Here is a 121896-nt window from a genome sequence, read left to right as displayed (position 1 = left end):
AAGCATTTCAGTTTTTTGACACATATGATAAGAACTAAGTATTGCATTATCGATTCACATAAATGTATTGCTATTTACTTTCCTATTGATTTATTGAATAGGAATGGAAAATGCACCTATTGCGTATAAAAATGTGACAGTCGTTTTTTAGGTGTGTGCTTTTTAACTATCGTAGATATTTGGCATTTATTACTACGATAAAAAATTTAAAAAATCAAAAGTACTCACAAGACAAGCTGTGATCAAGTGCCGCTCTAATTCGCAATCGGCGGCTCCAAAGATAGTACTAAAAGCCTATAACAGAGAGCGCCCCGTCCCCAGCTATTATCCACAAGGTCTTCAAATCGCCAGCCGATTTAGCCAACATCCCCACCAATCGCCGTGACACTTCTTAAACGATGGTAATTTGCTATTATTTGTAAATTGGCCCGTCGCGTCCGCCAAGAGCTGGTCGAGCGCAGTCGGTCGGGAGCTCGGAGCTCGGGACCCTCCTCGGCTCTCCCGATGCCGCCGCTCCTAATCCCCGTGTAAATAATCGTCACACCTCCAGCGCTGCGTTGACGATCCGTGCGCCAGCGCCAGTCGATTAGATAAGCTCCGCGGACCAACTCGTCGCCAATTAACATGTGAGTCTCGCGGACATGGCGAAATCCGACGACGATTCCAAAAAATACAGCGAGGACGATCAAAACATGGACGACGAGAGCGACGATTCGATAGGATGCATCCGACGGTTCATTCTGGGGTTGCGGATCAATCCCAACTTAATAATGTTAAAAGTGACTTTATTTGTGATGTACGGAGCGACCGCATCGCTCCTACCCTATTTGACTATACACATGCAAAGCATAGGACTAACTGTTCCAGAAATATCATTTGTGTATTTAGCGTTGCCATTTACAACGTTTCTTAGTCCACCCATTACAGGTAAGATATCTGACATAGAAGAGTACGCTATCTGAGTGTTTATCTACTAATCTAATTGTTTTTAGGATTCCTAGTGGATCGTTTCGGGGAATACAAACCGGTGGTGATCACAGCGTTGATACTGAACGCGGCTTTCCATCATTCATTATTGTTGATACCGCACCAGGAGACGCCGGGGATCATGCCGTCGGCGTACGTCATGCGACATCCCATCAAACGGAGCGTTGAGGTACATAAATTATAGGTACAGTTGTTTCAAAATCTCGATTAAAGAATTGGCCCTCGCAACGTAGTTCTGAATTAAGTCGTCCTCTAAGAATTTGAGCAAATTGTTTTCATCCGGCGTCAGGGCAGATTAACTAGTGTCATAACTCTACTCTCTGACTTACTTAAGAGAATCAAGAAATTTATGCAGATTAAATGAGGCGACGGCGTACCGCAATCCTAGGTGCATAAATATCGTTGATAATTTGCATCCTTATTTGTAAACTACAACAAGATTGTTTCAACACTGACTATAAGAGTAAGCTTTTTCAAACTTTTCTGAAGATTTGGTGGAGTCCGTGCCCAAGCAGGGAATGTCCGGATGAAGACGAACAGGTGGATTTCGTGCTGGACAGATGTGTGGACCACTGCATGCTGTCGAGACCCACTGAAAGCCCCACTATCGATCCCTCAGATGATGAAGATGATTTGGATTTCCATATAAGTCACAAAATCAAACCACCGAATTTGTCTAACACTAGGTGAATGTTAAAATCCGTCCGTCATACATTTTTAAACTTTTTTGACGTAGTTCTCACGTTTTAACGATAAAAATTTGCTTTTAGTTTTTTGAATATAACAGGCGACGACGAAGATTACAATGACGCTGCTTTCTTTTTGATTGAAGTTCACGATGACTTGGGGGAACCTAAAGAGCAACTCGGAATTGAAATGGAGCGGGTTCGTATTCGAACATATCGTTAAAGAAGATGATGTAAGATTATAATTCTGTACTGCGTTGCATTCGTTTTAGGATGATAATGACACAGTAACGGATTTCCGATCTAGATTCGGCGAGAAGCTATTAATAGCGCAAGGGGTAAATATAACTGCGCTGGATAAAGAGGATCTTAGATGCGGGGGTCTTGTCATGCTGCACAATATGACCAAACTATCGCAACAACGACTTGAAACACTTTCAGCTGATTGCATGGTGCAAAAATGCAATTTTAGGTATTTAAACTGGATATCATAATATTGTGTTTATTAAATTATCAATCATGCCTAAAAATATGTTGATTTCGGTTACAGGAAAGGTGGTCCAGAAATTTGTCCACCAGATTATAAAGAGAGCGACGACAAAACGTTTTATATTTATTTTCTCCTGAGGTTCATGGGTACAATCATGCTATCTGCCGGCGTCACAATAATGGATCCGATCGCTTTGACGATGATTCAAAAATACGGTGGCGACTTTGGCAGAGAACGTTTATTTTCTAGCATCGGAATGGCAATATTTTCTCCTATCACGGGCATGCTTATAGATATGAGGAGCAAACAAGTCGGTGTGTAGTCGAATCTTATAATCGTTATCTTTAATGTCAATACAACACACTGAATGTTTACATCGGTCTGTTGCAGGTTACACAGACTACTCAGCTGCTTTTTACACTTACGACGTTCTGCTTCTGATATCAGCAGGAACCGTCGCTGTTATGCCTCTCGGTGCAAAGCTACCTGCTGATAATTTATTACACGATTTAGTTAACATTATCAAAATGCCTCATATTATTTTGTTCATATTTTTCCTGTTCGCGTTAGGAAACTTTTGGGGGTTCATTGAATCTTACTTATTTTTATATCTGAAAGAATTGGGCGCACCGAATTTCTTACTTGGTAAGTATTTAAAAACAAACATTCTAGGCTCACTTACATACTCACAGTCGTTACGTAGCCTCTCTTAATATAGATTTAGTATGTGAAATATACACTAAGGGTCTTCCATCAGTGGCCTGAGGATGGCAGTTCGAAATAATATTTAATAGTTGGAACTCATACATGTAATAGATCAGACATTAAGAAGTAAAATGAGACGTTTATTACTTTGTCTGTGACTTATTTGATGAGCGTCTAATGTCCAGGAATAACCGTGACCGTGGGCACTCTGAGCAGCATCCCGTTCCTGTACGGCGCGGACGCCATCACCGCCCGCATTGGACACGTCAACGTTATCATCGTTGCGTTCTTTTCCCACGCCGCCAGGCTCGTTGGCTATTCATTTATCGAGTAAGTTTTTAACTACACTTTGTAAGTTCTACATCTTGCATTTATTTTGCATACCTTGTATATATTGTATAGGTATGCGTACTAATTTTGATTGTATAAGAGGAAGGTAATGTTGTATGTAAATATTTTTATAACCGTCTTTATTCTCTACGGCTTGTCCTATTTTGAATTTTAAGGTATAACTCGATTTGTGTTGTACATTCGATTTGTATTTTATACAGTTTTATGGCTTCTTGGGTTTGAAAATTTATCAAGTACTAGCGAGTGTCTCTCTTAAAGAGAAGTATGTAATCGGCTTTTTTTTGACTGGTAATAGGGAAATTTACATTATAAAGTTATAAATAAGCATGTGTTGTAATACTGCTGCCTACAAGATCGTATAACATTTAATGACATAACAATCTCCCTCTTATCAGATATGAAACACAATGTTCTTTGCAGTTACTGCGATTGGAACATGATCTTGTTCTGTTTATGTTTATTGTTCGTGTTCTTGTTATTCAACGAATGCATCTAATTATGCAGTTGATATTTAAATATTTTATAATCTATTTTGCCAGTCATATTTGTCAAATTTGAGTTCGTCACAAGCAAGTAAAAGTATTTCTTAAATAGTACAGAAAATTACTTCATATAAAACTATTGTTAATTTCACATGCACTTTTTAATTAACTGCATTCTTTCTTGTATTCTTCTTTTAGTAAGTGGAAAGCATCACTTAAATGATGCTCCGTGTAATAAATCTAGAGAGGTTACGTACATTAAATGATTTTGTCCTTTACCGTGTGATTTGTATTGGCGAGGTAATGTCTCGTGGCGATAAGGCATTGTCAAGTTTATGAGCATAATGATACGCAGTGGGCGGACATCACATTTAAACATGAGCGACAGGTTACATTAAGATTGGTTCATACGAAGTATTTATGATGAAGTTGTTGCAAAGGATAGTAATAAAACATTACGTGAGACGCGATCGAACTTTTCTGAGTAAAGGCTAAAAATGTTATTTATTGAGGTTAACTTCTTTTTACATTCTCAATATAAAATGAGAGGAGAATATTTTTATTTACATTTGATGTTTTTCATTTTGATTAGCAGTGCTTGGTCACTTAATAAAAAGAAAATTATTGATGGATATTGAATATTAAAAGTACTAATTTTTAACAGGAATTCCTGGTGGTGTTTCCCGTTCGAGGCAATGGAGTCCTTGTCAGTGCATTTGATGTGGGTTGCGGCTGCGACGTACTGCGCTATGCTGGCACCTAAAAATCTGTTAGCTACGCTCATTGGCGTGTTGGGAATGGCACATTTCAGTTTAGGTAAGACGCAAAAGAATGTAATAATATAATTTAAAACCCAATTTTTTTTTTTAACATATTACATTATCATAAAAACTGCACATTTGTAACTGACTATAAAGAATGTGTACTTTCAGTGTTCAGAATGCACACTTTTTTATCGAGTATTTTTCACTTTATTTTGAACTAGCTGTCGCTCGCGACTCCGTCCTCGCGGAATTAAAAAAAAAACTAATAAGTAGCATATGTGTTCGTTTAGACTATACTCTACATCTGTGTCAAATTTCATTAAGATCCGTGGAGCCATTACGTAGATACCTTCTAACAAACATCCATCCATCTAAACTTCTGCATTTAGAATATTAGTAAGATTAAAAAATATTCTTTATCTGTTTACTTAAAACATGTAGCATGTACTTATGTTTCGAAATAATTCGAATTATGACTTCTTACCCAATACTTTATTATTATTTTGTTGATAGGCAGAGGCAGTGGAAGTTTCGGTGGTGGTCTCCTAATAGCGTCGCTTGGGACAAGGGAAGCGTTCCGTTACATGGGCTTGATAGCGTTCTTAGGTGGCGTCTTGTATGGCGCTCTGCATTATTTCTGGCTGAGAAAAATCACTATGACTGGTATGAGAGAAGTTTGTGAGCAAGATACGGGTAAGTTTTTTTTAATATCCTCAGTTCTATAATATTTTAGACTCCATTATTCAGGTCTCCAGTTAAATGTTGCAGATCATCAGTTTGACTGTTTCTTGTCTAGTTACTTTATTTCCTAAAATAAATGTGATGTAATAATAGCATTTTTATTAAATTGTAATGTAGATAGCGGTGAAGGAGATAAACTGAACGGTGAACCATTGAGGAAAGATGCCGAAACGATGGTGTCCCTTGAGAGGTTGCACATGATCACTCGCTTCAATCCCTTGGGATCTCTACGCTCATTGCCGAGAAGTTCGCGCGCTAGAGTAAGTTATTTATGTATATTTTGTATGAAGCTTTACACTGACTAGTTTTTTTCTATCGTAAATTCAACTTAGATATGATCACACTACTTCATTCCTTGTATACAATGAATTTGACTTTATGGTTATTTCTCCAGCTGTCTCAAGGTGATATCAACGATCTTTACCGAAGCCGCAGTGGCAGCAGCAGTCAGCGTCGTTGCAGCAACATCGAGATCTTGCCAAAAACTCCGCAGGGCTCCGCTTCGAAAGTCGACCTGCTGCGCTCGGCGCTCGAGATTACGCACCAACACGGAAAGAGCCATATTTCCAATCCGGTGTTATCGAATCAGATCAGAGTTACCCATAATCCATATAAGGTTAGTTGAAAATAGAGAAAATTATTTACATTGACATCTTAGGCTTCATTTCCATTAACAGCGACAAAACCTCGCTTTTATTATTAACAATGAATTCAAATATATTGCTGCGGTTTTCTTACTTGTTTAGTTTAAATTTAGATTGTTTTTAAAGCTCGCTATACACCTCCAGTTTAAACTCCATAGTTATAGTCAAACTATTATTCAGTTAAATCGTACTTTTGCGGGCAAAATTTTAACTGTCACTTAAACCGTACATATAGGATAGGGGGCTCTTGACTCAGCTTATAATCCTTAGGTCAGCCTATACCTCATAGCCTCAGAACTAAACACAGCCAGTTAGAGAAAATAATTACCAATATTATAAATGCGTAAGCTTAGATGGATGGATGTTTGTTAGAAGGTATCTGCACAACGGATTTCGATGAAATTTGTCATATAAGATTTTTCAATTTGGAAGCAGAAGTTTTAACATTTGGCGTCATATCATATAATCTACAGTAACGCCTGATTGATAAGATTGTTAAAAAATTTAATGAAAACTAACAAGAGTTTGAAAATATATTACGTTCATAAATTCAGTTCGATCAAAATTTAAGAAACAGGTCATTTATGTCCGTAATATACACGGTCGCAAAACTACAGTATTTTAACGTAGTAAGTCATTATTGTCATGTCAAAATAACGTGGCATATGATACTTAATTACACTGTAAAAAATACCACTTCAAACAGATGTATCTGGCAAATGTAAGGAAACAAATGTCGTATTTGCCGAACAAAAGCCATGGCAAATACGACGGAACCTTGCTTATGGCTCTAGTCTTAATTTCTATTTGCCGACTCTATCAGCGACGTATTAATTGAAATTTATTACGTTTATTAAAAATTGGTTCTTATCTAAATGTGTATATCAATAATTGTAGATACTATAATGACGTCACAGGCTTTATAGTATAAGAAGTCATATCCTTAACGTTTACAATCTGTAGGTTAATTGTGTAAGATTTCAATAAATCTCTTGTTACGTTTACGCACACAGTTGTATAGTTTTATGTACTTGTCTATGTACTTAAATATGTTTATTATAACACCGAGTATACATTTTTACTCTCCTCTAATTCTAATTTGTAAACTGACTAGTCAGTTCTTATTTCCATTATTATCCACAAGATTTTTTTACTTTTGCTTTTAGTACTAAATTCCTTTTCGACACCTTATAAACTTTTCCGTTTCATTTGACTAAAGAAAAAATTCAGTAATGACTAACATTTCAGTTGGCCAACAGTGCTCCGAAGCTCACACAACGCAATGACATATCACAGCCGATGCTCGCCGAATACGACCCACGACGTCGAGACTCCATACCCGAGGAAGCAGAAGAGGAGCATGCAGCAAAGCCCCCGGCGAAAACCAAAGGCCACCCCCCGCCGCCGCCAACGTACGACGAGGCGACCAAAGAACACAGAAAGAGTTGGCATTCCGACGACAGTAGCCCCGCTTAGATGTATAAATTTTTGTTACATGAGCTAAAAGTAATGAAATTTCTCATATTAAAATTTCTTTTGCCAAGAAATGAATGTTATATCAATAAATTGTTGTAAGAAAGAAATGATATGTAAAAATATCGGTCAAAATACAGTATGTTCAAAAAATATAAATTATTTAGATAACCTTGTGAATGGCCTGAATAATGAGCGATAAATTAAAATATATGTCGTAGAAATTAATAATAAAATGAATTTGTGGCTTATTTTGTATTATTTATTTAAAGTGGGAGATTTATATAATGTGTTACTTATTTCGTTAATGACGAAATGTATTGGTAAAAACTACTTTCTACTGGTTAATAAATAAATAGATATAAAAGATAGTTTATGTGTTCTTCCAGACTGTGTTCTAAATCTATACCAAATTTCATCGAGATCCATGCATCTGTTTAAGAGATACCTTGTAACAAACATACATCCATTCATAAATTCGCATACTCCTAAACATTCACATTTATAAATTTAGTAAGATTTGAAAAGCCGATATATGTACATAATTTTAGTTTAATCCCACAATGATAAATAATGCTTTTAAAATAATCTATATTTTTGTTTAAAACAAGATAAAGCAACAACCATGAACTTAAGTGCATTTCGATGGTTTTTTTTTAGCGTGAAATTCCATTTTATTAAAATATATTGTTCCCTCTGTTCTTTTAACAAAAATGAAAGCGATGACGCCATGGTTTTATGAGAGACCATTTTTTTTATAAAAGTTGAAATCAACGGAAACATTCGTTGAAGCCAAAATAAATGCTAGTACCTTTTGAAGCCAAGAAACTTCGGTCAGGTACTAATGCCATAGAAATGGAAATATAGATAATTTACTTGCTAAAGTTCAATCTTCCTCTTCAATAACCGTACAGTTTGTCTGATCGGTTTTCGTGAAATAAGACTGATCGATGTTGTTGTCTTTAGTAACTTTATACGCCGCCTTTAGTACTGATTTTGGCGGATTTCGTTGCCTCGTTAATATCCAGGCATTTCCTGAAATGTAAATATTAACAATATTAGATGTGCATACGAAGAAAGTCGCTACTAAAATTGGCGTAGTAGTTGTTCTTAAAAGCAATAAATAGGTTAGGTTGGTAGTATTTTTGTGTCATATCGATACCTCTTAATATTTTTCCATCTCTTGATAACGGCGCATAGAGTGACTTCTCCCTATTTGAATGTTAAGGTGTGTGACGCAATTCTGTGGTATTTTAACACGGAATTGCGTCACACACCTTAACATTATAACTCATTGTTCCTCATAATTTATTAATACAAAGACGGGCTGAATATAGAAACTATTAAAAAACGGCAGGCGCTATTTGAGAAATTCACGGTTATAATTACTAACGTGTGTTAAATAGTGTTCCGAATTCGAAGCAGCTCCACACGACGGAATAGCTATCGTAGTCGGTGTCCACAACCCAGTAGGGCGCCGCGATGTTGATCGGCAGCTTTGGGAAGTACACAGAGAGCTTCGCTTCCTCTGCTTCCCCGCTTTCTATAGTCGCGTATCCATTTATTTCATTGACAGATCCAGTTCTGTAAGGATATGATGTATTTTTTTATAATTATGAATAAATAACAGGCTGTTATTGTATCAATTTTTATATTATTAGTGTGCAAGTTCTCATTTCTTGTTCTTAATTGATTCTAAATTAACTTTATCTTAATAGATCAGATTGGTAAATATAGGTATGTCTTAACAAACTGATTAGCTTAGCAACGGTGGGATATCTTCTATAGAATTAGTAGCCGAGAATGATTTATCACAAGTACCTTATATTTTTCTTTGAATAAGAAATTTCCATAAGTGAATTAAATTAAAAAAAATGTTACATAGATGTGAAATGCTTACATGTTATTGATTTGTTTATTCGTGACAGTAATCAAATCATCTTTCTGTCCGTAGTCAGCTGTGATGCATCGTCCACCGAGCTCGAAGAACGCAAAATATTTTTCTGCCTCGTACCACCTACCCAAATACTGAAATAAAAAAAAATATTGTGGTCATTAGCCACTATTTTTTTTATATAACAAGCTGGCCAACGAGCAAGCGGCCACATGAATTCGCCGAAATGTCGAAGTGACCGCTGCCCATAGACATTCGCAATTGCAGATGCGTTGCCTACCCTCAATCGACGAAGGAGGAGACGCATAAAAAGAGAATATTTAACCTTCCTATGCATCTCCTCCTCCATGAAATTCACCTCTCCTTCCCATCCTTTCCTTATAAGAAAATGGGTGGGAAGGGAAAGAGGACTAAAATTAGGCCCTCATTACATAGACTAAATTAAAAAGTAAGCATAGTCAAAAACTGGTGTTTTTTTGCTTGAGCTTGTATTATAAAAATATAATAAAAGTAAACTAATGTATTTTAAGCTGTAGAACTAAAACGTCACAAAGTTGTTCAGAGCACAACCAAAATAAAAAAATACTCACTCGCGCAGGGTCAAAGTTTTTCATCGCTTCAACATCAGGACATGTACCAGGGAAGACAATCTGCGCCCTGCATATCCTGAGAGACAGGAACCCGCATAGGAACACGGCGATTGCCCTCAGTACAGACATCTGAAAAGGTAAAGTTATCTAACTTCAACAACTTCTATGAATTCTATGGAACTGAAATGCTATCAAATATGTACATATATGCAAACTATCTCATATAGTCTGATAGGTCAAAAATTAGTGCTACCTTATCTTGTGTCGTTCATAAATATGAAAAAAATCTACTTAGTCTTTCAGTATGGACAATTATCTGGTCCTAAGAAATCTTACAGTTGGTTTCAGAAACCAGATATTACAATATTTTTTAAACGGGGATATTGGTCTCAGAAACCCACAGTAAGATTGTTATGGATTTTATGTTTTTTCCAAATATCTCTTTGTCCATTCTCAGAGTATTAATACATTTTATTTTAATGCCATATTGCCAAAAGGATCAATATTATTATGAGTGATATTGATGCTTATCAATTTCTACTCCACCGCTTTCAAGTGCTTATTTCGTTAGATAGCGCAGTTGATGGGCGGTGTGAATATACACAAATACATAGTACCAGCAATAAATGTTATCAACTTTCGTTTACCATACTCTTAATAAAACCGGTTATATTGCATCTCTAACATACATCTGTTTTTAAAAGGGAAACTATGTACATATTATAGAGTATAATAGACCAACAAGACAAAAAAATAATAATACTTACATTATAATTCCTAAAGTTAGGATACATGAGTCTACATTTTTTAAATTATTTAACATGATTAATAAATTGTAAGATAAAAGTTGTATGTGAAATCTGGCTACGTTATTGAAAAGAAGCCCGATAGTGGTATGTATAATACAGAATTTGATTGAGGTACATGCAAGATACTCGTGCCAAGGGTTATAAAATTAAGCCTAGCAAGATTCTAGATATTTTTGTAATTTATCGGTAATTAACGGTTGCCCGCGACTTCGTCCGCACACATAAGGTACGTTCCAGTAAAAGTGAAGTTAAAATCAATTTAACCGTTTCGGATAAGGAACAAACGTTGACTTGTAGACAGATAGACAGGATGGCAGACCGGCAGGCCAACAGACAGTTAGGCCGTCAGAAAGAAAGACAAAATTAAAAAAAATGGTTTTTCGTTACAAGCATTTTCATATCATAACAATTTTATTAATTGTTTAGATAGATTCAGTTTTTGTGGTTATATTCATACTGATATATGTAAGAACTAACCCACCCAAATAAAGTTTTGGCTGTATTTGTTAAATTAATTGTAAATCTTTGAAATTAAAAAAAAAACTTATGTGGCCTCAATTTCAGAGGTAATCGAAACATTTTAATTAAAGAAACCTTCAAATTTTTTGGCCTTTAATTTATTCAAATGTTAAGATTTTATCACTACATCAAAAGATTTAAGAGAACATAGATATGTATATATATCACATCTTTATATCGTAATAAATCTTAATATTATATATTTATAATGTAAATATTATAAATGCCAATGTTTAGACGGATGGATGTTTGTCTGAAGGTATCTAAAGAACGGCTCATCGGATCTTGCTGAAATTTGGCATATGTGTAGAACATAGTTTCGTAGAACACATAGGCTACTAATTAAGTTTTTTACTCCGCGTAGACGGAGTCGCGGGAAAAGAAAAAGCTAGAAATTTTATAAATTTTAGTTGAGGTAAATATTATGGATTACTTAGTAGTGCATGACAGAGTAGAGATGACAGACTAAAAAGTAATTTAACTGTTTAACTACTGACTTATTAGAAAAATAGAGAAAAAGTAAACTTGAAAATTTTAATCCTATAAGATTGCAAAATAAGAATGTTACAGGTCTATTTCTATAACACATATCTTACGCAATAACATTGATGTAAAAAATTTACTGTAGGTATGATTATTTGATATACACATTTATTTCACGAGTAGTTTTTGCTGTGCATTATCTGTGCTATGTATTTTATTATGTAATCATAGTAACATACACTTATAACTTAAAAACATATGTTGACCTTGCAATTATACAATCTATTTAATTGTAGCTTAAATTATATATTTGAGAATTAACATTATTTAATCTACGAGTTCCCAGACAATGGAAAGTGTTTGATTCGTCACTGGAAATTATCACTCATCACTTAAGTATATTAAAATAAAAAACGAAGACAATACAATAAAATATTCTAAGAAAATTAGCTTTTATTTATTCTGCTATTAACATAACTATGTCAATAACTTCAATACTGCGATAATTTTGAATGGATTAGTGTAAATAGATTTTTAGGAGTTCCGCAAAATTTATTTGCTTTGATAAGTAATATTTATCTTACTGTTAAAGTACACGACAAATAGACAAAATTAAAATGAATTGTTGATATCTAAAAAGCTTTAATATCAGACTTAAAATAACCAAAATGATTCAATGAATATCATCCTTTTATTCAAGTCCACTTGTTGTCTAAACTAAATAAAATAACTAGAGTTCCTCTATCAAATTCCATAGTAGGTACTAATTTGGTTTTGATTTGATCTCCTTCGCTCATAGAATATTATTAAAATCTTAAGGTAGGTATAGACTAGAGCATTTACTTGTAACAAAACAACGAGCCGCTCTATGATATGTTGTTGTGTATCACCCTATCACGAATCAGACATGCTTTGGAAACTATGCTTTTACCTGTATCATATCATTCGTTAAAACGTTACATTACATAGAAATGCTTGAGAAAATGCTGTAGTGTATATTCACCTTAAAATAACTGGTAACTTAAATAATTAAACACAAGTTATTAGCCGTTGAAAGTACATAACCGTATGTAGTTATTTGCATCCAAATAAAAAAAAATAATGAAAGGTTTTACTACGTGTCAAGGGCAGAGGAGGCGATTAAATTTTTAAAACGCGTTTAACTGGTTTGTGTGTTAATTTAGGACAAAATTATAGTATACTAGCTATCGACCGCGAGTCCGTCCGCGAGGAATTAAAAAACATAATAAGTGTGTGTGTTCTTCCAGACTATGTTCTACATCTGTGCCAAATTTGAGCAAGATCCGTTCAGCCGTTTCGGAGATACCTTCAAACAAACAGCCATCCATACAAATAATCGCATTTATAATATTAGTAAGATAATTTTCTATTTAACTAGTGTTATAACTACGTGGGATTTTTTTTGAAGAAAAACTGACAGCTCAATTTGATTCAACAAAAAGTTTTCCTGAAATTACGTCATAATGTATTTTGCAAGAGTAAATTGAAATAACTGTGCAAATTCAATTAACGCGTTCTTATAATGTAATTATCATGTTCTTATGTACGTAAGTTTGATTCTCTACAAACAGATTTAAAGTTATCTGTACTACACTTATTTAAAAGTTGTGAGTTTTTTCACCTCAAGGGACTAAGCTATAACTTATGTATGAAGTAAGGAAGAGACGCGTAAAATAATTATGGAATATTTTTGTACGTTCATTTGTGTCATATTGTCTTTTTTAACTAAATATAAAAAAGTTGTAAAAAAATTATATTGGTTTTCTATTGTACAAATAATTTTATTAATTGTAGCATCAATATACTATTTTAATTTTTTTATAATTTTTATAGGTGTTGTATGGCCGCGGTTGTGTTCCTATTGGAGATTCCGTGACCTCTCGTTAGCGATGTGGGCGACCACCATGGGGTTTTAATCGGTGCAAGCCCGACATACCTTATCTTTACCCCTATAAAGATAAGTATGCGTACGGCATTTCCCCACGTTAAAAGGTGTTGTTTAATTTTTTTATTTATTTATAGTAAATATAATAGTAAAGAAATCACGGAGCTAAAAAGGGAACAATGAATAAAAAAAAACTTGAGAGGTGTCAAGGGACACCCGGATGGAACGAAGTTCCTTTCGATTAATTAGTGAAGGAACCAATGTTTATTCTATGAATAAAAAACTTAAGTCTTCACAAGAAGTACATTTTATTTCTATGAATTTTCGTTATATATTGTCACGTCGTTGCCATGGTGAAGTAGCGCTCATTCGTCGTTAACATACTTACTATAGCAAAAAGTGTCGTGACAACTTTTCGTAAGAATTTTTTCCGTCTAGCCCCCTTTCACAACGCGCGATAAGGAACTTCGTTCCAATCGTTCCAAAATATATAAAAATAAAATAAAAGTAAAAATAGTAAAATGTAATAAAATAAGTTATTTTGAGGTTAGGATCCATGGTAACATTCCTTATTAGGTTTTGTTGTCAACAATTGAGTAAACATTTAAAATCAATTTGTTAAATGTATGTCAAGCATCTGTTTATTTCTATTAAACAATACAAACCGTTGAATAAAATTAGAGTATCAATTGGTGAAAGCGATTGAAAAAAAGGAATCCCATTGTTTTCAAACAAAAAGGTATCAACGACCTGCCAAACTTGAATTACCACTTGACCTGAACAAAGTTAAATAAATCACTCGGCGAGGTATAAGTTAATTTTGGATAATTAGTTTTGTGTGCCAATAATACAACTAATTTTGTAATGAAACTAATAATGTTAATGAAATTTTACGAAAAAAGAACTCAATTTATATTTCATGCCGGCAGTCTCAGACAATAGCTAGCAATTATTGAAAAAAAAAATACCCATATAAGTTGAAGTCAGTCAGATGATTCATTCCATAATTACTTCTTTGACAAACGTTAGATAAATTTTAATACCAGAGGTTGCCCGCGACTTCGTTAATTGTCATAAGTTATCTTTCAGGAAATATGCTATCAAAATTGCTCCAGTCGTTTCGGAGATTATTCTGGAGCAACCGCTCGGGGACTGACTGACAGACAAAAGTTTTAAATATTTTATTTTTGTTATAAGCTATAAACACGAGTACATCATGTTCACGAATCATTTTTATATAACGTACAGACACTCCAATTTAATAATTGTATATATAATTGCATGAGCGGCTATATCATATATCTTGTGGCAAATGTACATATGTAAAATTACTATGAATGGAGTATAATAGTCCGAGCAAAGCGACCTTGTTCTTAGAAATCAGCTAACAGTATTCTTTTGAAAACAATCAAGCGAACGATGTGAATGTTTTAGCGATGCATTTGACCTAAATTTTCTTACAATATATTTTTTTTTGTTGAGGAAATTCGCTACAAAACACTTCCAAATTGATTACCGGATAAAATGTTATTGTGAATTATATCCTGTGAGATATTGTCAGTTCAATTAATGATCTTGTGTTATCATGGTGTATAGTACGCCTTTTATACTGAAGGCTCATCTACCTATATTTAAAGTTAGTATATCACTTTAATAATGAAGTAAATTTTGTGTACACTTTATTCGTTTGTTCTAAGGTTTTGGTGTTATTTTTTTTGTATAATGTGGCAACGGAGCAAGAGCTGATTTCGCTAAAAATAGCAAAGCTATCCCTGTCTATAGACTTCTCCAATAAACTATCGATGATTAAATTGATAAATGAGAGGACGTACAAAAAGGGGGTATCTCTCCTTAACCGGCGAGTAGTAAGTAGAGGGGAAATGAGAAGAGGGAATCTTAATAAGTAGAGTTCACCGACGCCCATGGACATCCACATCACCAGAAGAACCGCAGATACGTTATCGTCTTTTACCAGTTTCTTGCAAAAAGGACCATATTATGATAAAATGATGCATTAATTCGAGATATAACATAAAATACACATATAGTCCGACAAGGACATGTGACCCGGTGGGCAAAGGTTAAACTAAATTGTGACAGATCACTAACGCTATTGTGAACATCAAAAAAGTGTCACAAAATCCTTTTTGGTAATATAGCAATAATATTTTTTTTATATTATGCCATTTTCTATGCCTATTTAGGTTATTTACTTTCAAGCAGAACTAACAGCGACAGCAGCGCCTCTCTCACCAGCTTATTATTCCTGTTGGACTATACATAGAATCAAACAATAGAGAATGAGGCAATTAAACAAAAGAGTTGATGGATAGTGGAAGAAAGACGAAGAAGCGGTAATGACATAACGTATCAATAACCAATTTATAACTTCATCGCTCCGTCGGTGACGTAGAGGCGGCGACGAGTCGATAACACGGCGATCCCAAGACGAGGAGGTGCCGGTCGACGAGTAAACCTATACGCGCTATTACTAAATATTTAAGTCTCTTACTCTATGTGTCGCACGTCATGAGTTTATTGCATGATATAGGACAGGATAAAACTCTATGCTTCTAACTTGTATGCCTCTCGATGGTATGTACTTTTACGGCCTCCACGTGATTTGGATCACGTGATCTGAATTTAACCCATTAACAAAAGAATAAAATACATCATTTAAAACACATTAACTAGCAATTTGTCAGGCACTAGAGCTGTAAATTCTTGTTAATTTGGAGCAAAGTTTTTAACCTTTTTTTTTGTTATCGTAACTCTGTTAGGAAGGAAAACATTAAGATTATTTCAAGCAATACCAAATACATTACGTTAGTAATGATTATAAGGATTATTATTTTTATTCTCTTATATATCGCACATATATATATATATAAATTAGATAATTTTTTTCTTCAATATATTGTGGATGAAATCTACGATGTCAACTCCACTGTGTCGCACTAAACTGGTAATAAAGTATCAACTATCAAGGTCTTGGCATTGGTTGTGGACATTGAACGTCAGATTTTGATTGTAAATATTTACATTATATTTTCATCCTACAATGTTGTAATATGTGCATATTTAAAAAAAAAAAATTTAAATAACTTTAAATTCCCAGCAATATTTGGATTAAAAAATGTAAAAGCTAAATTATGTTTTAAAACTGAACTTAACTTAAAATTCACCACCAATTTTATAGTTGCCTTTAAATTGTTTATTTTTTAATTAACTAATTAATTATTTATAGTTGCCTGTTGATATTTGTTAATTAATTTTTCTAAATAAACATAAAACGTGTTTTTATCTAACTTACCAGATATTAATTAAATCAATTAAAAAAATTAAAAAACTTACCTTTATTTGAACTTACAGGCTACAAACTTAGCACCGTTATCAACAAAAAAAAAAAAAACACTAAAGCGGACTATATTAATTCAATAGATGCGTCTGCGAGACTTTGCAGTTGGTACTCGACTGGGCGGCCATGCATGAGACGCACGGAAGCATTCCATCGCTCGTTTTTTTTATAAGTAAACCTCGATATGATTACATATAATATGGCGGTTTACATTTGATGAACATATTTTTTAACGTATTCTTTGTTTTATTTACGGTATTAAACCTAATTATGTAGATTAAAAAATCAATCCGATAGAATCCAAATAGAATGAAATCTGACTCGTCAAAATCGATTCAGCGGGTTAAGTTACAAGAGGTCACAATTAAATGGACAATTGTATTTAGAGATATACATACACACTTACATACCTGCGAAGAACATTATCCTTCTGCCAATTTGGCATTAAAAAGACTCGCTTCTCGATTGCCTATATAAAGTTTTTTTTTTATTTAAGTAACACATTTTATGTCGTTGATGTCTTTTCGGGAAGAATTTAACGTAACTTAACAAAAGCAATGTCATCTTATGATATACGATGAATCTGCTTTTAAATATTATAACTAACTTTTTTATTGTAAATAATCTTTAATTTCTTTTTGTCTTTCCAAAATAGTACTATTTTCATATAAAAATGTTTGCATAGATTAGATACGTTAGACATAATTTGGGCAATAATTGAAAGGCAAGTATTTTCAGATCTATGCCAGAATCACAAACCGGTAGCTGTCCGTAACTTAATAAATCAGTTCAGAGGGAAATGTAAATACAGCGATCATTTAATTTTAAACATCGATCGTTATATTACTTACCAAAGTAACTTAAATTTTATTTTTCATTTTCACTCCAAAACGCCATCTTTAGGACGTACAACGTCAACGTCAACGTTACATATTAAGTTTCTGCAATAATATTACTACAGTTTTCTAGAGGGCGCCACTTCCTAAGCTTAAGTTATTTGAAATTTATTAGGTTCCAAATTTAAAAAATACGATGTACATATTTGTAAATTTTTCCTTAAAATGTCTCTCACTTTTAGGAATGAACAGACTTTCTTTTTTTTATGAAAAAAAAAATTAATGTGTTTTGTCAGTTTTGAATGCACAACTTTAAGTACTACTTATTCTGATAATTCGATATGATTGTCGACTGGGAGCGTGGCGTCTCCTGTAATCCGGCTACTCGGAGGTCGGGTTGGGAGGATGGTTTGAGGTCGGGAGTCCTGGTGCTGTGTGGCCCATGTTGACTGGACGTCCACACTAAGCCTGGTATTGATATGGAACCCCCGGAGGAGTCTGGGGGTTGCAGGTCGACTAAGGAGGGGCGAACCGGGCCAGGGGGGAAACCCAGCAGCCAAAAGTCCCCGTATCGGGCAGTAGTGGGATAGCGGCCGGGAGTGGGTGCACAGTAACAGCCTGACCAATACAACCAGACCCTTTCCTTTTTGCTGCTTTTTGCACACTATTTAATAGTGTTATAACAGTATTATTTATTGTATTAGTTATTAATTACAACAGAAATGAAATTTATGTCAATTACTTGCTGTCCTACTCAGAGTCGTGAAGCCTTAGTGCAAGTTTCTTCTACTCAAATTACACTTAACAACTGAGTGCGGCAGTTGAGCTCTTTATACAATTATAAGAATTAAACAGAAACATTTATTGAAATCAAGTTAATAATATGTATCCCGACTATCGGGTACATTACCCTCGCCGTAGTCTAAGTCTGGGAGAAAATAGAAACATATATTCAATAAATTCGTTTATTTCAGTTGAACTGACAAGAAAAAGTTATAGTGGTTTATTATAACTATTGAACATCTAACCCGCGGCAAGGTTTATTTGGTACAAGCCTTTTTGGAAAGCTTCGAACTATTTGAGCTAAGTACAAACATCTTGCGGACTAATTATTGTAGGACAAGAGTTACTGTATCGGTTTAACTGGAAGATCTTTTTCCTTCGGTGCTTCTTCCTTTATTTCAGGCATCTCTTTCTTGACTTCAGTAGTTTGTTCTGGCATTTCTGTCTTCTCTTCCATAGCCATAGATTCGGCTGCTTTTAATTCAGGTACAAGTTGGGGTTCCTTGATAGCTTCCGGAACAGCAGATTTAACCTCTGGGACTTCAGACTTAACTTCCGCTTCCACTTTTTTCTGTTAAAGAAAAGAATAAGTTGCAAAATAAAGTAATGGCTGATTTTTTAAATTGGGTCACGTCAGTTTTACGTAAAAAAAATTACATATATTATGTAGTTCAATTATTTTACATTCTATTGTCATTTTAGCGTTTACGTATAGTTATTTAAATTATTTACTTTAAATCTATTTCTTGCAGTTTTTGCATTAACCTACTTTAGCAATTAAATAAAAGACTATCTTTAACTGATATCTTTAAAACAATACTGAATACCTCGACAACAGGTTCAGCCTCAGTAGCAGCAGATACGGGAACCAAGCTTGCGTGCTTCCCAGATACTTCGATCCCTGCCTCCTTGTACTCAGAATAAGCAGCCGGGTCGGGCAGGATGTAGCAGTCCTCTTGGTTCGTCTTCACGAAGAATGTTCTCGATACTTTGCATTGTTCCAATGCAGTATATGCTTTTTGCATGACCATCTGAGGCGCGAGTCTTTCACGGGTTAGTACCCATGCGTTTTCTGTAAGAAATTAATGTAGGTAAACGTTCTTTGCATATGTGTACAAGAAAACTAGTTAATGTACATTTTTTTTATCTTACATCAATTTAACTTTACGTTCTACACATTTACATATGTATGTACACAGTATGTGCAGTACTGAGATTTCTAAGGCGGCCACTTTTTTACCATGCCTTTAGGAAATTAACAAAGTTATTTGAGACTGTGTAATTCCCAGAATTATGGTACCCTTTATGCTCACGGCTGTGGGTGGTCGCCGAAACGCGCTCTACCTTAACGCCGCTACAATGTATGTGAGCATAATTTGCGTCATTACTTACGGATGTGAACCGGGCCGATGCCGCTGCACGACCACATAACAGCGTAGGTGTCGTAGTCAGTGTCAAGCACGCTGAACTCGGTGTCGTAGGGCACGGGCAGCGTGGCGTATTTTACAATCATGCGGCCCTCGCCTTCGCGACCTATCATCTGCAGGTGACCGTCTAGCACTCGCTTCATTCCCGTCCTGTGTATAGAGTAATAAAGAGTCTTAACTTACTCCGATAGAGTCATCTTGCTTAATAATTGTGTAGAACAGATATTTCCACAGTTATTTTCACGTAGACTCCTTTGAATATTTTACTAATTCGGTGAACTAGCTGCTAGTTATATATCAAATCAAGGAACAGATTAGATCTAATGATTGTATAATAGAAAGAAGGTGTATGGCTGTTGGTGTACTCACATGGCGTTGGTAATCTCGTTGGAAACGAGTATGCGGCCCTCTGGTGTGCTCTCGTACTTGGTGGTGACGCAGCGGCTGCCCAGCTCGCTCACCGTGAAGTAGCGCTCCGCCTCGTACCACGTTCCCAGGAAACGGTTCATGTTGAAGTTTGCCATCGGCTGTCGAACATATTAATATCGAGATTGCTTAAGTCGTCTAGAATAATCTTTCAGCTACAATGAGCTAGATACGTTTATTAAGCCATTTAAACTTTATCAATTAAAATCGTCATCAAAAAAAAATCGCGTATAAAATTCGCTAGATCCACTAAAGACTATGTGACAGTTATTGTGTCTGTCGTCGAAATCAAAAGTGGCCGGTAACAGTCAATGACCGTGCGGACCGGTTTCCGTCTGCGTTGCCTACTAATTACTATAGCACACCTGATGCGACCCAAATCCATAGGTCAAGGTCATATAGAATTGTTACGCTTATAAATTATAATAATAGAATAATAAACTACGTGTTACTAAATATATAAACAACTAACTTTCACCCGCGACTCCGTCCGCGCGGAATAAAAAAATAGAAAACGGGGTAAAAATTATCCTATGTCCGTTTCCTAGTTCTAAGCTACGTGCCCACCAATTTTCAGTCAAATCGATTCAGCCGTTCTTGAGTTATAAATAGTGTAACTAACACGACTTTCTTTTATATATATAGATAGATGTGCACGTTTAGGTGTAGTCAAAATTATTGTTATCTAGCTGATTTGACATTTAAAATACGATTGTGTTAGATTTTTTTAATTATATTTAAAAGTTACCATATATCTACGAATATCGATATATAGATATACGATCTACACCATATACGTTATGAAATAAACACGGAGAAATACATTGTAAAATGAGTGTTGTGAAATGAAGAGAGAAAAAAAGAAAACTAAATCAGGGAAAAATCATTATTTGCTCAAACAAGGAATAAGGAATGTAGAGTAAGAAGAATCTCTTTTCTAAAAAAAAAAATATTTGTTACTTAATTTAAATGAATTATAAATAAACTAGCTCACCTGATAATCAGGACAGAATCCCAGGGAGGGGATCTGCGCCGTGACGGCAGCAATTAGGAAGAATAAACGCCACATGACTAGTTGCAGGATACCTGGGGAACTGACGACAGGGGAATGCCTTGCTAACTCCCGAGTCCCGCTTTTAAACCCTCACAACTCCGGGAACCGGTCCTGAAAGAAAAACCATCTAATGGACCAACTTATCTAGTAATACCAACGATTTATTTTAGTTGACAATGAATTTTGCAAAGCTCCTTGTTAGGAACTGGGCTTAGGACGTGTTCCTTAATGGAACGAATTTATTTTATGTTTTTATGGAACGTGTTTCATGGATCCATTCTCGTAAGAGGAGAGCGACCAGTTTTTGTTATACCAAGTAATACGCTTGTTTATACGCTCCTTATATTTTTCATTTCAACTGTACGAATAAAATGTAATTAAAGATGCTTAAAATGTAACCTAAACTATTTTATTTATTTGTTGGTCAACCAACGTTGGTACGTACAACACCAACATTGAAGTGTCCTTGAGACTTTAGGACTAAAAATGGCAAAATATAAGTTACGTGGATATCGACTACAGCTAATCGGATTTGCATACTTTATCAATTAAGGATGTTGTGTAATGTTAATAGATATGATCCTATTTAATTTGGCTATGAGTATAAAGTTTTTTCCACACATCTCGATCGGTACTAGATTAGTCTATAGTACTTATATTATGAGATTTGCACGTTTATTAGAAAGAAAAAAAAACTATATAATGATGGTTCCATTGTGGTAGAGTATCATTGTACGTATGCAATTTTAATTACATAAATATAAATAAACCGTTATCATGTTTTTAATACGATCATAATTAACAACATCCAGTACGCCAATGGCACCGCAAACTCAAAAGATGTACTGAGGAATGTTCCCAGAGTAGTACAAGACGAGTAGCAAAAAGACACGACTGCCATCTGCCGGCACCGGTTACTTAGCTTTGTTTTTCATTTTCTATCTTTCCTATCTATTTTTAAATAGTGTATAAGTATACAGAATGGGTTTTGTATTATTTTTATTTTGTATGTTCGCTGTACACAAGATGATTGTGTTTATTTGTGATATACTAAGTACGCGAAGTAAATGTTTTTAATTGATCAAAGTAACTTACCGTGAGTTTCTGAGACCAAACTCGCCAAAATATTGTTATCTCTGTTTTGTCAAATACAGGGGTGAAGATTTGTTTTATACAGAGATTTTTTTTTCTCAGAAACAAAAGGTTAGTTACAATACATCTTGCACGGAATCATTAATGTATGTATTTATGTTTGTAAAAGAACTTGTATAATTTTCTTTTTTCGTCACAAGAAGATCAGCACGGATATACTTAGTGTTTTTTTTTATAATTCATGGTGACATCTTCATAAGTATCCAGGAGTCGGCACAGTATCTACCACTCTTTCATGCATCTCTATCAGCCCTCATATCTGAATTCATTCCCTTCTTTCGCATATTCCCTTTCACACAAGCATATCTCCTTCTAATAAAAGTAATCCTTACAATAATATAATAACGATTTAACGGAAAGTGAAATATAAGTGCGTTTAATACTCACCTGGTAACGTCTAAAGAGGAACTGATCATGTATCGTTAATTCTTAAAGAAATTTTGTAAATTGATCATGTTGGATTGTTCGACGACTCGTCGTTGATTTTGTTATGAAATACTGCACCGATTCTATATACGGTTCCCACACCTCGGATCATGTTTGTCATAACATTCTCAACACACTTGTACGTATACGATTGAATTTTAATCAATCATTTTGTTGCTTGCATTATTAAATTTTTTAACAAAATTGGACTGAATCTGTCAACATTTTATAATCTATATATATAAAAGAAAGTCGTGTTAGTTACACTATTTATAACTCAAGAACGGCTGAATCGATTTGACTGAAAATTGGTGGGCAGGTACCTTAGAACCAGGAAATTCCGCGCACACGGAATCGCGGGTAAAAGCTAGTATTAAAATAATTTAAACTTTAGTGAGATGTTTTAATAAAGTCATTAGACGTTTAAACTAGTCAGTATCGACAATAAATTACAGAAAGTAAGTTTACTCGTTATTTAATATGTTGCAAATAATTAAAAATAATTACTTTATGATTTTGTGCCTCTGTTTTATTTCGATACATATATTTCTACCGCATTTCTTAAATCCAAAAATACTTATTAAAACTTACCAAGTTGTTAATTAGTATTATACGTATTAATTAACGATTACCTAAGGTAAGTTATGGCGTAGCAGCATTTTATGCAGTACCATATGAAATGTTAGTATAGTTGGAAATTTTTCTTTATTAGGATACATTAAAATACTGACGACTAATGGTGAAGTAAATATAGCTCGCATAAAACATGAGGTTTTTGTCTTTATTTTTTTTATTTGTGTTATCTTTATTTTATTTGTTTTGGGGGATGGTGTTGCTCGCGTCCGTAGGAATTACTTGAAAGATACCCTACACGTGTCCCCTGGGTTGTGCTAAACGAGCAACAAATCTCGGTGGTAGGTTCGCCGCAGGCTTCAAGGTTACCACCCATCAAGCAAAGCCTCGCCGCCAAGCGACTTCTGTCGCGTTCCGGTGTGATGTTTGGTGAAGCCTTATGGGGGTTGGGTCTGGGCAGTTGCAATGCGAATGATGACCGGGTATGATACGCTATATATTGATGGGTCGGGTGCTTGAGCTCGGAGGGTAGCGGGATCCGAAGCACGGTTCTCCGCTGGCCGACCGCAGGTAGTTGGGGGCCCAAGTAGTGGGTTAGCCACTCACGAAAGGCTGCCCCGCCAACTGTGAAAAATCCCAGAGTGGCTTCATCGTGCCGATTGGCGACCGGGTGAGAGGACCCGATGGCGATCTCTGGGGGGGTTCGGGCGTCCCCGCAGTCTCCGTGTCAAGCCCCCATCGGCACATCATATCTGGCTGTGTTATGGGGTTATTGTAGCATTGCCTCGCTCAACTTCCTTCCTCCATCCATTCACTCCCTCCTCATGGCCAAGCAAAAAAGAAAGAGTAAGAAATTACAGCGGATGCACTTCCTCTCACTTAAAGTGCACTTCACTAACATCAGAGGAGTGCACTCTAATATCAATGCGGTCCACCACCACCTCGAGACCAGTAAGCCGCACCTACTCTTTCTTACGGAAACGCAGATTCGATGTCCCACAGACGCGGCGTATCTTGACTACCCAGGTTATACTATGGAGCATAATTTTCATCCACGCGCCGGAGTTTGTGTATACGTCCGCAGTGACATCTGCCTCCAGCGTCTGCGTCATTTGGAGGACCCCACATTTTCCACAATCTGGGTTATGGTGGACACAGGCATCGAAAAGATCGTTTATGCCTGCGTCTATCGCGCACACAGTGGTGACCAGGAGACGAATCGGCTATTTCAACAACTCAGTGAGGCCGCTGATAAAGTCCAACACCGGTATCCTACAGCGCAACTTGTCTTTTTGGGGGACTTCAACGCTTGTCACCAAGACTGGCTGTTCCCATACCAGAAAACCGACCACGCTGGGAAAGAAGCGCGAAATTTTGCGTCGTCGTTCAACCTGACCCAGCTCGTAAAAGAAGCGACTAGGGTACCTGACGTAGTTGGTCACACAGCTAATTGCCTTGACCTTCTGCTGACTACCGATCCAGACAGATACGTTGTAGCGGTAACTTCACCCTTAGGAACCTCTGACCACTGTCTGGTGAAATCTGTGTCGTCTTATTCTCCCCCAGACCGTGATATACGCGGAGTTCGGCGAATATGGCAATACAAGGCAGCAGATTGGGACGAGATGCGTCATTTCTTTGCATCTTATCCTTGGCGGCAGGTTTGCTTCTCTTCTGAAGATCCGTCGGAATGCGCAGATGTCATAACCGATGTGGTGCGTCAAGCTATGGAATATTTCATACCCTATAAAGACGTCCCCATTGGTGGCAAAGCTCGGCCATGGTTCAACGCCGAATGCGCGGCAGCTGAAAAGCGCAAACATTCGGCGTATCTTGCATGGTCTGAGGCTCGACAGCGTAAATTACCGGATTTAGCTGATAGGAAGAGAGCCTTTAACCAAGCCGCCAAGTCTTACAAAAGGATTTTGCAGAAGGCTCGCCTGAGTCACATCAATCGCATTGGCGCAAAGCTCTCCAGGCAACCCTGCGGTAGTAGAGCTTTTTGGTCCCTAGCTAAAGCGGTAGAGGCGAACTTCTGTAGGCCCTCACTACCACCGCTGGTAAAACCCGATGGTACACTAGCTCACACGGCAAAAGAGAAAGCGGACCTATTTGCAACCCTCTTTGCCAATAATTCGCGGCTTGACATCGGCAATGCTCAAACACCCTCAATCCCCTGCTGCGAGACGATTATGTCGGAAATCCGCATTAGGCAGAAAGAGGTCTTAAAAGTATTGCGTAGTCTAGACGTGAACAAAGCCAGTGGACCGGATGGAATACCAGCTATTGTTCTTAAGACGTGCGCGGCCGAGTTGTCTCCAATTCTGACACGTTTGTATCGCCTCTCGTTCAAAGCTGGAAAAGTGCCTAAATCCTGGAAGCTGGCTAATGTGCAGCCCGTGCCTAAAAAAGGCAGTCGTGCCGACCCTGCAAATTATCGACCCATCTCAATCACTTCTATACTCTGTAAGATTATAGAACGTGTATTGAACTCCCGCCTCATCGCGTACCTAGAACAGAATGATCTCCTCAGCGACCGACAATACGGATTTCGCCGAAATCGGTCGACAGGAGACCTTCTAGTGTATGCCACTCACCTAATTGGCGAGGCCCTAGAAAAGAACGGGGAGGCCATTGCTGTCTCTCTCGACATCTCAAAGGCTTTTGACAGGGTTTGGCATGCCAGCCTTATAAGCAAGCTTCCAGCCTACGGTATATCCCCTGGTCTGATAGAGTGGATCAAGGACTTCCTGAGTGAGCGATCGCTCCGCGTCGTTGTCGACGGTTCTTCGTCTGACACTATGGCGACTAATGCTGGTGTTCCTCAGGGTTCCGTTCTCTCTGCAACTCTTTTTCTGCTGCATATTAACGACCTGCTCATTCCCGGTATCTTTGGGTATGCAGATGACAGCACAGTTATAGAGAGATATCTACCGGTAGGTCGGACCAGTCGAGATCAAGTACAGTCTGAACGTGAGGCCATGGTAGAGCGTACTAATCGCACACTCGAGGCAGTCTCATCTTGGGGACAGGCCAATCTTGTGCGATTCAACGCCGCCAAAACACAAGCGTGTGTATTCACCACCAAAAAGAGCGAGTTCACCCTAGCTCCCACTTTCCAGAATGTGTCCCTCGAATTCACCAACTGTCTGCAGTTACTGGGCGTCGAAATTTCGTCGAATCTTAACTTCGGACAGTTCATAGAGTCTAAGGCGAAGGTAGCTGCAAGGAAACTTGGAGTCCTTTCAAAGGTACGGCGGTACTTTACACCGGGACAGCTTTTGACCCTGTACAAAGCACAGATCCGGCCATGTGTGGAGTACTGCTGTCATATCTGGGCAGGCGCAGCAAAGTACCAACTCGCGGCACTAGATTCGGTGGAGAGGCGCGCCAAAAAGTTGTTCGGTGACCAAGACCTAAATTTAATCAGTCTTGAACACAGGCGTAGAGTGGCTAGTCTCTCGGTATTTTACAGGCTGCATTTTGGGGAGTGTGCGCAGGAATTACACGACATAATTCCACCAGCACCTTTCTACCATCGGACGTTCAGACATACGGCTGGAATCCATCCTTATGCAGTAGACGTGCCGCGCGTTCGAACGAAAAAGTTTGAATCATCGTTCCTTGTGCGTACTGCTAAGGATTGGAATAAGTTGCCGGCGTCAGTTTTTCCGTCCAAGTACGATGTGGGGGCCTTCAAGAGTAGAGTGAATAGGCATCTACAAAGCTAGCGCGTACCATCTTTAGACCACATCTTCACCTCATCGGGTGAGATCGTGGTCAAGCGCTAACTTTTTAAATATAAAAAAAAAAAAAAAAAAAAAAAAATCTTTGGTATTTAGAAAGTGCTCTTGCAAAGTAAAGTTACAGAATTTATTTATGCTGAATTAAAAATGCCATTTACATTAAACATATGTTTTTTTTATTATTACTTAAAAAAAGGATTTTTACTGAATGGCTATGAAATCTCTGCATATTTTTAAAAACTCTTTACCTTTTAGTTTTGAAACGTATCCTCTCCCAAGGCTGAAGGAAATTGAGGTCAAATTCCTTGGAATTTTTAAAGTAAATGTTTTCATCTGGTTAAATCATTAAAAGGAAAACATATAGTTTTCTCTCTCATTCTCTTTGGAAAAATATAGATAGTAATATGTTTTTCAATGACGTTTCGGCAGTGATAGATCCCCGTTTAAGTTGTAAATATGGATAGGTTGAAGTCGTAATATAATATCAGGTTATACTTTACGATAATAGAAGAAGAAGGGTTGGCGACAGACAGGCGGACGACCGTAAAAACTTTGAACGTAACGTTTTGGCTTAAACTTTAAGGTTCATAAAACCTTGTGTGCCGACCCAGCGTGAGTGGGAAAAGGCCAGGGCGATGATGATGACTTTACGATAGTAGAAACAGGAGATAATGCAGGAAATAAACAACATCCCAATTATGTAACTAAAATATTCTCATTATTTTTAATTTACTAAAGTAAGAACACATTTTTTTACAGAATGTTAATGATCTAAACAATATCTACAAAAAATTGTACACTATGTGAAAACTTACAAAATACATTTTTTTTTAATTTACATTCAACAGAAAAATCTATATTCAAGGTCAACAAGATTAAGTTAAGCTTTTTTTTTCCACCATTCGCTTACAAACTAAATTATTTACAATTAACCTTAATTAACAACGTCATGTATTGGACAGAAATGTTTGGATTTATTGTGCATTTTGAATTTCTTTTTGTTCATTACTAAATTGAGAATTTGTAAAATACAAGATAAGGGATGTATTTTTTTCGATGTGTAGTTTTTCAGACAAAATATGTTCTTCCAGATAACACAATTGTACTTAACTTAAAGAAAAAGAAAAAATGATGGTTGATTTCTACATATCGCTTTGAAGCAGTCAATTTTAATGGTTTAATACAAAAAGAAAAATACAATTAGATTAATATAGGAAACTATCAGTGTTGCATTGTTTTTATAAACAGCTTACGCAGGGTTATCACAACAATCTTAAACACTATAAGTTATTCATAGCGATTAAGTATATTAATTTTGTTCGTATTACGTATAAAATCGGCAGGGATTTTGTATCAGGACGACTTTATTGTCATGCATTCCACTTAACCTAACACGTATATGTACAAGATTTAAAAAAAAAAGTCGAAAATATGGAAAACGCAATGGAAGACAGCGTTCTCTTTGCGCTTACAATAAAACAAGTTTATATCACATCTAATGATACCTTGACATCACAATACTTAATATTAAATTGTTCCCCAATTACAAAGACCGCGTCAATAAACGACGCTAAACAAAATACAAAAAAAAAAAACACAAAAATCAGGTAAATAGGTAACGATCGAATGATTAATTAAGACGTACCGACAATATTTGCCGTTAACAATGTTTGAACAACTCGTTGGTAACTAAAGTTTTCTTGGAGTAAACAATTACGATAAACGTTTGCACGTCTCATTATTGCCACATCAAGGAATTTTACAGTGCTCAAAAGCGATACGCATTGTGCAAAATGAGTATTAAAAAAAGGTAGAGTTGACTGACACATTTTTTTTGTAATATTTGGCCTCATGCGTCAACTTTCTATTTCTTACGTAGAATTTTAGTATACAGCTAAAATAGTATTTATAACTGGCCATGATACAAATATGTTCGAGAGAAGGTTTTCAAGGTCTTAAAATACTAAACAACGTTATATCTGTAGACGTTTACTCGAAAATAGCTTTTGGTAAGCTCATTATTAATACTAAAATAGTAAATTAATATAAAAATAGAAAGGTATTTAAGATTATTACGACGGCTCGCAGTGGAATTACGAAGTAGTTAGAGATAAGAGGAAAGTTATTATTTACAGTCGAGAGATTATTTAATTGGTACCTACTTTACATTTAACAAATCAAAATCATTTCAGGTCCCTAAAATTTCTCTTAATCGTAAACACCAAAACATGCTTCACTTTCAATGCTTTACAAATCTTTGGTGCTCATCCACATTGCATTTATATCGGCACAAACAAACGAAAGTATAAGGCGTAGTTAACAAATTTAATATTACGAACACATTTTTTTCTTTATTTTAGAAGTTACGTACATAAATGATAAAACCTAATGTTGAGATTTATTTGTCGGTGAAAAGCTGCGAAACATCGAGTCAGATATGTCTTGGAACAGAGTTAAATTAACTTTTAATTTTACAATATCCTTGCTTTACATTACCAGTTTCATTTTGTATATCAGTATGATACTTATATATTATGTTAAACCGAAACATAAAAGTTGTGTCGATGTGTGAATGAACTCAGTGATTCATCAAAAGTTCCAATTCTGACTAGAAACATTGACACATTGAACACTTGGCCGTAGGTGTAAAGTCAATGCTAATAAAACCACCAAGATGTGGACAATTTTTTGATCGCTGATTTAAATTAGGAGGTAGTTCACGTAACATTCACTGTTGTACAATTTTCGCAACTTTTCTTTGACGTTCACATCTATTTTCTATCCTTAAGGAATTATTGTGTCGGTGGCTTTTATGTTAATGTATTAAGCTAATGAAATACATCTTTCAAATAAATACTATCTCGGAAGTTATTGGTCCCGGTTTATAATTTTTAAACAAATTATAACAATTTGGACCCATGCGGCAAACATGATCGATTTAAATTATTTAAAAACGTAACGACATCCGCAGTCACCTTCTTCTGCGAATGCCCCGGTATGAGTATCGCTCTGCGATTTCAGTAATCTTAAAACTAAACACTTAAAGTAATATCCTTTTAAACACATATCACAATTGAGCTCTCGCAGCGAGAGAAATATCATTGTCCGATTGCGCGCGCGTCGCCGCGTCACGAGGGCGCGCGTCATTCGTGCAAGTTCTTGCTGAGCAGCAAACTATTGTGAGGACCCGAGAGGTGTCTGATGAGCTCCGGCAGCGCTTCGAACGTCAGTTGGCAGAAACAGCAATTGAAGCGGCCCGGCGTGTTAGTTCGTCCGTCGTTCTCGCTCGAAGATATTACGTTACGGTGCACTGAGCACAAATGTTTCAACAAATGAGCCTTCTGTTTGAACATAGCGACGCAAAGCCGACAAGCGAATGGCTTCTCTCCCGTGTGAACTCGCAGGTGCGTTTTGAGATTCCAAGACATTCCGAATTGTTTACCGCAGTACTCACAACGATATTCCCGAACCGGTGCCTGTTTACTTGATCCTTGTTCATGTTCAGTTGATATGTTGTCTTCTCCGCCCATCTGTGGTTGACAGAGCCAGGGGCCCCACGAGCCAGCGCTGGGAGGGCGGTACTTCAGGGCGTCTTCATGTGCCGCGACCGGCGGAGTCGCGCTCCTCTCTGGTAAATACGGCGGAGCCGATGCACTTAGCGGGTGGAAAGTGCCCAGCCGTGCGCCGGCTACTCCGGCTGCCACACCTGGCCCTTGTGCGTATCTCAAATGTGCCATTTCTTCTAAATAGCTCGGTGGAAACGAAACGAATGGTGGATTCTGTGATGGTGAATTATGAAAACCGGGCCTTCTTTTTCGATGTGGGGTAACAACATAATTTTCAGGCGACGTTTGTACGAATGTCATAAGGTCTTGATCAGGTGGCTTAAGTTGGTCTTCTAGTTTTACCGTTCGCAAATCCAATTCGGGAGGTTCAAGATAGTGAGATTTTCTTTTTGTTCTTTCGATGCCTTTTCCTAATCGATCATTTAACAGTTGTCTTCTGTATACTGTTTCCTGTGGTGGATCCTCTTGACTGGATGATGTCGACCTTCTTCTATTGATGTTCTGAAAATTAAAGATAACTTGTTAGCTAAGCCCGGCTAAAAATTGTGTATCTGTAATGATTGTTCCATAATAAGGCTTTACTCATAAGTGAATTCATATTTACCTTTGCCGCGACCGTTTCAACATCTAAGTCCTGGGAGTCGTCGTGTTCGCTACCGGTATTCTCAGAATTTCTTGCCAATGATAGATTTACAGGATTTGAAGAACTTCTCCGCCGGCTAGACAACCGGCTACAATCCTTCCCTCTGTTCTCTCCGTCTGGATCATCTTCTTCTCTTTCATCGTTACTGCTCGTGGACATCGTCTCTTTCTTTATACTCATTGATTCTGAATCGCCTCTTTCTCTTTCTTTCTCTTTACTGTATCCCGCGCTTGGAGTCACTCTGTCGCTTTCTGAATGTGAAGATCCTGAAGGTGCATCATGTTTACTGCTTTCGTTACTGTTTATATCTGTTTTAAGACTTTTGGCCTTTAACCTTTCGCATGATCTGTTCCTTTCTTCCTGTTGTTGCCGTTCCTTAGTTGATTTCCAAACGTCTGATTTTATTTCTAGTAATTCAAACAACTCTTGCATATCATCGATTTCTCCAGACTGAAAAATGAAGACAGACGAAATTAGTTTATAAACCAATTAAAATTAAAAAAAGAAAGAAGTGTGATTAATTTTTATTTCATGTAAAATAATTTTACGCACATTTTGTTTCTACCTTGTAATACTTAATTCAAATAATGAACATAGCAATGGAGCTAACCTCAATGTACGCCTGTCCGCTGTAAAGGAACATGAGGAGGTGCCTCATGAGCGTGCTGTTGATGCCAGACATGTGAATCGTGACCGGGTTGTCGACTGATGGCGTGTCGTCAAGTATTTTTCTGTAAAATCAAAACTTGTTGATTTAGAAGCTTAATAAAATACTAAGCTCTTCAATTTTTCACATAATTATTAATGAAAGAAAAATGGAATTATAGACAAAGCAAAAAATGTGTAATTTCTGTTTGCGCTGGCCTGTCTAAGGGTTGCAGGCGTAAGTGTTTAGTGATATTACCTTATCAAAGGGCTGGCGGCAGCCATGACGATGCGGTGCGCGGCGAGGGGCACAGCGTCGTCGCACACCAGCACGAGGTCGGAGTAGCGCGCGCCGCGCCACGCCGCGCCCACCTCGTTCAGGATGCAGGCGTGGTGCTTGCCGTACGTCAGCGTAAGCAGGCCCTCGCCCATCATTCCAGCACTGAACAACAAATTGGAAACGTTAGCTATACGAAAAATTTTATGACATTTTTGTTTGTTTATGAAATTGATTCTATAAATTTTATATTTTAATTAATTTCGGCAATTTACATACATTCTTACCAATGAACCGGGTATACCTAAACCCGTAAACAGCAAACGTTGGAAGAAAATTGTCTAATTAAATTTTGTATTATTTGATTTCCATTTTAAGATGTTTGAAATTTGGCTTATTACGATCAATTTTTACATCAACACGCTACCGTTGCAGCTCTTATTAAATCGGTAATTTGTTTGTGAAAACAATAAACAAGGGCAAGTTTCTGTTTTTCGTGATCGTAACATCCAACTGTGATGAGCTCTGCGTTACGTTCGTGAGCTAACGCATTGTCTGAGGCACGATACAACCGCTAATAAACTAGTGAAATCACTTGGTATTGAGGTCCATCATAATGTTTTGCGGTTCATTAGTCTCTCATTCGATATCAGACTGAAATTCATCGATACAAAGGCAAGGTTACAGTCAGCGAACTGTTTAGTTAATTTCAATTTCATCTGACAGCTTTATTTAAATAAATTCAATCGAAGTCAATTGTAAGTTCTTAAAACAATGACTAATAAGAATCTATTTTATTAGGTTATTTCTTAATCAAATTAAAAAGGTCAAAAGGTGAGAAGAATTTAAATCGCTACGCTGTTGGAATACTAAGCGGGGACAGTAGTCCAGGTGTTGGATGTTAGAAAGCATGATGCAAGGCGACCTTGGGAACACGGCTTAACGCAACGCTAATAACGCGTTGCGCAGAGTCAAGAGATCGTTTAAATGACGATTAGCGGCTTCTCGTGTCGTGCCAGTGTTTAGTAACTCTGAGGTCGGCTGCGGCGGAATAACGCTCATTGTTGTCGGCAAACGACGCTATTGTTGCACTATTTTACTCAAAAGTCATATTTAATTGCGAAGGTTAGCTGCCGATGAATGCATAGATAAAGTGTATTCGGCGCAGAAAAGAGCTATGATCTCAATCGCGACCTCTGTCGGCATTTCGCAACGCTCTTCGGTTCTCAATGATTTTTGAATTTTAAAAGGATTCATCTGCAATACATATTGATGTGGTAAAGTTTGAATGTAAATAGTGACTTTTTGTAATTGTTATTCTAATATTAAAATTATAATTAATTAACAGATAAAATTAATACAACATTTGGTTTGGTAGAATTATTAAAAAGCGTGTGACAACTTTTGAAACTTTACCGATTTTAGGTGATCATTATCCAGTTTTACCTAAATTCTTTTATAAGAAAGCCAATAACCTTAAACTCAAAGAACAACAACAAGATTACAAATAATAATTTATGAATTTAAATACAAAAAATGGTATAATGGCGGGTAACCTTACTATTGCTGCTACTGCGCATAAAAAATAGTGGTAAATACCGCATTACAAAGATTACAAAAAGCAAACTTAAAATAAATTCTTCTGCATACGCAAGTCGAGTAAAACAAGATATGCGTGTATTCAATTTGCGTTTCATTAAGGCTCTACCGATGCCGGATCGATTAAGTTGTAATAAACTCTAATTGAAGGCCAAGTTTCACTTGTTTTCGATATTAGTAGACATTACATGTACGTATTTATCTTATCTTGTATTCAATGAGCATATGTTTAAAATAAAATTCACATGTTTATAAATTTTAATCTTATTTGGTCCACCAAAATTTATTCATTCAAAATAACCTAAAGTGTATTCTGCCTGTACTATATTTTATCGACTGACTTAATTCAAAACCGAATAAATATAATATCCAAATACTGATATTCAGTTGTACAATTTTTAATTCCAGAAATTCCATCGACAAATTTTAAGCATTTTAGCTTCGAGTAGGTACACTCGAGGTAAATAGCAATAGCATAATGGCATATATTGTGCGGGAGGCGCAGGCGGCGCGGGCGCAGATTGCGTGACGGTCTCTCCCGCCATTGTTCATGTGAATCCACATGTGACTGCAACTCACTTTTATAACATGTTGCTATGCTCCGGGGTTGCTCTTAGCAGCGGTTCGCAATTTCTCAACCTTTGCTTGGCTTCAAAACCCTTTTTTTCGACTCTAATTTATAATTATACTAATTGCCCGCGACTCCGTCCACAGGGAATTGAAAATACATTTAACTAGTATCCTAAATGTTCTTCCAGACTATATTCTACATCTATGCCTAATTTTATTGAGATTCATTGAGCCGTTCTGCAGTGACCTTCTAACAAACATCCATCTATCCATCCATACATCCAAACATTCGCATTTATTATATTGGTAAGAAAATAATTTCTACATTACAGATAGCGCCATCTATCTGAATTTTATGTCATGTGTTTGAAAATGTTTTAAAAAGTACGAATGTCCAGTATCTGTTTAGAAAACAATAAACTAGAAAAAATAACAATTAAGTCGAATTAATTTACTACTCAAAAAACAACTTTACAATGCGTTAAAAACATTGCATAGTGGAACATTGTTTAAATATTGGGCCATCTGTTGGATATATAAAATTTCTTGTCCACCTACTATAGTTAATCAATAATTCTACTAGATGGCGCTATTATGTTATACTTATCATCACAGATGGCGCACAATGTAATTACACAGAAATTATTTAAATTAGATACGATCCAATCTTCAAAATACTTTTTCAATACTGTTCGTTAACTCTTTGTAACAATTTTCATTGTAAAAAACAGCCTTCGCGCAAGTAACATGTAATGTAGTGACTTTCACTGAAACTTTTCAGTAAACATGATTCCGGAAACATTTATTAAAAACACAATCTCTTACATCGCCTTTTACTCATTTGGTTACGAAGGTTGCACAATTGATATTAAATGATATTTATAAATTATAATACGAGTAAAACTAAACGATAGTTAACTAAATAGTTAGCACAATGAATTGATTAATATTGTCAAAATCTATATATATAAAAGATAGTCGTGTTAGTTACACTATTTATAACTCAAGAACGGCTGAATCGATTTGACTGAAAATTGGTGGGCAGGTAGCTTAGAACCAGGAAACGGACATAGGATATTTTTTACCCCGTTTTCTATTTTTTTATTCCGCGCGGACGGAGTCGCGGGTAAAAGCTAGTAACTTATAATTTAATTTGTATTTTATAAAGTTATTTTTAGGTATGTAATAAAAAAAAACCTAGCGCAAAGCGTGTTTGTAATAAAAATTGTTACAGAATATATTCTTACTTAATGTAATAAAAAAAACTTTGATTCTTTATAAACCTTGGATACAAATAATTAAACATAGAAAGTACTTTCAATGAACATTACCACAGCTCGTTAAAGCTAAGCAAATAATATTCAAAACGATCAGGAAGTGTTCCAGCTAGATGTTAATGTAAACAAGAAGCAATAAAAATATCTCAATTACTGATCAAGAATCAAGTGTACACTCAAGGTTATATCATAAAAGAAATACGCCCGCCGCGTTACATAATTCAACCCACACTAATTAACCGCGTACCGCGTACCGACCTAGAATGGTCATGTTGAGTTATGGGCCGTATACTAGAACCATAAGGGAGTCTAGATTGTTACCATTAATGGGTTTTATGACAGCGTGTCATTGTAAATGGAGGAATAGAGAGGACAGCGGCGCCGTCGATGGCCCACGGTAATTATTGCAAACAGTATCACGATAGCTCTGTAGGTAAATAATCTTTATTCTTTAAACAAAAGATGAAAAGCAAATAATTCTTGTAAAAGTTGCCACGCCATATTGGTTCCATAAGAAAACAATTAATCCCGATTTTTGACTTAATTTATTACTAAAATCTTACTAATCTTACTAATATTTTAATGCGAAAGTTTCGATGGATGGATGAATGGATAAATGGATGGATGGATGAATGTTTGTTTGAATGTATCTCTTGAACGGCTCAACAGATCTCGCTGAAATTTGGCACAGATGTAAAACATAGTCTGGAAAAACACATAGGCTATTTTATTAGGCATTTTTTTTATTCCGCGCGGACGGAATCGCAGGCGATTGCTAGTAGTTTATAATTACGTAGTTACTCATCATTATCTCCATGACATAATCCCACTCATGTGTTTTGGTTTATACATTTCGTTAATAATGTTACAAAGATTACAATAAAATGCGAAATTAAACACATTAGCTCAACACGCCAGATTAATGATATGAACAGTACCGGAAACTAAGTCTAATGGCGGACTGTTTGACGCCAATTTAAACCGAGTTTGCGAAACGTTTCACGATACCTAGTGATGTTGCAAGCTATGAAGTTGTAAGACACCGCCACCGTTGGACTACTGGAGCGTAGGATTGGGAAAAAAGTTTCAACTTTCCCCGTCTCTTGCTAAATAATTGAAAGTTACGAAAATTTGAAATATAAGTCGACAATTCATATTTACAGCAGATAGATTTATTTTATTATAATTTATTAGCGAACATAGTTTAGATATGTTATATAGTTTCACGGCGTTTATTCAAATAAAAGTTATGTTTGTATGTGTGTATGACGTATGTTGTATGTACTACTGCTCAATAAATGCTGAAGATCGAAAGCCGAGAAACAAAGTGTTAATTGTTTTAAGTTTTATATTTAATATTATCGAATGTATTATATAGTCCGCTTCTTGCTAGTCACAAAAAATGAGGGTTTTTCTGGACTACGAAACGGGTTTTTTATTTATAAAAATGAAAAAAGAGTTTAAGCATGCGGATATACTTTAAATTGTGCTCTGTACATAAGAAAATTTTATATTTTATTGTTATAAAACTTGCTTGTATGATCAGGTAAGTTTTTTACAATTGGATAAAGTTATCAAGACATTAATTTCATAGATTTGATGTACAGTCTTTAACTATGTATAAATTATAATCGTTATGTAAATTTCTGAAGATAATATGTTAGGTGTATATAAGAAGCTTTTTAATTTGTTAAATTGGCATTTTCAAATTCATTACCATCTATACAATTAATAAAATTGATCTGTGTTTACGATGTATCTCACTTACTCCTTAAGTAAAACTACTTTTTAACTGTCTATCCGCAAAAACATAAATTTACTAAAATGAAACATTATAAAAACCTCAAAATATTAGTAAATCAGTATCATAATACAGTTAAATACTATTAAATAGGCAATAGTTTATTTAAGTTTCCTATTAAAAATGAATCGTAATTAAATTGCATGTGACCTAAATTATGAAGTCATAATAGTTCGTAAACACGTGTCGTTACATGAGAGGCCGCCCGTGATGTGGAATGCATATTTCACAGATGACAAAATCGAATTAAGTCAAAGTGACGTGAACATTTAGTCAAGTATTCGCCTCGGCCTGGCCGTGGTAGTAATAAATCACAGAGCTAAGAATGCATAAAACAATTAGCCGAGTAGAACTGCAGCATGCTTCGATGCGTACAATGGCGTACGATCCCACAGCCCTGTAGGACGCGTCAACAGACACACCGACAGTTTCACGCTCTACTTATAGTACATAACTGATCGATTCTATTAAAATGTCCAATATCATTCCGCCGCTCATTACACGCTCGTCGAAATTCGCGACAGTCTCGATAGCATATTTCATGCATGTCATAACAGCGTAATATCAACTGAACTAACCAGACTAGCGAGCGAATCTCAGATGTTGATTTTTAACAATAAGGAAGAGTTTCGAGATATGAAAACGAAATAACAATTCCGGTATGTACACGGCCTCAATGACGTTTGAAGAAAAGGTACTTAGCAACGGGCCAGACCCCTTTACGAGCTTCTAACAGGCGGGCTTGACAGAAAACGATAGTGATGTAAGTCGATAGTCGTCAAACAGGAAATCGCGGGGCGCGCGTGGCGAGCGATATGCGGCGCGCTTTGTACCGCGGCCTTCGGACGAAATGTTTGCGGCGGTGGCGGCGCTCGCGTTGCGTATCGCACTCGCGCACTCGCGGCATCGGCATCACACACAAGCGTTATGTAAGCCAGCTCCACAACAAACGCCAGCTCATTCATAAGCCCATTCTGGCGCGATGCATCACCAGTGGGCAGCGAGCTATAGCATTCTGTTTTTACACCTCGCCACGATTTGCCAGCTATCTTGTTTACTACACGCGTGTGTGGGAAACGATAAACGACCGATAATTTCTTTACGTAGTAAAACAAGGAACTGTCTAAAATTTGTTATGTTAATCAATGTCGACTGAGATCATTGTCATTATGATAATTTTGTTTTTACGCGTCGTCGTTGAGTTTTCTCGCTTTACGGTATTATTACATTCATTCGTATCTATTGCTCAATTACCATATTTAAAACAAATTCGATGACTAATCGTGGATTTCTGAGACCAAAATCCCCGTTTAAAATATAATATTACCATCTCTGTTTTTTACAAAGATAAGGACAGGGATGACGATATGTTTTATACAGAGATTTTGTACTCAGAAACCAACTGTTACTCAGTTCGCTCTCGTATATCAATACTTATTATGTAAATCACACCATTAACAATTTATTAACATAATGTATTTGTATGTATTAAATGCGACAAATTGTAAAATGGAACTTTTCAATTTTTGATTATGTTCGTAAGAGACTTAAAAAATATTCGAATTTTAATGTACGTAAATGGTATTGTTTTTGCAAGTTGTGCCACATGAAGGGCAAACTCGACAATTCAAAATACCTACTTTTACCCGAATCGGTGTCAATTTGTCTTATTGAATTCATGTTTGTGAACATGAAACTGTAAGATTGGTGATTGAAAACTAATTGCTTTCTATGTGCATACGTTCAAGTGGACACCTCTTGTACTCTAAAGCAAATAAACCAATGTTCCACCTATCATGAGTAATAATTGAAAAATGTACCTTCGCGAGGCGTAGCTACAATTTGTTGATACTTTCCTAGACGTGGGAATCTTCTGACGATGAGCGTATATCTTTGGCGACTGACAAATGTATTTATTTATACATATAACCATTGCGTGAGAGAGTTGGGCCGAAAGCGCGAATGAATTTTACCTTCGATGATGCTAAAATAGTTACTCTCGCCTTGCGTTTGATTGACTATTGATCCCTTGTGCCAGATACTTGCTAATGGACGTAGTAAACAAATTTACGAGGAGTTTTTGAGTGGTAAATATAAAAGAGTTTTTAGGTATTTGTATACTAAGTACAGTTAGGTTCATTGTCTCTATATTATTTCACCGTCGCTAACTAATTCGAACCTGGATAAACGAGAAACCTATTTAAGTTAAAGACATCGCGATCCCTTGGACTTAAATATTTTAAAGTCTAAGATCTTTTGATTTCAATATAAATAGATATTTTCCGTAAAGTCAATAGATAAAAACTTTGTAAACTGTTATTATTTAAAATAAAGTCATTGAAGATATCATGGGAACCAATATGTATCAGATAAAAACTTTAGATTTTTCATTTTAATTGGTTGGGGAACAAGGAACGTGTAATGTTTTAAGTCGTTCACATACTTAAACTTTCCGAAATTAATGCGCGGGTTACATATATGATACTTGAAAAATAAACAAAATTATTGTATTGTAAGATATTTGATGCAAAAGTATTTTAAAAGAATTAAACTAACAGCCAAATAATGAATTTAACTCTACTTCATAATAATCCTCGCTGTAGTATAAACTCAAACCGAACGTAAGTACACAAAAATGTCAGACGTTCCGCAATGACGAATGGAAAGAGACTGCCTCGAGCAGCAGCGCACGCTTCCTTATAAAACCTTTTTTTTGTGTGGCTACCCTCAACAGTCCTAACACGGCTTCTCCTGACATGAGACCGTCCTCGGGCTCGTTCTTCCAGCATCTTCAACACTGCAATTCGTCTGTAACAATGGCATAGAGTCTTTCGATACCAGCTCGTTGGCAGGCGCGATGCGGGCGCGTTGCTCGTCGTCAGGCGCTGCACTGGCGCGCTGCTCGGAAACAGGTGCTGCATTGGCGCGCTGCTCGCGACAGGTGCTGCACTCGCGCTGCTTGGCGACAGGTGCTGCACTGGCGCGCTGCTCGCGACAGGTGCTGCACGCGACAGGTGCTGCACTGGCGCGCTGTTCGTCGACAGGCGCTGCACTGGCGCGCTGCTCGCGACAGTCGCTGCACTGGCGCGCTGCTCGCGACAGGCGCTGCACTGGCGCGCTGCTCGCGACAGGTGTTGCACTGGCGCGCTGCTCGCGACAGGTGCTGCACTGGCGCGCTACTCGTCGCCAGGCGCGGCTGTGGCGCGCTGATCGTAGACAGGCACCGCTCAGGCGCGCTGATTGTAGACAGGCACCGCTCAGGCGCGCTGATTGCAGGAAAGCGCGGCTGTGGCGCGCTGATTGCAGGAAAGCGCGGCTGTGGCGCGCTGCTTGTAGGCAGGCGCGGCTGTGGCGCGCTGCTTGTAGACAGGCGCTCTGCATGTAGACACGCGCAGCTGCGGCGTGGTGCACAACACAGCTACATAGTAGGACACAAGACCCGACCAAATCTGCATCTATATCAATAATGGTGTCCTCGGTTATTTGATCATAACTCTTTATGGTTTCAAAACATTCGTCACATGACCACGCGAGCCATGACATCAGTGGCAGCCCGCAGTATGCCAGATACTGAACGTCCCGCAGTCCGTTCAATGCCTTAATTCACAAGATCATGTAGGGCAAGCGTCCCGCAGTCCGTTGCCGATAGGAGCGTCCCGCAGTCCGTCCTCTACATGATATTAATGGCAGCCCGCAGTATGTCAGATGCTGAACGTCCCGCAGTCCGTTCAATACTTTACTTCATAAGACCATGTAGGGCAAGCGTCCCGCAGTCCGTTGCCGATAGGAGCGTCCCGCAGTCCGTCCTCTACATGATATTAATGGCAACCCGCAGTTTGTCAGCCCAGAAGATACCCTAGAGGCATCTCCTGATACAGAGCGTCTCACATTATCCCGCAGTCTACGCAACGCAGAGCATCTCGACAATACATGGACATAGCAAACTGAACTAATAAAGGGCATCAATGACTATTACGACATAATGACATACGTCTGACTCAGGTAATGGCTTAACATGCTCAGCGCAACCGACTAGCCTTACAAGTTCACTTAAAAATGAAAAAATCATGTTGGCATGTAACGTGTTAAATCTTGCCACGACTCGGCTTTACCTGACCCTCACTAATAAACTGATCGAGGTATTCAATTTCAGTCTTTAGTTAAGAACACATCTTTAAATTAATTGAAAAGTCTATTGTTGATTTATTTGGCATCAAAACTTGAAATATAAAAACATTGGTTCGATCTTACCGCAGTACAAATTGAATAGATCGCGTCCACAATCCTGTCTGCTGTGAAATACACAGACAGCGCGTGAGCCTCACTGCCCACATATTCCCATGCAGAATAAACGGCTTGGTTCACGCTACCCATGTTTCGCGAACACTGGTACGATTCTGATTTCGACTCAACTTACTGCGACTACAACGATTATCACGGTAACGATCTGACATTTTTTTCTTTGCATTTATTTTCACGAAAATGCAAACACAAACACAGAGTGAGCAAAGTGGATAGAATCACGTGGATCCTATCCCACTTCTGATGTAAGATATTTGATGCAAAAGTATTTTAAAAGAATTAAACTAACAGCCAAATAATGAATTTAACTCTACTTCATAATAATCCTCGCTGTAGTATAAACTCAAACCGAACGTAAGTACACAAAAATGTCAGACGTTCCGCAATGACGAATGGAAAGAGACTGCCTCGAGCAGCAGCGCACGCTTCCTTATAAAACCTTTTTTTTGTGTGGCTACCCTCAACAGTCCTAACAGTATACTAATGTGTTTACAACCTAAGACTATAACTTGGATATCCAAGGTGATAACAATGGATGTACGTCCTAATGAAATACCTTCACACATTTGCCTGTTACTGGTGTTAAATCTAAATACAATGTAAATATGTGATCAATTATTGAATTCCATTTGTGTCGCGTCCAGCCAGCCGGCCGTGACGTCGGCGTATGTAGACGTATTGCTTTACTAAAGTGGATTATTATTAACTTTTATATGGTGAGATGGATTAACATAAACTTATGATTTATACAAATAGGTATCCTTTTTTTTAATTACTTTTACTTAATTTACTTATTTTTAATTAAATTGTTGACTTGTTATTGTAATTGTTCTTTTGTTTTTGGACTTCTCAGCCGTGATTCTATTGAGATTACATTGTTTTTGTAAAAAGCAGAGACAGCAGTATGAGTAGGTACTCTTTGTAGTTTTAAATACGGACACATAACTATGAAATATATAAATATTAATCTTAAGAGCCAAAACAGAACATATGCGTAAAATAATAGTACACAGTCAATTTTTTTTAAACAAACCATATTTTATTTATTGTTATTACAATGATATTTAAAAGCACTTCTACACTATTCCATAGTTCTACAAATTATACTTGTTATTTTTTTAATAGGTTTAAACTTTACCTGGACTATCATATAACTAAAAAGAATATTTTACACGTGTTCGTCTCAGAGATCATTTGTCGTCAAACTTATAGTGTATTTTTTTCCTTCCCTCATTTGTTTTCTGTTCAAGCAACAAAATGTACTTCTCCGGTTTACGTCATGTCGTCTTTTATATTTATGACGCGTGTTTTCACTATGAACATGACAATGTAGAGTAAGTTAAATATCAAAGATAGACATGCCTTTATGCGATTGTTATGGGAATTTAATTGTAACATAGGAACGACAACTTCATTTTTTTCCATAAACTTGTATAAATTTATTACGCACTTCAATAATAGTCTTGGTAGTACTGAGAGGTATTACCAGTTTTCTTGTTAGGTACAAAGTACGTCTCTGCGAAAACCAATTTTACTTTAGACTTAGGTTTTGTATGACGTAGTGTTAGTAAGATATTCACTATATTTATTTGGATTTAGTTTAATTTATTCGTAATTGAGGTAATTAACTCACCAAGTCTATTGTGAGTGACCACTATTATTATTTTTTTTAGTCGATATTAATCTTTTTCTAATACCTACAAAATTTTATGTACCTAAGATTTTTCGGTTAGTATATTTAAATACTTTGTAGCCGACATTTCGCGAGAAATGTGTCTGTAAAAGATTATTTATAAATAACGTGTCTAAGAAAATGTCGAATTTGATTGTCTGTTGCCAGTGATTTGAATATTTGTTGTATAATTACGTCAAATTATGATGAATTAAATCATCTACATACGGCCGGTTCCCACGGCGCGAAATCGGTTGACCTTGATGCTACGCTGCATGAACGACCACTGTTAATTTTGCGAGACACTCGAAGTATAAAACGGCAATAGAACGCTGATGATAGAAAAATATGAATATAATAATAACAGTCGATCGGATCGACTCTTCCGTTTATTTAATGGTTGTCTACGAATGGTCCGAGGTGAACCAGACTCGAGGCGAGGTCTGTTTTGAAATAGGATGGCTCTTGACCTTCGGGATGAAAGTCAACAGAGTTGCGCAACGCACCGGTGTGATCGGCGTTCCACTCTATGCTAATAGCCGCTGCGAGACACATATCGCTACCTGATCATGACCCACATTACACGTTCAAGGATTTCACATATTTGGAAGGCAGTGATTTCAAAACTGCTAGAATTTTTGGGTGTGTGTTTGTTAGCGAGGCTACGTCAAGGCAATGCGCAGTAGAATTGTTACATTCCTAAAAATAATATCAGAAAAACACCATAATCGCGGTATTTATTATTTTTCCCTCAATTCCTTGACGTAGAAAATTCTCGACAGCATATCTAGTGAAAACGTCAATTATGACTCAGTTATTTGTCTGATTTATCCGCATTCCGTTCCGCGAACTCTTTCTCCATAGAAGTATCATGTAGATTACTACAACGGTATTAAATAGAATGGAGCGTTATGAACATACGCAGGCAACTGTGCGCGTCAAATTTATTAGATTAGATTTTTCACCACTCCTTTCTACTGTCTTGTGCGCACACACACACACACAAACGAGCTCAACGCACGTGCGGCAACGTGGTGTGCGTGCGCTGCATGTGTGTGCTGCACACAGGCTCACGTGCGCGTGCTCGTCGCTGTGGGCGTGCGGCGTGCGGCGTGCGGCGTGCGTAGATCCGCGGTGCTGCAGTGGTGGGGGCTAGGGCCGGCGAGCGGCCGCAGTTTTGTAAGAGCGTTTTATTTCAAGGTCACTCGAGCAGTTTTTAGAAAGTTACCTCATACATGAACAAGTTTTAGGTAAAAATTAATAAGATTTTAATATTTTTAGATAACTCTTATGTCGATTGTGTGATTTCACCTCACTTCATAATTGCTGGGAACCATAATTTCAACTAGTCCTAAAAAGTCGCCGAGATTTATTGGTTATTAAATTAATATGAACCAATTTAAATTGATATCAAAATTATTTCTCACATATTAATTGGATTACTGTCCACAGATAACGAATATAGCTCTATGTATTAATTTAATATATTTATGTCAAGCTGATAAAAGTTTTTGTGTTGCGTTTTATCTACACTTTGCGACAAAACTGAAGCGTCAATACTTAACCGACCGGTGGCAATTGGAGAAAATAACAATTAATTATACATTAAATAACAATCGACAATTCATTAAACATCAATATAGATACGCAAATAGTGCCGCTGGCCTCAGTTTGTCATAAAAAGTAATGGAAAATAATTTATGTTGCCAGTAATAAAAATGATTCATTGCACATTTGTCACGAAGCCCATCGCAGGCCGCATTACATCGCCTTACGAACCAATAAAAGGAGTCTCAAGAATCATCTTCGCATTTCACATTTCATCAGCGCTCGTTTCCATATACGTCGCGGTGATCTTCTCTCCGGCGGCGTCGGAACTCCGAATGATGAAATGTACTCAGTTGCCATTTCGTCGGTTGCACAACGTTCACGCTAAATTTTGTTGACAGAGAAAGTATACGAAAGGCTTTACGTAACAAAACCACGTAACTGTTGTAGCGACTCGGTTTTGATTTCCTTGCTTTTACGTCCATCGTTGTTACGTGATATTTTTTCGGGCTAATTTTAGCTCGTTAAGACATCTCACGCTGGTGTTCGCTGTTTTGCAATTTCTTCAATTAGAGATTTTTTTTACTTATTTCCTACTTACTTCTTTCTACGTTTGTAGTTAGTTTAAAAGAACATTATGTTTTCAACTTGTATTACTTGGCCAATATAAACACACTATGTTTGTGATATTTATTCCAAAGAAAATACGAGTAATGTAATGGAAAACTTTATGATAAATAACAACGTAACGTATAACGACAACATGTAAATCAATAAACATACGAAGGATAAAACATTTTTACGCCACTACGTGACTTCTGAGAAATATTTTATTTGAATCGCAATTTTCAGTTGATATTTTCTCTAGAGCAGTGGTATTTATCATTGAGGTGGACCATATGGAGGATAAATAGTTGAAAATCGTGACCGTCATATATAATGTCGGTGGCTTAACTCGGACTGGTTGTGAGAAACCATGTTCAAAAGAAGTACGTTAGTGAAACGAGTTCTTATGACGCAAAAATCGCTATCTAAGTAAAGATTAAGCAAAGCGAGATTCCTCCAGCGGGTTGCAACCGGTCACAATACAATCTCTGTCCCAATTTCCGAGTTATCAGCCAAGTCAAATATTCAAATAAAACTTGTGAACGGGTGCGGGAGATAAGTGAGCCTGATTTACTCCTTCGTTGACTGATGGCTTCTTTTAAAATTTCGAGCTCAAGCTGCATTTGTTTTACGTACACTTTCATTGATCTTGTTGTAAGTTTTTGTCATTCATTAAGATGTGAAACAGTGTTCGTGATAAAGTGATTATATGCTTTGTTTTCTTGTGAATATTTATCCGGTTTAGTATAAGGTTTCTCGTAATATTTGTGATAGCAGTTTTTTTTTATTTAAGTGATAATTTGGTGGGTCAAAATTTGAGAGGTTTATCACAATAATGAAGCAAAGTTAATCTTTTTAAAACTGTAAGAACAAAATTTATCAAGTAAAAGCACGAACAGCGATTGTTCTTATTTCCCTTAATGAAATGTTTGTGTAAATATTGCTCAAGTGAGAGAGATGTGCTGTAATTGCACGATGGTTATCTTCTTTCACAACGGTAGCGGCAAACAAGCGCCAACCGCCAAGGCTACTCGCGACGGCGCTTTCCACTATTTTACGCTTTTTAACAAACCAATATTCAAAAAAGTTTTTGGAAAGTCTTTAAGTAAAACTGTGGCAACACTACAAATTGTTTACAACGTATGGTAAAAAATACTCGTTTGATCTTGTGCAATTTATCATTTATTAAAGTTGTAAGAGAAAAAAAATATTTTTTCAATTTTTTTTTGCGTTGAAACGCGATGAAAGTCTACTACTTCGATTGTTCTTTTTGAAATTAAATGCGCAACAACTTATGTTTTAAAATATATATATATATATATATATATATATATATATATATAGACCTGTTAAAAGTTAGACCACGCTTACTACATTTTCGCTTTTTATTTATTTGTATCAATCGCACTTGGTATTTAACACTAAGGTTGAAAAATGGCGAAACGACTTGATTTTAAATATATTTATGCAAGTTTGACATACCGTCAGCAAATTACGAAAACAGCCGTGTAGTAAACTCGAATTATATTTGATTTGGATAAAAAATTAACTTAATTTTCGTTTTGTTTTTTGTTGTAGAATAAGTGAAAATATTGAAAACGTTTTTTTAGTATTCCATAAAACCGATTCATTTTTAGAGAACTCGAAAGTAAATAGTGTCAATTAAAATTTTGCCAGACTAATTACTGAATATTAAGATCTTAAAAAAACTTGATTGTAAATGATTTTATTGAAAAAGTACAAAATTGCATTCAAACATAAATAACAAATAAACATAATATCAAATCATAATAACAAATCATGGTCTATATTCGAGAATGATCCAATGTTGTTCTTTCTTTCAATGACTCTAAATATTCCTATATTTGTGCTAAACCGCACTGACTCATCCGTGATAAAAAATATTATTCTACAACAACTCATTGTACGGAAATTAGAATTATTATATAAATAAATATAATATAAATATTTTTTTTTACCTTATAATTGTTAGGAAATCACTTCTAATTAAAAGAATAAAGACAAAAACTTTAACAATCATTTGGCAAGCCCAAAATATGTAATCATTTTTTAAATATATAAGAAAAAAAAACTTAAACAGGCTAGTAATTTTGGTATGTATTATGAGGCTTATTTCGCACAATATTCTTTACGATATTTCAGTATTGGTGTTATCAATTTTTTTCAGTCATAATAGTAACTGACCTATCCGTACACAGACATTTCGCTAAAAATACATACACGACTAACGAAACGTGAGTTTTCGTTCACGAGCGTTCAGTTTTAGTACTAGATGCACTTCAATGTGTGCGTGAATATATATTTATATACGCGCGCGCCGAATGCGAACGCCGAAGCGACTCACGACAAAAGTGCGAATGTGTAAGTGTCACACACACGCACTGTCGCCCTACTCCGGATGTCAGCGCAGATTTGTAAGCCTGTGAATGTGCTAGACCAAATCGATAGGTCTGTGCGTTATCTATACGCCACACAAGCGCTCCTATATCGTGCCGTATGTGTTCGTTATTGTTTGGAAGCCTTGAGGCATTTGAGTTATTTTACAAGTACTTGCCGCCGATCGAATTGACTATAAAACTTTGAACAATCAGGATTTATGCGTAGATGGGCTATTTTATTGCCGACAACTGTTGGCAATTAATTTATGGACTTAGTCAAGGCTTCAAAGGTTGACATGAAAATAGCAAATTAATGAGTAAATGTAATGTGTTACTCTGAGGTAAAATATGCGCAATAGTACTAGATATGTACTTTGTTTATGAAGTACTAGCTGTCACCCGCGATTCCGTCTGCGCAGAGTTTAAATTAAAACAAAATTAGTAGCCTATGTATTCTTATAGACTGAGTTCTTCATCTGTGCTAATTTTCAGCAAGACCGGTTTAGCAGTTATAGATATAACATCCATCCATCCATGCATCCATTCATCTAAACATTCGTATTTATTCTTCGCATATATATTTATTCGCATGATAGAACGTGGAATATCGCAAACTCGATATATATTGGAGCTTTAATTAAAATTGTTTTTCCACAAAATAGTACGAAGTCAATCCTAACAGGAATTAAGATAATTAAATGGCGTAAATAAGATTAAAATTGAAAAGGTGAAATGAAAGCATTAGATCGTTACTAAGAAAAAATATTAAACACAAGGGTAACACCGTAATAAAAATACCAAATCAAAACATGGCCTTTGCCCGGTAAGAACATTCAAATGGTATTATGAAAATATAAATCCGACGCCTTTTCAATTTTATTGACTAGGTGACCTTAAGAAAGTGAGTTTATCAAATTGAACACGAAAGCGGAAGCTAGGCGCGGACAGCCTCGCCACTCGGCAGGTATCGAAGATGCTATTGAAAAGCGAAGGTTAACTGGTATAGAGGATTTAAAATCTGTAAGAGGATGTGCGAACCCTAATTGAAACGGATGTGCAAGTGTGTGCGTAAACGTTTGGAACACGTAGACGTGTGCGTGTGAGCATTGCGTGCGCGCAGACTAGCCGATAACAATAAACTATTTCCGAAGTGACCCAGTTTCAACGTCCTTCGGTAATTTGTGCCGCCAGGAACGAGAAAGGGCTGGGAGTTAATTTGCCGATGGGCGCACTAAACTTTTATGATCAGATCACAATATATCTTTTTGTATTCGTGAGCTAGTTTGTTCCCCGCACTGTCGGTACTCGAGTGGCAAAGGAACACTTTATGACCTTCGCTTCGGCTTGTAATAAAGTAACAATTACTACTATTGAACTTTACGTTTATTGAGGATTAACAGAAATAAAATATTACAAGTTATAAAAAGTGAAAGTATACTTTACAAGTAAATGGTAAACTTGGAATATTGAAGGTATAAAACATAATCGGTGATAACACAAGTATCAAGATCATTAAAATGTGTTCGGAGTAACCACAAACCTACCTCTCTGTGCCGATAGACTGTCTAATTGAATTGGAACTTGTCAAGTGTGTTAATAGACGGTGACCGTCACAATCAGTCAGTAGCTACTTCTGTACATTAAAATGCGATTTACTAATATCAGAAACTATATATGGTGATAGTATCATTTCTCATACGAATTAATATTTAACAAAATTGTTTTTTAATTTATTACACTAAAGGAATTTATAAAAAAAAGTTATTGGATTATTGGTTAGTTAACTACAGTCAAAATCTGTTATAACGACATCGAAGGGACTACTCATATTGAGTCGTAAAAACCGATAGTTCTAACAACCGGTGACAGGTATTAATAGGAAAGATATGTATATAACATTCAGCCAGGACCTTTGATTTTGGTCAATTTAACCGGTATGTTGTTCTAAACGATGTCGCCATAAACGGTTTTGACTGTATATGCATTTTTTCTTTAAAAAAATTGAGCTAAAATAATCTAGTTAAATATTATTCGGTTAACAAAATGTTGATGCAGACGTAGTGTAATTGTCACAGAAACACATTTCACAATATTGGCCATTGACGACCGCGCTCGCTGATAACATTTTTTTTAATTCAGTCCAATGTCAAACATAAATATGAAGAAATTTGTTGAGAACAAATCGTTTGCCGGATGGTCAACTAGCGCCGACTAATTTTACAGTTCCAAGAAAATGTTTATGCCGACTTTGCAAGGAGCAAATGCCGATTGCGACATAACATTGAGCACTCGGCTTTTGCATTTAGAATTTTAGAAATGTTTGTGTTCCGAAGCTGTAAACCTAGTTTCTTTGAGCGTTCAATTCGTATTCTGAGGTTTATTTATATTGCCTTTGAATATTTCCTTTAATGTTTCATGACCTTCCTTGTTGTTACTGCGGCGTTATTTTGTGGAAAATACAGCATTCTTATAATTTCATTAATTGATTTACCACTAGCCGGCTAGTGTCAAATATCGAAATAAAAAACAGATAATGTAAAAAAAAAATCTTTCAAATATAAACAATACGTGAATATACGATCTAATTTTACTCGAACTTTTAGAGTCGAGGTCAAATATTAAATAACGTAGTCGTATTGAGAAATTGCCAACGGCACGTGGCATTGTTGGCCGGGAATACACGGTAAAGGGTCACAGCGCAGCGGGGAAATGCCATTGATTTGAAAGAACTCTGACCATTTTTTTATTCAAAATATTCTATTCTTTGTACAATTAAGTGCAACGAATACATTTTACAAATAGAAGTACCGACAATGAACACAGAAAACAACCTACAATGATACGAATTGAAGCGGAAGTATACTACTGAAATCAACAATTTTCCTTATATATTTTATGTTATTTTGTATAAACGTTTTGTTTCTAGGAAGGTACTCTTACAGGAAAGTAATGAAATAATTGTGCCATAGACTGTACTAATTGGTAATTTATAACAATTTGCGGTTAATAGTGTACGTATTTGTCACGGATAGATTAGCTTGTTGAACACGAACCCTTTGTAATTAGTTTAAACAAACAGCGAAAAATAGATCCATAGCACGTGTAGATAATAAATATTGTGATGGTTGCTTGAATAGTGTAACAAAAGGGTTATTGAATAGTCATATTAGATATTTAATTAGAATTGTATTTTACAAATTTTGATTCTTAATGTTGTATATAAAATTCCGTCACAATGTTAGTTACAATACTCATCCGAAACGGCTTGACCGATTTTTATGAAATTTTACTTGAATGTTCAGTCGGAAAAGAATAGGCAGCTATCTTTTTAACGTTTTTATCTTAAAACTGTCACACTCACAAACGTTTAATTCAATACTTTAGCATATGTAGATTTTTCTTATTACATTAACTACCTCATTTAAATTCATTACGTCTTTCCCTCCTTCCCTTAGTGAGATTTTAGTATAAGAAATCATGTTAAATGTTCCTTAATGAACAATTAAACTTTAAAGGTAACTTAAGATATTCTAAGCTAAAAGTCATAATGTATGGCAGGGTATGTGTGACAGATCGCAGATGCGCTAACAATTTAGGTCTGGTCAAATCCAAATTAGGAATACAGGCGGCGTCAGTTGCAGCTCAGTCTATTATTAGCGCCTTGATAGTAGACAGGTGAGGCCTAATGTCTTTGCACATCATATGCATCTTTATATTTCAGACAAATAGACTAAAGACTTGTTGCGCATTTGCTCTTTATAATTTGACTACTGCGACGGAATAATTTGCCGTTGAACTAAACTTGTTTTATATTTATTTACTACCTTTATATTAATAGTTTATGACTTCTAGTAAACATTCGCTGTAAGTTAGACTTATGATTGTTAATAGCTTCTTAGAACTGTAAAGTTTATAAGTTTACTTTTTTTTCTATCAATAAGGTCTCTTCGCAGTTCAGACGCAAGTTTCTGTATTATATGGGGTTATTTAGTTTTACTGAATTTGTTTTTTTTTTAAGAAATAAACTATGTTGAAAGTATTTAAATATTAAATATATACTTATAGGAGCCTAGGATACGAAATTTTCAAGGAAATAAAAAAAAACTAACAGGACCACCTATCTGTATTACTAAACGAATAATTTTGTTTGTAAGCGACGTTTAGTTAAAAATAATTAATTAATAAATACAATTTCAATAATATCATCATCTCCTTGGCATTATCCAACTCACGTAGGGTCGGCACACAAGGTTTTATAAACCTTAAAGTTTTTGGTTTAATTTTTTACGGCCGGCCGCGTACCTATTTCCAACCCTACTTGGGAGGAATATTTTAAAATTAAATATAATATAAACTAAATAATTATAGCTAAATATTTCAAAAATTACTTCTAAAAATACACCAACAATAAAACATAGAAATATTGCACGTAATAAATATTAAAAAATACGAATACCTAAACTGCTTTCGGGATTTCCAACTAATTTTCTGTCAGATAACTCATTTACAATACCATTTTTACCGTCTAATTATAACAAAATATGTCTCTTTGCGGTCGTTTATTAAATTTATTTAAGGACTGCCAAATTTAAAACAATATCATAATATTGAAACGAAATAGTAGAGTTTTTTCCTTACCCATAAATACCATACATAAAAGTAGTACAAAGGTAAAGTGTTGAATTAAATTTCATGTTTTTCATCACGAAATGAAATAAAATATCATTAGCTGTACAAATACAGCCTGTTCAAAAAAGCAGCTGTTCAAAAATAATACGGATCAATTGAAACATTTTGAATTTAAAATCAGTACATATTACTTTTTTTTTCGGTAGTTTTTTTTCTGAATTGATGGTATAAGTAAATAAAGCAGTTTATAAGACTACATTTGAATAAATTAATGAACAAACAAAATTTAAGGTTTGTTTTAAACAAGGTTTAAGTAAAAGAGATATTTTGTAAGTGTGTTAAAGGCTTATAATATCTTGATACTTTAACATATAAGTTATGTATTAAGTATTGGAATTTTTAAGGTTTGAACTGTAACAAAAATTCTTATCGATATAGTAACAAAGTTGCTTATCAATGTGTTTACAATCGGACGATATTGAAGATTGTTAGGTAGGTTAGTGAGTAAAAGGTAATTTAAACCATCATTCCAGGATTTTTAATACAAAGGTATAGGTGTTTCTCTTTGGGTCGAACGGCCTTCCGAACTATTGGTGAATTTACACAACCGAAACAATCAGGATTACTTAATATTATAAATGCGAATGTTTAGATGGATGGTGGTTTGTTTGAAGGTATCACCGGAACGGCTAAACGGATCTTGATTCACTTGATTCAGCGCGGACGGAGTCCCACGCGACAGTTAGTACACTATAAAAATATACTGTCATACCTTATATTCAAGTGTAAAGGTAAAACAAATTTTATCCGAGTATTTGAACGATAAAAACCTAAGTTTGTACGCACCAAGTACTAAATCATTTCCATGTACTAAATTATATCTTACTAATATTATAAATGCGAATGGTTGGAAGGATGTAGAACATAGTCTGGAAGAACAAATAGGCAACTACATAATTTGCTTTTGATACCACGCGGACGGAGTCGCGGGCTATAGCTAGTATTTAATAATTAGATCAGTCACATCGCAATAATCAACGGAACGGAATATTTAATTATTTTCTAAAATAAATAAAACTAGATAAGAGTTTAAATTAAACAGAGTTTTATTGATGAATATAATGCAATAGATTTAAAAGGTCAAGAATAAAATTAACATATTTATAAAGATTGTAAAATATACTAAAATGGAAGGAGGAAAGTTCAAATTGTTTTTTTTTGCTCTAAGTAGCATTTTAAGCAGATTTTCGAGTAGATTCTACGATTAACTAATACGAAAAGATGTTATATTCGGGTTAAAATAAAATATGTTTCTTTAACCGTATAACCCAATTGTATAGATGATTATTAAATGAGAAACAACTAATTGTCGGAGCCATTTTTTTATCACATTCGATATGTCTACATCTAGCAATTAGTGAAGTCGCTAGTGAAATAATTTCTTCACCGATGTAACATTTATTAAACATCATCAAAACACATTGAAATATTTCAATTAATATATATTAAACTAGCTTTTACCCGCGACTCCGTCCGCGCGGAATAAAAAAATAGAAAACGGGGTAAAAATTATCCTATGTCCGTTTCCTGGTTCTAAGCTACCTGCCCACCAATTTTCAGTCAAATCGATTCAGCCGTTCTTGAGTTATAAATGGTGTAACTAACACGACTTTCTTTTATATATATACAGTCAAAACCGTTTATGGCGACATCGTTTAGAACATAGTTAACAACACATACCGGTTAAATTGACCAAAATCAAAGGTCCTGGCTGAATGTTATATACATATCTATCCTATTAATACCTGTCACCGGTTGTTACAACTATCGGTTTTTACGACTCAATATGAGTAGTCCCTTCGATGTCGTTATAACAGATTTTGACTGTAGATATAGATTTGAATTTGGAACGTTTTATGGTAAATATTACGTTTACATTCTATTCTGGCGGGAAAACAGAACTTTGTGAGACTTGATTCACTAAAACTTACTTGGTGGCTATCAACAAAAGCGAAAGGAGAGAGTCCCGGGATTGACAAAGAGATAAAAAGATTAAAATAATAATAATTACAATGTTATGATTTAATACCTTTTTGGAAAGTGTATTAATAAAAGTACATACTATACTTTAGTATAGTATACATCCAGTAGCAAAAATGTTGAATATTATTTTGTGTAACTGACGGACAACGTGAATATCCATCAACGTCCCATGTTTTTTTTATAAGAATTGAACAATTCCTTGACATGTGCAATGTGATATTTTTAAAACGATAAAATCAAATATTTTGTTTTAATGTTTTGTTCAATACTTATTAGTAAAAATATTAATATTGAGATTGCAATGTATTAAGTAAATTAAACATAGTTGTAAATAAAAACGCATTTATAAATAATATTAAGTTTTAAAAATAAACATGATACTTAATATAATAAATAGTGTCAAGCAATACATCCTGTATGTAAATTAAATAAAGCCGGTACAATCTTCATTCTTAGATACTTTATTGTAATCAAATAGTTTACGATAATTAATCTTTCGATGAAATCCGTACGAACGTAAATCCGTTACTATGATTATTTGTTATTGTGAAATGAAAACAAATATTTATCGAAGAGATTAGAATGAAATCTTCAAGGTGGCGGAACGGTAGCGACGGCAGACAACACGATAATATAATGCCTGATAGTAAATATATATGTATGATCTTTTTAAAAAGCTCCTGATCTTTTATGCTTCCCTGGTACCTGCCAATAGTATGTATAGAAACGGATAAGAGTAGCTTTTGAGATTCTAATCCGATCAAAGCTTTCAGTTTTAACTGTTTAGTTAAATCATACGTGTGTAGGCAATTTTGAACTGTCAGTTAAACTGTACAGGTTACAGTTTTACCTACACTCAACTGTGTACAGTTAAAACTGAAGGGTGTAAGTATATGATCATGTTTTCAGTATCAGGATTACAGGGACACTAAGAGTTAACGATATCGCAAAATGATACCACGGATAACTAGAAAGAAATACATCAAAGATAATGTGAATTCTCGATAATTTAGAAACTAAAAATAAGATATAAAAGTGATTGACAAACTTGTTATGTGATTTATTAAGACGTAGATTTTTATCAATGTTTACATTCGCGAAGTGAAACGACTTGAAAAACATTTTCCTGTTTTTGGATAATTGTTTTTTTTAAATTAATAACTTGTTAATTTTGAATTAAATACGTTGAGATAAATTAGATCGTTAATTTACATTCACCTAATATCATCTTAAATTTAAGCTAAAGTATTTCATGTATCACTATGAAAAAAACTTGTATTTAAAAATGGTTTCAAAACTAAAAATATTACTTATTTACAACAAGAATTGTCAAAGCAGCTCAGTCTTTGTAAACTGTTATACAGAATAACATTACACTGAAGGCATGTACTACTGAAACGAGCATATTTTGCATGTCGAATGCGCGCGAAACTAAGCGTGGAAAAGCGGCGCGCGCTCAGCTCTGAGCGCAGGCGATTTCGCAAACCACCATCTAATGTGAACCTATTAACCTCTCCGGCGAGCGAGGCTCAGGCGAAGTCGAGAGGCGGATGAGGCGTCGAATAGTGCGTTCATTAAACACAAGGTTGTGCCCGCCGTCCCCGGGCCCCGGCCCCTATCGCCCTATGCCCGTTTCCACGACGCGTCCGCAGAAAAAAATCAAAATAAAAGTAAATAAACAAATCCTCACCTTGCAAACTGTAATGCACTTCTATTTGCAATCTCATTGTATAGACTCAAAAGGACGTTGCTGTCGAACATATTATTAACACATCACAGCCATTTCTTTCACAAATAAAAACATATAAAAAACAATAACAATCCGAATACGAAGCACCAGCGATCACAGGATTATCACACCGGCCGATCCTAGGCACGTCCGTGCGCGAGCGACGTCAAATCAAACTGGCCCGGTCAAAATGACGAAAGTGAAAACATCGCACGCACAGAAAAAAAGGTTGGCGGCGCGGCACAGTCCTTGCAGGCCACCTCTCGCGCGGGCTCCAGTGACACAGTAACTGCGCGCTCGCGCATCGCCCTCGCCTATATAACGAAACGCTTTGCGGCCCCGGCTTCAAACGCCGGCGGACGGCACAAAAAGAAGATGCCTCGCAACGGTAGCTAGGAAAGAATGAACACAAAGAATGGCGACACGTGCGCGCGTGTGTGTGCACGTGCGCGTCTGTGTGCGCAGAGATAGGCGGCCGCAGGAAACTCCGTTCTCTTCCACTAGGAAAGACCTTGGAGTTGAATCGGCACGTTGCAATGTGTACCGCCATCGCCTACGCCGTGCCCGGTACCTACTCGGGGCCTTACCGACTTACTGATTCTCCGCCATACTACGCCACAGCCGATCATTTCATATTACACTTTTATTTTGTGTGCCACGTACGATCAATAAGATTTCCTAGACCGTAAATAACAAGTGAACATTTTGCGCATCACACAACCAATAAAAAAACTTATGTGGTCAGTAAAACTCGTCATTTACTACGTCGGAGTTCGAGGACAAAACAAAATGTAAATCTAGTCAAAGTTAATTAGTATAACAGCGATTAAATTGTTTTACCAAACGATGACAGCTGCGCAAACGGTACAAATGTTGTCGAAGACAATGGTGATGCAACAAAAGTTGATAATGTTTTTAACAGTTTGACACGTTCCGGGCGTGGGCAGTCGGTCAAATTAACGCGCGAGGAAGTGTTTTGCGCAAGCTCGTGTGAAGAAATGTAAGGAAAGATGGGTTAAGTGAATAAGTAGGTAAATTATACCTTTATACATTGTACTGCAATTCGGAAATCAGGATATTACTTGAAATGTCCGGTTTCACTTTTTTTTTCTACAATTACTTTAAAAATAATTTTTATTTGGAGTCATGAACAGCATTTAATTTAAATACCTATCATTACTAAGGTTATGTACTCTGAAATGGATTTTTAAGTTTAATAAAAAATAAATTACCACAAATAATAAGCATGTAGATTTATAACTTTCACATTTTATGTAACAATAATAACAGTTTATAACAATTATCAGTTTAATACTTACTTAAGCAAACTAAAAAATAACTATAATGCGATATACTGAGTATTTGAATTCATTACTTGACATTAAAATGTTCAAATGAAACTCGCGAACGCCACAAAACATTATTTAAAATGTGGTAAAACGAGGCGAGCAGCGACTCGTTCCGTTTTGATAACGTAATAGCATTTCACTTTCGTTTCCACACTCTCATTGTCTAGTGAGCACGATTGGATAACTGCGCAAATATCTTCCGAAGCCGCGGCTTACATAAATGCCTCATGATCTGCTTCTGTGTGAATCGCATTAATTGCGTCTTATTTTTCAACTCTTTTATTTTATATTAAAATTGTTATTGATACCTCAATCTGTAACAAAGTGAGAGGCTCCCACATTGATGTCTCGTCTCTTGTGTATGACTATTGTTTATGTATTCAATATTGTTTTTATTCACAGAAAAACATCGTATCGATGTAGATATGGTTTGGTATTTCTCAAATAACGCCGACTCGATGCAACAGATAGAGCTGTCTATTAATTATTAATAGTTAACTGTCATAAAATGAATTGTCTATTCGTCAGTGAGCCGTCGGCCATTTCATTCTCATTTGTAATACGGAACAATAGTCTATTTAGTGTTTTGCAAATTGTAATGCACAATGAAATATGAATAGCACAAATTGTGGTCTAATTTTAGCGCGTTTTCTCGATTTAATTACCAAGAAAATTGTCGTGTTTACTCTAATGACCATATTTGCGCAATGCTGCCGAAATGTGAATCATGCGATTTCAACGAAATGAAAGAAGCGTTGGAGATGACGAAACAATACTACTACCTACTGTAAAATAAAAGAAAAACAAAAAGTATTCAAACTAAGATGTCATTACTTCAAATCATTACTATAGAAATGTGTGTGATGATATATTAAAAGTTTATAATTTACTATTATTACAAAATTTTAGGTTTTAAGAGACTATTTTTTATGTTCGACTTAACTTGACATTTGCAATATGCTTTATTTTCTTTTATTGATTCATATTCACACGTAAAATAAAACTGGGCATACAAATTTAAATATCAAAATATTCCTCACTATGCGATGAGCTGAACTTTGTAGCGTCTATGAAGGAAACATTTCCTCAGAGTAAATTCGAAAAGACAAGCCAATAGAATGGCGTGATTTCGAAACGCATTACTGGTTTGTTGGCTCCACCTAGATCGCTCGCCACGTGCATTATACATGTATTTATTTTGGCTTTAAATATATACCTTTACAGCTTATTTCACTTAGAGAGATGATATATGTATTTCAAAATATTTTGAACTAAGAACATAAGACGGACCAATAGTTTCAACATCTTTTGGATCAGGATTTCGTCTTCAAAATCAATCCATCATTCGTCATTTTAATGGTTACTACTTTGTTAATAATCTTGAGTGTTTATGATCGTTCGATTAAATGTGTTATTATTTTAAAAAGTTACAAATGTTTCATTGCAGATCAAGTTAGTTGGATATAGACATATTTGCTAAGGTTAATATTATTGGACGTATAGAATGCAAATATTTGTGATGTTCGACAAAGAAAAAGAATTGTTGTGAGTATGAAGTCATCCGTGAGATTCGGCCGCGCCACTCCGGAGCCCGCACCGACACTTTCCCGTCACAATTTCTCTGAGTGAAAGTGAAGCATATGCAGAGCTGGGCATTAACTCGTTAATCCGTTAATCGTTAATTAACGAAGTTAACATTTTCCTTAACGGATTAACTTTTAAGTTAAATTCAAAAAGTGTTAACGCTCTTGTTAACTTCCGTTAAATTTCACTTCCGTTAATTTAGTCCGTTAATTGTAACAATAGACACTTATTGACGTGTTGTCATTTTATTTAAATTATGCATCAAGCTACATTCGTAAGTTCGGCTATGTTCGGGGACCGTCGGCGAGTCGAATGGTGACCGAGAACGAGAGTGAACGAGAACGAGCGAGTGTGATGCATGTTATACAATACACCAAGCGGCCGGGAAAGACGTGATCAAAAGAGTACCGCAGAATCCTTGTTAGAAAATAGTGACGACTTAACCAAACTTACCTCTATCAAATATTGCGAAGTTTAGGCGCTAGACACCTTCAAAGTTTTTTAATTATTTCACATTTACACAAATATCTCGAAAAGTCTATATTACATTTTATTCACATTAAAACTGGTTTTCATTTATTTAACATCACTTTTTTTTAGAACATGATTTTGTTATAAAACCAACATAAGGTACGAAAGTACTTTATTCTAAATACAATAATTGTACACTTATATATATAGATAAACACTGCGTTGAATTGCAATCAAAATAATCAAGTGTGCATAACTCTTCAACGTCGTAACTAAATTACAACTAAACTTTGTTGGCGACGAATATGTTTATTTTAATATTGAAGTTTAAAGACAGCAAAAAATATAAAAAAAAATCGTTTATGGTTCATTTGAAAAAGCGTACAAATAGGATTTTTTTGTCATTGCGTAGATAAGAAACAAACAATGAAAAATAAATTTAAAAACACGAAAGACGAAATGTGCACGCAATAAACATTCCTCAAAAACAAAAGGGATTAAGGTGTTTATTACCGTCGTTTGTTTTTTTTGGGGCTTCTTCATAGTCAACGAAAAATAATTTTGCATTTTAAAAATATGAACAAAGGATTAAGTGGACAGCCCGCACACAGAATGCGATAACGAACTCGATGGATTTATGGCCCCAACCCTTCTAATGGTCGGGGATGCACGTGCGCTGCACAAAGACAATAGCGAAGATAATTTGTTTGTTTACAAAAAAAAAGTATACGATAAAACGAGAAAGAATGAGGAAAAAGATAAAATAATTATGTTAGTGAAATAATGTTAAATTGTGTTATACTAAAATTAATATATGAAATGTCGTCGGCACAAGTGACCTTTACAATAACATAAAAAACAATCTCAAACAAAAAGCACTGAAAAGTAACAAAATAATGTCATGAAAACCCTCTAAACTCTAAAGAAAGTTCTCTTCTTTCTTGTAACATTTATTGTATAATTATTGTTATTTCGCAGTCGGTGTCGGCCGAAGTAAATAGGTGACATTTTATATTTGAGATGTATTAAACATACTTACGTTTATGTCCCTACTTACTGCATTTTGTTTGAGATTTGAGATTGATATTCTTTTGAATATTACCATAATACGAGTATGTCTCACTGTTTAATAGAAAACTTGTGTTGTCTAAATTTAGTTAGTTCTCTAATTCCGTGAAGTTGGATGGTCGATAAAAAAATGACTGAAAAGGTCAATTGTCCATCATTGTCAGTGAAGTATATAAGTGTGTGTAACTAGTGCATGCTATGTCATTAATATCGTACAGGCAGTAGTACATCACCCCAATCGTCAAAATTTTATTTGAGTATATTATATAACTAAACTATAGATAGGATTAGCGCTCGCCCGAGATTTCGTAAGCGCAGTAAAAAAATAGCCTAAGTTCTATAGAAAGTCTTGACAAAATCAGTCCATATGATTCGGAGATTATTCGTATGGCCATTTCCCGCTTGCGCCCTATATTCGTAATATAAACCAAAATTAACTTTAACTGTTAACTTTAACTTGCGTTAAATTTTCTTAAATTAAACGCTTTAACGATTAACGAAGTTAAATTTTTATTTAACGAATTAACGATTAACGAAGTTAACTTTTTGATTAACTGTGCCCACCTATGAGCATATGTATTGTACTTTTGTCAATGGTAAATCGCTACACTAATCTTAAATCGGAATCTTGCTTGATATTTACCGGCGCACCCGTTATAATACTAGTTTGACAAAATGAAAGTTCGCTATTAAAGTTGCGTAATTGAAATTTTACCCGATTATTAGTCGGTCGATTTAAAACGAGACATTTCGTAAGAAACATTGTTATTTTTATAATTATAAATTGCTTATAATGTAAATATTTATCGAACTAGCTGATTTGAATTTTGTAATCGTTTATAAGTAGTTCTATTTCATTCATAACTACGTCCTAAATGTGTTCTTACATGTCTTTTAAAGGTATTTGATTTAAACGATTAAATCATGTGCAAAGAGCAAATTCATTAATGTTTATTTACGATATATATCTTATACACCGTGACTGTCATTTGTTACTACTAAACGAAAATTCGTTATCTGATTGGCCTTGGACCGCGTCCCTTTCAGTTCCACTAAATGATGACAATTGGTCGTTACGTGCTCGTCATAGCGAGAGAGCAATTGTCACGGCAACACTGCAAGGTTTCCTAGATTTGCTGCCAACGACTGGCGCGGGCGTGACACAAGATGAATAAGATATCGCAATACGATAACTAATCGATTTCTTTTCACCTTTCGTCTAATGGACGACTAATGAGAAATTGTAAAGAAAAATCGAGGTGCCGGAGGTTTTGTAACGGTTATCGAAAGCGCGGGCCGCGGAGCTCGGGCGTTCAGCGTAGACGTCGAAAGTGAGACCGTGAGGTTGCGCAGGCGCGTTACGAAGTTTTTATTGTCGGCCGCGCGCGAAATCACTCGAAAGTTGTATTGTCCTTGGATATTTCACTTCTTTATTTGTTGCGTTTCCGACACCCGAGCCGAAGTTCAGTCGGCGGTGACGTTAATTGTGCGCTTTGCGTGCGTCTCGCCGCTCTCCAGCTTTCGACCCCCCTTTCACTGCAATCTCCTCGGATTAGGTTATCGTAGGATGCAGTCGTTCCCGTTTCCATGGTGGTTGCGAAGTTTACCATAGCTGTGACTGGAGATTTTACACCTGTACACTGAAATTAGAAACACTGCGCGCAGCTCTTACCGAGGAACGATGTTAGGCGAAAATACGTTTGTGTCGCAGCAGTCCAGGGTGCGTGTGAGCGCGGGAGTGCGGCTGCGTTCCCCGGGCTTGCGCCACTTCCCCGCTTGCGACACGCTTCCTCCGGGAGAGTGCGAGGCCGCGCGGGTTCGCGCCGCGCTTGCACAATACGGTTATCGGCGACCCGGTTTCGGCTTTGGCGTCCACTCGAACTGAATCCAGAGCTGGTGAGCACTAGGTAGCACTGTAATCCGGGCACAGTCACAGTCACGTTCGCGAGAGCGCGGGGGCAGTCGGCGCGACGGCGCTGCGGGCCGCGGGCGCCGGGCGAGTGGCGCGGCGCCGCTGTCGGTTGCGCCACGCTGGAAAGTAAAAGTGAGCGGCGAGCGCGGGGCGCGGTGGCACATTTCTCCCACTTTCGCCACAGTGATTCACTCGCACATGCCAAGGTCGCCTCCAGACACTCCTGCGCAATGTTCTCAGCCTCCTTATGTTCTTAAGGATAAGAAACTAGTTCATAGGTTAAAGGACCATAATGGTCCCCAAACCTGCAGTGAAAGTAAAGAATGTCTTCGGCTCTAGGTTTTTGCTTTTTCATATATACTACAAGTCACTTGCTATGTCGTTTTCCGCACATTAACATAAAAAGACGGTCGAAGAAAGATAAAGAAGACATCCGTTTTTGGGTTTCATTGTATTGTGCATGGATTTTCTTTATACCTGTATATGTCATGTCTTTAATCCCCAACGTTGTTTGTTAGCAGAAATAGTCATAAGTTTTCTCTGCGATTTGCAAACATTTTACTCCGTGAATTGTATTGCATCAGCAACCAAGCGGAAAATGAGATATTCTGAACTTCCGTCAATAGTTTATAGAAAGTCAAAATACGATTTTCAAAATTAGTCGATTAAAATACTATTCGGTATTCTTAAACAACGATAAATATAAATTTTCTTCATACGGCATATTTTGTTGCCGAGTTCAATGTGAAGTTAAAAAGTGATTTTTATATGTTAAGTCACAATTTTTAAACAACTTTCAACAGCTGAAATACTTATTGCATAATAACGCATTAAGATTTCTTTCACTTATTTATAAAAGAAATAATTTAATTCATTTTCTGGGCCGTACAACTAAAAAAAGAACAAGGTAATGATTTTTGAAGACAGCCGAAAGACACGTACTCATAATTAATAATAATAAATCATGTTAACTATGTCCGAGAAGAATAAGAGAGACGATTATTTGCTTATGTACAATTATATTAGCTGAGGAAACCCGTGTAAGTGACTTGTAACCAAGGTACCTTTCTTTTGTTCTTAGGATAGTTAAACTACGTGGACTTAATATCTAGTCGTACATACTAGCTATTCATAATTCCGGCATGTTAATATTACTTAATCTCGTTTATTACAAGACTTTATCATTCGTACAATTTGCTCGTTGCAAGATCTACTTTCTATAGATAATAACGAAGGCGCCCCACTATTTATCACTTTCTATTTACTTTACTTCGAAGACTTGAATCACTCGCAATGAATGGAAATAAACAATGTGTTTTGCTTTTTTGTAACATAACTTAAGATACTCCTTCATATTTGGCAGAGGAATTCAGCGTTTAAACCCAATTTAGACAATTTTATGATTAACCTTCCTTAATAAACAAAACAACGAATTTTATACCAGGATTTGCTCTGATATAAATTTTCTTATCAACGACTAAATTAATGGTCAAAGTTAGGACCAATTTTTAACGTTGTTTTCCACTGCACAAAGTAATAAAACAAAAACATATTTTCATTGATCTAATTCCGTTTAAAAACTGATAAAACAATACGTTTTCTGATTTTCCGGCAGTGGAAATACACGGTTATTTGTAACGAGAAAAAAGAAAAATAAATATGCTTAAGCTGGTAATTAATTAAATGTTATTATGTAACATACAAAAGTACCTTGTGTATGTTCTTGGCATTTCGTTTAAAGGGTTATTGAAAGCAATCAGTGAAAGGATTTATAAGTGCTTTCTAACCTTTTAAAGCTCTTAACTCATATAGAAATATTTTGAAATATAACGCATGCTATTTAGTCTATTGACCTCATAAATACATAATGGCAAATGTTTGTTTTTCTAAAGATAACAAAGTACTGAAACGCAGACATGTGTTTCGTCTATCTTTATACATTACCTATATACAATGGATATTATGTAGGTATGTATCGTTGAAATCAAATTTCTATATATATTTATGTCGCCTAGTAATTAAATAAACAAGGTGCTCATGTCTTCTTATTGGGAAGTATAATTTTGTGTAATCCATGACGTACTTGAGATTACAATTTATACACGCGAGAGTTATTGTTATTGTACTTAATAAGTAGTAACTTACATTTTAAGTTCTGTATGCTTTGCTTTACTTTCTATAATGATAATTTTATTAAGGCCAATTCTTTTTTTTAATATATTTTGTTTGTATTTTTTTACCTTATCATAATTTAAAAAAAGATATTCTATCTCTACAAAATTCTTACTATTAACATGATTACTTGTAGCAAAATTAATTTTTTTTAATACGTTTATTTATTTTATTATTATTTTTATTTCCTGACTCCTTCATGATAAACGACATGAGTGTTTGAAGTACGTAACTTAATGCTATTGTCAGATTCCATTGAAATAAGATCACATCACTGATTTCGGATGGTTGTTTCAGCAGTGAAAAAACCTTACAACAATAAAGAGAAAACAAGGTCAATTTAAAAACTAATAGTAGACGACTAATTTAAGAATTTAAAACTTACAAAAACTCTATTATCGTTGACATTAATATAAAAACGAACTTTCAATTGCGTAACCCTGATCGAATCGTGCGAAACTGAGTCACTATGACAGTTACAATAGTAAATAGGACGTTTGAGATATATTTTTGTTACACTATCAGACTATTCAATGGGAACGGATGAGAGTGCATTGCGATACGAGACAAATACAGGAACAGAAACAGTACATGATATCATCACAATTTAATTTGTAGTTGAATGTTCATGCTTTGAATCCAATCGTTAAATTATACCAATAGTTGAATAGTAATCTTCCTACTGATTGCTTACACGTGCTAAGTATCTTCAATAGAAGTCGTATTGCACGGAGAGGAATTATAAAATCATTTGAAGGAGCCTCCATCAGGAAAGACTCCATCAAAAAAAGAAATACTGCCAACAAAAATGAACCTTTATATTGTGACTCAATTACAAAAAAATAAAGTCATAGTTAAACAAGATTAAATAAATATGAATCATACATCTGATCTTAATATAAACATCATTAGATATACAACAATAAAGTAGATTTTGTAGTAAGAACATATAATTTTTTTTTTTTTTTTTTTTTTTTTTTTTTTTTTTTTTTTGTGACTGAGTAGTCACTGTTTGCCTTGAGAGGCATTTACAGTTTCACCGGGCTTGAGGTGGCCGGGCGCAGATGGCGCTTAGCCTAAACCTCGTTTATGAGTAACTGGGCTCGAGGGCTCCCTCAGGAGCCTCGGCTCGGGCTGTTACTTCGTTATTATTACCGGATTGGGAGGTCACCGAGCTCTTAGGTCGCTTCGGTGGACGCTCCATGGAGTGACTGGGCGCAAGGGCCCCCGAGAGGGGACCTCGGCTTGGGCTGTCACTCATTACGCGTTTAGCATTCCGATTCAAGGGTGCCCGAGAGGGCCGAACCTCGGCTTGATCGGTTGCTATTATCTGATTGCTATTATTAATACAGCTAACATTACTACCACTTCGGAAAGCGTTAGCGCTGGGAGAAGAAGTGGCGGAAGAAACTCCAGCAACGCTTCTACTATTAATAGGAGAAAACCTGCCTGCTATGAGGCCGTATCGCGAGAATGATTGTCGCAGCCGACATCGACTGCGGCGTGTGATCTGTTTGTGATGTTTGAGCTTAGCCTGGGCGATAGTAATTGCATCGTCTTGAAAGTCAAGAACGTGCCTAGGTCTACGATAATCCCGACGAAACTTACCGAGCGCGATTGGATTGTAGGTGGCGGCACCTACAACTAGCGGATTAGGATGACCGACGGCAGAGTCAAAATAACGACGCGACGCCAGCTTCAGGTGTTGGGCAATGGTGGGCAAGTCCAAGTCTATATGGAGATCGCTGTTGCGCATGTACCACGGGGCTCCCGTGGCTCTACGCATGAATCTATTCTGAATCACCTGAAGTCGATGTATTTGTTTCGGGGCGATGTGCGCGAATACCGGACTAGGAGAAAATATAAATAACGATGAGAACATATCAATTTAACTGCAATAGTTACAACTCAAAAACAAGTTAATCCAAAAATTACATAACCGAATTCAATCTTATTATGTTACTAATATTATAAATGCGAATCTATGCATGCCTAGATGGATTAATGGATGGATGGATGGATGTTTGTTTGAAGGTATCTCCAGAACGGCTTAATGGATCTCGATGAAATTTGGCATAGATGTAGATCATAGTCTGGAAGAACACATAGGTTTTTATGTGTATTAATTATGTTTTGTTTCATTCCGCGCGGACGAAGTTGCGGGTGATAGCTAGTTTGTAATAAATAGTACCAGTTTTCTACCGTACAATTATATGTAATACAAGGGATAATCGTCTTGCAATAAAATATTAATCGACGAGACGTTCATTGAAGGTCAGGCAACATACTCATAGTAGATATTAGCGTAGGAGAGGATAGGTAGTGTATAGGTAGTACGTACGTGGTCGTATAGGTAGGGACTAACGCCGCACTGGCGACATTGAAAGTTGGCATTACATTACGTAACCCTAGAAACATCGGGCGTGCGGATTGAATATCACACCGGGTCGCAGTCGCACGTGGCGGACACTGCAACCGTCGCGACACACCACTACACTGTCTATTTTATTATTATGTGTTCCGTTCGATGTCCGAAGTCCTTTATGAGAGAGTACATCGCTTCATTCCTTCCGGTGCGCCCCAACTCACGTCACGTGACAGCTCCGCCAGCGCCACTGCCGACACCAGCGCCTCTAGCGGACCTAACCTGCAACTCCAAAACCCGGGAGCACGCCACCAAGCCACCACCTTGTCATTGTTGCGTCGTTTTTCAAACCGAACGGTCGTCCCTAGGTTTTCAAACAAATAGTTCTTTAAAAAAGTTCTTTATTACAAAGTAATAAGTTAAAAAAAAAAAAAAAAAAAAAATTGAAGAAGTGCGTCACGTGATATTAGAAGAGTCTACAAGAAAACTTCGACGGTCGTGAGTATAACAGCGTTAACAGCCGGCTGTTGAACCCTCTAGCTGGCCCAGCCACTTAGGGTATTCAACTTGGCGACTTTCATCACCCTACGGGGAAAGTCGTCGTTGCCGAATGCTGCAGAACAAATGGACGAAACGAGTAAGTTCTGATGGAGCCTCGAGACGTTTGTGCGGTTCGAAGACCCAAATGCAGCTCGAGCATTAACGATAGCAATGCACGACCCTTGCGTGAGCTGCGGCTTCAGCTTCACTATCTCCATACTAAAGATCATGGAGGAAATGGAAATTTTATATCGTTATCGATGTCGTTTTACATACTTCACACATTTTTACATTTTTACCTTACACATTACGGAACGCTAGTTCATTGACCTATTTGAAATACTTCGATAATACTTCCATTATTTTTATGTTGCGTACGTGTCAATTTGTACATTATGAGATTACTGAAGCGTATTGTAACAATCAGGAAATCGTTGGGATGTGACAAACTCCGTACGAATTGCCGAATTCGAAGCCAACTACCTCGCAAATAGTTCGATATTATAGAATAGTTAGTTAAATAAATGTCATTACAAGTAAAAAAGTTCACTGTTCTCTTGGTTTTTACAGTATAATCTTAATCGGAAAGGCTATTTCATAGTGTTTCTTTTGTTCAAACCGAAAAAGTATACACCGTCTTAGCAAAAAATAAAAATAAAATTACAAGGTACATGTGTAATAATCGTCTATAACGAAATTTGCAATGAACTAAGATCGTTAACATGTCATTTGTTTTTAAATATATTCTACGTGCCATATGTTTCCAAGATGTTAATTTATTGAAATACATTTATTTCAAATGGATAATCCTTACCGTACTGGACGAATTTTAGTACGTCGATTACACTCAACCTTAAGTGCTACGATATACGAAGCTATAGAATAGTGTATCAAGATACCTTTTTGGCAGTGCTCACCACGACACGCCCTCTTAGGTTCGCTACACATTCTTGTCTTGTAGCTGTTTAAACTCGTTCCGCGTACGTGCTGTTCGTATTGTTAAATAGATTTCTGTCTAATGATTCATACGCCTGATACAGAGGCATAGTAATAACTTTAGCAAAGTGCGGTCAAATTATTAACCTTCGTAAATAAGTTATTTGTACGTCTATGCCATGCAATGAGTCGCCACCCGGTTTAGTGTTGCTAAGAATAGCTGCATGAAAATTCCTTTAATGGCTGTCATTGGACCCCCCTTTTAGAAGTTATTGTTCTAAATCGTACCAAGTGTGAAACTCAAAACAGTCGCGAATATTGACATTATCGAAAAAGAAAGAGGGGGGGGGGCAATAAATAGGATTAGGATAAAACAAGGTGACTATAGGTTATTTGTGGTGGCTGTCTGGCGCAATCTCACCATGTAGAATCCAGAGTTTTAATAACAACCATAGTTAATTACCTTTTATTTATTAATCACCTTTAATACATTTTTTACAAGCATTTACCCGCGACTCCGTCCGCGCGGAATAAAAAATAGAAAACTGGGTAAAAGTTATCCTATGTCCGTTTCCTGGTTCTAAGCCCACCAATTTTCAGTCAAATCGATTCAGCCTTTCTTGAGTTATAAATAGTGTAACTAACACGACTTTCTTTTATATATATATATTTTTCTTTGTACTAGAAGTGATACAATCATATCAACTAGTTTTAGAACACATTTGTGTAAGAATTTAATATAAAAAAAAAAAAAAAAAAAAAAATGGAACGATAGTCATGCCATTGTAGCTCCAATTTTATAAGTACCCGCTATTACCAGACAAAGCGAACATTATCTTAATACTATGTTGTCAATTAATCGAGTTGCAACCTTTAGTTTTATTTTGATACGAAATAGTTTGTGGTACTAAGTATTCGGGTTCCTTACAGATATGCTCGATATCTACAAATTTATTGTCGCCTATCGATGGCTCAATATTTTCATGGCGCTAAGGTCGCGCAGACTGCACACTTCGGCTTTTAAGGTGAATATTTTAAGATCACGTTGTAATGAACTTGTACTGTGCATTGCGGTTGTATATGGGTGACATACGTTTGTCATTGAAGCTTGACCTTCGTTTCTGCTAATCCATTACGTCACATATGTTAGCGGATGACGTGTCTGCAGTTGCACCGATGCTGTGTACATCTGTCAATTTTGCCGGTCGTCCGTTTTCGCAACCACGGTTTACGTCAACTAAAATACCTGAACGACTTCTTGATTGTGAATAAACGCAGAGTTTTACGTAACGTACGCGTATCGCTGCTTAAGCGCAAGCTCAAGCGCTTTTATACGATAGTAGCTTTAATATCTCTGTAGCCTAAACTCGTCGCCTTTGACAGTTATAGAAGAACATTAGCCAATCTCATTTAAAACGATTACGGTGTTCCGGTAGACACGTAAAACAAGTCAAGACTTCCAAAATGTTTGCCCGGGACAAGATGAGATGGGATCGCTTAGCATTTGGCAATTGACTTCTTGAGCTGGCCCTGCCTCTTAGGATGTTCAATTCCGCGACTTTCATCACCCCACGGGGAAAGTTGCATTGCCAATAACTGTAGCGCGACAGACGCTTGTTTTTCCTTAAAGAAAGCATGGAAACTCATACTTCTTCCTCAAACTGGGACAGTACCCAATCCCAGACAGTAGTATTCGCGACGTTTCGGCGATTGAAAAGCTTATTTCAGGCACTAGTCAAGCACCTCGAAGCTCCTACTGCTCCCTTAAGCTAGGACAGTATGACTGTAAGGTGTCTTAGATTGACAAGCGTACTTCTGGCACGAGTGAACTGCTTTAGATATTGTTCTGCTCCCCCAAACTGGGACAGTATTACGTTATGTATACCTTCAGAGATTGACAAGTGTAATTGCACTGGTGAACGACCTGATAGCACGTATTGCTCCCTCAAACAGGACAGTACAATTGTAGAGCCTTCAGGATTGACAAAGTATTTTCCGGTTCTAGCAAAAAGTTTTAGACCGTACTTGTCCCTCAAAGTTGGACAGTACTTCACGGCTCCTCACCGCTCACCAGACCAATAAGGCTCCGCAGGGCATGTTAAGCTTAACAACAGCAAAGCTGATGCGGTGATAACGGTTCGCTACTTAACAAATTTTAATACAGCCGACTTATTACACTCGAATAGATGTTGTCGCGACTCTTTCAATAGATTTTGGAATACGACTTTGTCAGGAAAAATTTTGCTTTCCCTGCTGCCATTTATACCATACGTTAAAACACACTTGACAGTGACGGAAAAATTTATATGTTGTGGCACTCCTCTGGATGGAAACCTTTCAAGCATCCGAAGAAGAAAAGATTTTCGATGGTTTGCCCTCTGGGTCAGTTTCACCGACACACTGTCATGAGCCAACCTAGCCCCTAGAAGGGCTGTAACGCTTGATAGATTCATAGATTGAACGTCGCTTTATTTTGTGATATGATCTCAGTACATATAAGAAACATACATTTATAGGTGTTCTTATATTGATAAGATGTTTTCATTGCTTTTTAGCCGTTTCATTACCTAAAATAAGCTAACTGAAAGTGGAATGTCCTAAATCGCTTAACTTGAAATTATTTTTTTGTTCATAATACAAATTATGCTAAGTACCGACAATCTTGTAATTCCCCGTCTAACAGTTTGAATGTAGTTAGTTTATTCTACTCTTTGAACAGATAATCAAAACGGGGATATAAGTCAAATCAGTTGACTTTTAAACATTGCAAAATCTTATTTTGTTCTCTCTTTTCTTTTTGTCTTGTTAAGTCGTACGTAACTAAAATTTCACGAATTAGCTTTACGCATGGCTACGTGTTGCTTAGAAAATAACGATTTTACTTCTATCACTGTTTGAGTAAGTTATTGTTTTCTCAGATAATATATTATTATAAAGACTGATTCAGGACCACTTATCTTGCTAAATATGTCGAAAGAGTGTAAGTTAAATTGCATCTAATAGTACTTTGACGTTTTCTGTTTATTTATGTAATGAAAATAGTGCTGGCAACTGCATAACGGAAATTCGATGCCACGAAAATCTGCATAGAATTTCAAAGATAGCGTGAAGTCAACCAAGCCGAACTGGGCCGGGCGGTTGACTGTGGCCTAGTCGTCCCTAGTTTACGGTGGGCTCCGAGCCCGAGAATGACGATACTACATAGCCGAGCAAAACTGGAGCAATCGCTTTTTTTTTTTAATTACTTCTATCAAGATATTCTTTTTTCCGGGTTAGTAATACAAATCATCCGAATCGATTAAATTGCGATTAGTGATCAAAATACCTCTAACGATCTTTTTAACGAAAAATTAAGTGTTTTTATCACATTGTTGCGTTCTTATTTCACAAGCCACCAGAAGATAACAAACAGATCTCTCATAAAGGACTTCGGACATCGAACGGAACACATAATAATGAAATTTTACCTGTTAATAAAATTTGTATTATGTTTCCTGAGATGTCCGAAGTCCAGACAAGGGCTTTCTGGTGGTTATTCCACCAAAATAATTCGGTTATGAGTCGAACAATGACAAGGTGGTGGCTTGGTGGCGTGCTCCCGGGTTTTGGAGTTGCAGGTTAGGTCCGCTAGAGGCGCTGGTGTCGGCAGTGGCGCTGGCGGAGCTGTCACGTGACGTGAGTTGGGGCGCACCGGAAGGAATGAAGCGATGTACTCTCTCATAAAGGACTTCGGACATCTCAGGAAACATAATACAAATTTTATTAACAGGTAAAATTTCATTATTATTAATATCGACTAAATGTAATCACTGTCACTTGGCTGTATGTGGTAGCATTCGAGCCTGTCGTGATTTGGTCAAATTTAATCACGCATTCACCGAAAGTAAAGACCAATCGAAAGCCTAATTTCTTTTCGAGTTGCGTTTATTATCAAATCGGCTCTCAGCATAAAGGCTGTCATTGTATAATTTTTTTTTTTTGGAGTTCGGATGTCCGTTGGAAGTTGTCATTGCTTTAGCACATGTATCAATATTTGTTTAACAGTCGTTGCCCGATCTCAGTTATAAATAGCCGATTTTAGGCCCATTGCGATAATTGAAGCTCAGTGGAACATTTTGATAACCTCAAATATAAACTATATGCTTATCGCGGGACTTTAATACTCTCTTTCTAATGTAGGTAACCTGAATACTTATACACGACAACTTATTGGATTCCTCGAAATATAATAAAGTTAACTTTTTAATTCTGAAGATCTTAATCTCTCTATGGGAATCTCTTAATTCAAAGAATAAGGCATTGCTGTTATTCTATTTTTACGCTTGATTTGAGGCCAGACAAAGTTAATTGGATGTAATCAAAAGACGTTACGCAGTAGTTTGAAGTTGAAAGAACGAAGGAAGAAGAAAAGTAAGAAACCCATTTTTATTATAAACTAGCTTTTACCCGCGACTCCGTCCGCGCGGAATAAAAAATAGAAAACGGGGTAAAAATTATCCTATGTCCTATTCCTGGTTCTAAGCTACATGCCCACCAATTTTCAGTCAAATCGATTCAGCCGTTCTTGAGTTATAAATAGTGTAACTAACACGACTTTCTTTTATATATATAGATATATTTGACTGTATTTAAAAGTAAGTCAAAATGCCGCTATTAACAATGTTGTAAACAGCCGACTGGACTACTAATAACTTTGGTCTAAATTACGCATCGAATGAACACCTTTAAATTTTCCCACTTTCATACACCTACGCATAGATGCTCTGTATCACGTACTCTTTTCGCATACATTTAAGACTTATTCAAGGATCTATAGTTTATTTGGTACTTAACAACACAATGGCATACGTAATTCTCTTCTTTGCACTACGGTTGGCCTTGGCAACCAAAGTTTTTTAATTACTACAAAATTTGGTAAGTAATTATTGTTTGTAAATAAGATAAACATAGTATGATTCAAAAGTAAAGTCATTGTATTACGAATACAACAAAAATTGTCCAGATCGTAGGATGAAATTCATATTTTATAAACCTAGTTACAAACTTGTGTTATAATTTTGATTAATAAAGTTAAAATATAAAAATACAGAAGTAACATGGAAAATTGTTAATTTTATACATATTGTGATTTCGCAAGTCCATAGGAGTAAAAAAATAATGTTATATATAGGTATAGATAAAGCGAACAATATTTCATCGCATTATCCTTTGGAAAAAAGATAAATAATTCATTATTTCAAACATTCTGTAGCGGCCTTGACGAATATTTCGGGAACAAACTATAGACTTAATATGGGTCACAGCTTTGACTTATTCTCGTGGAAAATTTTATGACCTGACACATTATAAGTATAAAATATATTTTTTTGACTTCAATGGTACATGGTGTTTGTGCATTATAGCCCTTATGGTGTGTTTTAGTTAAGTTTCATAGTATTCACGATAACTCAGTAACTACAAGATTTAACTTTCTAAAATCTTTTTTTTATATATGGAACAAGCCGTTGACCACAATCTCATCTGATGTTAAGTGATGATGTGGTCAAAATATGGTATGGTAGCTTAGTAAATGCCTGTTCAATGTACTCTTGAAGGCCCCCACTTCATACTTGTAAATTATATTGAGCTTTCAGTGCTTAGACTCATTTTAAACTAAGCAGTACAGCTACATTTTATTTTGTGTAAATATAATTGCTAATAAGGTATGTACACTTTAATATACATACAACTTTCATTGATTGCTGTTCACGATATTTTATCAAATCGAAGCGTACGTTCGCTTGTTGTAGATCAATAATATCTAAACAATTGAAATAACACTCTAAAGATAAAATATGAATCGAAGAAAACTGTGTCACAACCTTCGTCAGTGTATTATGTTACAAAATTATAGATAACCCCGCCAAGGAATCAAACCAGCTATCACTGGCCGCGAGATTGCTGAGTTACGCAATATAGAGCAAACGACGAATAATCGGTATGTTGTTAGACCAAATATGGTGATTGATTGTTATACATTAAATTTATAATTTGCAGGATTAGTCCAGAATAAAGAAAGAGAAGAGATAGGTGGAATGAGAGAAGAGACTAAAATTATTAGCAGTGTTATAATAGAGTGATAAAACATGTTAAAAAACAAAATATAGAAACGCCGTACAAGTAATTGGAATAACCCGCAATATGGAACAGTTCACTGCACTCACTTAACCCTGGCATTTTACGAAAGCGTAGTTCCTGGTTAGAATTTAAAAAGTATAATGGAACAGTTTATGTGGTTTTAATTTTCGTTACATTATTTTTGTTTATAATCTAATCTAAAAGTCAACGTTTGTCTTCTATACGTTTCTAAATTATTGCATACATTTTGATGGAATCTTGATAGGTTCTTCCGAGTCATCGTCGAAGCACAAAGTATGACAAAGTCAAATGACCTGCGTCTTTGATTTAAAACATGCCCAATATTGCTTCAAGGAAAATAAATTGTAGATGCGTAACCACAAAAATACACTCACCTTTCTCATTTAATTATTAATTGCCATCATTTTATTTTCCTTAACGCTTCCAAACGCTTCTCTACATGTCAGAGTTCACACAAACACACAAACTTCAGACCTAGGTCAGGTGTTTTGTGGGCTTTTATATCTTCAGTAAGGTTTGACTTGGCAACCAGTCCCATAATTTCCCACATTCATCCTCATTTTGTTCTGTCTGACGTTGCTCGTTCAATAGTATTGGATTCACTGTATACTAATGTGTGTAACTTCTTTCTTTTTCCTTTGGTGACAAAATTAAACTATGTCGATATGAAACGAAACGATTTTCTGGCAACAAATTTATAAAAGTTCTTGGATTAAAAATAATCACAAGTAATATAGAGAATTTTCTTTTAGGTATTTGTTGCTATTCTCAAGCACGTTGTTTATTGACTTCGTTGAAAACGATACAACTTCAGCCACGTGACCCAGCACCTCATAGCGCATAATTAGTATATAGCTTCTAACCAGGGTCGGACTTATATATGGATTTTATTTTTCTAGTCATGCACAATGTGTGAAGTTAGTGTTAATGCTAAGATGACAAATACTTTGACCAGACACGATCATCATGTAAAGTATTAATGGCAATAAAATACCATCTTATCTTACTTTCATTTTAAATTTAACATTTTGCAAATTAACAACCATATGTACTGTATAAAGTATATCATATAAAAATAATATAAAAAAATAAAAATATTATAACAATCAGTAGTTGAACTTTTACTATATGAATATTACGCGAGCATAGAGTCTGTCCCTGGCTGTTGTTCAATGTTTAAAACTTTATACTGTCACGTTTTCCTTTTTACTATTCATTACAGGATTACTATACAATAAAAGTTTACACACAGGAAATCATAATCTCTGAGCTTATACTCGGAAAATAATTATTTTCTGCTTAATCCATTTTATCTAATAATTGGACTGTTCAACTACCTATTTAAAATATTGTGCATATATACTCTCCTATAGAATACCTAGTTGATATAATATACATAAACAGCGAGTATATAACAATCCGAGTAGAAACGAGCGAGTAAATGCTTCGATAATTAAAAGTTTTTTTTGTGTATTTGCAGAGTTTTTATTATATACAACTAGCTTTTACCCGCGACTCCGTCCGCGCGGATTAAAAAATTCACACAAGATAAAAAAGTTCCTATGTCCGTCTCGTGTTCTAAGCTATCTCCCCATCAATTTTTAGCAAAATCAGTTCGACCGATCTTGAGTTATAAATAGTGTTACTAACACGACTTTCTTTCATATATATAAGATGCACATAAATGGTTTTTAAAGATATTAAGGGTTTTTTTTAAGATGTTGTTAGGTCTCTTAAGTAGGTATTAGGTCATTCCCAAGTAGTATTACGTCTTCAGTATAAAGGTCAACACAGGTGGCAGAAAAGCTCAAAACTTATAAGGTTTATCAGAAAATGGTTGATATCATATAAATTATTTATACCGCAGATATGAATACAAAAGTGTTGTTAGGAAGCTGTTCGTGCAATCAAGTATATGTACATAATCCTGATTCACGTTTATTAAAGTTTCCATGAACGTGACCGATGACGTCATTCTGAAATGACGTTATGTTATTTCTTGCATCATATTCAACCAAGTGCAGTAGCATTTCACTGAGATGATATGTAAATTGAAACAAACATGTTACAAATGTAGACGAAAAATTTGCATAAGTACACTAAAGCAAAAGGTAAATATAAATGTTTACACAATTTTTGATTGCTTTACTTATTTAAAATTTTAGATATATTATAAGAAAGTTAATCTTAAATGTATTTTGACAGTCAAACAAGGATATCGGAACCGGTGTGAGAGGCGCGTCAGAATATGTATAAAATCTACATAGACATAGAAAATTAATTAAAAGAAAAACATGACATGATAGCTAGTACAAAGGGGATCTTGTGATTTTTTACATTGACAAGGGGGCGCTAGTGAAATGTCTAATTTAGTTTGTTTTATGCCCACCGGTTCAGATAGCCTTGTCGGTCTATAGTGATAATTAGCTGTCACCCGCAATGCCGTCCAAGCGGAATTAGAAAAAAAACTTAAAGAGTAGCTTATGTATCCATCTATATTTAAAAAATCAACAAATCTTATTTACGACAGTACTTTTCTGCAATTTCTCAAGTTATACTTAAAAAAATAAAAAAGTATGTTTTCGTCACAAAATTTAGGTGACCAAAGTAATTTTTATGTTAGATTTAAGTTTAACGACTATATATTTTTTAAATTCATTCGAGTATTTAGTTGGTTATTAGTTGATATAGAGACACGTGTGTTTTCAATTTTAATGGCTCTACAAAGCGGCCGTTTGTTGCAACAGTTTGTTGAATACTTCCGCGTTACAATTTCTTGTAATAAAATTCTATTGATTAAAAGTGCAACATATTCAGAAATTCTTTTGTTTACACATGCCATTGTACATTATTGATAATGTTGATATGTTGTACTTAAATAGTTATATGAAATTAATATTTGTTTTTCATAGTGTTGCGAAACAAGGAACTATTTTCAATAAAAAAAAACGAGTTTAATTATATTAGAGGTTTTGTAAATTAATTAAGAACGGCTTGACTGACGTATGATTGTGCGGTGTCGGCACCGACTAGTTTCGAACCTGTGGGGGTCCATCTTCAGGGCGAGTGTTTATTTTTAGAAATTCGCGGTCGCGTCGCGTCTCGCCCTGACCCCCGACGCGACTGGTCCGAAACTAGTCGGTGCCGTCACCAGACAATGATACGTGAGTTAGTCGTTCTAAATGAATTTATTATTATGTGTTTGGAGATTTTGTATTATGGATATATTACGTATTACAGAAAAAGTTTTGTACTTATAACTCGAAAGCCAAATGCACAATTGCAAGAAGTGCAAAACATAATCTATTCTACACATTTATTATTTGGTTAATTGAATACTAATAAAATATGTATAGGAACCGTAATAGGTACGTTCGTGAGTTCAGTTTTTACTTTTTAAAAAATAATTATGTTTGATACCATGGAATTACCAAAATTATTTAATGGAGAGAAATTATATTCGTTAAAATGACGGATTAAAAAAGCTATTAAAATAATAAAACCTGTAATCATCGTCACTATTAATATTCATTAATTCAATTCAAAAGTTTTTTTTTCCGATCCCTTCTATTTCGGCGATTTGCATTGCATCCTGATTATCTTTTTGCCAATTTATGTTTTTACTCTGGGCCCTGATATTATGTACGATTAAAGATTAAAGGTTAACTTTTTTCACTTTTCGTATATTAAAATTATTTAGTGTTTTTTTTACTTGTTCATTCTCAAAGGATGTTAACTTATTTTATTTTCTTACATATTTAATTCTTACATGTTAATTACCAATTTCCTTTGAGCAAGTTATATTTTTAAAAGCGACGGATTTCCGTTTTTAATCAAGTTATCACATAAATACAATGTATGAACGTAGATTTTTTTTTTCGACGACGACGACGGCTTTAAATCAAAATAAAAATTATTATTTCCCGTTTTGTCCACTCTTTTAAATCACCTGTAATCTCACTAATATTATAAATGCGAAAATGTAGATGAATGGATGAATGGTATCTCCAAAATGGCTGCATGGATCTCGCTAAAATTTGGCATGGAAGTAGAACAGTCTGGAAGAACACATTGGTTACTAACGTACGGAGTCACGGGTGATAGCAAGTGTAAGTATAAAGCTGTGTTGGATCCTGTTGCTTTAATTAAGCTCCGAAAGATATGAAGTATTCACATTAAGCCAGATAGCATAGTTTAAACGTAAATAACCTATGCTATCATAACCTTAAGTAACAAGAGTAAAGCGCACGAGAGAGAAAAATACATGTTATATATTCACATATTTAAAAAAACCACTATAAGTGAATATTAAAATGTTTGTTTCGTTTAAAATGTAAATATTTTTGTAACAACGGTACGTAGTGGGGTCGCGGATCAGGAAGTGAAGCGCGGAACATCGAGAATTTCATTATATACGTCTACTGATACGATTGACGAATGTTAGCGTCCAAAAAATTCGTTGTAAATTTTAATTTGTATTGTATTAATAATTTAACTCGGTAAGACTAATGACAAGCTATTATGTCGTGATTGACTAGTTCAATTTTTATAATTAAAACTATGTAAATCGGGCAATGAACTTTAAATACAACTTTTTCAATAGCTGTCTTCATTATCATTAGCCAAATGCGACAAGGGACAACCAAATTTGGATAAACTGGGAAAAAGAAAATAAAATTAATTGACAGAGGCCAATCCAAGACGCACGTAGCGGGCGGCGCGAAACCAAGGTCGGTATGGTGATCTCACCGACCATTTTTTTAAAGAGAACTATTACATAGCTAGTTCTAGTTGTGCTTTAGCATAAAGAGTTCTAGAACAAACGCTGGAAAAGTTGTAAACACTCGAAAAGTAGTCGGGTTATATGCTTAAACGGTCGCACGGTACCCATTGTAACACAGCCATCTTTGAATATTTCATGCTGTCGAAATAGTTTCTTTTTTTTTGTTTGTGTTTTTTTTCTACTGTGCTGCCAGTTTTTGTGCGCGTCTCATTTTCGCGAGCGTTATTTTTCACAGAGGCCCCGTCTAAGGACGATGCTAGTACTATATAGCTTTGTTAATCTTACTTTATATTATAAATGCGAATTTTGGATGGATGGATGGCTGTTTGATAAAGGTATCGACAGAACAGCTGCATGGATCTCGATGAAATTTAGTATAAATGTAGAACATAGTCTAAAAGAACACATAGACTACCCATATTTCTAGAAATGTGTGCCGTGTTTAATTTACACATTAATTTGATAACTCCGCAACGGTTCAAACATCTTATCAGATATAGAACTTAGTCTCGAATATCACATTACTTTTTACCCTTTTCTTTTTAACTCTGCCCATACAAAGTCGCAGTCAAAGTCTATCTACTAAATAAATTGATTAGATCATTCGTCACATCATGAATAGAACTTGTATTCTAGTCTATTAATCACAAAGATAACTACAATTAATAAGTTAGAGCTAATCTTATATATAAAATTCTCGTGTCACAATGTTCGTTCCCGTACTCCTCCGAAACGGCTTGACCGATTCTCATGAAACTTTGTGAGTATATTGAGTAGGTCTGAGAATCGGCCAACATCTATTTTGGTGCGCGGACGGAGTCGCGGGCGACAGCTAGTATTAATGTTTTAAACAGTAAAATAGTTTATATCATCAGATACAATAAACATGTAGCACTGAAATATACTAGAAGAAGGCCTCCGCTTAACACGAAAATAATTTGGACCTTTATGATGGATAAAAAACCTATCATTTTTGTGATTTGTGATACGACATAATAATATACGTAGTTATCAAAAAAAATAATTAACTCCTTTAAATTGAACTTTAATAGAGATTCAATCGAAAATTGATAAATAAACGGTTATCGAATTATGATAGTAAAAATACAGATTGTAGTAAAAAATGATTATATCTATTTGACTTGTTTTATTATCTGATAAAGTAATCTATTATATTATCAACTGTAAGGTGAGACTTTATTTTTACTTTCACAATATTTGGTAACTTATTTATCTTATCATATGTATGAAAAGTTGTAAACATCGTAGTAAGATTCTAATAATAAACGTACGTAATAAAACATATAAATTTTATTAACTAAAATTGTACAATGACTTTAACTTATATAGAAACGACTAAAACACTCACGTATAATGTATATCCGGTGTCGTCACCGACTAGTTTCGAGCCCTTTGGGGGCCCTTCATCAGGGTGACTGGGACTGGTATTATTTCGCGGACGCGGCCCTTCGCTCACTCGCGTCGTCACTCACCCTGATGAAGAGCCCCCGAAGGGCTCGAAACTAGTCGGTGACGACACTGGATATATATACGTGAGGGTTTCAGCCGTTTCTATATAAGTTAATGATAATGTCTCACGAAAGTTTGAATAATTTAATTGTACAATGACATTTAAAATATGCATAGTTTTGTAGATATAAGTACATACATTGTATCTACTTTTGTTTTTTTTTTAAAAAAAGGAACTCTACTGTTGCTTTGAACTATAATACTGAAAATCGTATTTGTAATTTATTCTGTACAGGATAGCAGCTATGTATTCTAAGTGAATAATTTCTTACACAGTGTTGCGTTTGTTTCCGACAATAGATAATAGAATACAATAAAACTTTCTTGTTATAAAATGAGCCCATTGTGGTATGACCTGTTTGGCAGAGCTTATGAATCGAAAATGACTCGTTGACTCACATTTTACTACGTATCGGTTTGGCATTCTTTGTAAGGAATGAAAGATAGTTGCCAGTTTATGGTTTTACATGTGAGGATGTCTCCGTCTTACTTCATATAAGATAAACTGACTTCATATTCAGGACTTTCAAAAGTAATTAACTACATTAAATCCTTAATCCATTTGTGAGAAATCTAGGTTCAAAATAGCTTGCTTTTACACTAGTTGTCGCCCGCAGCTTCATCACCGAGGAATTAAAAAGTAGCCTCTAATATTGCCATATGCATTTGCTACCTTTCTTTCAAACTCCCGAGGTTACCTAGAACAAACGGACAGACAGAAAGAATGACTAAAATATTAAGAATTGTTTTATTAATTAATGAGAAAAAGCAACTGCATCGTTTTCATGATTTTTTTTCGATATTTAGTACATATAGACATTCCAATTTTATTAATTAATTATTAATAATAAATTACAGTTGCCACTAAATATTATTATCATACAAACGTGATCATCTGCGATTTAGTTTTATCGCAAATATTTTTAACAATAATATCCGAATAACATTTTATGTAATTATACCAAACAATTACAATATCTTCTAATTTTTATATATGACTTTTATGGTACTTAAAATAGAGATTATTATCCTTTGTACATTTAAGATAAAATAAGAGTTTATCATTTGAAATATCATTTTATTATCGTATTCATTTATTATCTTATTATTTATATAATACATTTTATAAAAAAACAATTAACAAAATATATTATATAAAAAATAGTATACCACCGGCTGCGGAATCCCATTACTCAAACAACCAGTGGTCAGGGCTACAGAGACAGGAACCTCCTAACTATGCGTGCGGTTTCTAAAATAACTGCCTTTTGTATCAGGCCCTTAATCCAACTGTTTAGCGAGAGCTTCTTAAGATGTTGGTCGAAGCTCTTCGCTATCAGTCCATTCACCGATACGACTATCGGAATAATGGTAGTCGATTTCATACGCCACATGGCGGTAATCTCGTGAGCCAAGTCTAAGTATTTTAGTAATTTTTCTTTTTCAGCTTTCACGAGATTCTCGTCATGTGGAATAGTGACATCGACTAACATTACACAACCCTCAGACCGGTCTATTATTACTATATCGGGTCTATTGGCAGTAATAGTCCTATCTGTAATAATAGATCGATCCCAGTAGAGCGTGATATAGCTATTTTCCAGAACAGGAGAAGGTTGGTATTGGTAATAAGGTACCTCAGTATCCACAAGAGCATATTTAAGGGCAAGTTGCTGATGGATAATCTTGGCCACTTGGTTGTGTCTATGCAAGTATGCACCGTCCGCAAGTCGAGAACAACCGGAAACGATATGTCTAATAGACTCACCGGGACGACGACATGCCCGACAAATGTCAATCGTACCATCCTTTAGAATATGTTTTCGGTAGTTGTTCGTTACGATGACTTCGTCCATGATTGCAAAGACAAAACCTTCAGTTTCCCCAAAGAGGTTGCTGAAGCGCAGCCAAGCCACGGAGGATAATTGGTCCACATCAGGCCCTGTTAAGGCGCGATGGAACCTACCGTGTAACTCCTTGCTCTTCCATACACTAATGCGGTCCGAGACACTTAGTACCGGTACCTTCGCCAATTCGTGGTAGCCAAGGAAAGCGGCGTGACTCCTTTGTCCATTGCTACAACATCTTGATACATTCCCACGTTCACCTTAAGGAAATATTCCCTAAGATTGTGCACCTCGCGGTTATGCAGGGTCTTGGCATTTAAATAGCCACGACCCCCATGTTTCCGCGGGATGTATAACCTCATTACAGACGAACGTGGATGATGCATCCGGTATGCTGTAAGCAATCGACGAACTTTTCTATCCAAGGCATCCAGTTCTGTCTGCGACCATCTCAGTATGCCAAAAGAGTAGGCTAAGACTGGCATGACCCAGCTGTTAAAAGCACGGCACTTGTTCCCACCCGATAAAAGACTTTTTAGAACTTTTTTCAGGCGGCAAAAGAACCGTTCTTTCACCAGTTGTTTCATACCTTTGTCATTAATACCTAATGCTTCCGACATACCGAGATATTTGTAGCTTTCATTCTCCGAGAGGGAAACGAGAGCCACATCCTGAGTAAGCTGTAGATTCTCAGAAGCTACAACCTTCCCCTTTTGTACATTTATGACCGCACATTTGTCCACACCAAACGTCATACCAATGGCTCTGCTAAAATCGTCGGTAATTTTAAGCAAAGTCATTAAGTCAGACTTCTTCGATGCGTACAACTTGAGGTCATCCATGTACAAAAGGTGTGATATGATCTCGCCCCCTCTACGTAGACGGTAACCTAGCTCTGAACTCTTTAGCAGTGTGCTTAAAGGGTTCAGAGCCAAGCAAAACCACAATGGACTCAGACTATCACCTTGAAAGATGCCACGCCGGATTCCAATCCGGCTAGAGGAAGTAGAAAGGTTTCCCTGCCCTGGATTGGAAAAGCTTGTGGTCCACTGTCCCATGCATGAGTTAAGGAAAGTGCGAAGTGTAGGATGTATTTTATATACTTCCAGCACTTTACTTAACCATCCATGGGGCACCGAATCATAAGCCTTCTTGTAGTCAATCCAAGCCATAGAAATGTTCTTTTTACTTCGTCTAACCTGTTGGCAAATAGCCATATCAATGAGGAGGCAATCTTTGGTACCACGGGACCCAACCTTACATCATATCATAATTATATTATTATCATTATTATTAGTATTATTTATGAGATATTGTCGTGACCATAATTAAACGGCCGCTTCGTGCTTATATGATAACATAAAACATTACAATATAATTAGCAATTAATTCTAGCATAGAACATGTGCATATACTTGATTAAAAGGTAATGTTTATCTATAAATTTATGTCTTCTGTGTTCGTTCTTTTCAAACATCTTGGCTGCCTAAGGTCATCGGCGTGCTGCGTAATGCACTCCCTCCGCATCCTGTTACACCCCGCTACACCTTAACTTGGACAAAGTTAACAGGCGCCAAGTTATCTGAAAACAATAACACCCGAGTTTTTTTTTTAGTCGCTAACTTCAGATATGTTATATTTAGCTTTTTAATGGGAAAGAAAAAACTGTACTACGAGTAACAAATATATAGGCTGATACATTGTTTGTCATGTAAAGCTGGGGCGGTTTGCTAGCTATGTCTAAACCAACCACCTTTCATCATACGATTTTTACTATCAACAGTGTTTAATATGTTGTAAAAAATAAATGTTAAAATTGATCACAGCCGAGTACTTTTTTTAATAACCTTAGGCCACAGCGCGTGACTCCATCAAATTCAAGAAAGGTTTTACTGACAGTTCCCACATTATCGTCGGCAAGGTCAGGCCGCTAGGCTATTTTGGCGACATGTGGCCACCACACCGCAAGGTTACGTATTCCTATGTTTTATGACTAACTACACATTTTTTTGTTACAAATTTGTTATTTTCGTCAATTATACAGACTGTTTCAATGATAGATATGACTTTAGTGTTTGTTTAATTCGTTAATCATTAGTAAACTCCAAATGAAGTGTCGCTTTTGACAAAGAGTACGACCATGACAAATTGGACATTTTAACATAGCCAATGATTTGTGTTTAATAATGATAAAGTTATGTGGAATTATTTTAAATTAAAATATATATATAATGATAATAAATCTTGAGATTTTTTGTACGTGAAAAGTAAGTTAAAATTATCCGTTTCATTGTTTTCGTTACCATTTCATATAAAGTTTACATTTATACAATTTTCTTTAGTTAATAAACATTAAAGGTTTTTATCTTTGTAAGAATACATATTGCTATATCACTAGTTTTACCAATGACTCTGAGTATTGGACTATCAGCATTAACACCGACATTATTAATAGCATCAGACGGAAACTCATTGCAGTTTCTATTCTGCTTTGTAATTTAAAGATTGTTATCAGAGGCCGCATTATCAATTACAGATCTTAGTCTCGCTCAATGGAAGCTGTAATTGTTTGCATTTATTACATATATATTATTGTTATGTTAGCGGGCGTCATTGTTTACAACGGCGTTTACATCCGACTTCTACGCTTTACCACGGCACCGAACGTCTCAGTTCCCACAGAGAGCGTGCGATAAAACTCGACTTAACAAAATAAATATTCAACAGTTTGTAGCTATAAACAATCTGCGCTCACTTGTACTTATCTTGTACAGTTAGCAACACAAGTTAATTTATTAATTGGTCTATGAATATGGTGTACTAGCTGTTACCCGTGACATCCTCCGCTCGTAACGTCAAATGATAAAAGAAAAACAGAATTAGTGACTTATATCTGCATGAGAAACTCTACATTAAATTTCAGCAAACAATTTACATTCAGTAAGACTAACAAATTTTCTGTTTTCTGGTACATTATTTTCGTATGTGTTTATGACTTTATGTTGTTCTCCGTATTTACTATGTCTCATAATTATAGTAGTACTTAATTTCTTATTGCGTAATCCAATTATATTATTCAATAACATATGACATATGAGGAAAATTATATGCTGTTGTTTATTTTTAAAGTACTAAGATAACAATATTCGGTCCATTATATTTGACGGCGTACATTTGAATCACATCCGAAAATAAATAGTTTGTTCAATAACATAGTCTTGATAAACCCAAAACCACTAATTAATTTGTTTTCCAAAACTTATTCGTCATAATATCTTCTTGCTTTACATTGAAATTATTATGACAGAAACAATTACAATTATTACAACAATTACAGATATTTCCACGTTAACTATTTTTTTCAATATATTTTTGTTCTTGTCTTTCAGTAATATTGATTTAATAAATACGAATAAGTTAAAGTTCTTGCTACAAATATTGTAAAATATCTAAAGCAAGCAGTTTGATATCATTACGAGCTTAAATAATATTCACCTGCGAAACACAAACGGTTTAATTTATATAAAATATTATCTGATATTGATAATTTATTTGTTCACTGTACTTAACTAGTTTATCTATGGTTCTGTGTGACAGAGACACATGTGCAATGATATACCAAGGATACCCTGAAAATATATTTATTCATCACTAATTTTAAAGTAAACATTTTTATAACCACGTAAAGTTACTCGTACTTACAACACTTACGTATGACGTATGAATCGTCACTAATGTTAAGTCTTCTAAATTCGACGTTATTATAATTTAAAATTTAAAAGAAGAAAATTTTCTTAGCAAGATCGTATCTGTTATATTAGGTCGTTCTATACAGTGTACGTGAAATGAGGTAATGTTGGGCAATGCAACGAAATTGTCGGCGAAGTTGCGCCACGCGGTGCGGGCTACCGACGCGGCCCTGGCCGTCTGGCTCTCTTCAAACACCATTATTAGAACTACCATCGGATCCACTGAACAGAAAACAATCACCATCCCATCTTTATTCTGTCTTTATAATATAAGTACATATTTATAATTTGTTTGTCCTCTAAGCGTTGCTAAACAACATTGATGAACTGAAAAAAAAAAAACAACACAGTTTCAAATCGGTCTTGTTGAAAACTGGAATTGTAAACTGCTTGAGATTGCTAAAGTTTAATTTTTATGAATAGCCATAGCCATTCTAAAGTGGCCTAGGCATCCTAAAGTGTCTAATCTGTGAAGTAAGTCATAGTAATGTAACAAATTTTAATGATCCTAGTGTGAGTAAACGAGATATTAGACAGCGTTGTGGAATGCGTGTGCGTAAGTAGAGCAATTGGATGATTCAGGAAATTTAACGAAGAAAATTTGCTTCATTTCACAGAAGATAATGTCAACATAGAAATATTATATAACTTACATACACGTATTAGTCATGACATATTATTTTATTGTCTTAAAATAAAAGCTTTATATCCCAAGTACGGTTTCTTAAAAGTTACCAATTATTTTTAGATCAAACGTTTGCCTTTTAATTTACTTCATGCTGTATCAATAAATTTTAATTTCAAACTAGCATGTCTTGAAAAAAGCTCCCGAGACAAAGAAAATAAAAAAATAATTTGTTGAAGAGGTGGACAAAATTCGATATCACGTTTAAAATATACCTAATAGAAATTTTTATCAGCATCTTTATCTTCTTAAAGTGTCATCTTAAAGCGTATACATACTTATGAGGGGTTAACTATAATAGACTTCTTTAAGAGATAAACTTACTAGTAACGTAGCTTTTCTTCTTGTATTTGTTACTTTATAGTATTAACATAAAGAGTATACAACGGGCTCAGTTAACACAAAAAAAAATAAATCTAAAACACAGTTAATGCGAAAAATATTAAGTTCCTATTTTGTAAGTTTTTTTTATAGGAGAAGGGGGCAAACGAGCCACGGACCGCCTAAAGTTATTTGATCCGACACCCATGGACATCCGCAACGCTAGGGGAATCGCAGATGCGTTGCCGGCCTTTAAGGAAGGTATACGCTCCTTTCTTGAAGGTCTCTAAGTTGTTTATCGGTTAACAACATAATCCTTTTATAATTTGGAAGCTTTTCCAATGACTAATTGCCACTTTATTGGCAAATTTATTACACGTATTATGTTGATTATTGCTCGTTATCTTATAATACATTTTTACAGCCCGTTTACACGTGTGCGTTAAATTGAGCGTAAATATGTTTTGCTACTAATGATTCTGTACTTTTTGTGTTACATTTAAATAGTTAAAATTTGAATGTAAGGTAATTTGGTTATTGTGATTATGAAATCTATATATATAAAAGAAAGTCGTGTTAGTTACAATATTTATAACTCAAGAACGGCTGAATCGATTTGACTGAAAATTGGTGGGCAGGTTAGCTTAGAACCAGGAAACGGACATAGGATAATTTTTACCCCGTTTTCTATTTTTTATTCCGCGCGTACGGAGTTGCGGTTAAAAGCTAGTTATAAATATTGAATGAATGAATGAAAGACTATGTTTCAATTTTATATTACAATCTTTTGAATCTCTTTATAAAGTGCTTGCCTAATTGGAGTATACTGTATTCAGTGGATTTAATCACTCGTTTTTAAGGTTGCCAGGTCGCCAAACCTACTAGCCGGACAGTCCAGCTAGTTTGTCCGGACATTTGGGTAGAAAGGTCGGACACCCTGTGTTATTTAGAATTGTGTCTCAGTATTAATAGGTATACTCTCGTTGTGTGTACTCAGTATTAATAGGTACACTCACAAATGTAAAAAGCCTAACAAAAGCCGGACAACCGTTAATTTTGGCTGGACACGCAATCTAAAAGCCTACCTATGTCCGGCTTTATCCGGACGCCTGGCAACGCTACTCGTATTAGTTTTCAGACTTAAAAAGTAATTGTGAATTATACTAACCTTGAATTATTTAATTATATTCTTTTAGATTTACTATGTATGTATCTACTACATGCTATAAGAAGTAAGACAAGTTTTTTTTTTAATTAATCTAATAGACAGTTTTATTATTATACGATAACTTTGAACTTTAATAAACGTTTATATACCCTTATATTTTTCTTAAATGGTCTGCGAAAAATGACGATGTTAGTACTCATTAGTTTACATTATGCCAGTACAGTGGACAGTAGCCCTCCGAATCGGTGCTGGCCCACAACTGGCATAATGTAAACACTAAAAGTTGTCAGTGAGCCAAAACAATCCATGCCAAGCCAGCGCTACTATTCTACTTTATACTGGCATAATGTAAATCAGGCGAAGAGTCTATAGTTTCCACAACTGTGGAACTTTAATTACTTCGGTCAATCCAGCTCGCCGAAAAAACCTAGCAAATGTTCTGCACCTAAGTTCTAAACACATTTAACACATTAGTTGCGAGTATTACATTTTAATGTTCTACTTGTGTAGACAATTATTAACAGATTAAAAATTATTTTGCTATTTTTAATCCTATGTCAAAGCTATTAAAGCCGAAAATAGCTTATGCCAGTGGTTCTATTTGTGCGTCCGTGTGAGTTTTTTTTTCAGTCTACTTCGCGTGATACAAGACGAAAACTGAGTCACTTCCTTGCACACATCATTGTGAGAGAGGCACCGACTTTTCAAATGTCACCTTTAATAATTACGTGTTGCTTCAAATGGTGTTACTTGAGACATGGCCGGTCAAATTTACTTTTCTTATGAACGTTTATTTTAGTTTTCTACACCGCGAACAATGATGCATCTGATTTTATGTATTTTGGTGCCGTTTTATTCTTGACAACTACTACTAGTTGATACTTTAAAAAACATGTATAACTATTTGTCGCCCGCGACTCCCTCCGCGTATGAAAAAAACTAAATTAGTTTGTAGGCTATGTGTATAGACTATGTTCTATTTCTGTGTCAAATTTCATCATGATCCGTTCAGCTGTTCTGGAGATACCTTTAAACAAACATCCATTCATCCATGCATCTAAACAATATCATTTATAGTATTAGGAAAATTACAATAATTTATATCGTATATAATTTCACTTTAAGATGTCTTAATTAAATAAGGTATGAGTAGATTTTGTCATTATCCTTTGTTTGACATACAAACAATTTGCTAAAATACGATCGACATATTAAAGCAACGTAGGGCTTGGTGTTACAGAACCCATCACATCGGTGAACTTAACCGTTTAAGAGTTACCAGACATTAGTTTGGAAGAAAGCCCTTAAGAAATGTCTTTGATTATTCGATAGATTCACAATACAATAAGGAAGGACGACTTAAGGCAAGCCTACGGGCTTTTCGTACTTCGTTATTTAAATTCTTCTTATAAGATGTTGGAAGTAATATTAAAACATAGTAAATATTTTTATTATTCAACTGTTTTATTGTGCTAATTCACCGTTGAAGTATATATCAAATCTTAATTGACTTTTTTGTTAGCCGAATTGATTGATTTGCTGGCGATAACATTAAATTATATTGCATTAACACTATTTAAGGAATACAGTAGAGGCAAGCGGGTGCATAAATCAATTAATAAGTTTTGTTTAACACCTATGTATCTTTTCCATTAATTTTGAATTCGAATAGAAAAATGTTACAGAATTTGATAATTATAATTGTGCTACCTTAAAAGTTTAGTTGCATTTAAATTGTCCAGAAATAAATTCCTTTTAAATACATAATTTTACATTATAAAAATACCAGACTAGTAAACTTGACGCATTATGTTTTATATTGCCATTTAAGAGTTTTGGAGTAAATTAACTCTTATGACTCTGTGTGCAACTACAAAGTGAGGAGAACTTTACAGCGAAGAATACTGCCAGACGCCATTAACAACATCTGTTGCATGAGTGGGGCCGTCTCGTTCGCTGAAATACCACAACCACACAGAAGACAGGTGTGAAGTGGAAACAATTCCTTTTTCTAAAACCTTTGAGTATAAACTATACTGAGATGTCATTCTCAAAAAATCTTCGTATGGAAGAAATGTAAAGGAGGTATATATGCAATGTTAGAACCCACAATAGCATCTGTTGCACGAATGGGCCGGCTCAACCGGTACGTTATCTTAACCACGCAGAAGAAAGGCGTGATTTTTTTTAAATACTGTTTAAGACCCATAAAAAGAATGGTATTAGGTACTGCGAATTTTATTCAATTAATGATAATATGTAATTAAAAAGTTTTTATTACAAAGAGGATTGAACTACATAACAGTAATTTTAAATACAGAAATTTTATGTCTGTGCTAAAATGTGTCTGTGTTCAAATTTTAGTCCTGAATAAACTTTCCGGTTAAGAAATCAGGCGACATTTCTTATTTGCCAGAGATAAGATAGCTAAAATTGTTCTTCATGCAAAATGAAAACAGCCAGGGGTCTACGTCTACGAAATGTGAAGGAACATTGCGTCATATTCGAAAGGGTTTTTCCTTTCGCAAACGTTGCAGCAGCTGACTTGTTAATCTCATATCTCTTAATTTATCGAGACATTTCGTAATTTTGCACTTTTGATTTTAATGATTTCGACTTAAAACGGAATTTAGTAAAGCGTTACTAAAGTGACTTAAATATTTTATTTGTGTTACGAAAGTTTTTAATGATCATCACTGTATAATATAACGTTATTTGAAAATATGTAATTTAGTGCATTTTTTCATATTGTCAGAAGCATTAACGACACTCGAATATATATTCAGTTTATTTGACGCCGCTTTCGATTTTTAAAAAGTATTCAGATTTGTACATATATACTCACAATGTATTTCATATTTTTATTCTATTTTTAAAAGTATCTAAGTTGTAAGCTTACCTTACTTCTCACAAAGCAGGATACGGTTATATCAATTTCTAGTTTTTTTTTTAATTATAACAACAGAGGAACATGTCGACGGCTACGCCGTGACTGCCTGCAAGCTAACATTTGCATGTTACTGTTATCTACAGTCGATCTTTTCCTATACAGGGTTTTAATCGATTGTAATCACGTGTCAATTTCCATATCCACTTACAAAGCGATTAATATTATTTAGCTTAACTGTTTTATAATCGATTAAGCTTTAATTTCAAAGCTTAATTTGACTTATTAGGCTGTTATTCTATTGGTAAAGATGTCTAGTTATCAAATAGAATGTTTATTGGAATCCTAATGGTAAATTTAAGTAAAATTACTGAGCAAATGTAAAGTATTTTTGTTTGGGCGATAAGAAAGAACAATATTTTTTTATCGATCTGTATGACAGTTTAATGAAAGACTATATCAAGTGTAGATGTATGTATGGATGTGAAAGTAAAAAGAACAATCTTATGAAATAAATTGTATTTGTTCATGTATGAATTTTTGATATACTAAGTTTAAGATTTAATTCGTGTAATTAAAACGTTAATTAAACATCACAAATTACCCTTTAGATTTATTAAAATAACTAAATTTTTGAGGTAAACCAAGTAATGAATAAATTGGAATTTCTGAAATACATTTTTTGTACCAATTATCCTGAATTAATTATTCTAAAATAATTAACAAATGAAAAGTGGTTTACCACAAGCAGTGTATGTGTTTTTGTCCAACTTTAAAAACAAGTACGTTTTATGGAAATACAAAAAAAAAATAGTAAAAGTGCTTTATTATTTATATTATTAGTAATTAGAATTGTTAAAATTTCAATTATTCTTGATATCTATCAATTTATTATAACTCTAATATGAACTTTGTACTGGTGAGTAAGGACAGCGCATGTCAGAGTGGCAAATAACTGTAATTTTAACATAGATGACTCATGTGAACGATATGACACAAGCGTTAGAATTGTTTTATAGATTTGCAATTAAACATTAGCTATGAGGATGAGAAATATATTCCATAGTAATTTTTTCTAATGAATCATGAAACGTGCGAGTGTAGATAAACGTTACACGGTTGGAAAATTGTGATTCATGAAGTTGGTTAAAACAATAGAAATGGATATATTTTACCGTTGGTTTCTGCGACCAGAATCTCTGTATAAAACAGGGATAACAAGATGTTTTAGACAGGAATTTTGGTCTCAGAAACCAACGATTAGTGGGTTAACTAACAGGACTACATAAATTTAGTCGTAGACACTTTATTTTCTCCTTTTTAGCTTTATTTCTCCTTTCTTATTATCTATGTGAATGTTGCAGTTAATATGAGATTTAAGGATAGTTTTAATGCTGTTTATGGATTGAGCAATTCATTAAATATGAACATAGAACATAAATTAAATGTCTGTTAGTTTAGATAGTCTATCCTTGCAGTAGGTAAAACCGCTGTTAAGCATATCTAATGACAATTTCGTCTAAAGATAGTTTCGTTTGGTAGTTTAGTAAGTGCTTTTTTCTTGGATTAAATCGTGTTAGCCGTTACAATTAATGAATATTTTGAAGTCAACCAATTCAAAAATATCCTGTTGTCAACAAAAGGGAAAGGTAATCTACCTAAAGACTCACCATAAAACATTCCAAATGAACATTCGAACTGATTCACTGACACGAAAAGTGCATGAAATGTTTGTAGCGCGGGGAACAATAGGCTGACGTGTTGCGCTCGACACCGAAGGGGCCTCCGTCTTGACGATATACAATACAGAAAAAACTTTTATTAGTTACAAAGGATAACAGAAGCTAACTATACGTCAAAAATAATGTTTGCATAACGTTTTTATCTCCTTTTGTTATTTTTCTATCGTGAATTTCCACTGTTGTATAAAACATTTTTGCACTGTTTTGAAAGATAGTGAGAGGGAATTGTGTCTTGAGATTGCAGCACCAGCAAAAATGCTCAATGGGCATAGCAACAATATTTGTGACAAACATTTGTGTTATTATTGTGCAGCGCCCCCCCCCCTACGGTCTATCGGTCGCCCTATCGGTCGTAATGTACACCAAAAATCATACTAATTTTGAAATAATTATCGGTGACGATACGAAGGCGATTGTCACAAATATTCGTGCTACACCTACAGGTTTTGAGTACAACTAAAAGTAATAAAATATTACAACGTTATTGCAGAGAAAATTGATAGCAAACTTATGAAGTTATTGGCTAAACAAAAATTAAATCTGGATAAGTTTAGTCGATCCCTCTACACTATTTTAAGTTTAACATTTATAAAGGTGTATATATCTATAAGATAAACGTAAACAACTCTGATTACTACGAAAAAAATAATTTTTGTAGTTCATTAGAGACATTCCTTGGATTCGAACTTCTTGCACAAAGATTCCTCAACTATTGATTGCTAGGCATACAGTCCTCCAAACCAGCAGTACTTGTAAATGTCATCGCTAAGCGAGCAGCGAGTATCGCGCGGTTCAATTGCGCGCTCTTTGCTCGCGCCGACATCTCGCTCCATTATCTTCGGTCGCTGTAGGGTTGCCAACGTTTAATAAACATAGAACCGAATACTGGCGGAAAAAAAACGAATGACAGTGACTTCTTAATTCTTCCTTGACTATTTAAAGGATGACAAAAATGTTATTCAGTGAGTTATTATACAACACGCACTCTGTCCCGAAGATATAGATGTCAAACTCGTATGTACGTATGTATATGCATTATGGAAACTCGAAGAATTCGGGGCATACTGAAAATGTGACAGCCCTAGCAGCTTGTGAAAGGTGAAGGTTGTTCGCTTCACGTATTACGTAATGCAGGCAGTGATCATTTTCTTTATTAGCCACGAGAACGTTTAGATGAGAAAAAAAATCATGGCCACCGGTATGTTTAAGTGAGCGTTTTGTTTTTGAACGATATTTTTATCGGTGTTGAGTTTCTTAACGTGTCATATTATGAGCTTTCGTAACGTCGTAAATGCTTGTGATAAAAATCATAACGTCATTAGTTTTATTAACCTGTATGACACTGAAAGTAGCCAGTAAATATGCGACCTTAACTAACATAGATTTCAAGAAGTTTGGTAACTTAAGTTAACCACTCAAAATTCACATGAATCTGTCCGTAAAGAGTTTATTTTAGTACGAACTAATGTAAATAATAAGTCAAGAAGGTTCTAGAAGGAAGTCAAGAATTATCAATTATGATAATTAAAAAATAAAGCAGGTATGGCTGTTTCTAGGGAAAAATTCAAAAGTTAATACTGATTGCCTAAGCTTGCTTATGTCAGTCCATTTTTATATCGGACCCCTGAAGCTAAGACTTTAAAAGCTTTATCAAAGGTCAATTATATTGTATCACATCAGGTATGATATAACACCCAGGCATAAATCGTGAGGGACTAAGCACTGCTTGCAATTTGTGTTGTAAGCGTATTGTCGCTGGCGAGGTACGGTGCAAATTGGTTGAACTGCTAATGCTTCGTTCTTCCATAAGTTAACACGTTCACTGCGGATCAGGCCTAGATCGACCTGCCGCGGAATTTCAGCTGGTGCGGACGAAGAAAACTATGTCCCTCTCACTGGTGCGGAACGATTATCTCATAAAAAATCACGGCAGGCCTTTATCGGCCTACCACGCACTGACGGTGAAAAATATCAACTCGGTGCGGCAGGGGTCTATCGCGGCCCGCCGTCCCAACAGGCAGTTGGCGACCCGATACCGCACGGAGCGCCCCGCTTCGCTAGTTAGTGTTGAGCCATCTCACTGAACTGTACGTCGCGTTTTTTCTTTTCGTAAAATTAACGACTCACGATGGCAGGAAACAAAAGAAAAATACAAATTTTGGAAAATAAACTAATTCGCGAGGCAGATAAAAGTGATAGTGACAGCAGTGAAGAAATATTTTCCTTCAAGAAAAAAAAAATAGATATTTTCCTTCAAGAAAAAATAAATATTTTCCTTCGAGAAAAAAAAATAGGATGTGCACACAAAATCTTTGTGCGAAATGTTTTAAAGACAAGCATAAATAAATAATTAAATAAACTATTTTTCATTTCTTTTCTACAATTCTATTTCATTTTCGATATCTCCTTATTTTTGTCTTTCCATCACTACTAAAAATACTTTCTAGTGCGGTGCTGGTCGATATCGACCCGCCACTTTCCCTGGTACATTTCTCATTTCCTGTTTGGCAGATCCCGGGGCGAATCAACTCTAAAGAAGGTGGGTTCAAGGTTTTTCTAACAGTCCAAAAAGTACACACCTATATTATGTTTTCGCAAAGTTATAGCGATTTAATCTAACCTTATGCTGGTGGGTCGAGAAAGGCCTGCCACGCACTGGCGGAAAAATCATTGGGGGCACACTTTGGCCCGCCGCCGCACCAGACGAAGGTTTAAGATTTTACTTGCCGCAGCTAAGGTGTTAAAACCCCTTTTCCATTAACGCGACTAGCCACACGATTGTTATTTCTATGAATTTTCTACTGGCCGCGACTACCATAGAAATATGTAGTTGTCACGCTCCGCCTGAATACCGTTGAAACTATTAGTGGAAAAGGTAACTAAATACGCTACGAAAAAGTCGACCTCGAGACTCGGCTCGCGTGGGAATCGCAGTGCATGTAAAATTACATTATTACGAATATTAAAAATTAAACTTCGGTATTAAGGTTGTTGTATTTTTTGTGTCGAATAGCTGGAGGTTAAACATGTTTAGAGCTTCAACTTTAATAGACAGTGGTGCGACGCGGAAGAACCTTCGCGAATGCTATTCTTACATTCTGTAGAAGCAACTTTATTGTATCCGTTTACTTTGTGTATCTCAGTAGTCAATTAGCTATTTTTTGCTTAAAAAAACATTTTTTTATTGTAATGTAGTGAAGCATTTGACTCTTATTTTCTTTACAGTATATCATATTGTCAAGAAGATTTAAAAAAAACTGTAATTCTCACATTGAAAAGTTTTAATTACTTTAAATATATTATACAAAAAGAATTATATAAATCCCCATACATGTTATTTTTATATATTTTTTCCTTCAATTGATTCTGTATTCATAAATAAAATGATTCTATATTTTCTTCAATTCTATATAAAAAAATCATAATTTTTGTTATAATTTCCATTTAATTACACATATTTGAATTAATTAAGTCCAAGAAATGTTTATTATTGCAACATTGTTCATATAGGTATATTATTTATTTTCCAAGAGAAGTATTTGATAAGGCGAATGAGGAAATACTGCGGACGTTCTGGTTGTTATTGCTTTTGTAATAAAAACAAGATATTAACAAATTTATAATTAGAATGGATATTGTACCTTTTTTACATAATTAACTAATATTTCCTTGTTAACACACACTGGCAGTCACCCGCGACTCCGTTCGCGCGGAATAAAAAAAACTTAATAGGCAGCCTATGTGTTCTTCCAGACTATGCTCTACATGGATGCCAAATTTCATCAAGATCCGTTAAGCCGCTTCGGAGATACCTTCAAACAAACATCCCCATACATCCAACCATCTATCTAAACATTCTCATTTAGAATATTATAAAAAACCACCCGACTACTAAGGTATTTTTTTTGATCAGATATATATTCCAGGTCAAGGTTGCGGGAGTATCCTGGATGCGGGTTGCACAGGACCAATCATCGTGGCGATCTTTGGGGGAGGCCTATGCCCAGCAGTGGGCGTAACGAGGCTGAATGGATGTTTGGATATATTCCAGTCTTATAGACTTTTTACAATAGTCTTATTTAAACTCTAGATCATACATTTTTGAAGAATTTTTAGTTTACCGCTCGGTGTAGGTGCAGGCACTAATAAAACTGTTAATTGCAATTTCAAGTGCTGGTTAGTATAATTTGTGGTGTATGGTGAAAGCGCTCCTAATTTAAACTGCACGAGTTATAAATTCCAAAAATGAATAAAAAATAAATTTACAACATAACTTACTAGCTGTCGCCCGTGACTCCGTCTTTGCGGAGCTAAAAAACCATATGAAGTAGACTATGTGTTCTTTCAGGCTATGTTCTACATCTCTGCCAAATTTCATCCAGATCCGGTGAACCGTTCCGGAGATACCTTCAAACAAACATCCATCCATTTACGAGTAAAATTAGTTTTTTCAAGATTATAGTTAGTTTATAACATTAGTAAAACTAATTCAATATTCTATGACTTACATGTTTCTTCTACGTTTAATACGCATGCTTTTGAGATACGCCGACCATCTGTACAAAAACATAGCTGTCTCTATGTTGTGAAAGTTTATGAAGGAGATGAGAATGTAATTTATGTACGAGTAGTACGACAATCAAAACTCATGTTAATAGAATCCATAAGTTGATTAGTTATACGTCAAAATTTATGGGGAGGAGTAATTCAGTTTGTTCCTTTATATAATCAATTCTTAAGAAATAATATGACTAAGTGATTTACTTGCACTCGCATAAGTGTACTCTAGAAGGCTATGGTAAGGTGAGTCAGGGGTGACCACACCGTCATGTCATGTCATCTTGGTCAGTATAGGATTACACTGAAACGTTCCATCGTGGTAATCTCGTTGATCTTAAGTTACAGATTCAGGTCAGTTAAAGGAAATTGTTTTGATAAAAATTGTTTGACTTAGTTTTAAGGGGTTTAGTTTTCAAGACATTATTATGATATATTATATAAAGAAGGTTTTTTAATACAACATGGCTTGCTTAAGGTTTTCGGTTAAACCATGCTTTGGATTATTGTTTGAAAGGTGTGAAGATGAAGGGCTTTGTAGATAAAGTAAAGCATACAAATTAAGCTTTAGAGATATGAATTTAATGAGTTTTAAATTCCTTGCGTATTCATTCGTAAGGATTGCAAAGTAATTTAAAATCTAAACATAAGGTTTCGGTTGAATTTAAAATAGAGATGTTACCGATGACCATTATAAACAGTGAAACTTAAAGGTATGCCGCCAAAAATAAATCTAAAAATATTATCTTAAAAAAAAAAAGTTAAAGACAAAAGAAACAACCTTGGTCTCTTTTATCCTTTTCGTTTGAAAGCGAAAGTTGTGAAATTCAATGTAAAAATGAAGCGCAATAAAAATGGGACCAAATAAAGAAACCGAGTAGCGAGCGCATAAAACTTTATTGCTGCCATCTCCCATTCACTTTCACATTTCTTTGAACATGCAGGAGGCGTGTCTATTGCAGTAATTATGCAACGTGACAAAGTCGGGCCCTTTAAAGAAATCGAAAGTCATTGTCTAAATAATCAAATGACATTGCCACTTCGGAATACGAACTACCTTAAACAAGGGCAATATTATTATTTCATCGCGATTTGAAAAAGAAAAAGTTATTCTTGTAATTTTTTTTAGCATTCGGTGTCTTTGAACGTATATTTTTTTAAATTTGAGGAATTCCAACAATTTTAATCCGGTAATTTTATTATGTAGTTATAATATAAAAAAAAACTTGTTTTTTACATTACAAGCTTTTAAAAAAATTAAAAAGAAAACCGAAGGACAAGAGAAAGTTGTTTTAGGCATTGTAAAATTGAATTTGATTAACATAAACACTATGTATCTATGATTTTACATAATGTATAGGTTCGTATTACCTTAATTATAAAAAAATGGACTTAATTTATAAAAAGGTGACTGTAAAATGTTATCACGTAGTATCAAATTATCAGGATCTTTGTAACATATTTATCACTTAATTTTTTTTCTTATTCTGTCACTAACCAATGATGCATGATCTGAACGCAGTTGTCAATATTGTCATTTTTTTTGTTTAATCGCAATTTGTCAAACCTCCGCTAATATTAAAATGTCACTGCAATGTCGAAACTTAAAACCAAAAGTGACATTATAAACGTATTGGCTCATTACCTACATTCACTTGTTTTATTTATGAACTCTGAATTAAATACAGTAAACAAGCAAACAAACAAACATACAAATAAGCAAACAAACAAACAAGCAAAGATGTTGGTTATGTTCTTAAGCAGTCGCTTAGATTAGTGGAAACTTTTATTAAGTCTGTAAAGCAAAGCGTTATTTCTTTGTTTTTTGGAACGAAGTTCCTTATCGCGCGTTGTGAAAGGGGGCTAGACGGAAAAAATTCTTACGATAAGTTGTCACGACACTTTTTGCTATAGACGAATGAGCGCTACCTCACCATGGCAACGACGTGACAATATATAACGAAAATTCATAGAAATAAAATGTACTTCTTGTGAAGACTTAAGTTTTTTATTCATAGAATAAACATTGGTTCCTTCACTAATTAATTGAAAGGAACTTCGTTCCATCCGGGTGTCCCTTGACAACTCTCAAGTTTTTTTCCTTCAAACAGACGCTTTTCTTACTTGAAATCAAATTTAGTCTAATATTATTAGTACCTATATATCGTTGTTAGCAGTTGACGAAGCCGGGAGGTCGTCAACAAACGAAACAATAAGTGACATTATTACGTAAACTATTGAAGGTTTACTATTCTTAGTCGCCTTCGGCGTCCTTTACAAATTTTATATACAAACAAAATATTGTTCTACACAAAACAAACAAGCCTTTGTAAGCGAACACGAACAAAAGAAAAAAAAATCGCGCTCGCTATAAACAAATTCCGAACATTTATTTAGATGAATTTTTACGACGACTTTATTAGAGCAAAAACGATTCTGGGTACATCGTTTACGAGCGGTTGTTTCAGCCTTTTTAGACGAAAGTAGCCGACAATGTCGCAGACATTAAGTCTTTTCATATGCAAATAAGTAACAATGAACTCTTGCCCGAATCGGACGGTCAGTTGACGCATGTGTTTTCAATGACAGCGCGAAATTATTTCCCTTTTTTCTTCGACCTCTCATCAAACAGATTTTTTTCTATGCTAATAAAATGAAAAAATCTGCCGAACCGAATGGGTTTGTCTTAGATCAGGAATCATCACACTGCGGTCCGCATGTTGTTCTATTTAATTATACTAATGTCTAACTATTGCAATTTTATTATTAACATTTATTATTAAAGGTTATATATATATAATATTTTCCACTAAGTCTTAGTACTTACTAATATTATAAATAGTTATAATAGTTTGGATGGATGGATGGGTGTTTCTTTGAAGGAATCTTCGCAACGGCTCAATGGATCTTGATCAAATTTGGCATAGATGTAGAACATAATAAATAGGTTATGACATAGGCTACTTATTAAGTTCTTTTTAAGTACCTAGTAGTTAGATAGTGTCACGGGCGACAGCTTGTTTTTTATATATGTAAAAGTAAATTGACTCTTAATTTTTAGGTTATTAGATATATACTACTATAGGTATATATTATTCTATAATTTTTTAACCTTATTTAAAAAAATAAAAGGATTTTTACCACAAAAAATTGGCAGCCCCTGACTTAGATAAGTTAGCACTCGTCAACTTGCGGGTAAATATGTATTGTTAGCTGTACAAGTTTTCCTTGAACACGTCTGTGTACTTTTTGTCGTTTATAGAAGTTTTTGCTTGCTTTTTTGCTCACTTTTGCTTTCATAGGTAATAGTTGTCGTGAAACGGCAGGCCTTTTGTCTTTACTTTGAATAATTGTTTATTAGTTTTTGCTGAAGTAATGTGTCAAGTCACCTTGCCACTGCCGTAAAACATAGCAGTTAACAGTCCCAAGGTTTCCTTTTGTATGAAATATAATTTTCTGAGTATAAGACGACAGACAAATAATAATATAGATTTACAATAATAATTTAAACTTTTTGATTTCTCAAAATTGTGTTATTTTATATTTAATATTTGATTCCTATTTAGTACAAAACTTTAATATCTTTGAATAATTAAAACTATGTTTGAAATAGTGTAAGCGCGCAAAATTACTTTTAAATTTTTAATAAGATTTAAGCGGCAATAAGTTAAAGTCGACAAAGCTTCGAGCTTGGAATGGTTACAAGAAGTATTAATAAACTAACTATCGCCTGCGACTCCGTCCTCGCGGAATTAAGAAAACATTTAATAAGTAGCGTATGTGTTCTTTCAAACTATGTTCTATACGAATGTTAAATGTCATCAAGATCCGTTGAGCCGTTCCGGAGATACCATCTAAGAAACATTCATCTATCCATCCTTCAATCTAAATTTTCGCATTTATAACATTAGTAATATTAACAGAAACCTATTTAAAATATAAGAAATTAGATAGTGTTAATTTTTAAACAGTGTGATGACAAAAAATGTATATGCGGATAAATATGATGATGTATCAATCACCGTTCAGAGTGCGCGCCGGAGCGAGGCGGACGCATTCGAGGACGTTCTCTGTACCGAAAAAAAGCGCAAAAGTGAACGTAGTTGAATTAAATGAACGTTTAGCCCATTGTTCAATTATCTATGTTCGTTCATACATCAAAGGTCGGACTCTGTTCAATTCTATAGGAAGCAGCGCGTTTGTTGACTGCGGCGTTTCGATTTCTATTAGTAGAGTAATCATGCAACATTTTTTACTATTATACGATTCGGGGAGGTGGAAACTTTCAGTAGAGTAATTCTCTTCTATTTTTATTAGTGACAGATGTCGGTTTTTTCAAATGGTCGCCTATATTGGGCCATTTATCTATACTATTATTAAAGAGGAAAGATTAGTTGGTTTGCATTGCAGGCTTCGAAACTAGTGAACAATATGAAAAATTATGTCACTGTTGGGAAGTTCCACTATTCCCAGGTGACATAGTTATGTTTATTACTAGATTTTTTAGTAATTTCACGCTGACGAAGTCGCCGGCAATTGCTAGTCATTTATTTTTTGCCAGTAATTAATATTTTGTAAATATTTGATTGAATTTTGGTAACTCTGGATTTGTCATGGATTTTTATCATCATTGCTTTATTGGAAAAGTATGGCAACGGGAAGATTTGGGCCTTTGAAATTTCCTAAGCACTAATACAATGTAGTGAAACGGAAATCCGTACAATAAGCTGAGAAACAATAGGACAGTAACTGATAGCTTGTTGCGGGTAATTACTGTAGTAATTTCAAGTCGTATACCTGTAAGTAGTATACCTTAACTCTTAACGATTCTTAGATACGCTAATCTTTTAATCAAGTAATGAGATGTTTGTTTCTTGATACTCATTTACCGGCTCTAAAATAAAGAAGCTGCTTACAATTGTATTAAATAACTAGGGGTCGACCTCGACTTTGTCAGTGTAAAATTTAAAAATGTAGCTTATAATATTCTCTCGTGCATCAGTTACCTTCTCGTCAAAGTCTTGTCAATGTAGGTCCAGTTGTTTTTTAGATTACCAGGACCAAAGGCAGTCTTGCGGACAGACATAAAATAAATTAAAAAATTGGATATTCATTATCAGCCTTACGTGTATCATGTTTACAATGTATGATATACTTTTTCGAAATAACATACAAATACTAGCTGTCGCCAGCGACTCCGTCCGCGCGCAGTTAAAAAAAATGGGGGGGGGGGGGTATGAAAAATAGGTGTTGGCCGATTTCCAGACCTACTCAATATGCTCACAAAATTTCATGAGAATCGGTCAAGCCGTTTCGGAGGAGTTCAAGTTCGAACCCCGTGACACGAGAATTTTATATATTAGAAGAAAGATTTATATTTTTTTTATTTGGACAGTTTTATTATTAGTATACATAATTTTTTCTTGCAGTGTTTTTTAAACTTTTATAATATGCATTTAACAAAACTCAAAGTATTTACGACGATAAATAAGTTCAAGCTTCTAGATATCTTTTTCTTTAATTTATAGCTTGATGTGGCTTGTTATCCATATTAAAATCAGCCAGGTATTTTGTATGTGCAGGAAATAATGTAAAAAATAGTTAACGTAACTTATCGTTGGTTTCCGAGACGGAAACCACTGTATAAAACATATTGTTACCTCTGTTTTGTCAAAGATAATGAGAGGGATGACGATATGATTTATATTAGGATTTCGGTTTCAGAAACCAACAACTACTCTTGTAGACTACTCATTTAATATTTATTTTACGCCTCATTAGTTATTATCAATAGCGGACGCTGTGTGTCGAAGGATCATGGATTGTTTCCATCTTTTAACATAGAGACTTGGCTTTATTTTCCTCAATTAGAATAATTACATTCAACACAGGATGGTAATTTACAATAGCAATATTTTACATACTTCAAATGAAGTTATACACTTATTAATATGTTTATGTTGTTTTGTATACGATTTTTTTAACGATTGTATTATTTTAAGGGAGTTATTACTTATAAAGATATAATAGTTTTTATATAATTTTAATGCTTTTCACATAAACAAAAAAGAAATGGCTACAAAGGCAGAGGAAGACCAAAGAAGTATGGATGGATTGTGTGAAAGAGGATATGCGTAAGAAGGGGGTCAATCCAGATATGGCGGCTGATCGAGATGTATGTAGTACATACTGTGTAGAGCAGGGATTCCCAAAGGGGTCGATATCGAACTGAAAGCATTGCTAATTATCATTCTGTCTTCTATTGACCTAAGTCAGAATTAAATATAATAATGTTAACAATAATTGATCTTAAAAGTAGATAATTTGGCCATGAGGGTCTGTGGAAACGGTACATTTTGGAAAAGGGGGTCACTAGTCCTAAATAGTTTGGGGATCCCTAGTGTAGACTCTCCATAGGGATAAGGACAGGTTGATGATGATATAATTTGAATGCTTTCTTGCTTTTGATTGATTACGACTTTTGACGCCTGCAAATCTGTGTACCTTATGTAATGAGAGATTAGATCTCAATTTTGTAAAATGAAATTTAATGACTTAAGACATTATAATTTATACTGCCTTACTGTGTAACTCTTGCGGCACCGTGGAAAAGTATCCTGTGCTACCCAAAATTACAGCAATTTCTATCTTGTATCAATTGCCTTAAGGGCTATATTTATTCACGCGATAACTGCCGTGTATATCCTTATCATCTCAGGCAGTATTCGAGTTAGTTAGAACCTTGACTGAAGTGGGACGTTACTGTGTTACCACAGAGGGCCTAAGTGCAGAACAGAAGGTGTGGTTACGAAACATTTGCGATGTGCCACCTCGTTGTTGCTAAGTCGCTCTCAAAATTTGCAACTCAGAAATTAGGGCGTTTGATTGCTACCTCAGAAGCAAATTTTACACTGTTTATCTGTTTAAATACAGATTCTATTTAAGCATAATGAATTCAACTTTATTCTGTTTTATTGATAAAAGAGCCAATTAATCTATCAATCTATGTATCTAAAAGGCAATTATGATTTCAATAAAGTATAAATTAATATCAAGCATGCAATCATTTGTATCGGAGGAGCAAGTTAAAAGTAAAAAAAAAAACATTTGAAACCAGTAATCAATAAATACTCTTTATTGAATTTAATATTTTTATGACAATATTACGTTCATTAAATAATTTATCATAATAAGTCATAACGTTATTTAATTTTATAAAATTAAAGTATAGAATTTCTCTACAATAATAATTCAATGAAAGAACTTGTGTCTGAAGTTGGCGTGTTGATAGAAATTACTTTTTAAAGATTATAACAGATTTTAATATAAATTTTCAGCAACAAGAACTTTCACCAATAGAAAATATGAGTGTTTTAATGTTTAATTACAGTTAAATTGAATACCTATGGATTTTAGTTTTAAGTTATAAATTCTATTAATTTGAAATATTGCGACGCGTTGGACGCTGGCTAATGACGGGACGGCTTCTCGACTAGGAAACGCATACCGATGCTCGATTTATAGCCCTTGTTTTAACACATTATAAATTTTAAACGATTTGTTGACATTATCTTCATAATTGTTTGTATACATATGTAAACGGTGTCAATTGTGTTGCAATAAATAACACGTTTTTCTATACGTAAATAGGTGACATTTTATATTATAGATGTATTAGACATACTTACGTTTAAGTCCCTACTTGGCCGAAAGCGACTCCAAAATAACAATTATACAATGTTAAAATGTTACAAGAAAGAAGAGAACTTTCTTTATAGGGTTTTCATGACATTATTTTGTTACTTTTTAGTGCATTTTGTTTGAGTTTGCTTTTTTATGAAGTCGGCTATTTGTTTTTCTTAAAATTTTTATTTTTATTTGCGACTGTACGCAATTTCTTATCCGTTTCAAGACAAACTCTACGTTAGGTAGGTCTACATCATCGGACAATGTCATTGCATGTATATTTTTACTAGCGGTCACCCGCGACTTTGTCATCGCAAAATTAAAAAAAGATCACTTCCAGTGAAAGTCCCTTCGAAATCGGTAAAGCCGTTTCGGAACTTTCCTGGAACAAACGCAAATTGCGAACAGGCAGACAGACAAAAATTTTAAAAATTTGTTCTTCGTTATTGGTAAAGGAAATACATCACGTTCACAAAATATTATTTTATTCGATATTACATAGAGACACTCCAATTTTATTAATTGTATAGATAAACAGTTGGATATCAATTTCCTTTTTGACTAATCTATGACAGTTTATAACTTAGTAGGCTACAGTACTAAGATTATGATAAACTTATTGCTGTTTAAATTCTTAGCTTACTTAGGCATGAAAACTATCTAATATATAGCCAAGCCACCTCTTAAATTAACTACTAAATTCACATCAAAATTTAACGGCTTAATTCATAACGAAACATGGAACGCGTGTAAAGACCTAGGCATGTCCCTGATTGGTATAAAATTATCTAGTAAATCTACATTACCTAGGCATTGAAGTTACATTATAATAAGCATAAGGCATAGCTATCTGTGTGCAGGCTTCACGGGTGAATGGTTAATTGTGTGTCTAACGACAGAGCCGGCCCTATGTCAGTAATTATTAGTTGTGGCGGATGACGATATTCCACTGTGAGGTATCAACAATCTTTACAAATAACTTGTACAGTGTGTATGTGTGCTTGAATACTGTAATGTTTCAAGGCAATTAATGGAGCGAATATTATGATCGATCATTTTAATGTGGTTATTACAAAATGGCGGAATTCATTTTTGCAATGAACGACAATAAAGGCAGTTGAAGATAGCTATCTCTTTCCCACGATAATTTTATCAAACATTTAGGTTTTTTCTTAAGGCAAAATCACTCTGAGTCTCAATATTTCTAAAAAGCCTGAGAGTTTTTGTTTTTATATCAAATTATGTGAATATTTTCAGTTACAATTTGTTAGTTCTTTAAAGTCTTTTTTTTTAATATTTATATTCCGAGCACTCGAACGATTAAGGTAATATTGTAGGCGCTATTAAAAAATGGCCAATTATTTCATTAAGACGTTATTATTATTGAGTTACAAATGTTCTTAATTTCTTGCGTTTTATGGATAAAACCAGTAGCTGACTAATTGAACTGATTTATAAAAGAACACACAACATCCTAGTAACTAAAAACGTAAATAAAGTAAACCGGTTTTTATATCTAAATATTTTTCATCCAATAGAATTACTTGAATAATTATATCAGTTTTTTTTGCGTCACGGGAATGAAGTTGATGGCGCCATCTAGTTAGTAAAATGATCACCAATCGAAAAGTATTAAAATATTTTCATATCTAATATATAAAATTCTCGTGTCACAGTTTTCGTTGCCATACTCCTCCCTGCCATACTACTCAAACGGCTTGACCGATTCTCATGAAATATTGTGAGCATATCCAGGTCTGAGAATCGGCCAACATCTATTTTTCATAATCCCCCCCCATTTAGTTTTTTTTTTAACTGCGCGCGGACGGAGTCGCGGGCGACAGCTAGTTTTTATATATAACTAGCGACCCGCCCCGGCTTCGCACGGGTGCAATGCAAAATATACCTACTACAGAATAAATGCACAATTTATTTAAGGCACTTAAATGGATAAGGATTAATGCTGTATTGTTTAAAATCACTTCGTAAAAGAATAAAAATGGTTATGCTGGGTTATCCCTAAGAGATAGACATATACCATCGCGGACTTTTTTGTTGAACTTTTTAAGGTGAACAATACTGTAGTACATTATTTTGGTCTATCTCGTAGGGTTCAGCAAGCGTTTGCAATATAAGCGCAAAAAAAGTGCTTATTTACGACATCACATTAGAAAACTTTAAATTTATCAGTGTTTCTCTACTATATTATGCATTTATTATACATACAAACCTTCCTTAAGAATCACTCTATCTATTAAAAAAAACCGCGTCAAAATCCGTTGCGTAGTTTTAAAGATCTAAGCATACATACGGACATACAGCGAAAGCGACTTTGTTTTATACTATGTATTGATAATTTTTATATATATAAATGAATCAACCTAATCGTCAAACCAGGTTTCAATCATCACAAAGAACGACTCCATATCATTCACAAAAAACCTAAACGCGCCTTCGGAGGCCCGGAAAAAGTTCTGCTCACCTTGTAAACTGTTTTATAGATGTGTTCGGAATACATTACTGGTTATCTGCACGGTGTTTGAATAATGTTAATTTAAAAAGAGTGTTGGAAATTGTATTATTAATAAAAGTATTATTGGTATACATTGGCTTATGTTACAAGAACTTAAACCGATCAAGTGCCTCCAATGACATTACAGTGCGATATATCAAATTTCACGCTTCCTAGATGAGAGAGATATCAGAGTTTCCTGCTCTTGAGCTCTAGGTATTTCTCATCGTCGAATGATGTTTATCATTGACCTTAAAATGTTCCGAGTTATAAATCAGATAATTACGTTTGAAATAGTAATCTCAGTGTTGTTTCTTCATTAAGTATTTTTTTGTTTTGACACGAAATTATTTTACATACAATTTACAATAACTTGGATTTTTCCTTTATATAAATTAGATAATTAAAGAGATTTTTAACCGGAGAATTTAAGAGAATTCTTTTGAGTTTTTTTTTTAATTTGGAAAGTTGGTGTCTTATCGTGAGTTCCCACGTGTGAAACATGTATAAAAATCTACATCAATGCAAAAAAAAAATGCTACGTAGTAAGACAGTTGTTTAATTAGCGATGTCGCGACATTAAGATGCAATATTTCTCGCTTGCTGTAGCGATTCACCCGATCCGAGGAGTGTGGGTTGTAGCAATTGTCCAGCTGACATTCGAATCCAACTTTAGTATAACAAAGTTCCAAATGATACTGGAACACTTAGGACTTGGAACTTTGTGTAACTAAGTCGGGCAATGTCATAGGATAGTTTTTGCGGTCGCCCACGCGCCTGGCACATCAGAAGAATTTGACTTATCCACCAAGGTCGGGCATACAACGCCTTTTGTTTGGAACAAAATGTTTTATTGTCGTTTCGACCCTTTAGGTGTACAGTGAACGGCTATTACGATTTTCTTTTTTTTTGGCATCTCTTAATGACTGCTATTTCGTATAGAAAACGTCTGTCTACCTGAACGTATAACGTCTTATTATGTTTTTCTAAACAGAGGTTGTATTAAATTGGCTTTTTCCTCTTTGCGAATCTTATACGACTATATTCTTTAAGCCAATTCGTGAGTTGTTTTTAATTTATGTAAAAAATTCGTAGAAGCCTCTGTTCACTAGATATTTTGTTCCAATGGATCTAAATTCCAATAAATCTTTTTGATATTTCAGATAAATTAGGTGCCATAGAAATTTATTCTCGTATACATAATTATCTAAAAATAACTCATTTTCCATTCTTATAAAATAAATAATACCAATAGTATTTTTTTATTAATCGTAATTTAAAATAAAGAATTAAAAAATAAGATCTTTCTTGAAACCACTCACTCAAGTGTCAGGCAAAAGATCAAAAGTAATTATACAGTTTTTTCTTTTAAGCCGAGTAAAAAATATGCATACGGAGAAATAAATGATGCAAGAGGCTATATCTACGAATGAGGTCACAATATAGAGTCAGGAGAACAGTAAGTTTGAGAACAGGTGGATACGAAGTCTGTGAATATTTATTAATAAAGCATCTCTTGTTTGTAAAGGTTAGTTTCTTTAGCGGTGCGTGGTTGTGAACACAAAAGGCGGTAAATCTCTCGACCTTCGTCTAAAGCACTGTTCACGCCGGATGCACTCTTACTACTTAGACGTAGATGTGTGTATTAACGTACTCTAAGAAATGCCCGCGACTGCGTCTACGCAAAAAATATTTCACTTTTCAATTACTCACTTATCTCAAGCGACAATTACAATTCTATGTTTTTTTGGTTATTTTAACCTTTAATTACCATAATGTCGCTTTGATTATAATTTTTTTAACACAAGAATTTTTTTTCCCTACCAAATTTACTAACTACACCAATTTTACTTTTTGGAAAGCTACCGTTAGCATATCGATATCAAAGCCTATCTTGTTTCGTACTTAATTCTTTCTTGACGTAATTTAGAGTACAATTTACCCAGATCTCCGATACCTAGATACATATACTAAAAAAATTAAATCAATTCTCAAATATCTATAAATACCAACACCAGGTCAGGAGTGGCGAACTTTTACGATTAGTGACGTGCCATAAAATATTGGCACACGTGCCACTGGTTTACCTTCCCTGCACTTGGTACTGTCATCAGGACTCAGTAAGTCGTATGGTTTTAAACGTAAACAATAAAAAAAAATGTGTAATAATGACTTGCTGTCAAAGTTAAAGTGATTATAAAATTTATTGTCGTAAAGCAAACACTATTGACAGTGCAAACAATAATTGTAAATGAAATAATATTGAATGTATAAATGTTATTATTAAATAAATATTTAAATGCGGAGATAATTTATAAGCTCGTAACTTCATAAAAAATAATATCTTACAATACTTTTTTTGCAATAAGTGACGACAGAAATGACGGGTGATATGAGTACATCAATGTGATGATTAAAAACTTGGTCCGCTGACTAGGACAAGTCTAGAAGTATATTTTATTATACGAATAGTATTATGAGATTTGTATATGTTGGCAATCTTGCAATGCTGGCCGTGAGAATTAGAACTGTCGCTGCTCTGTATCTTTCGAATAATATGATAAATATTTCGGAAAACGAACGTTCAAGTCGTCATTATTTTACATTGATATACTTTGATTTTAGTGGAGTTAAAGTAACCTTTGAACGACCTATGTATTATTGTTGACTACTGATTTTTTTTTAGTTTGCTAGAGCTTGGTTATATAGCAAAAGCAAGCTGTTTGTTTAATGTCCTCACGATTACCACCATCTACAACCAATGTGATAGATGGGAAGGGGAAAAAGGAGCCTGAAATTGGGCTTACGGCATAGTTCCAGTTTAGTTCTTAAAAATATCTTTAGTACGCTACTACTTATCTAAAAAATGGTGTCGAATGATGATGATGCAATGAAATATACCAACATGGTCAAGTTAATGAAATAAAAAATATGAAATTGTTTTATTTTTTATAAACGAAACAAGTTCTTAGAAATGCATTTAATCATTGTGTTAAAACCTCCAACCCTTATAAAGTTTTATCGATTAATAACAATATTGCAGTTTAAAAGATGTATCATAATAACCTAAGATCGTTTTATAACATTCGTTTTACGACTATTTAATGGTTAATATTTATTTATATGCAGCGTATTGTATTTATTTGCATACATTTTGTTGAATGATATTAAATTAACATTTAAATAGTCATGACAAGAAATTTTCACTGGCCTATGACGCCTTTCAAACCGGACCGGACTATTTGTAGACTAGTGCTTTGCGGAAATAAATAAAGCAGGTCTAATAGACCCTTACCATTATCTAATGTTGCTACAAGTAATATAAGGCGTGATATAGTCGTTCAAGTAATGAGTAGAATTAACGGTGGAAAATGGGGTGTAAGGGAGCAGTAAAAGTTGGGTTCTGTTCCTCTTTCAGCCAAATCCACTTCCCCCTCCCACTCTTTTCTAATAAGAAGAGGGTGGGAAGGGAAAGAGGACTAAAATTAGGCCTCCGGTACCACACTCATCAGACGAAACGCGGAATTGCTTCCACTTCACGCCTGTCTTCTGTGTGGTCGTGGTATTGCACCGGTCGACCCGGCCAATTCGTGCACCCAACAAATATTGTTATTGCGGGATCTACCACTGTTAACTGTTATATAATTCCATAATTTCTTGAGTTGCGTAAAAACCTCTTTATGCTTACAAAAATATTATAAGTATTTCGACTATCTTGTTATCCTTTAAAAAATTAAGTCAGGTTTGTTTTCATCAATACATATGTATATTTTAAATGTGAACTTATTTGTCTCAGTCTCAGTAATACCAGAGTGCATTCAGCCTTTATGTGCTAAAGAATAAAACTAGACTCTTTTGTTTTATAACACAACATTTGTATGTTCAAATACATAATACACTTTCAAGTGGGAACTTGTTGAATTTAAAAGTAGGAAGAAATCTAACTTATAACCATCCAAATATTAACGTAGACGAGTGCTCAGACGAAGAGCTTTTAGCGTCATTGCAATATTTTAGTAGAGATATATAATTTTTTTATGTACCACTTGTGACGTTCGCTTCTCGGTTTACATGCTATAAGTATAATATATAGCGGATTAAGGAGCTGAATAAATTTTTAATATCAATATTCGCCACATGGCCGCGACGGGCGACGGTCGACGAGCGCTTCTGTTCGCTCGTGTTCTGCGATGGAACTCGTTTAGGAATTCTTTCCTCGTCAGTACCAGCACGCATCTAATAAACACTGACTTCACACGACGCACGACCTTGCCGATATGGAGCGACGTAATGCTTCGTAATTGTAGAATGAATGCTGGAATGCCACAATCAATCGTATTCTACCGCGAGTACAGTTCCGCGCTAAGTGGATTCTGCGGATTTTTAAAACTTTTTTTATTATATGTACGGTTATGGATAAATAAATTACTAAGCTTTTACCATAACAAAGGCAAGAATGAAAATAAGTAATAAAATCGACTAAATAACTTATAAATTCATCACACAAATACAAAGAGTTACAAATAAATTGATTATTTTAGTGTACTTTCATGTGGTGATAATTATTGACAACTAGATGTCGAGCGCGACTCCACCCGCGCGGTTTAAAAATACATAATAAGTAGCCTATGTAATCATCCAGATTATGTTCTACATCTGTGAAAAATTTCATCAAGATCCGTTGAGCCGTTCCGGAGATACCTTGTAACATCAATCCATCCATTTAAACTTTCGTATTTGTAATATTAATAAGATTTAAAATGACGGATGGAAATAGAACGTTGCTATCTTACTGCACTATCATGGCCCAATTAGTAAAACAAGAAATTTGACAAACAATTCCATTATAAAAAGTACTCGTGACAAATGTGAAGAAAGGGTTACATGTAGGAAAATATTAAAATAACATGTTATGTTATGGTATGTTATGGTATATATGTGTAATGTTAATTCAAAGATATTTTAAATATTATTTTCAAAGTAAAAATATTTTTATTGTCCTGCGTCTACCATATTTGTATATCTATACTAGTTAGATGTCCATAAAATACATCAAAGTAACACGCAAATAACCTTAGCACTTAATGCCTCGATTGTACATGTGTGATTTGTATTTTTATTTTTTATCTGTTTGTAAAGGATTGTCGTTTATACGTTGATAATAAATTCCTTGGATATTTCTTTTTATCTCGAAAACAACCTCATCGTGATGCCGTTTTGATTTAGTAGGTTGACAGATCTAATGTGTAATTAGTTAAGTAATTACGGTCTTTATTACTTGCATTGTGTATATATGAATTTTACAATATGAAATTGCTTTGATAATGTATTTATATAAAGCTATCGTAGAAATAAATAATGTATTATTCTTTGCTTCCTAACTTTGGTACTTTGATCTGTTATCTATTTCCAATTGTTGTGATAATTTTTAATTAAACTTTATAAGGCTAACATCCTGGTTAAGTAATTTTATGAGAAAAATAGCTTAAATATGTGACATTATTTTCTTATTATCTTGTATATAAACAATAATCAAAATTAATGTTTCTTATCAAATAACGTAGTTAGTTTTTGGTAAATAGTTGCAATGCATAAAAATCTATATCGAATATATATTGTTTGAGCATGATTTAAAAAGCATTGTGAAGTGGAAGGTCGCAGTAAATTGTTGGACAAGAAATCTGAAGTAAGCATTAACAGCGCGGCGTCTAATGACAGTAGAGAGAACCCTTGACATTTTAGCCTGGCAGCATCTCGACCTCGCGTATTATATACTTACGTATCTAAACAGATTTATTTGCTATGTAAGACCAGTCATCGACGTATTTACTTTTTGCAATTAACGCTGCAACATAGGAGAGTGGTAATGAGCAACTATTGTTAAGGATCCTCTCAGTAAATGAATTACACCTGATATGGTAGGTTTATACGGAGCGGTTGGCCTTGATCGCAACTGACATTCCATGCCCTTTCTTCCACCTTGCCTATGTCTTCTTGAACGGTGATTGCATACGTGAATCTTTATTAATATGCCACGCTTCCCCTGTCCAAGGTCGGGTCTATGTGCGACTCTGTTTATTACTGTTATAATCGAGACAAAAGTTCGTATTGTAAGGTGTTAGAATTGTTTTTCGGTTGAGATAACAGCGGCATTGACTCGGTTATTGTACGTGACCAGGTTTCTAGCAAATCAGCGACATCTGTCGGTCGAAATGGTCGCAGTCGCATGCAGAACGCTTTTGAGATCACTGATAGGAAAATGTCCTCATAACGAAAGATAAAGATTGTTTTGCATTCTATTTTTTGCCCAATTTAGTATTTTTGTCGTCTTAGTTCGGATTGTTCTCTTATGATATAAGCCTTTTTTGGTTTGAAAATTACTTAAAGCCGCATTATAAGTTAATTTTTGAAAAACTATTTATTGTTAAAATAAAAATAATATATAAAGCGTTTTGTAGTCGGACTTTAGATACCAAATCATGGTACACGAAATAAGAGGTAAACGTTTACCATGTTTTCTAGCTGATTGAAATATTTGTTAAATTTCTTAAAGTCGAACAAAACGAATGCAATTTTAAAAGTACAGATAAAGTACTTTTTTAAATCACGTTTAGTTAATACGCATTTTATACGCGCAATATAAGGAAATCCTTGTTTTCATATTATGCATTAAAATACTTTAAAAAACTTATTATTGTCTAATTGGGATTGGATAATCGTGCCTGTTATTAAGTGATTCTTTTATGCTTGCTTTTATTGTGGAGGTTACCTTGACCATGCCAGCATTCACCCTACACCTCTGACTTATAACTGATTATTGTAATTTTGTTTTGATTACTTTGAATTGCGAAGGAAATTTTCTTTTATCAAAATACTGGCAACTTTGTTTTTTACTTTTAAAAATATTGCAATATGAGTACTATAAAATTATATAGCACATTGATTTAAATGTCAAAGTCTATTGAGATATTAAGTGGATGCAAGCACGGCATCTCTTAGTCTGGAACTTCTCATGACAATAGAAGAGTTTGCATTTAGTACTGATAGGCATGTGAAATATAATGGATTATAAATTTATTACCAACCTTAATCGAGTGTAGCAGTTGTTTACGACTTAAACTATTTCTGTTGTATTTTCCATTTGTAATGACATCATTATTTAATTTAAAAATGAACGCAAACGATCAAAGTCCTCCCAATTTGTTGGTCGTAATAACAGACGAGAGGAAGTGGTAGTCGTTAACAACTTCAGTTACAAGGAAAACGAAAAGCAGTAGTAATTTAATTAGAATGAATGTAAAATAATAATAAGCATTTTAATGATAACAAATTTTAATGGTGTTTTTCATTTCAAAACATCCACGTAGTCTAAGTACCTAACAATTGTTGTTATTTTATGAATACAATTCAATTTTATTCCGCATTAATTCGATAGTTTTTCTTCATAAGTATCTTATGGTACATATCTCTAAGTACTATTATTAAGTGTACATAATACTTACAAATATATAAAAAGTTATTGTGTATTATGGATGTTTGTACCATCTTTAACATTGGTTTGTATGTTGTGTAGACAAATATAAAAGTCATTTTCAGTTCTTTGCAAATTTATTATTGCCACATTAAGGGTTAAATTAATTAAATTGGTTAATTTAGTATGGACATAAAATACTAACCGTTGGTTTCTGAGACCAAAATCTCTGTATAAGACGTCATCCTAGTCATTATCTTTGACAAAATAGAGATAACAATATGTTTTAAATGGGAATTTTTAATTCAGAAACCCACGATAAAGCATTATAATATATTTAATGAGATGCACATGTAAAGATAGTTCCTAAATTAAAAACAAAGGATGGCCTTGCGATGCGCTAACTATTTGTTAAAATTAGGCGCACTAAGCTGAGCAGAATACATAATTATACAATATTAAGATGTCCTTCTTGTGACTGCGACTGTATCGTCTATTTGTAGGTATATATAAATTAACAAATATTCGAATATTATAAATTGATGTTTTTTTGAACAACGTCGGAAAAAGGGATTACATGATCTACTACAATCTGCTATTAAATGAGATGCAAACGTTACCGTGTGTTGTTAATGTGTTGGCTGAAATACCACGTGTTGATACGATCATAGCAAAATCTACGAGTAGGTACAACTGGTGCAATATGTATGCAGTTGTACTGAATATAATTAATTATATCAAGGTTTTTTCCTGTGTCTTCCCGATTTGATATCACCACTGTTGTTGTTATTTACAAGGCACAAGTGACATACAGAAGTTCTATGCAAATTATGCGATATGCAATCTACGACAAAGAGCAAGAATTAACAAAAAGTGTTTGTTGAAATAAACTTCCCCTGATTCTAATTGTAAGGACCTAAACACTCATCTAAGAACTATAATATAGATGTGTTGATCTGATAATAGTAAATACAGATAAATAACAGTTGAATGTAAGAATTTATTCAACGAACAAATTAAAAAAAAACCACTATCTCTCTTCCCTTCAATGGACATTCCGTTTATTTAAAAAATTCAGAATTAGAAATTATTAGCGTCAAGGTTGGACTCATTGAACTTTTTAATTGGTGTGTTAACTTCTTATTGTGAGTTTAATATTGGATTAATTCTGGACATTCCGACCACTGACCACAATGATGGTAGGATAAGGGCATTACGAAACTTCGTTGTTATTTCCATTTGTTTGTTAGTTTTCTGTACAACGGAAAACATACGGTAACAAGGAACTAATCAAGCTTTGTTTAATTAAGTCTGAAAAATATGATAAAATGTACAGACAGACTACATTGAGTGTAACATTTGTATGGTATCCATATTGTTTAAATAAATAAATTGTGTATCACCGTTTTATTTTTAAAAAACATTACATCATACGCGATGTTTAGAGATTACTAAGTGGTATCGATTGAGTTTGTGTTGGCAAAGGTTTGTCATCGTCATAAATTTAAATATTATCTTGCGCACGAAACATCTAAATTTAAATTCCGGTGAAATTATCCTAAACAAACTTTTGTACTTTTTTTTATTTTTTTATTTAATAATTTAAGAGGCTTTGTCGCAATGCGACCATATCGCCCCATAAGCCTTCCAATATATACACCTTACATCTAATTATCTACATTGTTTCTTAAACACATGTCGGTCAACTTAAACATCATCCTGGCCTCGTCAGAAGACGGGTAAGCCAGGATAGTGTTTATCTGACCGACATTATACCCGAACACCTTAAAATAATTACGTCTAAGCCGTTCGTTCCGAGCACACTCCAAAACAACTTGATGGATGTCTTCCACAAACTTTTGTACTTATAACCGTGGACCTCCACAGACTTGACGCTTTTTGTTAGAATATATTGGCATCCCTTTTATTCTATTTGCCAAAATTGAAACAACAATACAAGTGTTGTGGAAGTCAAATTCTCCGTCAACATTTTTACCGGTAATTACTGCTTTAAATTATTAGCTATTATGAACCTAATATGAATCTCATTATTACTAGTTATTTAAAGTAACAACACAATTCACGCCTGTAACCCAGAGGGGTAGGCAGAGATCACGGACCTCCATTTGGTGTGGCCAAATGAACCTCCGCAATCCACTTTTCGCCGTTTCGGGAGACGGAACGTGACGGGTGGCGAGCCGCGTCGCCATCTTTTTCTCCCGTGAATTCTCACATATCTTTGAAATTGAAAAATTAAAGTAAAAAATAGCGAATATAACTTATTTTCTTTTTTTTGTGATATTTAAGACTACTGCGTCAAGTCAAAAACCAATTATTATTCAGATTTGTTATGGATGCTGGTAAATTTATTGCTGTCTACTGAATTTATTTATTAAGCAAACCGTTCCGTTCTTCAGTTTACAAATGCATAACAATATATTTATGTGATAGTTTACATGAAAGGCTAATTAATGTTCCATCGATTAACTTGATATTTACTATGCATAGTGAACCGTTAAAATCAATGATTTCATTACAGTTTGGTGCAATTTTCCTTTAGGAGCGAATTATAGAATCTTTCTGATTTTACCTAAATTGTTGTTGTTGTTGTTTGAAGGAAGTATTACATTAATATAATAAGAACTATTTTTATTTTTAGACGGTGATATGCTTAAATTAGTGAAATAAATTCAAGACTATAAGTTCAAATACATGGTGTGTAATATAAGACCCTTTTCATACCTCCTTTCTATTTTTCAACTTTTTCCTTTGGTAAAATTAGCCAAATATAAAGCTGAACGTAGACCACAAAAATGTCTAATACTCATTGTTTTTAACATCTAGAATAAAAGGTTACTTCTTAATTATTTCGTATGTATGTTCGTGTTTTCCCATCGACTTGTATCTTGCACCAACGGTGCGTGTAAATTGTTAGGTGCATAATTGAAAGGCGGCGTGAAACGCAATGTATAGCTTCGTGCGATCGTATTGAGCTGCGGTGTGAATTGCGGTGTAGTTGATAGCATCGAGGTAATTAGCGGACGCGATCGACTGCCTACGAGTCCGGCCCTGGTTACTACCAACATTGTAACACTAAAGGATAATGTATTAAGCTAATTAAGTAGTTACAAGACATTTAAATATATACATATTTCATGTTATTATGTTGTAATAATTTAATAAGTTGTAGCTTGTACATGTAAATAGAATGATCAATTGAAGTGAATTGATTTTCGTTAGGGGAATGCTAAAGACCCAAGGATTCGAATATACTTAATAAAGATGGTAATTTTTATTGCTGTTCTTGTGAATAACATTGTCCGAATACTTTTACTTTACCTAGAAGTACCGGCGGAGAGGATTTTAATCTGAAGTTCATCATGAGTTTGTCTTTTTCTAATAAGTTAGCAGAGAGTGTACATAAGTAAATGTTTATTTTATAATATTTATATGTTTTAAACGAATAGAAATGTTACTACATATTCTGTAATGTTATATGAAAAATTTACTATGAGTTACACACGTTAGTTCATTTGTCGACGCCAGTCTGTTTGTGTAATGGCGTGTCTTGGCGCAGTGTAAGATCCTTTTTCCACTAGAGCAACTAGCTGAGGGAATCTTTGCTATTAATTCTAATCAATGAATTGGTATACGGCAGCAACTAACATAGCGAATGACGGAAACGCCGACCACCCGTGTCGTGTAGCTTTATCTGTTAGTGGAAAAAGGCTCTAATGTTCCCTTTCAATAGGTTAAACCTCTGATCTTTCCACTTTCCTGCTTGTGATTAATGTCTAAATGCAGTAATTTATTCCACAGAATCCTGTACATTGCTAGTAAAAGGCTTTTGACGTAGTTCGTAAGTAACTGCTATTCATAAGTTACACTTTGTAATAATAAAACGCTTGTATATAAAAGAATTCTATCATTATTATTTTAGTCATTTATTTTTAGTCTACTGTTTAACAATAGTTCAATGTTTATATTAATCATTTTAAATTCTTTTATCCGGTTTTAACAATGTAAAATTCTACGTCGATGTTTTGACCTACGCACTTTTCCCTATTGTGACATCAAAATCAAAAAGCCAGGGTCGAGCGGAACATCAATACAGCTAGTGGGTGGACAATTGTTGTACGCAAACATGCAAAGTTTGTGCCCACTTGAATGCCTACCGCAGTAATAATTAATGATTGTTGCTACAAAAACAATGTGCGAACAATTTGTGTAAGGACTTGTCCCTTATAGGATGACGTTGACACTTCAATGAATGGAGACTGGTGATTGCATTCAATTGCATCAGAAGTTGGCCAATACAGACGTTGACTAAATGTTGGCCACACCTCTTTCTTATATGATACGGAAGTGCCAACTCCATATAAAATTGTGCTTGAATGCAATTTCTTGTTAATAATTTTTACTTCCGAAATAAATATATTCAACGCCATTTGGGATAGCCCCCATTACCTGTGGCAGTTAGGAATACTGCCACAGGTTAAAGAAGTATGTTTGTACTGAAGTGTGAATTTCTAACTTTCTCCTATGACCTAATCTCAAGTTTTAAATGACTATATAAATAACTAGCTTTTACCCGCGACTCCGTCCGCGCGGAATAAAAAAAGAATAGAAAACGGGGTAAAAATTATCCTATGTCCTATTCCTGGTTCTAAGCTACCTGCCCACCAATTTTCAGTCAAATCGATTCAGCCGTTCTTGAGTTATAAATGGTGTAACTAACACAACTTTCTTTTATATATATAGATAACTTATATTTATTTATATTTTAAATATTTATTTTAAATATATGTTAAACGAAATAATAAAAAATTGTAAATAAACATTTTCACGATGTTTTTTTTAAGATGCAATTTCATATGTCAGTAATAAAAAATTGTTATATTTGTAATATGTAAAGTTGATATGCGCCTGTTGATGAATATATTTGTTTGTGCATTGTACGAAATTACCACTTGTGTGTTAATTTGATGACACTATTTAGTACCATCTGTTGCATACTTTACATTGTTAAAAATAGTAAATGATTGTTAACCTTTCAAGTTTAATATACTCATGACATATTTTAAAAAGTTCGTCGTAAGTTTCTTGCATAAAATATAACTTTGTTAGTGGTATATATTTGTAAATTTACTTAAATTATAAATAATCACGATTTTAGTTAAAATAGATTCTACAATAAAAACAAAACTAACCTAACCTTATTGCAACAACGCTTTTTCAAATTGTACTGGCTACGCAGTATAATATACAGAGTGTTCGTAATATTAATATATTATACCTTATTTATATAATTATACCAATAATACCATGAAATCAAAATAAGACCAAAGTCCTAAGGCCCATTTTTCCCAAAGTTTTGGTCGCCCTAACCTAACGTTGGCAGGACAACGTTTCGTTGAGAGTTACGTAGGCTACAAGATGATTAATCGACATTGCCTACAGACACTTAATTGGCTGCTCAGTTAGAGAGCTCGTGAACGGAACAACGAATATTTCGTATGCGCCATTATAATCCTAAAATGGTCTCCCGAGGCGATAATGCGTACAAATTGAGTATTTGTAACAAATATCTACATAAATATCGGATTGGAATGTACGTGTTAATTAATAATATTCCATTTTAAAATAGGAATTATAGTGACCATGCTGTAATCTACATTTAATTATTAAATAAATATTGATACTCCTACAAGTATCTATTCCTGAAATAATATTAAGTTATTTCCTGCATGTTACTACTAATAATTATTTTTAAAATACTCAACACATTACAATAAAAATTGAAAACGATACA

At 35.0% G+C, this 121896-nt stretch overlaps 4 protein-coding genes across 7 annotated transcripts; 1 reads left to right on the top strand and 3 right to left on the bottom strand.

Annotated features, from left to right (window-relative positions):
• Positions 1 to 243: 243 nt before the first annotated feature.
• On the top strand, positions 244 to 7391 carry LOC106716901 (major facilitator superfamily domain-containing protein 6). 3 transcript variants are annotated; one of them, XM_014510551.2, is made up of 13 exons: positions 244 to 927; positions 993 to 1156; positions 1477 to 1673; positions 1758 to 1872; positions 1946 to 2145; positions 2224 to 2477; positions 2554 to 2808; positions 3054 to 3198; positions 4366 to 4517; positions 4979 to 5158; positions 5324 to 5466; positions 5601 to 5822; positions 7110 to 7217. In XM_014510551.2, the coding sequence occupies exons 1-13, from the start codon at positions 642 to 644 to the stop codon at positions 7134 to 7136; spliced, it is 2340 nt and encodes a 779-aa protein (XP_014366037.1). In that variant the 5' UTR covers positions 244 to 641; the 3' UTR covers positions 7137 to 7217. The 3 variants fall into 3 exon arrangements, with proteins under 3 accessions (XP_014366037.1, XP_014366036.2, XP_014366038.2); XM_014510550.2 differs by having other exon boundaries at positions 414 to 927; positions 7099 to 7391; XM_014510552.2 differs by having other exon boundaries at positions 423 to 626; positions 7099 to 7391.
• A 611-nt stretch (positions 7392 to 8002) lies between these two features.
• Positions 8003 to 16934, bottom strand: LOC106716902 (apolipoprotein D). Its single transcript, XM_014510553.2, has 5 exons — positions 16879 to 16934; positions 9808 to 9936; positions 9224 to 9351; positions 8717 to 8907; positions 8003 to 8358 (listed from the first exon to the last, which is right to left on the bottom strand). The coding sequence occupies exons 2-5, from the start codon at positions 9934 to 9936 to the stop codon at positions 8210 to 8212; spliced, it is 597 nt and encodes a 198-aa protein (XP_014366039.2). The 5' UTR covers positions 16879 to 16934; the 3' UTR covers positions 8003 to 8209.
• A 1735-nt stretch (positions 16935 to 18669) lies between these two features.
• On the bottom strand, positions 18670 to 21473 carry LOC106716894 (apolipoprotein D). Its single transcript, XM_014510543.2, has 5 exons — positions 21349 to 21473; positions 20298 to 20455; positions 19894 to 20078; positions 19329 to 19573; positions 18670 to 19072 (listed from the first exon to the last, which is right to left on the bottom strand). The coding sequence occupies exons 1-5, from the start codon at positions 21421 to 21423 to the stop codon at positions 18845 to 18847; spliced, it is 891 nt and encodes a 296-aa protein (XP_014366029.2). The 5' UTR covers positions 21424 to 21473; the 3' UTR covers positions 18670 to 18844.
• A 7698-nt stretch (positions 21474 to 29171) lies between these two features.
• Positions 29172 to 62920, bottom strand: LOC106716928 (transcription factor Ken). 2 transcript variants are annotated; one of them, XM_045680645.1, is made up of 5 exons: positions 62756 to 62920; positions 32419 to 32601; positions 32125 to 32245; positions 31476 to 31964; positions 29172 to 31372 (listed from the first exon to the last, which is right to left on the bottom strand). In XM_045680645.1, exons 2-5 carry the CDS (start codon positions 32592 to 32594, stop codon positions 30449 to 30451), a joined length of 1710 nt encoding a protein of 569 aa, XP_045536601.1. In that variant the 5' UTR covers positions 32595 to 32601; positions 62756 to 62920; the 3' UTR covers positions 29172 to 30448. The 2 variants fall into 2 exon arrangements, with proteins under 2 accessions (XP_045536601.1, XP_014366084.1); XM_014510598.2 differs by lacking the exon at positions 62756 to 62920 and adding an exon at positions 56573 to 57327.
• Positions 62921 to 121896: the final 58976 nt, after the last annotated feature.

The sequence above is a fragment of the Papilio machaon genome, chromosome 2, assembly GCF_912999745.1.
Source record: "Papilio machaon chromosome 2, ilPapMach1.1, whole genome shotgun sequence".
In the NCBI taxonomy this organism is placed as follows: Eukaryota; Metazoa; Arthropoda; class Insecta; order Lepidoptera; family Papilionidae; genus Papilio; species Papilio machaon.
The sequence above is the reverse complement of the archived record's forward strand: the minus strand, read 5'-3'. Positions and strand labels throughout refer to the sequence as shown.

Coding starts and splice junctions, on each gene's coding strand:
- LOC106716901 (XM_014510550.2), top strand. CDS start 642: ATGGCGAAATCCGACGACGATTCCAAAAAATACAGCGAGGACGATCAA. Junction 1,674..1,757: donor CCGAATTTGTCTAACACTAG/GTGAATGTTAAA, acceptor ATTTGCTTTTAG/TTTTTTGAATATAACAGGCG. Junction 5,159..5,323: donor AGTTTGTGAGCAAGATACGG/GTAAGTTTTTTT, acceptor ATTGTAATGTAG/ATAGCGGTGAAGGAGATAAA.
- LOC106716902 (XM_014510553.2), bottom strand. CDS start 9,936: ATGTCTGTACTGAGGGCAATCGCCGTGTTCCTATGCGGGTTCCTGTCT. Junction 8,908..9,223: donor AATAAACAAATCAATAACAT/GTAAGCATTTCA, acceptor ATATCCTTACAG/AACTGGATCTGTCAATGAAA. Junction 8,359..8,716: donor CGGAACACTATTTAACACAC/GTTAGTAATTAT, acceptor TTTACATTTCAG/GAAATGCCTGGATATTAACG.
- LOC106716894 (XM_014510543.2), bottom strand. CDS start 21,423: ATGTGGCGTTTATTCTTCCTAATTGCTGCCGTCACGGCGCAGATCCCC. Junction 20,456..21,348: donor GATTCTGTCCTGATTATCAG/GTGAGCTAGTTT, acceptor TATGTTCGACAG/CCGATGGCAAACTTCAACAT. Junction 20,079..20,297: donor AACGAGATTACCAACGCCAT/GTGAGTACACCA, acceptor CTCTATACACAG/GACGGGAATGAAGCGAGTGC.
- LOC106716928 (XM_014510598.2), bottom strand. CDS start 56,643: ATGTTCGACAGCAACGTCCTTTTGAGTCTATACAATGAGATTGCAAAT. Junction 31,965..32,124: donor GCGGACAGGCGTACATTGAG/GTTAGCTCCATT, acceptor TTCATTTTTCAG/TCTGGAGAAATCGATGATAT. Junction 31,373..31,475: donor TTGAAACGGTCGCGGCAAAG/GTAAATATGAAT, acceptor TTTAATTTTCAG/AACATCAATAGAAGAAGGTC.